Source organism: Chelonoidis abingdonii, chromosome 22 (assembly GCF_003597395.2).
Source record: "Chelonoidis abingdonii isolate Lonesome George chromosome 22, CheloAbing_2.0, whole genome shotgun sequence".
NCBI classification, from domain to species: domain Eukaryota; kingdom Metazoa; phylum Chordata; order Testudines; family Testudinidae; genus Chelonoidis; species Chelonoidis abingdonii.
In genome coordinates this window covers 2,800,889-2,945,067 of record NC_133790.1, presented here as the reverse complement: position 1 = coordinate 2,945,067, position 144,179 = coordinate 2,800,889, and the positions used below count along the sequence as shown (strand labels likewise).

At 40.5% G+C, this 144,179-nt stretch overlaps 1 protein-coding gene across 3 annotated transcripts; it reads left to right on the top strand.

The window, feature by feature from the left end:
* Positions 1–23,940: 23,940 nt before the first annotated feature.
* GRK3 (G protein-coupled receptor kinase 3) lies at positions 23,941–141,116 on the top strand. 3 transcript variants are annotated; one of them, XM_032769842.2, is made up of 21 exons: positions 23,941–24,052; positions 46,347–46,423; positions 83,372–83,445; positions 91,841–91,942; positions 92,688–92,762; positions 95,307–95,368; positions 96,328–96,379; positions 97,100–97,191; positions 100,701–100,800; positions 112,271–112,349; positions 113,768–113,898; positions 118,597–118,691; positions 120,747–120,854; positions 124,785–124,851; positions 125,007–125,107; positions 126,413–126,479; positions 127,163–127,258; positions 134,512–134,674; positions 136,095–136,231; positions 137,175–137,288; positions 137,875–141,116. In XM_032769842.2, exons 2-21 carry the CDS (start codon positions 46,360–46,362, stop codon positions 138,034–138,036), a joined length of 1,941 nt encoding a protein of 646 aa, XP_032625733.1. In that variant the 5' UTR covers positions 23,941–24,052; positions 46,347–46,359; the 3' UTR covers positions 138,037–141,116. The 3 variants fall into 3 exon arrangements, with proteins under 3 accessions (XP_032625733.1, XP_074916192.1, XP_074916193.1); XM_075060091.1 differs by lacking the exons at positions 112,271–112,349; positions 113,768–113,898; XM_075060092.1 differs by lacking the exons at positions 23,941–24,052; positions 46,347–46,423; positions 83,372–83,445; positions 91,841–91,942 and adding an exon at positions 93,133–93,397 and having other exon boundaries at positions 92,729–92,762.
* The last annotated feature ends 3,063 nt before the right edge of the window (positions 141,117–144,179 follow it).

Here is a 144,179-nt window from a genome sequence, read left to right as displayed (position 1 = left end):
GAAGAGAAAATCTTCAGTACAGGAAGAAATAGGCAGGCATTGTCTTTGAGGAAGGTGGCACACTTTAAATACAGTGATTCAAGTCCATGCACTAAATGCCCCAGAGTGAGAACCAGGGTTTTTGTCAATAATCTTGGGGGATGATTTTGGAGAAACTCTGCCTTTGAGGCTGGCTGGAAAGGCTCCCATTGACTTCACTGGAGGTTGGATTAGGATCCGAGAGTAAGAATTTCAAAAGGACCTAAGTTCTATCTTCAAAAGTGACATAGGCACTTAGGAACCCAAATCGTATTGCAAGTGAATGGAATTTAGGTGCCTGAGTGCCTAAGTCATTGTTGAAAATGTGACCTAGGCTCCAAAGTCACTTGGGTGTTTTTAACATGTTACTTGTAGTTCCTGACTATATCCTTCTCCCTCAATGAGTCATCTCAGCCACAGCGGCCCCAAAAGCCTGGTCTCAGTGACACCACGAAACATAAGCTGTTAGTCTTCACTTTCAAGGCTGGACCCAGCTCCACCCTTTCTCTCATCTTCATTTGGGTTTCCACCTCTGATCAGCCAATGATGTGAGCCTGCAACACGCACTTGCCAAATGCTCAAAGAAGCATCTTTGTGTTTTCTCGCCACTGCCCCTCACACTTGGGAGAAGCTCCCCCTAAATATCAGGTCTCTCCTTGAAACTCTCCCCTGCTGTGATGCCTGCAAAAAAACTTGATAACGGCAAGGCTGCTGGAGTGCTCAGCCAAGTGCCTGCCATGTTGACCGTTGTTGTCTCATTGCTTACTTGTACTCTGCTGTCTGACTGTGTCCATGCGCTGTCTCCTGTTGACTACTCCTGTTGTAAGCGCCTTGGAACAGACACAGTCTTTTCGTTCTCTGTTTGTACAGGGCCATGCACTATGGGGTCTTGCTCCATGAGGAGGGTTCTTAGGTGCTACAACAATAGAAATACATAATACTACTACTAATTAATAATACGTTGATCTCACTCCACTGACTTCAATAAAACTATTTCTGATTCACACTAGTGTAAGTGAGAGGAGTATCAGGTCTAGCACACTTAGTATTTAAGAGTGGAAACATCTTTCTTTTAGAAGTATTGATATCAGCGAAGTCGCAGCGTTAAGCCTTTCATGCTACTCTTTGCCTCCGGCTAGCAGAGTCTAGATTGCTCCGTTTCACATATTTATTTCTATTACAGTGCAAAAGCCTTGCTATCCAGTCACAGGGGATGCAGAATGTCATCATGTCCTAGAGTCCAGTCAGTCGATGTGTTAGTAGCTGTTTGCCTGTTATAGAAGAGCATTATTACTATAATGAGTGCTGATGGCTATGGACAGCTCTTTGTGGGGAAAAAGCTGCAGGTGATCCTCTCCTATTCCTTCTCGGCCCTCAGCAAACACACGGCACAAACCATCTGAATGCTAGCTACTGCTGCACAGCTAGGCATTTGTACATATGCAATGCTGATCCACCGGCCACACTTCCTGTGCTAGCTGCTTAGACAGGTCACATCAGGTTTGGCAGAGAAGGATCCAGCCTGTTGAACAGTCTCAGGAAATACTATTTTTTTTTTCCTGTTGCCGCCCCTCAAAATTTGGAAAGACATCATGATTTACATCTTTTGTCAAGTGTTGCACAGAAAATGCATGCAAAAATTATGCCCCACTGATACCTCAATTCGGGACAATTCCTCAGATTTGTCACCTAAAAAGAATGGCTCAGGGTTGGGAATCTCCCTTACATCCTCAACTGTGAAGACCGATGCAAAGAGTTCATCTAGTTTCTCCGCAATGGAATTATCGTCCTTGAGTGCTCCGTTAGCACCTCGATTGTACAGTGGCCCCACTGGTTGTTTAGCAGCTTCCTGCTTCTGATGTATATCAATATTTGCTATTACCTTTGAGTCTTTGGCCTCCTAATTATATTTTTACACTTCATTTGCCAGAGTCTATGCTCCTTTCTATTTTCTTCACTAGGATTTAACTTCTGCTTTTTAAAGGATGCCTTTTTGCCTCTCACTGCTTCATTTGCGTTGTTGTTTAGCCACATTGGCACTTTTTGGGTTCTTTTACTATGTTTTTTTAATTTGGTGTATACATTTAAGTTGAGCCTCTATTATAGTGTTTTTAAAAAGTTTCCATGCAGCTTGGAGGGATTTCACTTTTGGCGCTGTACCTTTTAATGTCTGTTTCACTAACTTCCTCATTTTGTGTAGTTCCCCTATCTGAAATTAAATGCTACAGTGTTGAGCCACTGTCTTGTTTTCCCCGCCACAGGGATATTAAATTTAAATATATTATGGGCCCCATTACCAAGTGGTCCAGCTATATTCACCTCTTGGACCAGATCCTGTGCTCCAGTTAGAACTAAATCAAGAATTGCCTCTCCTCTTGTGGGTTCCAGGACTAGTTGCTCCAAGAAGCAGTCATTTAAGATGTCAAAAAACTTTCTCTCTGCATCCTGTCCTGAGGTGACGTGTACATAGCCAATATGGGGATAGTTGAAATCCTCTGTTATTACTGAGATTTTTGTGTTAATAGCCTCTCCTATCTCCCTGAGCATTTCACAGTCATTATCACCATCCTGGTAAGGTGGTCAGTAATATATCCCTACTGCTATATTCTTATTATTAGAGCATGGAATTAGTATCCATAGAGATTCTGTGGTACAGTCTGGTTCATTTAAGATTTTTACTTCATTTGATTCTATGCTTTTTTCACATATGGCGCCACTCCCCCACCAGCATGACCTGTTCTGTCCTTCTGGTATATTTTGCAACCTGGTATTACTGTGTCCCACTGATTATCCTCATTCCACCAAATTTCTGTGATGCCTGTTATATCAATATCCTCATTTAATAGGAGGCACTCTAGTTCACCCATCTTATTATTTAGACTTCTAGCATTAGTATAGAAGCACTTCAAACACTTGTCACTTTTTAGCTGTCTCCCATTACATGATGTAATTGAATGAGACTTTTTTTTTCATTTGACTGTTTCTCATCAGATCCTACCTGTATGTTATCATCTTCCATCCTCACCTCCTTACTAGGACATAGGGGAGGATCTATTAATGGAGATTCTCTCAGGGACGTCTCTGTCCGAACCACGTGCTCCTCTGCACCTGCCGGCTTTCCCCCAGCCCTTAGTTTAAAAACTGCTCAACGGCCTTTTTAATTTTAAATGCCAGCAATCTGGTTCCATTTTGGTTTAGGTGGAGCCCATCCTTCCTGTAGAGGCTTCTCCTTTCCCAAAAGTTTCCCCAGTTCCTAATAAATCTAAACCCCTTCTCTCTACATCATCGTCTCATCCACGCATTGAGACCCTGCAGTTCTGCCTGTCTAATTGGCCCTGCGTGTAGAACTGGAAGCATTTCAGAGAATGCTACCATGGTGGTCCTGGGCAAAGCTGAGGCTCAAACTTCTTAATTATTATTGTACTTAACAGTTCAACTAGTGGCATTTGTAGAAAATCACTGGCATACTTTTAATAAGATTTTACATTTGCTTAATCATTTTTGGTGTATTATTTAATTAAAATTTCTTTTATTAGATGGGGGAGTGAAATTTAGCAACCAGAGAACCCAAACCCTGACAGAATCCTTGGCACACTGCTAATGTACTCCTGCCCAGCTACGGACATGTTTGATAGTCTCCGGGTTTATGTACCTCATCCTTGGTATTTGACATTGTACAACCTTGGAGAGAATGCAACAAAGTTAGGGAAACAAAGCTGTAACTTGACAAGGGGCAGGAAATTGCATGAGTTTCAACTCTGTTCTTAATCTCTGTCCCTACAAGACACATTTCTAGTTAAACTATTACAGCACCGATGTTTGATGGTGAATGACACTTTTGGATGACACCCAGCTATATTTTCTAAGAAAATATATGGTCTCATAATGGTGGCAACTTGCCACAAAAAGGCATTTGTAATTGTCCCTCATGGTGCAAAGATAAATAACATGAAATAGTCTTCCTAGAATAGTCTTTGAGACTCCTTCACAAAGTGATTCAGAAAGAAAATTGAGTTAATACTTAGGGAGGCAAAGTAAAGGAACTTTACGATTTCTTCAAGAGGCTGGATTTGGTGGCCACTAATATCCCATCTTTTCTAATATCTGTGATGCATAATTCAATGGGACTGAGAGCACTACCTCCCATTTTCCAATGGGTGTACTTCTGCACTATTCCATTAAGATAATTTTAAGCTAATTAAAAATAACTTCTTAAAATGATCATTCTGTAGTCATAGACTGTGCTAAAATTTAGAGGATACATTGTAGTTTTCATACATAATAACAAAGAAATTGAATCCTTACTTTGTCTTCCCTTAAAGAAATGTTAATCAGATGGACAGAGACAGACAGACACAAGAATCATGCAACTAGAGAGGCATGCTAAACTTCATCACTCAGACACTTTCACTCATTTGTACATTACCTCTTTAGATTACAAGCGTTTGGGGGAAGGGATCTTGTCATCTTCTGTGTCTCTAATCAACTATTCTATTCTGTTCAGGTTATTATTACACCCCCCCAGCCCACTCCGCATCACCGTAGTATCTGAGTGGCTTCCAGAAATGCATTAACCGATGTGACTAGCGTCTGTGATGTCTGGTACTCTTTTCTCCTTTTTTCTCTTCAAGGGGAAAATGATGTGAGGCATTTTTTTAAAAGTTTGTTTTAATTTTTTTATTTGATTTCTGTTAGCACATTATTTGTGTTATGTAAATAATAATAATTAATAAATTGATACCATGAACTTTCCATCTATAAAACTTGTTCCAGGAAGAATGCATTAAACAAATGGAATAACTGTCTCATTCTGTCATAGCATGTACAAAGCTGAATGTGTAAGGTTCGAGTCCCTCTACCCTCTCATCTTTTGTACCTTGAGAGATAGCTCATGTGGGTATAGCTCTCCTATTCAATTTATAAGGGTAGGTGGGAATGTGTGTTGTTGGAGCTTGTACTTTCCTGGCTTCTACATTTCTGATTTTTATTGATTTTTACAAATAATAATCATTAGTATTTACTTAACTCTTTACATTTTCAGAGCACTTTATGGACATTCATTGAGGTATGATCACAAACACTCAGTATGTGAGGTGGGTGAGTATTGTTTTCACTCTGTTGAATTTGATCCATGTTTTCTGACCAAACAGGATTTTCCCTCTCAGCTTTCAATCATGTCATTATTTTCAATGCAGAAGGTAGGGAAGGTGGCAAAATGTAACTTCTCTGTTTGGCAGCTTACACAGATAAAAGACCAATAATCAGAGCCCTTCTGATCAAGAGCCAAATGAAGTAATGATGGAGGGTATCGTTCTAGACATAATCTTCATGACACTCCAGCAGAGGGAGGTCTTTCATGCAGCTATCCGCTATAATCAAGTTGTTCTCTAACAGTGTTTCCCACAAAGATATCTCGAAGGAGACTCCGAGTCATTTGCTTGCTGTCTGTGCAGCTGGCAGCAAAGTTAACAGTTGTGATAATTAAAGGTAAATGCTGTTTACTATCCTTTAAAGCAAAAGTATGATTCATTTCTGTACATTCATACCACTCGTAACTGTTAGAGATGTTTTCAGAGTAACATTTAGCAATAATTTCTCTAATATAAACACTCCAAAATTTTGAGTTATTTTAACATTTTATTGTACACAGATGTGGTGAGTGTGTACATATTATCTGAATGTCTAGAAGTCTAATAAGAATACAATAAACAATCTCGATTGATTCTGTGCACAGTTAATGATTGCTTTGATGTAATGGATATCCAGCTGAGAATATTACCCGAAAAGTCACCCTTGCTGTGACGATTTGTGCAAATGTCATTCTCTGAGGCAGAGAATTTCCAGTACAAAATTAAAATTGTAAATACTATTACTTTGGTAGTGGGGGGGATACCAGATGACAGTCAGGATTTCTTGGCTCCTGCAGATGCATGCAAAATCCTGTACTCAGTCCCACTGAGGCCATGTGCTACTTGTAAAATGATTGAATTGTATATCTCTATACTGGCATTCATACAACTGCACTGACATACTTTAATACAGATGCATCAACAATGCACAAATTTATCTTCATGCCCAGCCACAGCTAACAATCGCACACATGCATTCGTGCATGTATGTTTATACTCACACATTCTTACTCTCATGCACATCGATACTCATGTGCAGTACATTTGGTTTCCATATAGGTATACATATACAGTAAGGAATATGGGGGGGAGGCTTTACAGAGTCAGATATAGTGAATCTAACTTCACCAGGGTGTATGTTAGGCGTCCGTGTTCTATTTTATTTATTTATTTCAATTTCCATTGGTCCAATAAAGAGGATCCACCTGAGCTGTCAGGGTCTTTGTCAGTCTCTTAAAAATACATGCTTAAAATAAACAGACTCTATCAATTACCTCCGAATCACCCTAGAAACCACCATAAATATAACAAAAATTTAATAATCCCTCTAAGAGAAGCTGAACAAGAGTATTCCTGTCACCACTACATAAGAACATAAGAACAGCCAATGGTCCATCTACGCCAGTATCCTGTCTACCGACAGTGGTCAATGCCAGGTGCTCCAGCATGAATGAACAGAACAGGATAGTTATTGAGTGATCAGCCGCTGTTGTTCATTCCCAGCTTCTGACAGTCTGAGGCTTAGGGACAGCCAAAGCATAGGATTGCATCCCCGACCATCTTGGCTAATAGCCATTGACTGACCTTTCCTTCATGAATGAATCTAATTCTTTTTTGAACCCAGTTACACTTTTGGCCTTCGCAACATCCCCCAGCAATGAGTTCCACAGGTTGACTGTGTGTTGTGTGAAGAAATACTTTTGTTTGTTTTAAACCTGCTGCCTATTAATTTCATTGGGTTGACCCCTGTTTCTTGTGTTATGTGAATGGGTAAATAGCACTTCTCTATTCAATTTCTCTACACCATTCATGATTTTATAGACCTCTATTATATCCCCCCTTAGTCTTCTCTTTTCTAAACTGAACTGTCCCAGGCTTTTAACCTTTCCTGGTATGGAAGAGGTTCCATATCCCTAATAATTTCTGTTGCCCTTTCTGTACCTTTGCCAACTCTAATATATCTTTTTTGAGATGAGGTAACCAAAACTGTGTGCAGTATTTGAGGTGTAGGTGCACCATGAATGTATATGGTGGTGTTATGCTATTTTCCTTCTTATTATCTATCCATTTTCTAATGGTTCCCAACTTTTTTAGCTTTTTTGACAGCTGTTGCACATTGAACAGATGTTTTCAGAGATCTATGCATGATGACTCCAAAATCTCTTTCTTGAGTGGCAATGGCTAATTTAGAACTCACCATTTAGTATGTATAGCTGGGATTATGTTTTCCAATGTGCATTTCTTTGCACTTACCAACACTGAATTTCATCAGCCATATTGTTGCCCAGTCACCCAGTCTTGTGAGATCCCTTTGCAACTCTTCTGAGCAGGGCCAGCTTTATGAACTGCAGGGCCTGATTTGAATACTCAGCAACAGTCCGGGGCTTCGGCGGCACTTTGGTGGCAGGGGGTCCAGTCTGGGTCTTCTGTGGCACCGAAGAACCCCCCACCGCCAAAATGCCACTGAAGACCCCTGGAGTGGATCCCCCCCTCACCGAAATTCCGCTGAAGACCCCCGGAGCGGACCGCCGCTGAGTGAGTAAAAAAAAAAAATTAGAAAGGTGCCTAAGGCACGGGGCCCTCTTAGGCGAGGGGCTTGATTCCAGGGAATTGAGGGAATCGGCTTAAAGCTGGCCCTGCTTCTGAGTCAGCCTCAGACTTAAGTTTCTTGAATAATTTAGTATCATCTGCAAACTTTACCACATCGTTGTTTACCCCCCTTTCCATATGATTTATGAATATCTTGAACAGTACAAGCCTCAGTACAGATCCAAGGGAAACCCCACTATTTACCATTTTCCATTGTGAAAAGTGACCATTTATTCCTACTCTTTGTTTCCTATCCTTTAACCAGTTACTGATCCATGAGAGGACCTTTCATTTTATCCCATGACTGCTTACTTTGCTTAAGAAGGCTTTCTGAAAATCCAAGTACACTGTATCAGCTGGATCACCCTTGTCCACATGCTTGTTGACACCTTCAAAGAATTCCAACAGATTGTTGAGACATGACTTTCCTTTACAAAGCTATATTGTTGACTCTACACAGCAGCACCTATCTTTTGTTAGTTTCAGAAAGCATAATCTGAGTTTATTTGGCTGAAATCTGCATTTACTTCAACTAATTTATTCAAGAGACATGGTGGGTAAGGTAATATCTTTTATTGGATCAACTTCCCTCACCAACAGAAGTTTTACCAAAATGATGCAGAAACTAGTGTTGCATACATTCTTAACATCTAAATTAGGTCTTGCCCTTTATAGAGATTATGGCTTTTTACTTGTAATCTGTAGATGCACCAACTCATATTCTGGCATGCTGAATTCTAAGACATTTCCATTCAGATCTCAGAATGTATCAGTATTTTTTTTTAAAAAAGATCAGAAAGTTCTCTTAAAACCAGGCTGACTAGGAGCAATTTGTCTAACTGATCAGTCACCTCAAATGTACTGTTCTGTGGTGCTGTGTTTCTATTTTTAACATACATTTTCTGTACAACAGGTATCAGGTGGTAGCCGTGTTAGTCTGTATCCACAAAAACAACGAGGAGTCCAGTGGCACCTTAAAGACTAACAGATTTATCTGGTCATAAGCTTTTGTGGGTAACAAACCTTACTTCTTGAAGAAGTGAAGTTTGTTACCCACGAAAGCTTATGCCCAAATAAATCAGTGAGGTTTTTTACCCATGAAAGCTTATGCCCAAATAAATCTGCTAATCTTTAAGGTGCCACCAGACTCCTTGTTGTTTTCTGTACAACAGTATGGGGTACTTTGGACAAAAAGGTAGAAAAGTTGTTTTTATTATTCACCATTATTATTCATAATTTCACCATGTTTGCCCTTGCCACAGGGCTAGTCTAGTCCTTTTAACTAGAGTAATTAGTTTTCATTTATACACTTCTACTCAGATCTTGTTAATCTGGTCTTGGTGAACCTATATGGATATCCAAGAGGTTCATGCAGCAACTAGTCTAATTACAGCATGAGTATATATACAGAAAGTACACTACCTTGCTGCAGTTAAAAATACACAAAGATCTTTTGTATTGCCAAGATCTGACTGTATAACAAATATATATTCAATATTAATCGTGAAAAGAACAGGATTTCTTACAACAAAATTTGTTTTATGTTCTGTTTATTGCTATAGTGAAAGAAAGCATCAATAAAACCTGAAAGCATTCAAAAGAAAACAAGTTTAACTTGTTTTTAGCTATCAAAAGTGACTTCACACAAATTTTCCCAGAGAACCTTTTAAAGTGTACATGTCAAGGCTATCTAGATAATAATGGCAAAAAACACCATTTGAGAATAAAAAAGAACTTTATGAGCCCTAAGTGGTATTGTCTTAGCCATTATCATAATCAACATCATTTTAAGTATTTTTTCCCCTTAAAAAAAGACTTTGTACTATTAGGCGGAGGTTAATGGGTTGCTATCTGTTTTTTTCTATATATGATTACCCAGAGATTTTGATGTTTAGCAACAGTATCAAGCCAGATCAGTTATGACAAATTCATTGCTGCCAGAAACTTCCCTTGCTTACTGCCTTTCAGAAGAAGAGAACAAACTCTCTGAATATCTGTATATCTTGTGGTAATGCTGAATGATAAATGGAGAAAGGGTGTTGGTGTTGAAGTAGTAAGGACTTAAATACCTGTTCTTAAAGAATCAGTATAATACCCATGGATAATCAAATATTCTCACTAAAACTGTGGATAGAGTTGAAACCTCCCCCATGAAGGCTGATACATTGGAATATGTCTTCCTATTTTACTATCTTTACCTAATTAGGCCTTGCAGACAGGGCTGGCTTTAGGCCTATTCCACCAATTCCCCCGAATAGGGCCCCATGCCTAAGAGGGCCCCGCACCTAGTGAGAAACCCTTCCCTGGCTAGAGGTGCCTTTTTAATTTTTACTCACCCAGCGGCACTCCAGGTCTTCGGTGGCACTTCGACGGCAGGTACTTCGCACGCTCCGGGTCTTCGGCAGCACTTCGGTGTTGGGTCCTTCAGTGCTGCCAAAGACCTGGAGTAAGTGAAGGACCTGCTGCCGAAGACTCGGAACACCGCCTAGTCAGTACAAACCCCACGTGTGTTTTTGGATTTTTTTTTTTTAGTCTTTTCTGTCAGGGCCCCGTCAAAACTGTTCGAATTGGGCCCCGCGCTTCCTAAAGCCGGCCCTGCTTGCAGATGCTCAGCTTCACGCAGGTGAGTAGTCTAACTGAGGACAATGGTTAAGCATGTGTTTAGGCTGTTTGCTGGCTTGGGGTAAGAGTGCTCAGCACTTTTCAGGAGTGAGCCTGAGAAGCACATTTTTATGTAACACAGAACTGCTGGTATCCAGGTTGAATGGCTTTTTACCCTACAACCACAAAAATGTTAAGTCACTGACACAGAGTTTAGAATACAAGAGATGGGCTTGGTTTGAATCTGAGGATTTATGGAAAACAAATTACAGTACTTGCCAGATCCAGCTCAATGGATGTAGGAAAATTAAAACACTACTTTTAAAATTGTATCTAGATTAAAAAGATCATTTAAATCATCTGATGTACAGTTTACATAGCTTTAATCAGATCATTAACTTCTATATAGACGTAGTGGGCAAGGAGGCACCTATATAGAACTCAAAACCAGCTTAATTTAAAACTTCAAATGTGTAGCCTTTCATTTGCCAGTTGGCTGACATTTTTGAAGAAATGTAGCTTAAAAGGAACAAAGTTATACTATATTTGAAAACTGCATATCTCAGCTGCAGCAGGGATCCACTACATTTTAACAATGCACACAGATGAGACACTCCAGATATAATGTTTGTTCCAACATTTGAATACATATACATGTGTAAACACATTTGAAACTCACATTGTAGATAAAAATAAAAACATAGTTTATTTCAATGTGCAATAATTTAATTTTCACTTTGCACATTTATTTTAATGTAAAAGAATTTCAGATATATGCAGGTATTTCTATATGCAATAAATCTTTTTTTCTTTTAAAATATGACAAGGATATTACATTTACAAAAAAAAATGAATGCAATTTTATATCTGAGCTTTGTATACACACCAAAGGCAGGACATTAAAGTTATGCTTACTAAAGCAAACGTGCTGCCAGGGCTTGCCTTACCATGAGGCAAACTGAGGCGGTCGCCTCAGGTGCCAGACTGTGGGGGTGGGGCCACTAGGACCCAGACTGTAGAAAATGGTGTCTGCTGCTGGTGCATATGTAGTCTCTTTGCTCGAGATGCACAGAGATGGTGGAGTGCTGTGCTGGAGGAAGGAGGGCACAAGCGACATAACAGGCAGGCAGGAGACAAGGTGAGAGGGACTAACATAAAGCAGCAGGAGCTGCAGGGAGAGAGAGGAGGAGGAGCCTCTTATGTACCTCTCCAGCACCCCCTGCACTGTTTAACACCAGCTTCTCAAGGAGCTTCCTGTTTCCTGCTGCTTCCCAGAACCCACCTGAAGAGAACAGGCAGTCAGCTGAAGTAGGAGGAGCCAGTTAGGCCCTTAAGATGCTGATATCTTCCCTCCCTCAGGCCCTGCTACCAGCTTGCTTATTTGTCCCTTTCAGTTGAGTGTTGAGAGCCACCCTCTCTCAACAGAAGAGCAGTCATGAGTGAAAGAAGAAAACGCCCTCTGGGGCAGCATTCAGAAAAAGAAAGAAAGCAAAGGAAGCTTTTCTAGCTAAGCAGGAAGGAGCTCTCCTGAGATACATAGACACAAATGTTCACGGTGAGCCTTCTGGCCCCAGTGAGGATGTGAGTGGTGAGGAGATGCCTGATCTTCCAGGTAGTCAGAGTGCAGGTGACCTGGCAGCTACTGCAGCATCCATATTTCCATCTCAAATGGATGTAACCATGCACATTCCTGAAGAAAAGTGTAGATCAGGAAGATATTGGTGGAGGTGCAATAAACAGATGCTGCTGGCTGAATGTTTAGTTCCTTAAGTTTAGATTGATCCGGAGACTGTGGGACCCACTTGAGCAGTAGCCTGAGGGACTTCCTTGTACTGCAATGGGCCACAGCAAGTGAAAACTTCATGTTCCCAAAGGCATGAAAACAGAAGTTTCCATCCAACATTTGCTGATGTGAAATCCCATGGGACAAAGTGGAGAGGCCATGGCTTATGTATCAAAAAACCCAGAATGCTACTGCTGTTTTTGTTGCAAACTCTTCCAGTCTAATGTTCCAGCCACATGGGTTCTACAGAACAAGGACTGAAGAATCTGGCTAGAATCTGGCATGCCATGAGAGGCAGCGAATCACCAGAGAGCATTCCACAGGTGGAAAGAGCTTGAGATGAGGCTAAGGTTAAAGGCCACACAGATGATCTGCACTCAAGAGAAGATTGCAATGAGTCTCTTTACTGGCAAATGTTCTGGAAAAGCTCATGCCATTGTGATAATGTTTGCTGCCAAAAACCTAGCACTGCGTGGCACTTCACAGTCAAGCATAGCTGATGTGCCAAACAATGGAAACTTCCTAAAGGTGTGGAGCTGATGGCTGTGTTTGCTGCTGTACCGTCCAGGAGCATTCCAAAAAGTCACCCATCCCAAAAATATATACACACCACTACTTGGAAAACAATTCAATAGATCATTCAGTTACTGCCAACAAAAGTCAAACAGAAGATGTGGCAGATCTGAGATCAGCAAGATATTACCCTGTTATTCTGGACTGCCAACTGACATCATCATACGGAACCAAATTACTTAATGGTGCGTTTTGTAACAACAACAGAACATAGTGAAAATGTCCCTGCAGTGGTGACTGTCAGAAAAGCATTTTCTAGAATTTATTGACATTGATGATACTACAGGAGCTGGTATGACAAATGTGCTCTTAAAGAGCTGGAAGATATGGGAATTGTGATAGCTGACATGAGTAAATGGCACGATAAGGTGCCAACATGAGAGGAAAGAACAGAGGAGTGCAGACTCTGATCCTAGAGTTAAACCCAAGCATTTTTGCCAATGCAGTCTCATTCATTGAACTTGGTGGTCAGTAATGCAGCATCAGCTTTAGTGAGGCTGCTGAATTTTTAATGTATTCAAAGCATCATCATTTTTCTCTGCATCAACTCATCAATGACCATTTGAAGCAACATCTGAAACAATCCTCTCTGACACTTAAACCACTGAATGCCACACATGGAAATTGAGTGGAGGCGATAAAGCTATCAAACACACAAATTGGGAAGATAGATGATCCATAGTGCATATGGAGGATAATGCTATGACAGAACTGTTCGTGGGGAGAACAGTGGCAGAGGGAAGTGGAATTCCCAGAAACATTACATCACTCTCAATTTCTGTGTGGCTTAGTGTTGTGGCATGACATACTGTTTGAAATAAATGTTGTAAGCAAGAGACTTCAAGATGTCAACCTTGATATATCTGGAGCAATGGAACAACTGGACAAGGCAAAGTCATACCTACAGTCTTACTGGTCAGATGATGGATTTCAAAATGTTCTGAAGAGTGCACAGAAGTTGGCAGAGGAACTTCACACTGAAGCTATTTTCCCACCCATTCAGGAATACAAGAATCACCAAAGAAGAAGATATTTTGACTGAGACATGGGATAATCCTATAAGAGACCCCAAACAACAATTCAAAGTTGAATTGTTTAACCAGGTGCTAGATTGTTCAATACAGTCAGCTGAAGAATGTTTCATGCAGCTCAAGGAACACAGCAGTATATTTGGGATATTGTATGATATTCCAAAACTGCTCACTATACCTGAAGAAGACCTACACCAGCAATGCAGGGCACTAGAGACAGTGTTGACACATGATGACATGTGTGATATTGATGCGACTGATTTAGGTGATGAACTGAAAGCCCTTTCAAGATACATTTGAGCAGGATCAACACCAAAGGCTGTTCTGGAATATATGTGCACAAATAAGATGATCACTCTCTTTCCAAATGCTTTTCTTGCTCTGCGCGTACTTCTAACACTTCCTGTAACAGCTGCAAGTGGAGAACGCAACTTCTCCAAGTTGAAGTTAATAAAAACGCATCTATATTCCACAATGACACAGTAGAGGCTGGTCAGCCTTGCATCCATCTCAACAGAGCATGAGCTGGCCCAGACTGTGGACCTTCAGCAGGAAGCAGTTCAAATCTTTGCAACCAAGAAGGCATGGAAAGCACCACTTTGATTTATTCAAACAGATAAAAATGCCAGTGTTTACTATACAGACAAGATAAGTTACATTTGCTGTTCAGGTGTTCGAAAGTTAAGTGTTACTTAAAATGTCTGAACAAGGCATTTAAGTTGTTAGGTCTCCTTTACTGGGGTAGGCAGCAGAGCAGTACCATGAGAGGAGTAGAACAGGAAGAAGGCAGAGTTGAGACCTTTCAAAGTTTTAGCCCAAGTGAAGGGGCATGGGGGTGTCATTTGAGCTCCTCACCCCAGGTGCCAAAATGTTGTGGGCCAGCCCTGATATGCTCATTGCACAGATATATACTGCACAAAGCCAAATTCTGTCTTTGGATTTGTATGTTTAAAATCTCATTGACTTCAATGGGATTTACACATGGCTGTCTCAGAGCAGAATTTATCCCTAAAGGTGAGCTGTGAAGCAAAACCAACTAAACTACATTGTGTTTGTACCCATCATTGCTTTATTGCTTCTTTATGATGTATAAAAACAGTCTCAAGGAATTTTTTCTGCCTTTTAAAAAAACTAACATTAGAAATATCTGGTTGTGATGTTTTTGGTAGATGACTACAGAACTAATGGGATATTGACATCACAATGGACTGTGACATAACCTGAGCTGCTGGCTTCCTAGCCCTCAATTGCAGGAAAAGGAGATGTTTAGTCAGATTGCAGGATTGGGGCCTAACACACAATCTGATGCGTGGGGGTGAATCCTGCCCCCTTGCAGAGTCCCAGTGAAATCAATCTATTGTGATGTTAATATTTCATCCCTTTTTACGACTTTCAGCAAAATCCTGGGTCCTCAAGACTTAATATTTCTGATACTTCTAAGGAAAAAGCAAAACAAAAATCATTTGTGACTGATGGAAAACTTTATAAATTGCTCTTTACTCATAAACTAAGGAGCAGCAAAGAACGCAATTTAAATGTTTTCTTTTGGTATTTGCATAATACATATTAATACAAAATACTAAATGTAAATAATGACTTGAATTTCTTGACTTGTGTTAAAATCTTAATCCTAATGTATTAGTCTCGTTTTCTCCCTATCTTTCATAGTAAATTTCACTGTGTTTTATTTAGCTGTCAGCAGATGAAGCAATCACACGGTAGATCCTATCATTCCACAATCTACCCATATATACACCGTAAAGAGTATTTTCTGCATGCAGAATGCAGTAAACGAAGCCAAGTGTTGAGAAAGTCCAGGTCCAGATTTTGCGTGAGCCACTTTTTTATCACCCAGGAGAGGAAGTCACTCACATCGCAGCTTTTCTGTTAATAGAAATACAGCCCTAGCGCCGCCGCAGCTGTAGAGCTGTCAGCGAAGAGGAGGAGGGGGGGAAGAGAGAAAACAAGAGCTACAGAAGCAGCCGATTAAAGACCCCCCCCCGGCACCCCACCCTGCAGAAGGACACTTTGCAATATGCCGTGGTGGGGGATCAGCTGGTGGCAGAGAAGATCTCAGCGTGGAAAAACAGCTGCAGCAGCTCTGTCTGTGTAACCGACCGGGGCTGCGGGAGGAGCGGAGCAGAGCGGAGCAGAGCAGCTACTTTTCTGGAGGAATTTCGTCCTTGTTGCTGCTCCGCACGACGCGGAGGGCTGGTGCTGGTGCTGGTGCTGGTGCGGGGCCTGTCAAGCCCTGCGGCGAGGAGTCCCGGCTCGCTGCCCCCGCTGCGGTGGGACTCGCTCGTCCTGCTGGCAGCGACCCGGGGGTCCCCCCTGCGCTTGGGGATCCGAGCTGCGCCTGCCCCCTGCCCGGGGGACGGGAAGCGACATCTCGGCTCGTGGGGACAGGAACAGTTGTTGCCCCTCCTGCCCCAGGGGCGATCCCGCCGTGTCCCCCCCACGCCTGGTGCTGTGCAGCGGGGCAGGATGGGCGCAGGGGCCGGGCAGGAGCCCACGGCGGGGCGCTAGGAGCGCGCACCAGCCCTGCCCCCCCGGACCAGGACAGCGGATGGCTCCGGGCAGCGCCTGAGCGGGGCCGCGCCGCGGACGGGGGTCGGTCCGGGCGCGCTACACGCCCGCGCGCTGACGGGCCGGGGAGCAGTGGAGCTCAGCCCCCGGGGACGGCCCGCGCCCCGTGTGGGGCGGAGAGAGCCGGGCCTGAGGGCACCGCCTGACCCCCTCCCGCCCGCGGCCGTTGGAGCCGGGGCGAGTCCCGCGGCTAGTGCCGGGGTCGCGGGTCGCTGCCCCGGCGGCCCTCTCTGCAGCCCGGCGCCGCCGAGAGGGAACATGCGGACCTGGAGGCGTGCAGCCATGTCAGCTACCTGATGGCGATGGAGAAGACAAGGCACTCCGGCGGCGGCCAGCAGAAGATCAGCCTGCCGGAGCCAGTACCGGCCCCGCGCCCGCCCGGCAGTGCCCGCCCGGACCCTGCACCCCGCCTGGGACCCCCGCCCGGGACCCCTCACCCACCAGCCTCGGGTCCCCCGCACCCCCAGCGGGATCCCCGGCCGGACCCCCGCCCCCGCCCGGGACCCCCCGCCGGACCCCCTGCACCCCCAGCTGGGACCCCCGCCCGGGACCCCCGCACCCCAGCCTGGGATCCCCCGCACCCAGCCTGGGATCTCCTGGCGGGACCCCCGCACCCCCAGCCCGGGGACCCCCCCGCACCCCCGCCCGGACCCCTGCACCCCCAGCCTGGGGATCCCCGCACCCCCCAGCCCGGGGACCCCCCCGGGACCCCCTGCACCCCCAGCCTGGTCCCCGGCGGACCCCGTCCCCAGCCCGTGACCCCCCAGCCTGGGATCCCCCGCACCCCCAGCCTGGGATCCCCCGGACGGACCCCCGCACCCCCAGCCCGGGACCCCAGCCTGGGATCCCCCGCACCCCCCAGCCGGGATCCCTGCGGACCCCCGCACCCCCCAGCCTGGACCCCCGGCCGGACCCCCGCCGGGACCCCCTGCACCCCCAGCGGGGATCCCCTGCCCCCCCAGGCCTGGGATCCCCTGCGCGACCTCCTGGCCGGGACCCTGCACCCCAGCCGGCCCTCCCGCACCCCCGCCCAGGACCCCTTGCACCCCCCAGCCTGATCCCTTGCACCCCCAGCCTGGACCCCGGCCGGGACCCTGCACCCCTCCCCAGCCTGGGACCCCCCGCACCCCCAGCTGGGGATCCCCCGGCCGGACCCCCCTCCCAGCCGGACCCCCCCGCACCCCCAGACCGGGGACCCCCCCAACCTAGACCCCACCCAGCCCCCCGAGACCCCCCCAGCTGGGATCCCCTGCACCCCCAGCCTGGATCCCCTGGCCGGACCCCCGCCCCCCAGCCCGGGACCCCAGCCTGGATCCCCTGCCACCCCCAGCCTGGATCCCCCGCCGACCCCCCGCACCCCCCGCCCGGGACCCTCCCGCACCCCCCAGCGGGATCCCCGGCCGAGACCCCACCCCCCAGCCGGACCCCGGCCGGGACCCCGCCCCCCAGCCCGGGACCCCCTGCACCCCCAACCCGGGGACCCCCCGCCTGCCGGGGACCCCCCCGCACCCAGCCGGGGACCCCCACCTGGACCCCTCTGCCCCCAGGCCCCCCTCTGCCCCCCAGCCGCGGACCCCCCGCCTGGGATCCCGCGCCCCCAGTTTGGACCCCCTACAGCCAGCTGGATCCCCCGCACCCCCGCCGGGACCCCCCCGACCCCTGCATCCCCCGGCTCGGATCCCCGGCTAATCCCCCTGCACCCCCAGCCCGGACCCCCGCACCCCAACCCGGACCCCAGCCCGCCGGGACCTCCCCCTCCCCCCCCAGCCCGGGAACCCCGTCTTGGGACCCTACAGCCCAGCTGGGGACCCCCCGCACTCCCAGCCTGGGGACTCCCGGCCATATCCCCCTGCACCCCCAGCCCGGGACCCCCTACAGTTCCCGCGGGACCCCGCACTCCCAGCCCGGACCCCCCGCCCCAGCTGGGACCCCCTCCCCCCCCGGCCGGTTCCCCTAGCCTGGATCCCCTGCACCCCCCAGCCTGGGGATCCCCTGGCCAATATCCCCCTGCACCCCCAGCCCGGGGACCCCCTACAGCCCACCTGGGACCCCCTCCCGCCCACCTGGGACCCCCTCCCCTCGGCCAGGACCCCCTCCGCACCCTGAGCCTGGAGACCCCCTACAGCCTGGCTGGGACCCCCGACTCGCAGCCTGGGGATCCCCAGCCTGGGGATCCCCTGGCCGAGATCCCCCGGCCGAGATCCCCCCCCTGCACCTCCAGCCCAGGGACCCCCTACTGCCCAGCGGGGACCCCGGGTCCCCGCAGGCCAGGGACCCCCTACAGTGTGACTGGGACCCCCCACTCGCACCTCTAGTGCAGGGACCCCCCGGCTGAGACCCACCCCCGCACCGTGAGCCCAGGTACCCCCTACAGCCCGGCTGGGACCCTCACCCCCCAGCTGGGATCCCCGCTGCACCCTGAGCCCGGGGACCCCCTACAGCCTGGTCGGGACCCCCGCCTCCCAGTGCAGGGACCCCCCGGCCGAGATCCTCCCCCGCACCCCGAGCCTGGGGACCCCCTACAGCCCGGCCGGGACCCACCGCACTCCCAGCTCGGGGACCCCCTACAGCCCGGCCGGGACCTCCCGCCCCCAGCACGGGGATCCCCTGGCCGAGATTCCCCCTGCACCCCGAGCCCGGGGTCCCCCACAGCCCATCTGGGACCCCTGCCCCCTAGCCCGGGGACCCCCTACAGACTGGCTGGGATCCCCCCTCACACCGCCAGCGCGGGGACCCCTACAGCCTGGTGGGAACCCCCACAGCCTGGGCCGGACACCCCCGCACCCGTGCCTCCCAGCCCGGGGACCCCCTACAGCCTGGCTGGGACCCCCCCCGCACCCCCAGCCTGGGGACCCCCTACTGCCTGGCCGGGATCCCCTGCAGCCCCAGACTGGGGATCCCCCGCTACTCCCAGACTCGACCACCGCCCCCCCACCACGGATCCCCCTACTGTCTAGCCAGACCCATCTGCACCCCCAGAATAGAGACCCCCCCTGCCCTGGGGAGCTTCCCCAAGGCACTGGCTGGCCCCATCTGACGCTGCTGGATGGCTCTGCTTCTCATTTCTCCAGGGCCTGACAGCTCCTCAGCCAGGGGCCCATTTCTCAGGGACCTGCTACCCATCTCCTGTCCCTTGGTACCCTGAGCCAGCTGGTCTTGGGGAGCCCATGTGCTGGGACCCCAAGGCCACACAACCCATGCTCTGAGACCCCCGGCAACAGGGTCTTCTTAGACTAGAGTCTTCTAGGAGGATACTTATTGAGTCCGCTCTTCTTGCTCCTCTCCAAGGGGTTGCAGTTCTCCCCTTGTTCGCAGGCTCTCAGGGATCTTCTCCCAGCCTTGTGGTGAGCGCATGTTATATGTGAGATAGGGGGTGGCATGTGCCATGGTCAGAACGTAACCCAGATTTCAAGGATGAGGGCTGATGTACATCAAGGTGTAACTCAGCAGTGAGGTTGGAGGACTCATATCATGGTGTAACCCAACCTTAAGGTGTCAGGAGATGGTGGACGGAGTGCAGGTACCGGCCATGTCAGAGTGCAAGTGTTTAACCCAGCCGTGCAAAAGTGCATATTCATTTACCAGTCCATCCATAAAACTGGCTTGCCACTTTGACTGTGGCCTTAGCCTACTGGGATGAAGGAAAAACAAAAAAAATGACATTTTACTTGCCCATCCAAAAAATAAAAAAAGAACGCTGTAAGAGCTTGGGGTAATAGAGTTTTGCCAGAGAGTGTAACCCCAGTTCCTGCAGATGGACGGTATGGGTGGTGACAGGTATCCAGAGACCTAGCTACAGGGCATAGCAGTCTTTTAACTAAATAGCTAATCCTACATGCACACAATCCCACAGGGGGGATAAAAGCAGATAGTCTAATTTAAGTGTTAAAAGGGCCATCATTGTTATTACTGTTACCTTTTTGCTGAGGAGTGATGAGACAAGATATGGTATTAATCTAGTTCTAGACAATCTAAGTAAGAAAAGGTATACAGCTTGCATGCCAATTACGTTGTGCATGGAAGATGCGGACCTGGGGAGAACCATCTTAGATAGCTTTTGATGAATACAGTGTATGGCCAGATGTGAGTCCACTGATCATATACCAGAGTGAGACCTAAATGAAAAAGGAAACACAGATCTCTTATAGTGTGCCAAGCTGTTATACAATAACTCAGTACTGCTCTGTTGTGATCATTATGATTAGTGAGTCTGGATTGAGGCATTTATTTAAAGCAATATCTGGGGGCATTTTTTGGCAAATATAAATATTCTCTTTCAAAAGAATTTTCTAGACATTTATTTGATTTCAGTATTTATGTAATTGGCTGAAAAACTAGTTGGTTGGCAGTATAATACATTTTGGGTGTAATCTAATAAATTGATCCTCAGACTGTTGTGATCTGCAGAACCATTTTCTTGAGGTCCACAGAAATTTGAGAACAAAGCAGCGGAATGTGGGAGAGAAGACTCTTAGGAAATAGTTCCCAGAATGAATGTATTGTATAATTATTGAACTAATACAGAACCTGATCCTGCAATGAGCTCCACTTGTGTGAATGCAGATTTCACCATGATGGTTGGGGCCATAGCTGTCCCCTCTCTTTTTCCCTTTAATGGCAACACTAGATTTTTCTCTAAAACAAAATTCCCAAATTATGCATGCACTGTGGAATTCTCCTAAAATCTCTTTCTATTCTTAGCTATTCTTGTCTTAGTAGAGATATTTTGTTTCTTGACATACCCCCCCCCCGCCCAAAGTTCCCTCCTTTAGTCTATGCATTATCCCACAAGTAAAGGTTTATCAGGCAAATTTTGGATGTAGTGTAGTGTTTCTGACTATTATCTATGCCACGTGTAACTGCTGTGGTGTTCTGATTCCACATCCCTACCACTCTACATAGACTTATGAAGTATAACATAAATAACAGATTACTAGAACTCGTTTTTCTACATATTTACACAGCTCTGTAGCTCCATGCTTTGAATTCTAAGTTTTGCTATGAGGATACCAAATAGGGAAAACCCAAGAGGCTGAGAGGCTGTAAGAACGATGGAATTAACAGGATACCAGTGGGAGCAGAAAAACCGCACAATAAAAAGCTTGCTATTAATTTTTAAAGTCCAGTAAACGTTGTCTTACTGGAGAGATTTAGGGGCACATTTTTCTCTTGGTGTATGTAAACACTAATAATAATTCAAAGTATTTGTATGTGTCAAGGGTAGAGTTTATCCTATAATATTAACCAAACTCCTGGAGACCTTATTCAAAATGGTCTGTAGTATTACACTCTTCCGCATGATGGTTAATTATATTATTTTGTTCAGTGTCAACTCTCTGTGATGCTCTGTAGATATAATGGCATACATGATACATCTAATGATGGTGGAAGCTTGGATGATGGTAACATGTAGGAGAGAACATGACTGGGAGGCTTCATTGAATAAGTTGTGTTTTAAGGAGATTATTCTTCTACTGCTGTTTGTATCATGGTAGAGTTTGGATGCCCCAGTCTGGATTGGGACCCTTTTGTGGCAAGTGCTGTACAAACTCCTAGGCAGACAAAGCCCTTGCCCTAAAGAGCTTGTAGCCTAGTGCTCTGATTCTGCAAAGAGTTAAGCATCTGACTTCAATGAGATTGCTCATGTGCATAGTCTTTGCAGAATTGGGTCCTAAATTGAAGCCAGATGTAACAATGGAATTTAACAAACAGTAAGAGGGAAGCAGGGAGGGAGGATGAGGATAATTTTAATTAAGTTACATGGTGATAGAGGTACTGAACAGCTTGGTTGCAAATTATTTTGTACTGTTAAAATAAGCATCAGTAATCCTCAGTTGAGCCATCCCCGTTTAAAGGAAATAATCTACAAGAAGTTGCAAGTTGCAGGTATAAATGATGGCATAGAAAAGGCACCAGAGTGGGACTGGGAATGTTTAAGGACTTGGCAGATGGGAAGAGGATGAAGAGGCATAGGTATAAATGAGAGCAGAGATTTAACTAAGGGTGCTTTAAATGGTTGGGAGCAAATTACCATCAGAACTTTTAACTGAAAACAGAGATTTCCTCATTCAATAGGAAATGTTGACAACTTTCCTGGTGTCAAATGTCTTCATAGTGAGCTCTGCGTTTTTTTTAAATCCCTTTCATTAAAATGTACATGATATGCCACAAGCATTTATAATCTTGTGTGTCACTGATACATTGGTAAAATTTTAAATAATATAAATCAGACAATCAGATGCGTGTCTGACACCCTACTTTACTGATAAACAGGGGTCCTAGTGTTCTGTGATAAAACCCTTAAAATTATCCAATAAAAACATAAAAATCCATGTTTTTCTGCAAATAAAATGAAACTCTGAATTTAGTTTTTCTATCCACAATATATATAGGTGTCAGTCGAACACAGTGTTTTATTGTTATATTTACAATTTTAAAGCTTACAGCCAGAGCCTTGCTCATTCTCCTGATTATCTGAATTTTTGATTGTCTGCTCTGGCTCCGGTCCCAATTAGATCAGATAATTGGGGTTCCATGGTATGTGTTTTTATTTTTTCACAAAGTGTAAAAACTAAAGATTATCCATAAAGATGCAGATTCCGCGTTTTTCTGTGGCAAATGGATTCTATGATCCCTGCTGATAAATTAAGACCTTAATTTAAAAAAGCCAACTGAACAGAAAACTTTTCTTTACAGTACAATTTTGAGACCAAATATTTTCGTGAATACATTTCTGATTTCTCTGGTTTTGTGATATAGCAATTTATCAAGCCAGTCAGAGCACAACTTTCAAATGTTAGGCTGCAAGCAACTGTTATTTTACTGCACAACTGTCTGTCATGGAGACTGACAATATCTACATCCTTAATCATTTGTTAGAACAGAAATAAGGTTTTTGGAATAGAACATTGACATGGGATAACTGGATCCCACTTTGGAAAGAAAAAAAAGGGTTTTTGCCTTATGGTATGTTCTTTTTTTAAAGCAATACATAATTGTGGTAGTTATCTGTAACAGGCAGCCATTGTCTTGTGACAGCATGCTATTCCACTGACATTATCTCCCTAAGAAATATTGCAAATGTTTTACTACTATATTGCAGTGTGTTATTTGAATGCAGCTGGTATACCTGTTTTCACAACCTTATTTTCCTCAAATAAAACTGACACAAAATGAAGTGAGTTTATTGTAATGAAAATTTGAGGGGCATTCCTGTTTACAAGGAAATAACCATATTGCAGACAGAATAAATTCCAATGCTGCCTGCCAAGACTTAAACTCTTCACTCTCAGAGTTTATTTGCTATTTTTGGCAGTGAGTAGGGTTATTACTGAGTTTACATAAAGAACCCTCAAATTATTATTTACTGAAATTGTTAAATATTAAAATTTTAAATGAAAGAGAAGAAAAAACATAAGCTTACAAATTGCTAAAGGAGAGTTGTTGAAAAAGTTTTTAAATAGGCATCACAACAAAACCCTTTGGTCCTACTTTCTCTATCTCCCTTCATTGGCCTTTCTTTCCCTTCTCTGTTTCTTCCTTCCTGCTCTTTCTTTTGGGTCAGCAAAGCTCTTCTCCCCAGAACAACTGCAGTATATTTTATTTTATATTGTTTTTCCAATAAAGGTCCTGATTCTGCAATCGGATCTGCACAGGTGGACTACTATGGGGCATTGAGTGGGTGCAAGAGTCTGCAAATGCTGATTGGTTTGTAGGATTGGGGCATAAATTGGAAGGAAGAGGTAAGATTCTCCCATTGTAAACAAATAATGAAACCACCAGTATTTGATGGTTATTCTGTACACAGAGAGGAGAGGTTTGAGTAAAGAGGGAAATGATCCAAAGGGATTTAAAGTTTTTAAAAACAGTTTCTCTTTCAATAGCTTCAGAACCCTTTTTAAAAATTTTTTTTCTTTCATGTACATTTTTAATTTTTTCTATCTCGGCTAAATGAGCAAAAGGGTAATGGGGCATTTCTGTTGCTGGCAAAAAGCTTGAAAATTCTGAGGCAGGATAGGAGCAGAGAGCTTGTGACCATTCACAGCAGAGAGGGAGTTGAATAGTCACATTACAGGTACTGACAAAAAGCCATAAAGTGACTGTATACATGTTTGCATTCTACTTAGCAATGGCTTGGCCATTCTGAGAAAAGAGATTTACATTATGTACCATTATTGAGAAATAACTATACAATGATTCAGCAAATTGAAGAACCAGAACCAATATGAATTTAAGGAATTGCACCATTGGAAAACAGCTGTACAGCATCCCTGAACTTTGTGACCTTTCTAATTCAGTTTCTGTGAATGTCACTTAAGCATGGTTTGCTCTTAGGATACAAATACAAAGGATTTAGTAACAAAGCATAAGCTACATCTATCCATGCATCCTTGCTTTTTCTGCTCTGTCACAAACACAGAAGTTTCTTGTCTCTTCTCCTCCTCTAACTTCTCCACTTGCTCCAGTGACCCCATCCCACCTCCTGTATCTCTTTCCCCTTACAATACAAACATGAGTTGGGGTATGTCTACACAGGGATAAAAGACCCGTGCCACAGCTGCAACTGGCAGGTCAGCTGGCTCAGTTTCATGGGGCTTGGACTGTGGGGATAAAAATCGCTGTGTAGATGTTTGGGCTCCGGATGGAGTCCCCCGCAGCAAGGTCCCAGAGTTTGGGCTCTAGTCCAAGCCTGAATATATGTACAGCAATTTTTCAGTACCAGAGCCCAAGCTCCGCAGAGCCCGAGTCAGCTGACTTGGGCCAGCCTCAGGTTTTTTATGTCTGTGTAGACATGCCCTTAATCTCTCTCATCTTAAAACCTGCCCCCCAACTACCCATGATTCCACTAATATCTCCAACTGCCACCTCTTCTCCCTTTCAACTTTGAGCTAATTGAATACAGTGTCTACAACTGCTGTCTGGAGTTCCTCTCCTCCAGTTCCCTGACACGCTCCTATCTGGTTTCTGCTCCTTGGACTCCACTGAAACTGCTTTTGCTAAAGTCTAATAGCTTCTCCCTATCTAGTGCTGAGAATCAGTACTTTATTTTCTTTCTCTTTGACTTGTTACCTGCCTTTGACACCATTGACCATGTCCTCCTCCTTGAAATCTTGCCCTCTCTTGGCTTCTGTGACTCTGCCCTCTCCCGGTTCTCCTCTTACCTCTCTAATTGTGCCTTCAGTGGATCCTCTTCATCCCCCTTCCAACTTTCTGTGGAGGTTCCACATCAATGTCCTGGGCCCCCTTCTCTTAGACTCATAGACTCAAGGTCAGACGGGACCATTTTGGTCATCTAGTATGATGACCTTCACAGTGCAGGCCACAGACTCTCACCCATCCTCCCTTTACACTTTATCTCTGGATAATCTCATTTATAGGACAAATTTAACTGCCACCTCTGTGCTGACAGTTTACAGGTCTAATTCTCTACTCCAGACTTGTGTCCCTTAGGAGCCTAACCCTCATTAAAAGTCAGTGGGACTTACAGACTTTTGAAAATTTTACCCATAATCCATATATTATGCAAGCAAATAAGGCTGCCCACTCTTCCTTCTCTGCATATAAAGCGGACATTCTGGCTTTGTATGTCTTACATGTAATATTATTCTGCACAGATTAAAAAAAAGGTAAATTAGGCCCTGATCCTGTAAATATGCACGTGCCGATCTTTACATGTCTGGAGTGCCATTGTCTTCAGTGGAACTACGTGCATCACTTTGCAGTTAAGCATGTGCCTGAATGTTTGCAGGATTATGGCTTAATGATAAACCCGGATATGTATGTGTGTTGGGATAAATTCATTGCTGATGTAAGGTTGTGTTACTCCCATTGAGGTCAGTTGTACCCACTTATATCAGTAATGAATTTTGCCCATTTCTTTAGTAGAGCTTCTTCGTGTGATGTCCTAACACCAAAATCTGTGGTTAATATAGTGGTGCATCTATAGGTTATGGGCACATTCTTAAAACAAAACAAAAACCCCAGGTTGTTTTAAAATTATTTTAGCATTAAATCCAATTTATTTTATGCTCCGAATGTTGAGTGCGCAGGATTTTTTCCTCAGTATTTGACATCACTTTGTAGCTATTTATTTAAACTTTAATTTATTTTTCCTTTGAGTTTTATTTTTAGGTTAGCTTCAAAAGTCATCAGTAACATATGCTGGACAGTGTTCACGCGCAAGAAATTCACGTAATAAGCATTTGTGAGACAGAGGAAGAGAGGAAAAACCATGAAAAATATTCTGAATTAAATTGTTTTGTATTTTAAGGGAGGTGTAAACCATTTTATTATTACACCATATACTATTGTTTGACATGAGAGTTAAAAAGGAAGTAAAGGAAAAGAGTATGAGGGGTGAGAATTGAAAAATAGAATAATGACTATAGAGAGGGTGGTAAGAATCTGGGCCAGTTTCCCAAAGCAAGTCTTAAGTGGACATACTTTTGAGGTGTGGCAGTATAAATTTGTATTTTTCAAGGCCAAGGAGTCTAAATTGTATAGAGGGATTGATGGTTTGGTTGGTGCTTCTGCAGCTTGAAAGCAGATAGATGACCAGAGAAATTAATATACTCTGTCATTTTGTCATGTTCATTAAGCATTAGGGATAGAGTTACCTCTCCATTCTGTAAAAGCAGCAAAGAATCCTGTGGCACCTTATAGACTAACAGACGTTTTGGAGCATGAGCTTTCGTGGGTGAATACCCACTTCGTCAGATGCATGTAGTGAAAATTTCCAGGGGCAGGTATATATATGCTAGCAAGCAAGCTAGAGATAGGTTAGTTCAATCAGGGAGGATGAGGCCCTGTTCTAGCAGTTGAGGTGTGAAAACCAAGGGAGGAGAAACTGGTTTTGTTGTTGGCAAGCCATTCACAGTCTTTGTTTAATCCTGAGCTGATGGTGTCAAATTTGCAGATGAACTGAAGCTCAGCAGTTTCTCTTTGAAGTCTGATCCTGAAATTTTTTTGCTGCAGGATGGCCACCTTAAGGTCTGCTATAGTGTGGCCAGGGAGGTTGAAGTGTTCTCCATTCTGCTGATTTGGGGCATGGCTAGTATTGATTGGGTAGGCTGCAACTGCTGTTTTTGAAGTGGCAATTGTTTCTCTTGTTAGTCAAAATCCTGTGCAGTTACATTAACTTCAAATGCAAAAAATTGTGTTTATATTTCATTTTCTCCCCAGCATACGTAAGTGATCAGACTGTATTGTTGGTTAATTGCTTGGCAAATGTCTTATTTAAAGCAAATTGTAGAGGTTGTATAGGGAGTGGATAGATAGACTGAAGATGGACATCCACAGGACAGGAACAGCACTGATGTGCAAGCTCACTCATATCCACCAGGCCAGTGTGCTTCTGCCTTCATCAAATCCTCTCTCTTGCTCTGAACTGAGATGCTGCTTTAGTGCTAGCTGGGATGGTGTATTTTTCTGATACGAACACTTGTTAACCATGAATTAGACTGAGATTACTTAAGGGCTTCATTCTTCTCCCAGTGAAGTCAGTGGCAGATACACCATTGAAAGGGAAGGATAGAAACCTATTGAAGGATAAAACTACTATCATGTACTGATTCAAAGAAGTGACCTCATGAGCTAAAGAGTCCGTATCCAAATGCCAGTCCCCCGAGGCATCCAGTCGCTCACCAAACTTTATTTTTGAATTGGGAGCAATATTGGGATATAATCACCAAAAAGCATCTTGACCTGATGATGGCTATAAAGAAATTTAGCAGGATCATTAGGTTTTTCTTTAAATGGTGGAAAAATACGTTACTCTTTAGCTTTAAATCTGTAGGCCAAACTTTACCAAAGAGTAAATGTTATAGCTGAGCAGTAAAAGGGTTATAACAGATAATGATTGAACCGTTTGTTTGTTGTTACTGAACAAGTGCTGTCAATGTGCTTTAGCTCACTTAACATACCAAGCCAGGGTTGTGATGAAGGAATATCATGGATTTTGGTTTAGTGTAATTCATGGTTGTATCTAAGTTGTACAGCAGGTTAGTTTGTACATTCAAATACAGTAAACTGTGCAGTCTGACGTATATCACACAGCTCTGTAAGAGACAAGGCTCGGCTGCATTTTCAGTGGTTGTGTCCACATACGCTGTTATGCGGAAATCTCCCTTTCATTACATTAACCCTAGTAGCATAAGGTGGGACACTGATGTTTTTGCTGCTGTGTGGTTTAATCCTGTTCAGAGTGACTGTAGATAAAACTGCGATTAAAAACTCGGGTCATCTGTCTACAATAGCAATTCCACCTAATCCCTCCTTTGCGATCAGCAGAGGTGCTGCTCCGATGGTAGTGAAAAGAGGGGGAGATTTCTTAAAACAGATTAGTGTAGGCAAAGCTAGGGAAATCAAGAGTAAATTGTACTCTACTGTTGGAATTAATTTTTAACTGCAACACTTCCTCATCAGAAAGAGATTATTTTGGAATTGTACCGAGTCATCAGGGTGCAGGACTGTATATGGAAGACCAGGCTATTTTACTGACACACTCTGTTGACCAAACCCATTGGGTCTTATTATCTCAGTCAGAAACACAGACTGTCATTTATATTACTGTAGTGTCAAAGGCCCCAACCAAGAACAGGGGCCCCATTTTGCTAGACACTTGAGGAAACATACTAAAAGAGATAGCCCTGTCCCAAAGAGCTTGCAGTCTAAGTAGACAAGAAAGACAAAGGCAAGAAGAAAGGAAGTATTCTTAGCCACATTTGATAGATGGGGATCTCAGGCTCAGAGAACTTAAATGAATCACTCACAGTCACACAGAAAGTCTTTGGGAGAATTGGTAATTGAACCTAGATCTCCTAAGTCCCTGACCACATGACCATCCTCCTGTCTAAAATAAAATGCTAGTCTCTCTGGGGCAAGAGGGAGGAATAGGAAGGCCTTTGGAGAGAAATCCCAATTAGCCCTCTCATGGGGCAGCTCAGAGGCTAAGGCTTATGTTTGTAAATGTAGACCTGCCCTGGGGCTTTGTTATTTAATTATGAATAAAATTAAATCTTGGGACGGAGGTGACATTGGACAATATCAGTGTGATATGTTCTGAGTTGGAAACAGAGGGGAGATGCCGCACCTAGATTTACAGGGATATTTGAAGAAAATGCTAATGTAATCTTATTTTGTGTGAAATGTTCAGAGGACGTATGGTATCTTATTAAGCTAGAGAGCCAGTGTCTAATGCAGACAGAGTGCTGCTGCCACTATTCTTTTGGGAAATGCTTGGAACAGTAATTAGTGCTAAGTAAATTGCCTATAGAGAATTAAAGAACTGCCATGATGAACATACAGAACCCCCAAATACACACTTGGTATTTCTAATGTGAAATATTTTAGGCAGATTCAATTTTCAAAATAACGAACTTTACAAGAATAATTACTTGGGATATGACTGTCAAAGACCTTCTTTTGTGAAGTGCTTCCAACTGTTGCATCAAAAATGAACACGCGTAACTCTTAATTCCCATTGAAATGAAATCAGCTGCTCATTATGGAAAGTTTTTTTTAAAACAATCTCCTTTAATTTTCTAATCAGTAACTACAAGCTTTTTCTAATTTATAAGTGCCTATCAGAAACCTTCAGGTGCATAAATTAAATCACATAGTTTAATCTAACTAAATTGACAGTGTCAACAAATCCCCTTTCCCCTCCACAGCAAGAGCAAACACAACCCTTTTTGCACGTTAAAAAGCACAAAAACCTCCTTAGCACCCCGCAGATTGCATCTCCAGGCAAATTAGCCCCTTTCTGAAGCACTCATAGAATCGTAGGACTGGAAGGGACCTAAAGAGGTCATTTAGTCCAGTCCCCTGCCTTCATGACAGGACTAAGTATAATCTCTAGACTCTCCCTGACAGGTGTTTGTCTAACATCTAAAGAAACAGGTCTTGCCTTGAGTATCAACAAAACCAAGCTCTGGTAAACTGGCAGGGGAAGCAGATTCCAAAGTTGAGGACCCTCCAGTCTGCCTTCAGTGTATCAGTAGGAGGGACTGTCAACTCAAGTACCATATATGATTGATCACCTGTTCTGGTGGAAAGAGAGGGAGAAGCAGAATTGCCAGAAGCCTATAGACAGTTTCAAGTATCAGAGGGGTAGCCGTGTTAGTCTGGATCTGTAAAAGCAGCAGAGAATCCTGTGGCACCTTATAGACTAACAGACATTTTGGAGCATGAGCTTTCGTGGGTGAATACCCAACTTTGTCCACGTATGCAATGTGTGAGAATTTTTCCAGGGGCAAGGTAATATTATGCTACCAAGCAAGCTAGAGATAACGAGGTTAGTTCAATCAGAGAGGAATGAGGCCCTGTTTCAGCAGTTGAGGTGTGAAAACCAAGGGAGGAGAAACTGTACCAGAAGTTCTGTAGTTGGCAAGCATTCACAGTCTTGTTCAATCCTGAGCTGATGGTGTCACAATTTGCAGATGAATTGAAGTCTACAGTTTCCTCTTGAAGTCTGGTCCTGAATTTTTTGCTGCAGGATGGCCACTTAAGGTCTGCTATACAGTGTGGCCAGGGAGGTTGAAACGTGTTCTTCCCTACAGTTTTTGTAATATTGCCATGTTCCTAATATCTGATTTGTGTCCAATTTATCCAGTTTCCGAAGACTGTCCAGTTGGCCAAATGTACATAGCAGAGGGGCATTGCTGGCATATGATGGCGTATATTACATTGGTGGACGTGCAGGTGAAATTAACCGGTGATCCGTGTGACCTGTAATATCTGGTTAGGTCCTGCAGCAATTGGTGCGCCGTGTATGATATGGTGGGCACAGTTAACAACCGGCATCAGAAAACCTAGGACCGCAGTCTGCTACAGGATTGGTTCCATGAGCTCACAGATCCAGTTACAGCAATGAGGTGCAATGTCATGCAGTTGCTTGGTGAGAAACCTTCAGTTGGCAGCATTTGTCTGCCCTGGGCGGACTATAGAAAACAGATCCAAGGATGGCCAGACCTGCAGAAGCCAATCTCTGCAGGACAAACTTCGAAATGAGCCAACTAACAGATCCACTGCCCATCACAGTTTCACATCTGCAAATTTGACACCATCATCAGGAACTGAAACAAAGCCAACTGTGAATGGCTTGCCAACTTTACAGAACCAGTTTCTCCCTCTCTTGGTTTCACACCTCAGCTGCCTAGGACAGGGCCTTCAGCCTCCCTGAGTTGAACTTAACCCTCGTTATCTCTAGGCTGGCTTGCTAAAGCATGCATATATATACCTGCCCCTGGAAATTTCCACTACATGCATCTGACGAAGTGGGTATTCACCCACGAAAGCTCATGCTCCAAAACGTCTGTTAGTCTATAAGGTGCCACAGGATTCTCTGCTGCTTCTATAGACAGTTTGTGAATCAAAACTTAAATTGTACCCAAAAACTAATAGTAAGCTAGTGAAGTTGATGGGGTGCAGATGTAATATACCATATGTGAGAAACGCTAGCCAATAAATAAGGTGCTGGCGTTTCTGAGTGGTCATCAGTAGCAGCCCTATGCAGAGTGCATTTCAGCAATCTGGTCAGGAGCTGAAAATGTCCATTCAAGAAGAAAGGTTGCAATTTCTTGGACAGGTGCAGATGGACAAATTGTACCATTGGCTGCTGCTACTATCTGGAAAAGAAGGATTAGTTAAAAACCCAACAGTTATAAATCTTATTTCCAAATGTGAGAGAACCTCCTTGCTGAAGGGATCAGATATAACCTTTGCCATCTCCTTTAGATGTCTTCTCCAGCCAGCCAGTATCACTTTAGTGTCTCTTGGCACAGATGTCCCAGCATACATAATCTTTTACTGGGACACATTGCTAGTCAGCTGTGTAAGTGCTGCTCAGTTTCTATTCCACAAGACATATCACAACTTTTGTCATCAATCAGGAAGTGAAGGCAAGGGTGCAAACTACAAACAAAATATCAATTAATCTAACTTTAAATAAAAATAAAACAAAAACGTTGATAGGAGTTTTATTCCCAAAGCTTTAACTTGCTCATAAAATGTCTCTAGTTACAATAATACTATAAATATAATTATGTTTTAAGCAACACAGGGAGGAAATCAAGAAAGCAGCTTGCTTTGTCTGAATGGCTTGCTACTGCTGATGAAGACAGAAACATGCTTTGGAGGGAATGCTCTCTAGTGGCTAGAGCAGGAGATTGGGAGTCAGGGCTCCTGAGTTCCATTCTTGGGGTTGCTACTGATTTGCTTGGTCACTAAGTCTTGCTCAAGTCACTTAACTTCTCTTTTCCTCAATTCACTAGAGTTGGTTCTATCCCTTCATAGTCTTTTTCCTGTGTACTCTCTCCCTGGGTGATTGCATAATTGCTTCTCCTCCTCACACAAAAAAATTCTACAGCTTCTTTCCCAGCATTTCATCTTCTTTTATTAATTTAACATCCAAGATATCTCATTACTTCAAATTTGTTACAGTGTGTCTGTGATCTACTGTAGATTGTTCGCTTTCCTTCCTGCCCCCTCCCTCTCACCTATTCTGTAACTCGAGCCACCACACCATTGTTCTTTTCCCTTCCCCAAGTTCACAATCTTAGGGCTGGTCTACACTATGAGTTTAGGTCGAATTTAGCCATGTTAGGTTGATTTTATAAGCAATGCGGCTACACAACCAACCCTGTTCTTCTGACCTAAAGGGCTCTTAAAATAGACTGCTGTACTCCTCCCCGACGAGGGCAGTAGCACTAAAATAGACCTTCCTGGGTTGAATTTGGGGGAGTATAGACGCAGCGTTATGCAATTCGATGGCATTGGCCTCTGGGACCTATCCCAGAGTGCTCCAACATGACCGCTCTAGACAGCAGTTTCAACTCTGACGCACTAGACAGGTACACAGGAAAAGTCCCGGGAACTTTTGAATTTCATTTCCTGTTTGGTCAGCATGGAGTGAACTTGAGACACTGGATCTGATTGCTATATGGGGAGATAAATCTGTTTAAGCAGAACTCCGATCCAGCAGAAGAAATGCTAATATATATGCCAAAATTGCATGGGGCATGGTGGAGAGAGGCTACACCAGGGACACACAGCAGTGCCGTGTGAAAGTTAAGGAGCTCAGGCAAGCCTACTACAAGACAAAAGAGGCAAACGGTCATTCTGGGTCAGAGCCCCAGACATGCCACTTCTATGATCAGCTGCATACCATTCTATAGGGGGGACCGTACCAGTGCCCCACCACTGTCTGTGGACACCTGCAATGGCAGAGTCTCATGCAACATGGAGGAGGATTTTGTGGCTGAGGAAGAGGAAGAGAAGGAGGAGGAGGTTTCACAGCAGGGAAGCAGACAATCCGTTCTCCCTGGCAGCCAGGACCTTTTCATCACCCTCGCCAAGTTCCACATCCTCCTCATCCAGATGCCCAAGAATGTGTGTGTGTGGGGGGGAAGCTCCGGGCACCCAGCCACTCAACTCTAGGGGATGGCCCAAGGAGCAAGGCGCAAGGAGTAGGCTGGGTCCCCAAGGATAACTATTGGCATTTCAACGTCCCCAATGGTAATTTTCTGGTCTGGGAAGAAAGTCACTTCTTGCAGCTTTTCGAACAGCCCAGAGTTCCTAAAGATGTGAGCGCCATGCAACATATTGGTGAAATGTCCCTTGTGATCCACCATTGAGAAGTACCCCTTGTGGTTTATGTACTGGTTGGCAAGGTGGTCCAGTGCCAAGATAGGAATATGCATTCCATCTGTCGCCCCGCCACAGTTAGGGAATCCCATTGCTGCAAAGCCATCCACTATGACCTGCACATTTCCCAGAGTCACTGTCCTTGTTAGCAGAAGGTCACTGATTGCCTTGGCTATTTGGATCATGGTAGATTTGCCCACTCTGAATTGATTCCCAACTGACCAGTAGCAGTCAGGCGTTGCAAGCTTCCACAGGGCTATCACCACTTGCTTCTCAACTGTCAGGGCGGATCTCATCTTGGTATTCCTGCTCTTCAGGGTGAGGGAAAGCAACTCACAATGTTCCAATGAAAGTGGTCTTGCGCATGTTAAAGTTTTGCAGCCACAGAGAATTATCCCATACCTGCAACACCATGCAGTCCAACCAGTCTGTGCTTGTTTGCTGGGCCCAGAATCGGCGTTCCACTGTATCAACCTGCCCCACTGCCGCCATGATGTTCCAATTGCCACATAACGTGCTTTCAGAAACGTCTATGTCCATGTCCTCCTCACAATCATCCTTGTGCTGGTGGCTCCTATCCAGGCTCTGCACATACTGCAGGATAATGCTTAGGATAATGTGCGAGGTGTTTACAATGCTCACAACAGCAGTGCTGAGCTGAGCGGGCTCCATGCTTACCGTGCTATGGCATCTGCGTGGGTAACCCAGGAAAAAAGGTGCGAAACGATTGTTTGCCATTTCTTTCAAGGAGGGAGGAAGGGAGGGGAGACTTACAACATGTACCCAAAACCACCCGCAACAATGTTTTTGCCCCATCAGGCATTGGAAGCTTAACTCAGAATTCTAATGGGCAGTGGGACTGTGGGATAGCTACCCACAGTGCACCACTCTGTAAGTCGATGCTAGCTATGGTATTGAGGATGCCCTCCGCCGGCCTACTGCGCTTAGTGAGGTCATACATGATAGACTGTATAAATTCGCTTTCCAAAGATCGACTTGTATAAAATTGACCTAATTTTGTAGTGTAGACACACCCTATATGTCATCCTGCTTCTTTTTTCGTTATATCTGAAAAATTAGTCCCTTCTTTTTTGTCCTGACTGCCACAACTCTGTGCTCTGGTAATTTCCTGCTTTGACCACCACAGCCTTCTCTTTGTTTTCCAGCCCCTAGTATCTCCCCATTGGATCCAAATTGATGCTGTCTAGATAATTTTCTATTCCCACTCTTCTAATAATGTTTCTACCCTTCTTGACTGTCCAGGCTGGCTTCTCTGTCACATTCAGTTTGCTGTTTCTCCTCACATTCAGAGTTCTCCATACCTCTGCCCCTACTTGTATCTCTGCCCTTAACGCTCTACACCATTCCCCTGAAGTCTGCCCAGTCTTCTCTCCTGACTGTTTCCTTTGTCCGCTCCTGATTTTGTGCATTTGTTTTTGTTCCCTTTATTCTTGGAATATCCTCTCAATTAAAGGGAAATCATCACCTCAAAAATCCCAAAGGAAGAATGAAAAATCAGTGAAATAAATTTTACATTTGTTTTTAGTCTGTTTCCATTTCAGATTCTCAATGCTGCATGTTTAGATTGCAAACTAAGGATGTTTATTTTTTTAAGACCAACTATTTCCTCTGGAATTAAAAAAATCAGGGGAACATTTCTATTGGTTTTAGGTTTTGTGAAAAACAATCCTTAATAAATCTGAATTTTGTGCCAAATTTGCATTGACTGTGTCCTTTTTAACCATGCATACTTCCTCTCCTTCAAAAACTTTAAAAAATACACTTGTTCTATGAAGTATTTCAGCTATAATGGCCACATCCCACTCAGTATTTGTTTTACGTTGTACTGTATTGGCTCTTTCATGCCTTTACACTGAGGGGCTTCAGGGCAGGAGCTTTATTTGTTTAGCATGTTTTAACTGTTCTGTGGTATATCCTGATACTGTCAGGTAAACATTTACCTCTGGAAAGCAAGTGTAAAGATTCCTGTCTCAGAGGTGCTGTGAAGCGTATTTTAGTTGAGTTACTTCTGCATTTGGTTGAATGGCCCTCCTTAGTTCCGTGAATCTCAATTAATGTTTATATTTCATAATACCTTTCATGCATATCCAGAGTGCTTTATAGATATAAAAAGACAAAAGCCATTATGCATGGATCTTGATACAAATTCTCTGCCATCCCAAAAATACATCTTAGAGATGGTTTAAAAACCATTAAAATCAACAAATGTTTTAATTGCAGTGGGAGCTAAGATTTGTGTTTGTCTCTCTTCTTCCTTCTCAGTGGCAGCATTCTGTTGAAAGGGCAAATCCTTGACCTACCAATTCAGAAAAATTATTTTTGCAAAACGAGATGCTTTTATATTAGTTTCAAGTTTTGGCAACAATTATTCAAGTAATACCCAAGACACATGGATAGCATAGCATAAGCACTCAACATCTTTTTCTTTCACTTGTCATGACTTTTCTTCATTCAAGTGATTTGTATATGTGAAGTTGCTTGCGCTTTTGGTCTTGTATCCGCTTTAGAATGGGGGAGAACTAAGGAACGCCATATAGTGCTATAATATTGCCTGTCAAGGGCATTGTTTCTTGAGTACAAAGATCGTTATGAATCAGATGAGAACATTAGTTCATTCAGAGTATATGTATTGACAGATCTCTGTGTGCTTAATATAAACTTGAGAAGCTTTACAATTTTGAAAGGAGGGGATGTTTTGGATCTTAGAATCATTTGGGTTGAGAGGACTTCTAGCGGGTCATTGGAGGAGCAAATTTCTTCAGTCTTAATTTGCTGTAATATGATTGTAAGGAAATGGTTGCTGTAGCAGCTGGGTGCTGACTGATGAAATTAGAAAAACAGACTACATTTATATTTACATGTCCGCAGTAGGTTTGGTATTTTAAAATCACTGATGCTTCTCCCAGGATTCAAATCAGTTGGATTATTTGTTATAAAAAAGACAAAAACTAAACAAAGATCAAAGTATATAACTATCTCTTGGTTCTCAAAATATTTCAGGGGTCACTTATGATTTCTAGCTCTTTAATGTTACAGATGATAAAGAAGGGGGAACTTTGCTATAAAAACAGTTTTTCATAATTTAGTTTGTTGTTTACCTTTGTACTTTATATGTCAAAGAAAGGAATTAGTTCACTGTCTTTGTGTATTTTATTGTTTTTATCATCCTAGTGTTTGATGACTCTGTTCTTTGGGTTTTGTATCTTATTTTATTATCTGAATATGCATACCCGCTCTCTTATATTTATTACACTTTCCCTTCCTTGGTGAGTAAGGATGCCCCAGTGATTAGGGCATTGGCCTATGACTTGAAAGACCAGGGTTCAGTTCCTTGCTCTGTCACAGATTTCCCGTGTGACCTTGGGCAAATCATTTTGCCTCTGTGCCTCATTTCCTCAATGCAAAATGGGGAATGATAGTACTGCCTTTCAGGGATGCTGTGAAGATAAATACATTAAAGGTTGTGAGGTGCTCAGGTGATGGGCCATATAAGTACCTAAGATGCTTTTAACTGTCATGAACCAAATATCATCTGAGGCTCCAATTCATTAAACTACTATTGAAGGCAATAGGACTGCTCACATGCCTAAAATTAATCATGTCTTTGATGTGCTCTAGATGAAGATGTATTGTGTGTGTTGTAGCTCTCAGAAGCCACAGCTAGGATTGCATCAGGTCCTGTACATGTGGTAGTCACATTTGGACAGGTAGCAAAATTATCTGTGAATGTAGACACATTCAAGTGTTTATCTTTCAGTTTTAATTTAATTTTTAATAGAAATGAAAGGGGGAAAAAGTGGGACCCCCAGGAAAGGAATATAACAGATATAAACGTTAATGTTAGAGCCTGACCCTCAGTCGGATGCAGGTGGGCACAAGCATTTGGCTGCACCAACCCAAGTGCATGATCAGGACCTATATTAGCAAAAGCGCATACAATTTTGAGATGTTACTATAATAAGATGCAGATTAGCATCTGGTAAAGCATATAGTTTTGTCTGTAAACTTGAAGAGAAATACTTGGTTGAATATAGACTATTTGTCATTATTTAATCCCAAATCCAAATGAATTAACCACATCCATAATTTACCACAGAGACAGCTGAAAAGAAATCGATGTAATAAGATTTCAGGATTGTCACTCTGAAGCCTATTAGGTCTGTAGAGTCAGTATGAATTGGTGGAGACAGCTGCAGGCATGGTTGAGGGCTCTTTTTGTTCAGAATATAAACAGATTGAATCATCACTTGTTTTCGCGGAGAGTTATCAACCAATTTGACTTTACAAATTACACCTGTGCAGTGTACAGCTTCAGTAAGGCATGTATGAATGTCATGCCCGAGAGTCCTAGACCATTGTGGTATCAGAAATAACTCAACCAATCACCACCCTTACCCTACAGCTAATTTGGATGCAATAGTTTCATTGGTTGTAGGAGAGAGACTGCACAGATGGTGGATTACTTGGCACAGTGCCTCACTGCAAGCCACACCTCATGATTGCCACTCACACAGATCCACACAACTTTCCCAACACATCGCAATCCACCCACAACAGAACCAGAATGCACAGTAACTCCCAAAACACATAGCCCCTCACCTCTGCATATACCCCTCATTTAGTACCCTCACAAATCCATGCAACTATCCCCACACAACAGAATCCACACACAAATCAACACAACCAGCCCAAACAAGAAACTCACACATCACTCTGAAGCCTAGCTTGTCTGTTGAATCAATGTGAAGCATTGGGAACAGCTATAGCATGATTGAGCTCTTCTTGTTTAGAGTATCACCAGATTTAGTTGTCACTGGGATCCATATTCTTTTATTGTCCAATTTTTATTCTCAGCCATTTTTGGCTTTTTTTCTGAAATCCTTTAGAATGCATCTGAATTCTGAGTGTATTAACTAATACATTTTTGGCCTCCAAGCGTTGATCTTAAAGGGTTCTCTGTTCTCTCTATAAACAAAGTAAAGATTTTGTTTCCTGTTATAGAATGTACTGCAGCATCCTTCTCTTCTAATTCAGTTCCTGCCTCTGAAACAGCTCTTTATTTCTGGGTGAGGTTTTGCATCACCCCCCTTATCATAGGGTCTAAAGAATGTAATTGCTTCTCTTTGGGATGTCTGATTGGTAAATTTTGTCTTGGACTTAATTGCTTCTTAACAACACAGTCCTTAATTCACTCTCTAATGCTATATATATTTGCTTGTCTTGACTGACAGCTTTTGGCTACCCCAAGCTTGAGCTGAATGCTGAAGATAAGATAGAGGAGATGATGACCTCTTCCACATTTTGTTTCTAAGATTCATTATCTAGGGATCTTACTGGATCCTTTGCTGCTTCTGGATGTCCAGCTAACCTGGAGATGATGAAAACATGGATCTCTTTGGCTAGATCCTCATCTGCAAAGAATGGGAACAGTTTCCTTTCTTGGTGAACATGGATTTCTTGCAGTTTGCATCTATAATAAATCCCAAGAGTGGACACGACTAGATAACCTTAATAGAGGATGAGGTCAGCATGCTGGCCATCCCCTCAAAGTGTTTCTTACTTGTACTTAATCTTCTTCCTTTAGATGGAAAAGCAGAACTCTACACTTGATCTCTTCTTTATATTTATAACAGGATGCTTGTCCTTCTAAACTAATCTCTATCCTTACAACAACAAGATGGAAATGATGTTAATTCTTCATAAAAGTTGAGATATATTCATTGTGGTGCCCTCTGTGTCAAGTACAGATTGTATTCCTAAAGTTTATCTTTTTATGCCTCTAATTTGAAGCACAGATAAACACATGTTAATATTGCCTAAATCCCTTTGCGGCTCGATTGAGCTATGGCTGCTGGGTCTCTTCAGAGACTCAAGGTGGGTGAGGTAGTATCTTTCATTGGACCAGCTTCTGCTGGTGAGCAAGAAAAGCTTTTGAGCTTACACATAAGCTTGAAGACTTGTTTCGCTCACCACCAGTGGTTGATCCAATAAAATCTATTACCTCACCCACCTTGTCTCTCTAATATCCTTGGACTGACATGGCTACAACAACTCTTCAGAGTGTATCATCTTTAAAATAACTTTAAGTGAAGATATATCAGGTGTATAGTTATATAACAATGAAGTAGTTAACTTATTCTTTGCACCTCTTTTATGAAGAGATGAAATTAGAAAGCTGGCAGTTGAATGGCCTCTGAGTTTGACCTACCTTTCTTCTGAATAAATTAATCTGTAACTGAGCCACTATCATAGGCTTTCTGAGGCTGGTGATGGCTTAGGATGCTTTGCAAGCTCATGGTGAGCACTCTGTTTGAACTGCATAGCCCTTTATTACCTGCTCATCGTTCATCCAGCCTACAACCATTTATGCTCAATATTTCCTTTTAAAAGTATTTATTTGTATGTTTGCATATGTTCATGTGTATGCATGCATGTACACACAAACACAAGATAGCCATTCCAGCAGACAGTATGCCAGAGTAATGGACTCCATCTTAGCAGAAATGGACAGTCTTGGTGAAAGGCATTAGGTAATAGACGTTCTTTACTAGAAGTAAAACAATCTATTAAAGTAGGATTATGAAACTTTAGAATAATGCCTGCAACAACCTTGTGTCAACAGGTGATGAAAGAAATAGATGAATGTAATCTTGAAATCTGTGGAGTAAGCAAATGTTGATAGCCAGGAGATGGCAAAAAGCTATTTAAAAATGAAAACAAAGGCACAATATACTTGAGGGGAAGGGAAGACAGAAGGGGGAAGATGGTTACCACTCAGAGTGAGTAATATTAAATATGACATACAGAGCAGGAAAAACAAAGTGGGGAGCCAAGTGTCAGTGGATTGCTCCAAAGTGGATTTCAAATACAAAACGTGAAAATGACAATTATGCAACATTACGCACCAGCAAACAACTACAAGGGTGAGATCAAAGATCAATTCTACAGTTGCCTCAGAGTGTTCAATAACCCATTTTCTCTAAAGTGATCCCGAAAAGAACATGGAATCATTTGGGACCTGCATTAAGAATGCAGCCAGCAAGTCTACAAGGGCAGGCATACCATTGGGCAATAGGGGAAACATGCAAAAGAGGCTGGCTGAAATAATTCCTCAACCGAGCACTACTTGGGGTGAGAAAGTTTATGGGATGTAGCAATGTAGAAGATGCAAAGAGCAGCCCAAGATAGACAGGGATGCCAGAGCCTTGCTTGTGCACTAAGTAATGTCCGATGCTATGGGAAGGATACTGATATGTATAAAAGAGGGGGAAGCAGCTTCAGTCACAGCTGTTTATTTAGCAGGTAACGAGAAAATGAACAGAATGAGAGTGTTAGTTAATTTAGTATTCAAAACCTCTTATTTTTCAATTAAAATAATGTATAAATCAGTTACATATTGCATGATTGTTAGGGTTACCCTAGTAATATTATAGAACACACACAAGTAAAGGGCAATCAGGAGCATAGTTTTATTCCTGTTTTCAGTGGAACGGTAATGTGTCAGCCATCCAAGCATGGATTATCACTAGCCTTTCAAGACTTTCTCCTATGTTGCCCCAGGATTTATTTGGACAGAAACACCCATCTATAAAATCCCTGTCATTCTCTCTAAGAGAAAAATGTATAAAATAGCATTAACTCCTGCTGCATCTTGCATTGGATAAAAAATTTGAATGGAAACCCAGTGGACGATATGGGGCACTGGTGATGTGTGCTGTCTTTTGTCTTTATTGTATAAGAGTCAAGCTAACAAATGTTGTATCAGTTGCAACTTCCACCTGGCCTTTGCTTTTATCCCCAAATAGAGTATGTCACAATAATCTATCCTGGAGATGGTGAATGCATGGCCTGCTCTAGTTTAGATTTTCATCCAAGAGGAAATGCAGTTTCCTGTCCAGCTGGAGAAGGCATTTCTTGCCACTGGTTTACCACAATGATAGGTATGGTATAAAAAGCTAAATAGAGTAGAATAGTCATCTGTGTGACTGAATAATGATGGCTCTAATTGTGCACTATTTTGGAGTCTTATCTTGATAGTTAGAAGGCATTCTTCTTCAGTGGAGGGTCAGGTGTTTCTCCTCTTCTGGAGCATATAATTTCTTCCACTGTGCAAAACTCTGTTTCCTGGGCAAAAAGTACTTGTAAGGGAAACCCAGATTGGTAATGGATTTCAGACTTTCCAATTTCCTTCTTATTTTAAGTGCCAGGGCTGAAAGATCTCGGTGTATGGCTATTTTCTGTGTATGTATTTGATAGACCTCTTCTAAAGTGATGCTTTTTTTGTGAGCATAGTAGTGATGTCTCACAATACTTGGGTCTAGCTGTGGGATGAGGGAAGGAAACAGGTCCCAGACAATACTTCAAAACTCTTCAAAAAGTTTTGCACATTCAAAATTAGGTTATCCTTCTCAGTCCCTTGAGGGACAGCTTTTGAGGTGCATGCTGATTATACGCTCGCTAATTTGAAGGTAATGTGTTTTGCTTGAGTTTGTCATTTCCTGTCCTCCATCTTGTTCAGATGAACCATGAGTTCCATCTTTAGCTGTGGATGCTCTGTTGCCTAGGGACACAGTTCTTTTGTTGTGATTATGGTTATTGATTTATTTTTGCATTCATTTTATTTCTATTACTAGCTCTTTGAAATTCAATTTAGCAGTGAACAAACTCTGATCTTTGTCTGCCCTTGGTGCCTTACCTGGAGTCCTGCTCCTTATCACCTGTTTTTAAAGAGTATCTCTCTATTTAAGGCACCTTATTCGGTCATAGTGCCTGATACTCTAATGGGGAATGAGAAAGTGAAGAAGGGAGAGGAGGTGAAAGCACAGGGAGGGGACACAGTAGAAAACTGGGGTTGAAGAAAGCAGGCTGAGAGGAATATCAAAGTTGTGGTTCAAAAGGGGAAACAAGAAAAGACCAAAGGAGAGGGCAGAGCAGGTACTGATTTTGCCTTTAATTCTGGGTTCTCTGTTTAATTGATGATCATCTGTAGACAGGTGAAGTATTTATGGACCCAATCCTGCTTCATAAACTCATCAGGATTTATGCCTTTGACTTCAGTAAGAACAGTAGCAAGCCCAGTATTTTGGAGCTGCTAGAAGATTCACCAACATGGGATTATGTAGTCAATTTTAAGTGACTATTTGTCCAGATCAGTAGCTCAGATTCTGTACATTTTCAATTTAGTGAATATTTTAATATAAAACTAATTTTTTTGAAACGTGTTCTTGAAGAAAATAAAAGCAGAACAACTTTTTGGCAAATATGTGGCATTTAGAGTTTGAAACCCTTTTTGGACTTGCATAGCCACTAATCACTTTACATTTACAAATGTGTTCAGGTTCATTAGCTGAGAAAACATCTTGTTCCTTTGACATTGTCCATTAGATCAAAAACTATTAGATAAGGTACAGACGAGTAATAGGTTTGAAAAGATTCATTTAGAGCACAATCAGAATATTTTGTTGAACACAGAAAAGTGATATGTCTTACCTTTAATTACCTGCTTTAAATGTCTGGATAAAGATATCTTTATGTAATTTCTCTAAGCATACTTGACACAGCAAAGAAGAGCTTCCATAACTTCATTATTATTGTTAGTAATCATGTTTGTTGCAGTAGTGTCTAGGGACCTACTAAGAACAGGGCCACATTGAGCTAAGTAGGCACTGTGCAAAAACAGTAATAGGGGGTTCCTGCTCTGAAGAGCTTACAGTGTAAATAGACAGGAAAGGGACATAACACACAAGCAGAGTAAACACTGGGGTGGCGATAAATATCACATTAGTTCCATTATTTATTTTTTGGCGGGGAGGCGTTGTACTTACTTAGGGTGGGATAAATGGAAAAGTAGAGGAAGGGAGAGGGGACATTGAAGGGAAGTGGGTGGGGACAGGGCATTGGAGGAGGAAGGCAGGTGGAATGATGCTGAGGTGAAGAGCCTGTGAGGGAGGAGGCAGAAGGACATTGAAGGGAACAGCCAATCAGCACAGGTTCAAACTGTAGCGAATACTCTGATGATGTCACCAGTGTCCAAAGGCATCCTTAAACTGCTGCTGCCCTATATTAGAAGCATTTCCTCAGCAACTTGATTCCTCAGCTCTCTTGGAAGTTACTGGAGTTTTGTAGCTCTAAGGCCTGATGCTGCAGACACACACCTGAGTATCGCAAATAGTCACGATTGCACAAATGGTATTACAGTGAGCATCAGGTGAGAAATAGACTGCAAAGATTTAAATTGTATGAAGATGTGTGTGGTAATAGACCAAATCAATACAAGGTATCCTAGAAACACTAATGTCTCTCAGTGGTTTGTTTTTCAAATTTCCCCTGACACAGCAGTAATTTTTTGGAAACACATAGGGACTAGGGTCTTAGAATTCAATCCTGTTTCCATTTAAATTAGTGATCAGCTCCTATCGACTTCAGCTGGAGTATGATTGAACCTTACATGAATGGTGCTAATATGCACCTGCTTTTTATATTTAAAAACAATGGGGTCTAAAAATGCCACATTCTTTATTGGAACAAGAAAAAGTGTGTGTGGGCGGGGAGGAGGGTGAGAATGGGACGTTACTCTGCTACTGCTAACCTTTTCCTGTAAAATTCTCTGCATACAAGCAAATGCTATGTATTTAACTCATTAGCCATTTGTCTGCCTGAGAAAGGACAATAGGTTTGTGCAGCAAGAGGTATTAAAATGCATACACAACTGTTGTCCTCTGCGTACATTTTTTATGGTACCATATTCTGCAAAAATAAATACCATGGTTTATATTTAAAAACACAGATTAACACTATGTTAATACTATGTTAGGGTCGCAAAATTAAAATGTAAACAAGGCAAAGCAGAAGTTTAGAATCTTGTACTAATATTAGATTATCCAAATTGCACATATATAGTGTTTTCTGTTATTGGTTAAATATTTACATTGAGTTACAATGTAAGCAAGTGAATGTGCAGAGTGAGCAGGTTAATATTGTGGTGAGAAACCTTTGTATCTATTTGTAAATACAGTGTACTGCTTTATTCTAAATTCATGATTTTAAAAGTTTATTAGCTTGTTTTTTCCCTCTTTAATTTCTCTCTCTCTCTTTCTTTTGCTTAGAGAGAGAGAAAGAAAAGGCTAAAATAAAACCTAAAAAGAAAAATACAAAAAGGGTGGTAGTCTCTGTGTGTAAATGAACTGAAATAATAACCATATTAGAAGTCTTTTCCTGGAGTGCATTCTGGCCTCCACAGTTCAGATAATTTGAAAGCAATGGCTTGGCTTGGCGGTCAGTAGACCTGCTGGACTCCTTCCCCTTCTACCAGATGTATGTTCTTATACTCTTCCACTCCCACCTCTGCATTTCAAGAAGAATACCCAGCAAGTATGGCAGCCCAGATGCTGAATGCTCTCAGTCCTTTTCAAATACCTGTATCCTGAAGGCCCTGAGTGTATAGGGTGGAAAGTTATAGAACATGAGAGTTTGAATTGACCCTGCAATCTAGTTATTTCATTTAAAAGAACCAAAAATCTACCCAAGAATCCAGTTTTGGGCAAAAGCTGCACACTTGTCTCGATCTTGTTGTATGCTGCTTTTCAAAGTGGCATATGCATGCACTAGGCATATATTGGAACTGTGCAAACATAGTGACAGTTTCATCCTTTATCCTGCGTGTACTCAGTACAGTATTTTCAACTCTTCGTAGAAAAATACAGGTTTTGAATGGGGAACCTTAGCAACATTACATTTCTTGGAGCAGGTTTCTGAAATGCTAAATTTGAAGCATAAAACTCTGCCACCATTTAGTCTGCGCTAAAAAAAGGAATGATTATAGTGAGTAGTAGTATTATTTTACAATGGAAAAAGTGATTTTTTTCATTCTCTCAGAACTCAAACTGCCGGATAAGTTTCCGCAAACCTTAAAAATTCTCCATTGGTTTAGGATCACATGGAAAATTTCAGTGTAGAGGAGCAATGTTCAGAAAGTTGTTCAGAGGTGGAAATAGAATTTTGAGAAAATAATTGTGTTATATTGAATACTGTATTAGTCAGATTGTTAAATTTTTTTTGCTCGAGCTACAGAATGACTTTATTTAAATGTCTGCTTGTACCGCTTTAGGATTCTAATATAGAGCTTGATCCACAGCCTATTAAAGTCAATGGAAGGATTCTTACTGACCTCCATAGGTTTTGGATTAAGCAACAAATAGTCTTTGACTGTCATGGTTTGAGTTTCAGAGATGCATGCACACCTGCACCCCTACATTCATAAATCTGGTTACAAGATCTTTTAACCTCAAGACTCCTTCCCTCCAACATACATTCACTGGCTTGTTAAGCAAGAGCAACTGATAAGTAACTGTTCTTTAATTTTTTGTCTTTCAGTATCCGCAGTGTGATGCAGAAGTATCTTGAGGAGAGAGGTGAATTAACCTTTGACAAGATTTTCAATCAGAAGATTGGTAAGTTCTGTTTTGAATCAAATTTTCTTGTTTTATGTTTTTAAGCTGGATTTGTTTGTTACTGTTTAGTGCAGCCTGTTGACGATAGCACTGTAAACTTTATTACACATAGTATAGTACAGGGTTTGCAACCTTTTTCTTTCTGAGGCCTCCCCAACATGCTATAAAAACTCCAGAGCCCAGCTGTGCCACAACAGCTGGTTTTCTGCATATAAAAGCCAGGGTTGATGTTATGGGGTAGCAAACAGGGCAATTGCTCAGGCTTCAGCTTCAGCCCTGGATGGCAGGGGTCAGGGCCCTGGGCTTCAGCCCCATGCAGTGGGGTTTTGGCTTTCCACCCTGGTCCCCAGCAAGTCTAACACTAGGTCTACTTGTCAAACCCCCTGAAACCTGCTCATGGGCCCCAGACAGCCACAGACTCCTTGTTGAGAACTGCTGATATAGCAAACTATGGACAGGACTTAAAAGAATGGTTGAACTGTAAGGTTGAAGAATTATAATTATCTATTGGCAGCCATTTCTGGGCCATTGAGTGAAAGATTGCACCTGTGAAGACCAAGAGTTTTGTATTCCTCTCATCTTTCAGTACTTCTGTTGCAGTCCAGATATATGGTATATACCAACAAATCAACCTTGTTACTCCCAAAGATCAGGGAGCATCCTCTGTGCCAGCATGTATCCCACACATGCTGTCTGTGGCATCTCTTAGGGTAAAGAAGTTTTCTGGACCACTGGTGGCTTTGGCACCGCTCAGTTGGTGGATTTCATCTGATTACTTTCCTTCTGAGCTCAGAGTCTTTCTAATCTTCAGTGATGGACAGTCAGCACGTGTTCTCTCACTGTTAATCATCAAATCCAAAGGATAGCTGCTGCTAAACCACATACTATTTATTTAAGAAAGAAAGAAAAACTATTACTGCTAAATAAGAGTAAAGAAACACACTTGCTGTTACTCAGATATACATACACTAAGGGAAAGCTGGTTGGGAAAAATGATGTTACAGATTGTTTAACAGTTTTCTACTCCAACCAAAAGTAATGGACTGCAGAACAAACAGATCCTCCTTTTGACAGTACTAATGCCGGTTTATGTGGCTCAGTTTAGCACTTCCCTTTCTGAATAATTGATGTAATGTTGCATAGCAGGGGCAGAATATAAACAAGGAGATGTTTCAGCAGGACTGCCAAATAGAATGATTTTAATTCTCTACATCAGTATGGTATGAGTCAAATCAGACAGTTAAGGAACCAAGGAAACTTGTATTTGATTGTTCATTTCCAGTCATATGGTTAAATATCTTTTAACTTATAGTCTGTTCCAAAGAACAGTACATGTGACAATTATTTTTAGATATTCTATTGTTACAGTACTAGTAGATAGTTATCTATTTTTAATTTCTCAGGTTAGAGTTGTCTTCTTATTTATCATTTGTACTTTGGGAGCATCCAGTCAAAAACTGGACCCCATTGTTCAATATAAACTCATTAAAGATTAGTCTCTGCCCCAAATAGCTTACAGTAGAGTATTCAGACATAAAACTCAATATGCTCAAAAAGATGAGATGCATATTTCAGACATGTTGTGAGATTATATACTTTGCTTTTCCCTCACAGATGCTGCTTATATTATTTACCTTTTTCATCTATGTTAAATACTTATATCTCTAAACTCTCATCCTTAACTGTGAAGCTTCTAACAAGCTTCTCTATAATAACAATTCTGCTAGAATGAAGTAGCATGGGGAGAGACAGCATGTCTCTTCTGAAGACAACGTTAGAATGAGGGGAAAAGATTAAGGATAAATGTGGGTGTTTTTAAATGAAGAGACTTTACGTTTTGCTGAAAATACTGTCTTTATTTTGGATGTTCATTTATTTTTTTATTGCTGTTTTCTACCTTGTTCTTTGCTACATTTGTTCTGTTTTTATACATTAACATAATGGCTTATGGTAGAATATACTCATTCTAATACACAATGATGTGAGAATAAAGACAGTATCTAATTGTTAAAAATCTAACAACTCACATCTGGTGTTTATTATTTATTTATTTATTTATTTATTTGGTTGTATTCTGGTTGTGCCTAGAGGCCACAGTTAAAATTGGGCCCCATTATGCTGGACAAACATGTAGCAATTTATCCTTATTCTAAGGAACTTAAAACCTAAGTTGAGATGAGGCACCATGAATTGTGCAAATGAAATTGGAGAGAGGACATAGGAAATCAAAATAAGACCCCATGGTTACATAGGTTGCCATTGCACTACTTGGTAGTTCCAGATGGATACAAAAATTAGGTTTTGTTTTTTTAGTAAGTTAATATCAACTATCCCTGACTGATTGACCCCAACTACCATTGGTAGGCTGGTTTCTTGTAAGCAGAGGTGGGTCGCAGCAGTGGCAGCATCTTACAGCCCAGATGGGTTTGGAGGAGGAGCGACCCATGGCCTTCAGATGCATTCACTATGTGTGTACCATGTGTAAGAGCAGTGTGGAAGCACTCAGAGACAGTTGTGAGAGAAGGTTGGTGTTGTTGACTGGCTGGAGGAGGTAGATAAAGGGCAAGAGTGGACAAGCAGGAAAGGGCAGAGTTGTGAAGGACCTTATAAATGAAATGAATATAATATTTGTTTTACATTTGAGCATGTGGTAAGAACATACAAGAAATGCTTTGAATTGTAATAATGCATGACATTGTCAATGTGCTTTAATTCTATGCAGAGTTAAAGCCATATTGTCCTCTTCACTGACCCTGCCTGCCCCCCAGCCATAGATGGTGAAGCTCTGTCTTAATGACAGCACTGCTAAGTATAATAGTACATAAAAGGTTGTTACAAGGAGGAGAGAGAAAATTGTTCTTCTTAACCTCTGAGGGTGGGACAAGAAGCAATGGGCTTAAATTGCAGCAAGGGAGGTTTAGGTCGGACATTAGGAAAAATTTCCTAACTGTCAGAGTGGTTAAGCACTACAATAAATTGCCCAGGGAGGTTGTGGAATCTCCATCATTGGGGATTTTTAAGAGCAGGCTGGATAAACACCTGTCAGGGATGGTCTAGATAACACTTACTCCTGCCTTGAGTGCAGGGGACTGGACTAGAGACCTCTCGAGTTCCCTTCCGGTTCTGTAGTTCTATGATTTCTTTGAATAGGGAGGTGGGGGATTAGAGAGCTGCTGTGAAGGGACAGACCCTTTGCAGATATCCTTAGTGCATAGATTCTAAGGTGGGACGGGACCTTTATGATTCTGGAGCTTGATCTCTGGCGTAGAATAAGCCATAGATTTCATCCAGTGATTCCTCCAGCTAGCCCAACAGATTGTGGTTGAACTGGAGCATATCCAGCCTTGGATTTACAGACTCTCATTGAAGGAAAATTTACCATATTCCTTGATAATTTGTTCAAACGATTAATCATTTTTACTGTTAAAAATGTGCATCTCTTTTTCCAGTTAGAACCTCTCCAACTTTAACATCCAGCCTTTGGTTCTTATTGTGCCTTTGTCTGCTAAATTTTAAAGTCCTCTAATATCCGATACCTTCTTCCTGAATAGATAATTATAGCCTCTAATCAAGTCATCTTTTTATCTATTCTTTGATAAACTGTATAGATTGAGCTCCTGTAGTCTCTGTCATCTTTCCAGACCACAAATCATTCTTAAATTGTAATCCATTTCTGCATCCTTTCCAGTTATTAAAGTGTGGAAACCAGAACTGGACACAGTTTTCCAGGACTAGTCCTTGCAATGTCATATACCTAGATTATGTTGCCCCTCTTCTCCTGTTTCATGTTTCCCTTTTATTATGTCTAAGTATTGAGTTAGCTGTTTTAGCCACAAGCGTCACATGGAGCTCATCTACTGTTAACTCTTAGGGTTAAGAGTCACGACTTTTTCTGCGTCACAACTTTCCAAAATACATTCCTGCAGCTTGAAAGTATGATCTGTGTTTTTTGTTTCCAGATGTATAGCCTTGCAAAGGATCTCAGGGGATCCTTTGGTTTTGGAGGTCGAATCACTTGTTACTTGCACTGGGGGGTTGGGGGTGGGGGGACAAAAGAAGAATGTGAAGGAAACTGTGTAAGAACTTCAGGAATATCCAGTTTGCAGTGGGGCATTAGCTTCTTCAAGGATGAGATAGCCCTAAACCTTTAAAGGATGTGCTTAAATTAGTGTAACTCTATTTACTTCCATTTTTATCGAGGAAAATAAGTTGCTTCATTTGCTTTAAACTGCCCTGGACAGCGCTAGGATCATGGGATTCTTGTTTGACTGCTGTTTGATCTCAAACTCAATAGGAACTTGTGCAATGAGTTTAAGAGAATACACAGATGATGTATCCAGCTAGAAAGCTGCTATACCAGCGTTTAATTAAGTAGCCAATCTGTTGTGCCAGGCACAAGTTACTTCCTGTGTAATACCAGCTTCATGGGGAAGTACAGTGTGTATCTAAGTGGAATGAATAACCACCTTTAACTAGTTTTCTCATTACCACATCCTGTTTGCTACACAAGTAGATTGTGTCTGCACTGGAAATAGACTCTTTTCCAGTTTTCAGACGATTAGTTGTAATTCATAAATAGAAGCTATTTTGCTGTGCTTGATTATTAAAATGGTATTTTAATTTATTTTTGCATTATATTTTACTGTTGATCATGCACACTTGTAAAAATTGTTTCATTCAAGTTCTGATTTTGTAGTTGACATATGCAGCAGGTGTATTTTCTAAGAGTAAGAGGTTTTAAATTAGGCAATAATTTGGAACAAATACCATACACACTTACACTGCAACAAATCTAAAGAAGGGCAGTATTGATCTTTCTTATCAGTGCAGCCAAATAGTAGATAGAAGATAATGTTGGTAAACTAGAGGCTCTGGATATGGTAGAATACAGAGCCTTTCAGCTCTTGGTCACTGATTTGGATCTGGTTCACATCTGTCTATCAAGTAGTTTGTTTAGATGCTGGTGGTACTTAACAGTTTCCGTTAAAATGCTTCATTCACAGTTGCTTGTAATTTTCTGTAATAACCTTTTGAGATGAAATTTCCATGTTTGACTTTTTATGGACAATTTGAGCAAAACCAGGTTAGTTGTTTTGGAACTTGATCATAGTATAATACTTACCCTTTTCACATTGTTAAAAAAAGCTCTCGCATTTTCCCTTTGACTTTAAGGTTAAACCTGATTTCCATCCCATCTCTGTTGTCGAGTACACAGGTGGATAAACATTAAACCTACTGCATGTCAGTAGTTCCAGTGAGAAATACATTTGCTTAACTGCAGAAATTGTGGTTGTCATTTATCAATTTACATGAACATTTTCTTCTGTTTTGTGTTACCTTCCTTTCTGTTAGGGGGACTGTTCTTTCTAGGACTGATTCACTTGGCTGTTCTTTGTGGTATCTTATGTTCAGCTTTCTCCGTATTGGAGCTCTATTCTAGGTAAAGAATTCTGCCATCTGTCTCAATGGTTCTTCCCACACATTCATGTCTGTTTTGGATCCTTTAGGAATTTCATATCATATTAACTCTCTTCAAGAGTGCTAGAGCGCAGGGTGATTATTCTAGTTTATGGTGGCTTTTCAGAGCAAAGTAGTGTTAATTTGTCTTAAGATCAGTGTACAGACAGGCCTTGCAGTTGTGTGAATGGACTCTATAGTACGAGATCTTCCCATCAGCTGTCTGCCATGAGCAGGAAGTAAACTTGCTGTTGAGAAATCCTCCCCGCCTTTTCAATATGGGAGCAAAATGTGGTGCAATCCCCTAGGTATCTAAATATAACACGTTTTGAAGACTCCCTCCCTAGTACATTATTTAAGCCTTGTTTAATGTAAGCATGAGATCTGTGTGCCAGTGGCATTTTGAACTAATTAAATAATCCTCTGAAGAAAGAGCAATGAGAGCAGTAAAACTTGGTTGTAAGACAAAAACACCTGAGTTTTTAGTGAAGTGAACAGGGAGTGCATATAAAATATGTACAATGTGTTAATGGTAATGGGTCTCCTTTTTTTCTAGTTGCTTGTGATGACTTTAAAGTCATATGATGCTTACAAGTGGTCACAGAAGCAGAATGAATGCTATACAGATTTTCTCTTTTTTAGAGTTTTTACTGTTATATGTCCAATAGTGCTAGGCAGTTCACAACGTATAGAAAAGATGAGGGCCCCAGTCTTGCAAAGACTTAGGCACATGATTAACTTTACAGATGTGAGCAGTCCCATTGAAGTCAGTGGGACTAACATGTGTAAAGTTAAGCATATATGTAAGTCTTTGCAGGACAGGGACCATGATCTGTGGGTTTATAATCCAAAATTAGACATAACTAAAGAAGAAATAAGGCAAGTAGAGATGCGGGATCAGAGAAAGGGGGAGACTTTAACAGATACAGAGTGCAGAGTGCTATACTTAGTTATACGTGTGTCTTAAAGGCCCAGGTGTGTATTAATTTATTCCAGGTGAAAAACTACAATTGTGTGTGTACTTTTGGTCAGGATGGGATGCAGAGGAGTGTAAAGAAGAGGAAATGGTAGTCATGGAGAATAGGAAGATTGAGAGGAAATATGAGATAGGGAAAGAAGAACGACTGTGCTGTGCATGCATGCATGCATATATAGGTACAGTTCACTGAAACTAACTTGCTATTTGAGTCTCTTCTACTTTCTGTATACTAAAGTAGCAGAGACTACATAAGTACCTAGATAGATATGCACATACTGTATTTGGTTTTTGTGTTTATGGAAAAGTGCATTTATTTTTTGGTTCATTTCAGACACTTGGAAGATATAAAACATAAATGAGACTCTGTGGAAATTAGGAAGTGAAAAAAGTGGTAAAAAATGACACTTAAAGCACCCTATAAAAACTGGTTTCTCTTTCCTCCTATTGTTATTTCATTGTTAGTACTTTTCAGTTTATGCAGCAGGTTCAAGATCAGACTAGAACCTCGATTATGGCTGAGCTGCATGATTCTATTGGATATCAGTTGGGCATAAAATTCTCCGTGTTAGTCTGTTTAGCAAAATTCATATTCTATATCTGTAAGTCTTTGAAACCAGATGATTGGAAACAAAACCAAGACACTGTGTATATATGACATTTTATTAGGGGTCTGTTTTCCTATATGAACAGATGTCCTTCCGATGTCAATAGGAATCATGCATACTGAGGTAGAGGAAAACAGAATAAACTAGAAGTCATTGGAAGTGTAATTCAACATTATGAAATATCTATTTTTTTTAAATTATAGTTCTTACTCTTGTAAAAATGCCCACAAAATTAGTGTTAATTTTAAATCATTTCCACAATTTTAATTTGATTTCTAGGCATTTTAAGTTGGTGAGTTTTTATGAATATATTTTTGTGGTTTTTTTTAAATAATTTTGATTTTGGTGTGGGTTAGATTGCAAATTGCTGTAGAAATAGAATATAATACTGTACTGTCTGTTGAGCGATTACCATTGATAGTTTCACTTTGAACAGCCTGTAAAACATGTGCAAGAGATGATCTGTCCAGACATATTTAAATATGTGAAAACTTGCTGTTCCATTGATTTTATTACATTTCATCAGTTATTTGGTACGTTAAAGGAAAGTTTGTCTGGTGTATGTGCAGTGCTGTGACAGTTGCTCTATTGTGTTATTACTGATTAGTTGCAGTCTCATTGTTTTAGAAAACACAAAAATATTGTGTAGTTCAACCCATTTGGTTAAAAGTTGATTCATAAAGTAGAAACAATAAAGATTATTTATTGAAAAAGCTGGTTTCAGATCAGCCAATATGTGTACATTAGTTAATTATACTTCTTGCTGGCTGGCATAAATTTCTTCTGGTGTGCAACTATAAAAGTTATTTCTCCATGAAAAATCCTGAGGGTAGATGAAATGTGGCTAATTGGGAGAATTTCTTATACTGTCTAACTTGGTTCATTACATCTCTTTCAAGGGTTGGACATGGAGAAAACACCATACTAGATGTTTTATAAAGAATATTGTTGGCGCTTGAGTGCCTGGTACCATATGTTATATAAGTACTTTTTACTTGTGCATAATTTTAAGGTGGAAAAAAAGGGCTGCTTTTGTCAGTCCAGAGTTGAATAACATCTGAAACCAATTTATAAAATGTTTTAATTCATTCTATTTTTTTCATTATAAATAATTTAGATCTTGCTTTATCAGGCTGCAGCCTGAACCTTTTCTTGTTAAGTAATAGAATGATTCATTAGCTGAGGTCTATATAAAATCTGCACTTTTAGATATAACAGACAATGTTATAGAAACTGGTGTTCAGTAGAACCCGTATACATCATAGTTTTGGGAAGGATAATGTCATATAAGGAAAAAGGGGAAAAACTTCTATCTCAGCAGAGCAGCCTAATTATACAACATTTATTTTGTACTGTCAAGACTTCTGAGTGGACAGGAAGCTTTAAACACTAGGATTAGGTTATTTTCTTCTCATGGAGAAATTAGTAGGTATCCATACAGGAGTAATAAATGATGTAAATCAATCTTGTGATTTTTTTTTTTAAAAGTTTCTGCTGCATTGTCTTTGATGACAATACAATTGTACAGTTGTACCTCAATTTGGTGAGGTACAATTGACCTGGAGTAAGTGACTGGTTCTTTGGAACTAGGAGTAACCTGAATATTGTGATTTTTGGTGTAAGGAAGGGGCATCCGTCACAAAGGCAAGTTTGCCTGGGTGGCAGGATTGTTCAAGGGCACTCTGTGACTCCATGTTAAGGCTGTTATAGTGCCTGAGGAGTTTATTCTTGATATTTAGTTGGTGAAATGTAAGCATAGAACACACAACCAGTTTGGAGTTTGAGCCTTGGTTTGAGGCAGTCTGCCAAGGGGATGGCACTCACAGTTGTGAGCCACCCAAGACATCTTGACACCAGGGCCATAGGATGTTGCATGCAAGTCTTTTGGATTCAGTATTATCCCTGTTGCAAGACACCAGTTTTCCTCAAGTCGTGTCCCTGCAGGTGCTCAACTTCAGTGCATGTGCACACTGTGCCTTGCATTGGAGATTTTTGTTAGCAGTGGCTGCTCGTCCTGTGCATGCTTCCTACACATCTTCATGCCCTGTACTGAGGCTATATAGGGCTGTGCGTGTGAACCACCCTCAGTTCCTTCTCAGCTGCCTTGAGATGGAGTTTAGTGTGTGCCTATTTTCCTCTTTAGTGATAGAATACAATAGATACTGTTCGTTTGTAGGATACTCAGTAGTTGAAACTGCTGTTCCCACTTTCCTTTTTCCCCCTAAAAAAAAAAAGTTATTTTTTCCCCCTTTATTGAGGAGTCAAATTTTTTTCCTGTATCTGGGATGTTGGTCTCCCTGAATTTTTAAAAGTGCCTTTCCTGCCGAGAAGCTGTTCCCATCAGCAGTGGGCATTCTCAGAGTATTCATTGCTTGCGAGACTTGCATATCTGCAGCAAGTGCGAGGTTTGCATTTCTTTTAAGAGACTGTCCCATAAAAAGAGGGATATTAGTACAGACTATTAACATTGGAGCAAGTCTTAAGACTGGCTTTGGACCTGGGCCCAGACCTTCTAGTTCTGTTATCAACAGCACCCCCTATATTCAAGTGTGCCAATAAAAAATACTACGTCCTGGCCAGGGATTCTGAGTTTTCATTTGCACGCTCGGCACCAAATTCTGTTGTCATGGGTGCAGTTAATGAAAGGGAGAGACAGTATATTCCAAAAGCCACCCCATATTACCGGGACCAGAAGCAACTGGATCTTTTTGGTCATAAAAACTACTATTTGATGATATTACAGTTCAGGATAATGACTTAGAGCCCATTCCACTAGGGCACAAGTGGTCTCTGCGTCTTCCTTGCTAAGCATCCCTGTGGTAGCAAAGCAGCCGCTTGGAGTTCCATAGAGACCTTCACCGAACACTGCTCCTTGGTGGAAGCATTGAGAGTGGGTACTACTTTTGGCAGAGCTGTATTGCAATCTGTTTTTAGATAGACTCTGAGCACCTACCTCTGTGTGTCAGATTGCTGCTTGTGAGTCTGCAAGAATCTGATATAAATATGGACAGTGCTAAAGAGGAAAGAAAAGTTACTTACCTGTACAGTATTTGGAATTCCACGACCTGCCCCCTTTCACTGCTAGTATGGAGTCTTGTTACCAACTGGATTCTATGGTAGCAAAGGACCTGAATGATGGTTGGATCTGCATCACGATTTATGCATTTGGGATGGAAGCAGAAGAGCACTCAGGACATATGCATGGTCCCAACAGATGCTGCTGGCCAAAAGACTCCAGTTAGAACTGCGTGGAAACCTTGTGTGGGATGTACACACAAACAGCACCTCTCAAAGAGCTCTAGTTACTGGGCAAGTGAGTCACTTTATTTGTTTAGACATCTTGCAATTTATGCATGTGGTGGCGGCTCCAGCAATGGCAGCTCCTGGGAGACTCTCCTCTTTCCATGGCAGCAGTTCCAGCAGATATTCTTCTGACAACAGTGGGTCCTTTGGAATCCCCGTATGGCCATGCCAGTGGCAGCAGGGCCCTTAGTGGCTCCTCCTGGTCCTCTGTAATCTGTGTGGGAGTAATGTCCAGCTAAGTTCTTTCAGGTATCCTGGCTGGAGCCACGCACAAGGAGATGTAAATAGCAGTATTTAGCTTGCTGGCTCTCCACACACCAGCATTCAGGAGCTCCATGAGCCCCAGTTTGGGAACCTCTGCACTAAAGTGTTGTGAACTGTGCTCGTCCTATTGCAGGGTGACGTTCCATGTCAAGGACAAAGGTGTGTTAAATGCCTTATTTTCCACCCACTTGAGCTGGCTTGCTTTTTTGGAACCCCTTTCCGAATGGATTTCCATCTTGCGTATAAAACATTTAATGATATCGTAAACTCTGATGATTTTTGCTATAGTCATTCCTGTAATCAGAAAACAGTTGCAGGCTCATAAAGCTTTTAATCTATGTACCTCAAAGCACTTTGCAAGGACTAATTAAGCCTCAGAACACCACTGTGAGGTAGGTAAGTATTAGTTTTATGCATCTGCAATGTACTGTATTTAAGGCTGCGAGTTTGTCACGGAGGTCATGGAAGTCATGGATTCCGTGACTTTCTGTGACTTTTGCAGCAGCTGGTGTGCCTGTCTCAGAGGCAGTCTCAGGCCCCCGTGCCTCCTCCAGCAGAAGAGTTTGAATTTGGGAGGGGAGGTGCAGAGCCAGGTAGGGAAGCCTGCTGGCTCTGCCAACCTGCCCCCCTCCAGCACCAGCGGGGGTCCCAGCCCATCCCCTCCCCCAGTACCAGCAGGGGTCCAGGCTGCGCACCACTGCCCGCCCCCTCTCCAACACCAGCGGAGATCCCAGGCAGCACTCCACTCCCTGCTTCAACACCAGCACCCGTGGGGCCTCCAGGCAGCCCCCCAGTTTTAGTCACTGGTATTTTTAGTAAAAGTCATGGACAGGTTACAGGCTGTGAATATTTCTTTACTGCCTGTGACCTGTCCATGACTTTTACTAAACATACCTGTGACTAAAATGTAGCCTTAACTATATATTAGTTGTACTGAGATTTCCTTCCCTGCCTTACTGTGCATATACTGATGGGGAAGAAACAGAACCTCTGAGTACTACTGATGCTATTCGTTTATGTCAATGGCATAACTCATTAGTAACAGGAGTAAAGCTCAAATCTCTGAGTTCCAAAGTGTATTTGTAGAGTTATAAATTACTGTTAATCTAACTTTTTGTCACTTATTAATATTGGTCTTATAATTTACAATGATTAGGATGTTGCAGGTACTATTGCAAACAGGGGAAGTTAGAGATTTTTACTTTCTAGACAGTCATTGAGTTTATTCCTGCTTCTGAATCAGGGAACACATGTGTTTATTATAAACGTACAAATATTTGATTATGTTTGATGGGACTATAAAGGACTATTGCACGATAAAACTCACGGAAGGACCATAGAGGGTCCAATAAACACTGTAAAGCTCATCTGACAGAAGAACCAACTTGTACTCGTCTTGGGGTGAAATAAGGGACATGACCCCAAATCCTAAGGATCTTCAAGATTCAGTAGAAACAGAGCACTAGCTTCACATACTGTAGGAGGGTTTCTCTATCCTTCCTTGCCCTCTTCTACTGACAGAGTTCTGCTTCTGCATTGTATGAATGAAGAGATGGAGTCAAAAGCACAGAGCAGCAGTTAATATTTTTAGATGCTTTAACTTTCTCACAGATATTTTCTTGAAGAAGGGAAATATGTTGAGGGAGAGAGACTGCTACCTGTTTCTGAACCTTCCATTTGCAGCAGTTCTCATCTGCCCCCCAAGTCAGAGTTCTGATTGTGCAAGAGAGAGGGTCTTCAAAGATACATGTGCCAGAACCACTATGTTTTTTCCTCTCCATTCCACTCTCCTTTACTATCTTCACCCATGTAAGTACCATCCACAGGCAAACTGAGTTTATTATTTGGGTATTAGCCATACAGTAGTATATCTTGGATAAAGAAAGGTATGTCAGAAGCCACTGGATGTTTTATAAGGTCCTTATGATATTAAACCGCCAGTACTAAGGAGAATGCTGGTTTCAGGAATCTGTAGAAAACAGCCTTGTGTTGTGAAATTGTTTAACCTCTCCCTTAAAACATCATTTAGTACTAAAACTAAAGCAGAACAGATGTAGCCTCTTTCTAAGAAGCAGCTGCAATCTCTTGTTAGAAAGTCTTCCATGTTCCTGTTCTTTTTTTTGTCCTTGTACTTTTTTCACTTTTTCATTCCCCCCTTAAAAAAAAATACACCGCTTTGTATATCTTAAAAATTATAATTAAGATACGTGGACATAGATTAGAGTATTTCAGAGTACATATATTTTTCATTGAATTATAGGAGTGCGTTCTAGAACTAGATAAATTCATGGAAGATAGGTCCATCAATGGCTATTAGCCAGGATGGGCAGGGATGGTGTCCCTAGCCTCTGTTTGTCAGAAGCTGGTTATGGGTGAAAGGGTATGGATCACTTGAGGATTCCCTGTTCTGTTCATTCCCTATGGGGCACCTGGCATTGACCACTGACAGAAGACAGGATATGGGGCTAAATGGGCCTTTGGTCTGACCCCGTATAGCCGTTCTTCTATTCTTTAGAAAACCATCTGACTCATGAATGTGCTTTAAATGTTTTTTAAAAAATTTACATAGTTAAATACAATATATATTTCTAAATTTGAAGCATGTCAATCTGTGTCTGTTTTACTACGAAAAGAAATAAATACTAAACAAAATGAGTTATTTTGAGAAACATCAGTTCTCTACTATCAATACTTTCTTTTCACAGTCACATAAATAAAGGCAAGAGTATATTTGTCTGTCAGTTCAATGCCTTTCAGGTGTACGTGATCATTTTAGATTCCAATTTACCTTTAGCAAATCCAGAACTGGTGTTACTTCATTGTGTATTTGTCAACAACAAATGATGAAAGGAGATAAATTGGACTGTTACCCATTTCTCCACAGTAACATCAGTACCTAGGGTGTAGGGAGACAACTGACAAAATAACAAGAATGGGATTATTTGAGTACTGTAAATGAATGTGAAAATGGGGATTTCATGTTTCACATTTATTTGCTATTAAAAAAATTATTCATATTTCTTGAGGTGACACTTAGTAAAGGAATTTAACTCCTATTCTCTGTAACAACTGAATAGCTGAAATGAAATGCCTTGATTTGAATATAGTTGTCTTTTTAATGTGCACGGTGTTTACATCTTTTTTCAATCACGCAATTTAGTTGTCATTACAAAACAAACCTTAACACACTAATTAGATGCTTTCTTTCTTCTGTAGATCAGTTATTTTTCTTTCACATCTTCAGCGTTGAATTAATCTTTGATATTTAGCCTTCCCTATGTATGTGGATCTCCTTTTTCAGGCATTTGGAATTCTGCGCATGGCAGGGAAAGCAGAATATGAAAGGTATGTGTTACAGTGAGGTTCAGAGAGAATACCCCCTTTCCCCCCAATTCTGTCATTTTCATACATTTTTTAAAAGACAGCCTATGATATGTGTGATATGGAAAGGGGCAAATCCTGAAGCTCTTGTTCAGATTATGGGTTTTTTTGAGGCAAACTCTAAGGGACTTCAGTGGGAATTTGAGTGAACAAAGTCTGAGCACATACACTGGGATTTTGGTTTTAAGTGATTCACAGCTGCACATTGGAAATGCAGCACATTTTCGTTTTCTTTGGAAATCCTTTTCTCATTTGAACTATGGTGTCCGCACAGATGCTTTGACGGCTGTCTTTCCGAACTTTTTGGAAGTACTAAAAGCTAAGCTGCTGTCACTGGATATGGAAAGCAATTTACAGTGTAGATAGTCATTTGAAATTTAGATTGCACAATTTACATCAGGTACTTGCTGCAAAAAACAGCTTTTCTCTACCTACATCTCTCTGGAGCAGAAAAATCAGTAATCTCCATATGTTGCTATAATAGATTCCAAAAAAGAATCCCTAGTCCTCTAGCCAACACATTGTTATGATATACATTTCCCAAATTCTGTATTCATTGTCTTGTTCAATTTGTATAGTAGATAAAAAACAGCTTTTCTGCTGCTCTGTGCTCTCTGTATGCAGAATTCTGAAGGCATACTCAAACACATAGTAAATGGGTGACTAAGACAGTTTATTAATATGCCCGTTGGGTACTTACAGTTTGTTAAAAATATATTCAAAGGTATATTTGCGAATAGTGATTTTTCTTTACAATACAATACAGCTTGAAATGTTTCTTTTGTCTTTATTGATTTCTACAGAGACATAAGCTAAATAAGCTATCTGGATAACTCTGTTTGATTAATTTGAGTCCAGGTCTGTGTAATGCTATACAGGTTCTTATGCTGCCCTCATCACTGTAGTATCTGAATGCCTGCCAGTAGTACATTAACCAACATGACTAACATCAGTCATGTCATCCATTATTTCTCGCCTTCTCTTCCTAGGGGCAGAATGTTCTGTGTAGCTGTGTTTTGAGGGTTGAGTTGTTTATTTTTTACTATTTTTATTTCAATTTTTAAAAAAGTGTGCATGCAGCTCTGTGTTTATATTAGAGAAAGCAAGTTGAAGAAAATATGCACTGGGGAATAATCCTGTACTGTCAGGAGAATAGCTTAATATGTCCCAACAGGTCTTTTCCATCTCTCTTTGTTATGGCATTGGGTCTCCACAGTTTGGGGTAGGAGTTGTGCATTTTAATAGTAAACGCTCCAGAAATTCATGCTATCGAAAGGTTCCAAGCTATTGAAGAGCAAAGCCAAAAGCAAGTTTTATATATAAAAGATAAGTTAAATCTGCCTTGCTTCCAGTTAAAAATAACAGTGGAAGATGATTTCAGATACTAACTGGATTTATACATTGGCTGCTTATGTTTTCATTCAATTTTAGTGTTAATTGTTATGTGCTTAAATTCTCGTTTTACTTGGGATTTTTTTCAAGAGTGCTTTTTTGTTTTTATTTATTATTTTATATCCATGGAGGCTGTCTAGTTAGCACTGGGAAACAACTTGATGTTATTTTTGTTTTATTAATTTGTGCTCATTGATTTACTGGGAAGATACTATATCAGCATTTTGGACCAGTTCAACCCCGCTTCCAATTAATGGAGTTGTGTGCATTTATACTGGGGCTGAATTTGGTCCTTTGTTAACAGTTTGTGACTGATTTACATAGCCAGTTTTGTCTCTTTCTGCTTTAGGAAGATTTCTTGTTGTTCATGAAATCATAGAATATCAGGGGTTGGAAGGGACCTCAGGAGGTCATCTAGTCCAACCCCCTGCTCAAAGCAGGACCAACCCCAACTAAATCATCCCAGCCAGGGCTTTGTCAAGCCAGACCTTAAAAACTTCTTAAGGATGGAGATTCCACCACCTCCCTAGGTAACCCATTCCAGTGCTTCACCACCCTCCTAGTGAAATAGTGTTTCCCAATATCCAACCTAAACCTCCCCCACTGCAACTTGAGACCATTGTTCCTTGTTCTGTCATCCGCCACCACTGAGAACAGTCTAGATCCATCCTCAGTGGAACCCCACTTCAGGTAGCTGAAGGCTGCTATCAGATCCCCCCTCACTCTTCTCTTCTGCAGACTAAATAACCCCAGTTCCCTCAGCCTCTCCTTAAAAGTCATGTGCCCCAGCCCCCTAATCATTTTCATTGCCCTCTGCTGGAATCTCCAGTTTGTTCACTGGGATGAAATGTGGCATATGAAATTGAAAGTAGATTGGTTTTGATAAAGTTAAGAGTGTGTGCTTTGATTATTAGGCTTAAAATGAGAAGATACCTTCAATCTTAAATATGCCCCACCATTGTATAAGTGAAAGGGGGAAAGGAGAGAATATCTTTAAAAAAAACAGCAAAGGGGATGTCGATTATGGACATCATACAGGAAACAGCTCATCTTAATGACAATTAAATGTCTAGCAAAAATGGTACATATTTGCAAAGCAAGGCCCAGTTCTCCCATTCTTAATCATATTGAGTAATACCTTCCTCCATTAATAGTTGTTTTCAATAGGACTTCCTGTGGAGTAAGGTAATACTCAGCATGAGTAAGGCTAGCAGGATAAGGCCCATAGAAGTCATGTTAGAACACAAGAGTTTAGCAGCATTACAGCTAAAAAGAAGCAAGTTAATGTAAAGCAGTGGCATTTGCAGAGGATTGGATACAAAACTGCTAAGAGAAAATAAAATAAATCAAATATGTTAAATGTCCAGTGAATAAACGTGCCAGTCCATAGCTGCATGAGAAGAGCTCACAGCCTGTCATGGAATCACTGCATATCCATGGAAACCCACCTCCAGGTATCCAAGATTATCTGTCAAGCAGCTAGAGGGGAGTGATGAACAAAGTAGAATGGAAGGCATGGAAACCACATGGTAACTTCATAGGGGGATGTATGCTTTAGTATAACAAAAATAGAGTTGATAACCAGATGTAAACGATAGTAAGCTCCTAAATATAGAGCCCCGGGCAAGGTCGGGGCAGCAATGGATCTATTAATTACAGGGTTAGGGTAATTATAAACTGTGCCTGACGTCCAGTCTCATATTTCCTGATTTCAGGCAAGAACAAATAATAAAGGGTAAAATCCTTGCTGTCTTGAAGTCACTGGGAGTTTTGCCATTGATTTTCCTGGCATCAGGATTTAACCCAAAGTTTCTGAAATCAGGCTACAGAATAGTAATTTCAGGTAAAGAGAAAAGCTGTCAAATTCCTCCATATGTGATTTACAAATCATAGGTCGATTAAAGAAAGTCCAATGTAAGATAGACATAGAAGTGAAGCTTTCTAAAGTGCAAAGTGTGTGAAGGGGAAACAAGAGTCTTGGAAAACCAGAAGTCATTTGAACAGTATCTCAGCATTTCTGTGGAAACAGTTCCTGCATTCTGTGCCATCTGACACCTTGTCAGAGCTGGTTGATATTTTGGGCATAAATTAAAGAGACAAATATTTTCCAAAGACTGATCTAGTTGTTCTATATATTGTACATAGTATAGGTAGAAGCATTCTTTCAGGCAAAACTATAAGAAAAGCTCTTTCTGCTAAACATAATTTCAGGTTCATAATATTAGATTATCATCTTTAATCTTTGCTTTTTGTGTCTTGATCATCTTTTTCTGTATGTCGTTAACCGGGCTAATTGTGCTACTCATTAGTTCTTGAATCACCTACAGTTGTCATTATTCAGTGCTGCTTCTGTCAGTTAGTTTGGCTATTGATTTGAGAGTTGTAGTTTCCAATTAGTACATTTTGAATTTAAAACATGTAAAAGGAGATTGACTCCTGACAATGAGATGAACTCACTAAGGATGAAAAAACCAGGGCTGTGGCATTCTGTTCTTACTATGAACTTCAGTTTGAATTGCTGCCTGAATTTGGGGCATGATGGAAAGATATAAAAGTTCATATAGCATAACATCTGATTACGTGTCAAACTCATAAAGGGCAATTACAGAAGTTGTGAAAACCAAACCAAGACTAAAGAAGGCGTGAGTAGCATGTTTGTTTTTGCAGATGAACCTAACAGAATGTGATAAAAAGCTTGTTTTCTTTCAAAGGCTGATAAGTCATTGAAGCAACAGAAAAAGTGAACTAGACTTTCCTTAAATGTTCTACAAAGTGTATGCAATTAATGTTGACAATATGAAAGGTAAATATCACCTAATATTAAGATATATGCAGAAATTCTGAAATAATTTGATTGCTGGCAGTTAAATTTAAAATGAGCTGTTGTACTCTGGAAAAAATGCACTGCCCCAGGAGCACTATAAAAAGAAATGACTATCCAAATCTGGGCTCTTAGGACCTAGGCTTGCTTCATTCAAGTCAAATGGTAACACTTCCATTACAGATTCCTGGGGGTCCACAGACTGTCTAAGATTTCCAAAGAGGTCTGCACTTCCATTTGAAAATTTTTAGAGGTCTGCAAATTAAAAAAAGTTAAAAAATTTAAAATGAAAACCAGTGCATTAGAGAGACAAGGGGGTGAGGTCATATATTTTATTGGGCCAACTTCTGTAGGTGAGAGTGTCCAAGGTGATTTTAAATGTGTTAAGATTTATATCCTGGACTTTCTCCTTGGAGCATATTCTTTGGTATCTGAGTGCCTGGCTATAGTTTACAGGTTTCTTGATGTGTTTGGGGTGATCACTGGATCTGTGACTATAGGTGAGATGATCTGTGGGTTTCTTATATATAGTTTGTCTGTAGAGTTCCGCTATTGAAGCTGATCATATTATCCAGGAAGTTGATGCTAGTGTGGGAGTGATAAGGTTGATAGAGAGATAAAAGACAAAAACACCGTATCAGCTGGGGGTGAACTCTTTTCATAAAATGATCACTCTATATCTGGCCTCTCAGTTCTCATCCTCAAAGCAAATTTGCACAACACCTTCAAAAGACAAGCCAGGGAATTTAAATTCAAAACTTTTCTAGATACTAAAAATCATGGACTGAATACAGACCCTGGATTTATGGCTGCTTATAACAATTTGTAACCCACTAAGAATTCCCTCCTTTCTTTCTGCCCTCTGACTGGAGCAGTGTTAATAGGCCACTTCTCCTTGAATGGTAAACACTCTTTTCCACCTTGTATTTAGCTGTGACACTCTGAGTATGTTTCATAGCCCTGAGGAAGAGCTCTGTGTAAGCTTCAAAGCTTGTCTCTCTCCCCAACAGAAGTTGGTCCAGTAAAAGATATTTCCTCACGCACCTTGTCTCTTCAATATCCCGGGACCGACAGGGCTACAGCAGCATTGCATAAAACTTCTGTTAATTACCATGTGAGTAGAATTAGACAAGTATTCCACTGCAGAACTATTATTGAGTTCATTAATTGGTTATCCAGTGTTCATGGTCTAGTTGAGATTTTAATATTTTCATCATAAAAACAATACATCTGGCAGTGCTTCTGCCACTTATTCTGATGGTATCACATTGTACTTGGATCTTAGAGTATATGTTTGTTCCAGTTATAAACTGAGTCATATTTGGAACTGATATGGGAAACTTGTGTTTTGGTGAATGAAATAACCTCACATACTTAACTGTAAGGTGAAATATGCACCCGTTTTTATTATCTGTTTAAAGAAAGAGGGTGATATTCAAGGAACCAGTTCTTTTCCCTGTAGGTTCTTGTGGGTTAATTGCAGTTTATTCTTTTAAAACATAGAAATCCTTCTTTCAAACGAAAGTGTGTGAAATGTACCACATAGGTTCTAGAATGTGTTACTTCGAATGTTATACTGTCCTCTATAGATTCCCATTCTTGGGACCTGTCCCATCATAAGAAAGAAACTGTGTGAGCTAACTAGCAAGTTTTAAGTGGCAAAATTTAGCGCCTCTGAGATTAGGCAGTCAAAACATATGTCTCAAGAAATGCCTATGTCTCATTTTATATAATATCATGCTAATACCACTGGCGGATGATTTTTTATGCCTGAAGTTCTCCAGAGCAAACTTGAAGAACTATATTTTCACCTGTGGAATTGGTATTGTAACAGTGCTGTTCAGGAAGGAGGAAATTTCCTTCTCGGTCCCTGAAAGGAATAATTGACACCTGAAGTCCATGTAGGTTCAATTCCTAAGAACATTAGAGCTTAGACCATGGTCCTTCTTGCCTAATATTCTGTCTCTGACAGTGGTCAATGCCAAAGCTTCTGGGGTAGTGTACAGAGTGGATGGAATGATCCACACCTGTCTTCTGGTAGTCAGAGGTTTGCTGTCACCTTGACCATGAAGCTGAGTCCTTGACCATCTTGGCTTCTAGGAATTGATAGATCTATCTACTATGAACTTATCCAGTTCTTTTTTGAACCCAGTTTTCCTTTGCCATCACATCATCCCATGGCAGTGCCATTGCACACATTAGTTGTGTATTGTGTGAAAAAGTATTTCCTCTTGTTTGTATTAAACCTGCTGCCTATTAATTGTGTTGGGTGACCCTGGTTTTTGTGTGAAAGCATGAATAGTACTTCTGTATTCATTCTTTCCTTCTTCATAATTTTATAGACCACTGTTATATCTCCCATTAGCCATCTCTTTTCTAATCTGAACAGCCCTAATCTTTTTACTCTCTTCTTGTATGGAAGCTGCTCCATACCCTTGATCAGACATTGTGGCCCTTCTCTGAACCTTTTCCAGTTCTGCTATATCCTTTTTGAGATGGTGTGACCAGAACTGGATGTGGTATTCAAGGTGTGGGCATACCATGTATTTCCATAGTGGCATTATGATATTTTCTGTCTTATTTTCTATTCCTTTCCTAATAGTTCCTAATGCACTGTTAGCCTTTTTGTCTGCAGCTGCTCATTGAACAGAAGGTTTCAGAGAACTATTCATTGGGACTCCAAGATCTCTTTACTAGAGGTAATAGCTAATTTAGAACCCATCATTTTATATGTATAGTTGGGATTATGTTTTCCAGTGTGCATTACTTTTCATTTATCAATGTTAAATTTCATCTGCCATTTTGTTGCCCAGTCACCTAAAGTATTGGCCCTGTGTCCAGGTATGGGAGCAGCTATTATGGTCAAGTGCTTTTCCTGGACTCATTTTTTAAAAATTCAGCAAAATTGTCTTGCCACACTCTTGTCAGTGAGTTGCACATGTGGGCCAGGCATGGCACCCAGTAAATGGAAAGGCAGGCTCCATTGTTTGGAAACAGTAGGCATGTATACTGACTCCCTCAACTTCTGTTGCTAAGCATTCTGCTTGTAGGTACACCATTGAGATAAAATGCTTTATCTTCTTTTATAAAACAATTACCATTTTTTTCTAAATATTGAGTGACACTGATCTGGAGTCAAAGAAGGTTTTGGACTGAGAAGTTGATATGAAGTATCATATATGTACATGCAGTCTAATTTCTGTTTTCCAGAACTGAGTTTTCTCAGAGTCTTTTCCATCCGTATCTAGGAATAGAAGGATGCAGTTTGGCTAAGGAACTGTTAGGGTTACATTTCTTATTGTTTGTTTTCTATGGTAGATTGTCAAGTATTTTATCCAGCCTAATTGTGAATAATTCGAGCAATGGCACTTCAGTAAATTTGGGGGAAGAAGCTGCTTTTTACTGTAATTGGCTTTTCTTTTCCAAATATCCATCCATTTTCAGGAATAATTAATACAGTTAATTATTCTATTTATCTTTAATAAATGTTTAGTAATTAAATTTTCTTTTTGCAGTTTCATTCAGTTACTTCTACTTATTACTCCCTTAAACATCAGAAACTGGTCTTGTCCTCCTTAGCTCCTGACTCTTGTCAGTTACTCCTAGCACTATGAGAAAATGAAAAGCTAGCAAGAAGAGATCAATGTAATGGAGGCAGGTACAAAAAAATGTTGTTGTTCCTCACACAGTCATGCCACCAATCTTTACTTTTCTATAACTCAGTGAAAATTTTGGGAAAGTCTAAACAGGACAAAAATATTTAGCATGGCATTGATAGAAATTTATTTTCACATTCTCCTCCTTCCAGCAGCTGCCTTTGTTTTCTTTTGAGTAATGAGCTGGTTGCTGGGAACATGACTGAGATTTTTCTTTGACTGCATTCATCACCGTTTGTGCCACTTTTTAATAGCCTCTTAATACTTCAGTATTTGCATGACTGTAGTCTTCCTTAGTTCATTGTTCAAATACAGGGCCAATTAATTCAGCATTATTTTGCTATGTGTTGTTAATTCTTTCTATCATATACAAACTAAATTAAAATATTTAGCAAATGAACTTTAGTTCTGTAAATGTAGCTGCTGAGAGATCCACAAATATGAATTTCACTTGCAATTTTTTAGCTTTTGTGAGGTTTACAACAAAAATTTATCAATTAGATAGATGGTCTAAGGCAATATTCAGTGGTCAAAGATATAAAAAAAGTCCTTTTGACTATCAGCCACACCATCACCTGCACATCTACTAAAGTGATATATGCCATCATCTGCAAGTAATGCCCTTCTGCCATGTACATTGGCCAAACTGGACAGTCCCTGTGGAAAAGAATAAATGAACACAAATCGGACATTAGGAATGGTAACATACAAAAGCCAGTAGGAGAACACTTCAGTCTTACTGGACATTCTATAATAGATTTAAAAGTAGCTATACTTGAACAAAAAAACTTCAGAAAGACACTTCAAAGAGAAACAGGAGAACTAAAATTCACTTGCAAATTGAACACCATTAATTTGAGCTTGAATAGGCTGGGAGTGGCTGGCTCATTACAAAAGCAGCTTTGCCTCTCCTGGAATTTATACCTCCTCATCTATTATTGGGAGTGGACTACATCCACCCTGATCGAATTGGCCTTTGTAACACTGGTTTTCCACTTGTGAGGTAACTCCCTTCTCTTCATGTGTCATTATATAATGCCTGCATCTGTAATTTTCACTCCATGCATCTGAAGAAGTGGTTTTTTACCCATAAAAGCTTAAGCCCAAATAAATTTGTTAGTCTTTAAAGTGCCACCGGACTCCTTGTTGTTCTTTTGACTATAGTCCACCACATAAAGAAGATGTAAATTAAGATAAATGTTACAAATTAAACAAACTATTATGTGGACTTATGAATCCTGGCCTGTAACTCCTCCAGGGTGGGTTTGCAGAGACAGCATACGCAAAGAACTCTAGTCACTGGTAAACAACCTGTCTGTCTGTGCTTCTGTTTAAGCTTCTTCAACAGCTATGCAATCAATAAAAAGTAACAAAGTTGATGGGTCAAATAAATGAAAAAGCATTTATCTTGGAAGAGGATGCAGTTTGCTTTCTAGATGTAAACCTGCATCAATATGTGCTCAATTTCCATACTAGCATTTTTATTTTATTGAACTTTACAGCATTAATTACACATACTTCGTAATCGACAATATTCCTTACTACCACTAACTGAATAACTGATGAAGTATACGGTCTCTTCAGGTTTTTCTGTGGCTGGCTGGTCAATCTGTTCTCCGAGTACATCCTAACGTTGTTTCCCCTAGAGTATTAGAGATGGAGGAGGCAGAGTTCTATGAGGAATAGGTGATCTGGCTCAAGTAAAATAAAACTGAGTCAAACTTTTTTTTTTAAATTTCCTAAACTCAAAGTAATCTTAAAGATTGAAAAAATGTGCTTTACTTCTAATTTTTTAAAATGTCATAATCTCCAAAAAAGGTGATTCTTGCTGGGCTGAAAGCAGAAAGTCATGGAAATCTTGTCAAGAAGCCTGGTCTAGTGAGACTTCCATCCTGATTACAGACAAAGAGATTTAAACTTCAGAATGACATGCAGATAAGTTACCTGAATGAAGCATGGCACTGAAGATTTCTAATCAGAATCCCACTATGGACTTGGGAATTATTGCATCTTCAGGAGAACTGGCTAAAACAGAAGCAACCTCGTAGGACAAAGCATATGTAAATTTGAAATCCAAGCTGGGTTTTAACTAAAACTAAATATAATAGTGCACCAAAAGGCTGATAGACCACTCTATATGTGACGAGACAGTAAGCTTTGAATTCTAAGTAATGCTTTTGTAGGCTCTGATAATAAATGACTCACAGAGTCATACGTATGAATGATTTTCTTATTTCATTGCTTTGATCTGTTAAGTATGGGTTTCCTATGTAATCTGTGAAAGGTTAAGGATAGGGGAGTTTCAAAGAATATGTGTATGCTTTGGAAAAATTAAATTTTTAAAATAATTTTGACAGCTACTATTGATTTTTATTTTAAAGCTTTTTTATTTTTATCAATTGAAATTTTTGCAAGTTGTGGGAAATTTGTGGGGGAATCAGTGGGAAAGTCAGACTGTAATTATTTAATGACAGTAGATGTTGAGATTCAAAAAGTTATATCTTTATAACCATTAAGACAAATTGTCAACATCATGTCAAAATGTACAAAATAAATATCCTTAAATCAAACTCTAATAAAGATCTCAAGCACCATTTTTATTACTTTGCCTATCTGGAAATTTTGATGATTATTGATGGAAATATTGTTTTGTCAGTTTGTGTGTGTACGGTGAAATTGACATTTACCAGTAAAAACCTGACATTTCCAAGCCTAAATGTATGGTTTGTGATCAGCATTTGATTGCTTTTGTTATATGTAATATTGCAAAAGTGATGATCTGTCACATTGGTTAAAAGAATACAGTATGGGCAATCTAGAGGAGCCTTTTGTTTTTTTAAGTATGAAATTCTTCAGATTCAGTGTGCTGGCTGTATTATTTCTTGATAAGGTGGTCACTGTTGATCTTTTCTTAATAGTAAGAAGTTGTTTTTGTTGAATGTTTTTGTCCTCCCTCTGTCCAGCCAAGAGTGCTGTTGTCTTCTTTTGTCTTTTAAAAACTATAATACAGTAGTTTTCTCTATGCTTCAGCGAACATTTGAACCAATAGATTGCACCTATTGTATAACTTTAGGCTGAGGTATGTTTATATCAGGCTATAATATGGTATTGTATTAAATTTTCTCCCATGAAAAACATATGAATCAATCAACCTTGAAAAAAGCATTTTCGTGTGCATTAGATGGTAGGGATGATTCTTCTGTGGTTTATTTTAATTTAACCAGGATAGAATGATCCCTCCCTCTCCGCCCCACTCCGCTTGATATAACAAATGCAACATCCACTGGATTCTTTTATGTTAGAAAATAATACATATCTCTTCTAATAAGAGACAAAAGAAACATTACAATATTTCCTCACCCTCAAATATTTGCATTGCTGAGTCAAACAAAGCAAGGGTTGCCCACAGATCCAGTAATAAATGTCACATTATTTCCTGCAGTTTTGGTGTATTATGTTCCTGAACATATTACAAGACATTAGCAGTTCTCAAACTTTTTCATAGTATGCGCCGCATGTTAATAGAGAGTCTTGCTTCTGGATCATGTCTGATTCCATCTTTGATTTTCATGGGCTACTTCCCTTGCCCAGCATCTCATGGCAACTACAGCAGTTGCTTACATGGGAAAGCAACATTAGCAAAGTGTTTAATGTGATACAGAAATAGAATCAATGCATTGTTTGTGATAGAGGAGGCTCATTAAATTTAGTTTCATATAGGGAGTGGAAGAGTGCAGGATATTTTTCTGAAGTGATTATGAGTGAAAACAATAACCTAACAATCATAGCATCTGGACTCATGGCATTTTTTGCTAGGGATTATTAGTGATTTTAATGCTAAAGCTACATGACTGAATGTTGAATGATTCCTGATTAAGTTGTTTCTAAATTAATGTCGTTTCTTATTTTGTGTTTTCAGTTTTTCTAATTATGATTCATGTTAACAGCATGCTTTTTAAATCGTTTTAGCATTTCTGTTATAATTCTGTTTTTAAGTAATTTAAAAGAAAGCTGTGATGTAAGTTGCAACCTTGTATTTTATTTTGAAAAAAGAAGGAAAATATAATTTAAGGTTGTTTAACTCAAAAATATTTGATTAAAATATAATTTGGTAATCAGCTGTAAGTTAAGTCTCTACTCTTTGCATTGAGAATGAAACTGAAAACAAAAAATATTTAAATCAAATCTAGTCCTTTGCTCAACCTACCTGCTGGAAAAGAGAGAGAGAAACTTTTGTGCTCTCAAATGTGGTGTGTATTGTTGCTTTACAGAGTGGGACAAATGTTGGTTTGATACCAGAGCTAATATCAAATCCCCTTTAAAGGTATCTTTCTTTCAAGTGTATCGTTCAAAATATCTTTTCCATGTTCAATAAGCCGTCTTCTGCACAGTATGATTTTCCCATCTCTTCACCATGAGCTGCATAAATATCTCATAGATAATTCTGCCAATTCTAATCAGTTGTTTTCTATTGTTCAAAGATTAACAATTTTTTAAAAAGTAAGATGTGTTAGTGGTGACTAGAATCTCTGTTGTTTAACGAGGGTATGGAAAATGTTAGAAAGAAACAAGTTTGAATGTAAAGTATGTTGCCTTTGGATTTAATATTTAAAACTGCTAGGAATTAGTAGACCTTTTTTTCCAATTAAATGTTTGTGATTTAAAGAGATTGATCTTGTCTCTGACTGAGACAATACTGTCACCACATTGAGGAGCTCTGGGACTGGGAAAACTGTTGTCAGCTTCCAAGCTACAAGGGCAGCTTAGAGGCCTTTTGCTGCCACCTGTTGTTATAATAAAGAAGCTACTTTCAAACATGAAGAGAACAGGAGGACTTGTGGCACCTTAGAGACTAACAAATTTATTTGAGTATGAGCTTTCGTGGGCTACAGCCCACTTCTTCAGATGCATAGAATGGAACATTTAGTAAGGAGATATATATATACATACAGAACATGAAAAGGTGGAAGTAGCCATACCAACTCTAAGAGGCTAATTAATTCAGATGACCTATTATTGGCAGGAGAAAAAAAACTTTTGTAGTGATAATCAAGATGGCCCATTTCAGACAGTTGACATGAGGTGTGAGGATGCTTAACATGGGGAAATAGATTCAACGTGTGTAACGACTCAGCCATTCCCAGTCTCTCTTCAAGCCGAAGTTAATAGTATCTACTTTGCATATTAATTCAAGTTCAGCAGTTTCTTGTTGGAGTCTGTTTTTGAAACTTTTCTGTTGCAAAATTGCCACCTTTAAGTCCGTTACTGAGTGACCAGAGAGGTTGAAGTGTTTCTCTACTGGTTTTTGAATGTTATGATTTCTGATGTCAGATTTGTGACCATTTATTCTTTTACTTAGAGACTGTCCGGTTTGGCCAATGTACATGGCAGAGGGGCATTGCTGACACATGTTGGCATATATCACATTGGTAAATGTGCAGGTGAATGAGCCCCTGATGGCGTGGCTGATGTGTTTAGGTCCTATGATGGTGTCACTTGAATAGATATGTGGACAGAGTTGGCATCAGGCTTTATTGCAAGGACAGGTTCCTGGGTAAGTGTTTTTGTTGTGTGATGTGCGGTTGCTGGTGACTATTTGCTTCAGGTTGGGGGGCTGTCTGTAAGCGAGTACTGGTCTGTCTCCCAAGATCTGTGAGAGTGAAGGATCATCTTTCAGGTTAGGTTGTAGATCTTTGATGATGCTGTCATAAGTAGATAGGTAAGGTAAGGGTTAAGTTTCTTTTACCTGGAAAGGGTAACCAAACACCTGACCAGAGGACCAATCAGAAGAAGATGTTAAAGTCAGAGCGATTTGTATACTCGGGTCATTTTTGTTTTCTCGGCTGTGAGTATAACAAGGTGTTCCTCTACACTCCTTTCTATCTTCAAATATATACCAAAGTCTTGAGTACAAAGGAACCACAAAGCAATAGCGCTGGAGGACTGTGGTTGTAGTACAGATGTGGATTGTGGCTGGTTGTGTTGTTTCCCGCAGGGGGGAACACAGCTACCTTGCTGATTCCAATCTTCTCTCATTCTATAGGGGCACGTGGTACAACCGGGAACAAGTAAAATCGCTAATATGATTGCTTTGCTTTGTACTTACTGTGTGTGATTGCTGTGTCTATTTAAATTTGGCTATTTTTAATCGACTGGGCTCATTCAGATTTTTTAAGTGGAGCCGTGTAAATGTTTATGCAAGTTTTAGTCGTGTATTTGTCTCTTTTTCTATATAAAGCTTTCCTTGTTTTTCAAAAACTTGTTTGGAAGTTTCTTTTTCTAGTAAGGCCTTAGAGAAAGGTCGAACCTCCTGTATCGAGCGGTCGTCTCCCTCACGGGAACGGCCAGGCACAGGGAACAGGCAAGCCAAGCTTTGGTATCTTTGCCATCTCAATTGTCCTAGAGGGTAAGAGAACGCTTATCCTTGGAGCAGAGAAACACGGTTTCTTGATACTCGCGGGTCTGGACCAGAGGCACCAGCCTGGAAGGAGGGGAGGGGTTTCTCCCTCGCTTTTAGCATCCCAAGGGATTTGGAATCTGGGTTCCCGGCGATGGAATTGCATCGGGGAAAATGAAGGACGCGAAAAATAGACAAAGAATAATAATGTGGGGAAACAGATCCGTCCCCCGCGGCGCAGACCCGAACCTTGAGCAGGACCCGTCGCCCGCGGGGGCAGACAGCGGCGCGAGGAAGGATGAAGCGCAACTCGACAATCCGAAAAAAACGCGAGGAACGCGGAAAAACAATAAAAGAAAAAACACCCGCGACTAAAGAATTGACACTGACCAAGGAGGGTTGGGACACCAGAAGAGGAAAAGGGGGACAAGGCCCTATCAATGCCTGATCTGGGGCACCTATCAGATCCTAAAGATGAGAGATGAAGCTAGAAGGATTCAGCGAGTACCTTATATTTGAACTCTAATGTTCAAATGAGGATTAATACTTGAACAGATGCTCTGGAAAAGGTTTAGTTGAAGGCTGACAGGATGGGTAGTGGCGTTTGTTAATTTCTTTGTTTGGCCTGTCTGGAGTAAGGTGGCTTCTGGTACCCTTCTGGCTCTGTCAATCTATTTTTTCACTCAGCAGGTCGTATTGTATTGTCAGAAGGCTGGATAGAGATAATTGTAGGTGGTTGTGTCTGTCTGAGGGATTGGAGCAAATGTGGTTGTATCTTAGAGCTTGGCTGTAGACAATGGATCATGTGGTGTGTTCTGGATGGAAGCTGGAGGCATGTAGGTAAGTATAGCGGTCAGTAGGTTTCCGGTATAGGGTGGTGTTTATGTGACCATCGCTTATGAGCACAGTAGTGTCCCGGAAATCGATCTCTTGTGTGGACTGGCCTAGGCTGAGGTTGATGGTGGGATGGAAATTGTTGAAATCATGGTGAAATTCCTCAAGGGCTTCTTTTCCATGAGTCCAGATGATGAAGATGTCATCAATGTAGCGCAAGGAGAGTAGGGGCATTAGGGGACGAGAGCTGAGGAAGTGTTGTTCTAAGTCAAAATGTTGGCATACTGTGGGACCATGCGGGTACCCGTAGCAGTGCCACTGACTTGAAGGTATATATTGTCTTCAAATGTGAAATAGTTGTGATTGAGGACAAAGTCACAAAGTTCAGCCACCAGGTTTGCTGTGACATTATCGGGGATACTGTTTCTGATAGCTTGTAGTCCATCTTTGTGTGGAATATTGGTATAGAAGGCTTCTACATCCATAGTGGCCAGGATGGTGTTTTCTGGAAGATCACCAATGGATTGTAGTTTCCTCAGGAAGTCAGTGGTGTCTCGAAGATAGCTGGGAGTGCTGGTATCGTAGGGCCTGAGGAGACAGTCCACATAGCCAGACAATCCTGCTGTTAGAGTGCCAATGCCTGAGATGATGGGGCATCCAGGATTTCCAGGTTTATGGATCTTGGGTAACAGATAGAATACCCCTGGTCGGGGTTCTAGGCATGTGTCCGTACAGATCTTTTCCTTTACTTTTTCAGGGAGTTTCTTGAGCAGATGGTGTAGTTTCTTTTGGTAACCCTCATTGGGATGAGAGGGCAATGGCCTGTAGAAGGTGGAGTTAGAGAGCTGCCTAGCAGCCTCTTGTTCATATTCCAACTTAATCGTGATGACGACCGCACCTCCTTTGTCAGCGTTTTTTATTATGATGTCAGAGTTGTTCCAGAGGCTGTTGATGGTGTTGTGTTCAGCACAGCTGAGGTTATGGGGCAAGTGATGCTGCTTCTCCACAGTTTCAGTCCGAGCATGTCAACGGAAGCAATCTATGTAGAAGTCCAGTCTGTTGTTTTGACCTTCAGGAGGAGTCCATGCAGAATCCTTTTTGTAGTGCTGGTAGAAAGGATTCTGTGGGTTACTGTGTTTTCGGAGGTGTGTTGGAAATACTCTTTGAGTCGGAGATGTCGAAAGTAGGATTTTTGGTCACCGCAGAACTATATCATGTTTGTGGGCCTGGAGGGACAAAAGGAGAAGCCCCGAGATAGGACAGACTCTTCTGCCGGGCTAAGAGTGTAGCTGGAAAGATTAATGATATTGTTGGGTGGTTTAAAGGAACCACTGTTGTGGTTCCTTCTGGCACGTAGCAGTTTCAATAGTTTAGTGTCCTTTTTCTTTTGTAGAGAAACAAAGTTTGTGTTGTAAATGGCTTGCCTAGTTTTTGTCAAGTCCATCCATGAAACATAGTTATCTACTGTAGCATCCCACCCTGGGGTTTGTTCCATTACCTGTGATATCTGACAGTCTAATAATTATTTTGTGTTCATTGTTTGTTTGTTTGTTTTTGTTTTCAAAACTATTCGCTAGTGTCCATTCAGAATGGAATGTGAAACTCTTACTGACGTTAAAAGGAGTTAGGTATTTATCTATGGGAGAATAGACCCTCCTCAGTACTGCTGCTGTAGATTGATAATAGAAGCCTTAACTTTGCACATTACAAATCAATCTTTTCTTTTTCTGCCTGACACATCCTCAGGAGCTGTCTTCCTCCTGCTCTCTCTCTCTCTCTTGTCTTTTTCTAGTGGGTGTAAAGTGACAATCTGAATATGTTAGCAGCATTGCAATTTAGGTTCAGAGGTCAGGTTAAACTTCAGTCATGTTTTAGCAGCATTGTTAATTAAATCACTCCTTGGTTCTCAGTTTTTCTTTTGGCATTACATTTTTATGTGGTTTTGTTTCTGCTGAAGTCAGTAGCAAACCCCCGTTTGATTTCAAGTTATCAGAGGGGTAGCCGTGTTAGTTTGGATCTGTGAAAAGCGACAAAGAGTCCTGTGGCACTTTATAGACTAACAGACATATTGGAGCATGAGCTTTCGTGGGTGAATACGATGCATCTGACGAAGTGGGTATTCACCCACGAAAGCTCATGCTCCAATACGTCTGTTAGTCTGTAAGGTGCCACAGGACTCTTTGTTGCTTTTCCTTTGATTTGAGTGTGATTAAGATTGGGCTATGTGTCATGTAAAATGAGTAAATAAAGCAGATGTGTTAATTTTGAATTTGTGGCCTTATTTTAGCTAACTGATACACAACTTTGAGACTCAAAGCGGTGAAGTTAAATGTAATTCCCTGGTTTCATTCCCCATAAATAATCACATAATGATCAAATTGGCTTTCTGTTAGCCTCGACCAGTATCCATGCAGTGAAACTCAGTGAGATTCCTCCCCCCTCTCACCTCCCCTCAGACTGCTTACATAAGCTAAATGCACCTGAAAGGAGGTTATAAAAGGGGATGAAAAAGAGAGAGCGCAGCTACTTTGTACAGACCCATTAAAGAGGGTGCACTAACTATTCCAAATGTTCTATGGTTCTTTCAAGCCAATCAGCTCAGAGCAGTAAGGGATTGGGGGCTCTCTAATCCAGCCAAACAGTTTTTTTTTTAATTGAACAAGAAATTATGGCAGTGAAGATATTGCTAGGCTATCATAGACTTATAAAAAATCATGTCTTCCAGAAATGTATAGACATCCTGACGCTGCTGTACGGCTGTGAGATAGAACTTGGGAAAAATTAAGTTCTTTTTCCCATGCCAGTGACTTCCATTGGAACCAATCTAGATCTTAACCCAAATTGCAAAGCAGAGAGCTTTAAAGACTGGGCAAGCCATGAAATACAAATGGTTAGCCAGCTATTCAGCAAAGAAACTTTTCTAACTTATTTAGTGATCAAAATTACTTTTAACTGTCCACTCTTCCATGATACCAGTACTTTCAAATCAGCCATTATGTTCCTCAGCTTTCTGGAAAAGCTGCTTTATACAGAAAGCTACCTTTAGTAGAAGTGATTGTAAGGTGATTCACTCCTATGCTAGGCTGTGGCCAATTCCCAAGCCAGGAATTGGTCTGGTGACTCTCAGGCAGGTATGTCAACTTCACAGGAAGAACAGCAGCTCAGTCTGCTCAACATCACTCCAGGGTTGGAACTCTCTCTTGCCTGACAGTGGCAAGAGACCCCCGCCCTCAGGTGTTAACCTGCTTGAGCCTTGCTCTTTGTCCAACCCTGTTCCTCGTCTTGCTCCTGCTCCTGCCCTGTTCCTTGCCTTGCTCCAGACTTGCTCCAGCTCCTCTCTGGACTCCTGATTCTGGCTGTAACACAATACAAGAAAATTGCTTTATTCTGTTTCAATGGTACCTTATGCCATTCAGGTTAAAATATAGATAGATTGAATGGGAATACATTTTGGAGAAATTGTGCTGAAAGAGGAGATTTTATGCATCTATGGTAGATATGTAGAGGTCATTAAAGACTATTGGGATGAAATTCAAAAGCAATTATCACAGCTTATTGTATATTTATTACCAAATGATCCTTTGGTAACCTTCCTGGGCCTTCCTAGAAGAAATGGTCACACAAAAGGAAATGAAGAATTAATCCCTCATCTGCTAGTAGCTGCTAGGCTACTGAAAGCTTCTTATTGGAAAAAATGGTCTGGCTCTAGAGAAATGGTTTAAAAATATGGGAGCTGTTTGTTATGAAAAAAATTAATGCACCAGTAATATACTCAGCAAGATAGAGGACACATAAATACTTAGATATTTGGTTACAATGTATTCAGTAGTCAAAGTACATTCATCTGCAGACAACAAAACAAAACAAACCCAAGCACACCTGTCCAGGTGTTTTTTTAATAGTAACATTTGCTAGACATGCCTGGTTTGTTAAATATGGGTAATCAGAGATTTCACTCAATTTAATTAAACTACTAGAAACAATATGTCATAGGTTGTGTAAAGATGCTTACTCTGTAACTTGGTAACCTCTGTTAAATAGGGAGAGCCAATGATTCTATTACTGTATTATGTTTTTCTAATCAAAAGCTCACTGTAATAATTCTTGTATTTCCTCTCATATTTACATGTATAGGGTTTGTAAACTTCTTAAAACTTCCTAAATCAAGCCACAATTTAAAAATAAAATAAAAACAAACAAGCAATGGAGAGTAAAAGATGCAGCACACTGACAACATTAAAAACAACCATCGCCAACAAAAAACCAACCTCATGCTGTGTCACTCTGTCTGGAGTGGCTCACAACTCTGAATGCCAATCTCAGGTCTGACTGTAGGGAAACAGGGCAGATGTTCCCCAGCTGGTGGTATATTCTATAATTAGATTTCACCAAGTCAATAACAAATATTAGCCTTACCATGGAGTCAGGGAAAGTGCCCTTAGGCTCTCCAGCCAATCTTACCACCCAGACAAACTGCACTTTGTGATGAATGCACCTGTATTAGTAGGAGCATTGCCAGCAGATCGAGGGAAGTGATTTTTCCCCTCTGTTCGGCACTGGTGAGGCAACGCCTGGAGTACTGCATCCAGTTTTGGTCCCCCCACTACAGAAGGGATGTGGACAAATTGGAGAGAATCCAGCGGAGGGCAATGAAAATGATTAGGGTCTGGGGCACATGACTTTTAAGGAGAGGCTGAGGGAACTGGGGTTATTTAGTCTGCGGAAGAGAAGAGTGAGGGGGGATTTGATGGCAGCCTTCAGCTACCTGAAGGGGAGTTTCAAAGAGGATGGAGGTAGGCTGTTCTCAGTGGTGGCAGATGACAGACCAAGAAGCAATGGTCTCAAGTTACAGTGGAGGAGGTCTAGGTTGGATATTGGGAAACACTATTTCACTAGGAGGGTGGTGAAGCACTGGAATGGGTTACCGAGGGAGGTGGTGGAATCACTATCCTTAGAGGTTTTTAAGCCCGGCTTGTCAAAGTCCTGACTGGGATGATTTAGTTGGGGTTGGTCCTGCTTTGAGCAGGGGATTGGACTAGATGACCTCTTGAGGTCTCTTCCAAACTTAATATTCTATTATTCTGTGATTTTATGAAAGGTTATTAGGTCACTCCTGTTCCCAAAGGGCCAATCACTTACCTCAAGTCAATGGATGCTCTTGTTCTCATGCCAAAAACAATTCTGGTAGCCACGGGCACTGACTTCTGCTGGCGTCAGTGGGTGCTTGACCCCTTCTCCTGGGGCCACCTTGACTCCACCCCATCCTGCCCCTCCTGCCCCATACCAACCCCTTCCCCAAAGTCCCCCCCAACTCTGCCCCTCCCTGCCCCATTGGGCTCCTTCCCCAAATCCCCACCCTGGCCCTGCCTCTTCCCCACCTCCTTCCCTGAGCGTACCGCATTTCTGCTCCTCACCCTCCCTCCCACAGCTTGTTATGCCGCAAAACAGGCAAGCCCTAGGAGGAGAAACGGAGATGCGGTGCGCTCAGGGGAGGAGGTGGAGGCAGAGGTGAGGTGAAGTGAGCTGGGGTGGGGAGGCGGGGCGGGGAGCTTGGCTTCAGGTGAGTGCAGAGCACCCATCAATTTTCCCCGTGAGTGCTCCAGCCCTGGAGCACCCACGGAGTTGGCGCCTATGCTGGTAGCCAATTCTTTAGTAAAGTAACTAAAGATGTATTAGCTAAGAAAATAAATTAAAGTTATTGAGAAGTTAAGTCAGGTAAAATATATAAACAGTTGAGTCCAAGTTTGTAGGTCCAAAGTGGTAGCAGGGATGTAGTAATCTGCTAGTTTTCCATAAATCTTTCAGGATTACCTAGAATGACTCTAGGGATCTCTGTCCAGTTTCTCAGTATTCCTCCCTGATAGAATCCACCAGTCCAGAGATACAGGATCATTCTCTTAAATCAGCAGTTATAGATGATGCTCACAGAAGACAAGCTGACAGATGCCTTCACCCATATGGGCGCTTCCTTTGATGAAGTATGCATCTTGAATCTTTGACATCAGGTCCCTGCATCAATGACCACTTGCTTTGAAATTAGCATTTGTCTGCTAAATCCTTAAGCACTTATTTAGCTTTCACAAGATTTCTTAGATGAGTAATTTAGTTAGTGATATACATTATGCAATTATCTTCCATTACATTACTATAGAAATAGATAAGTGAGAGCAATACAGATAAGATTCATTGGTTTTCAGGAAGTTTACACATCAAGTAAATTTTCAGCTTAATATTTAACACAAACCTTTGATATAGGGTTAATTAAGTACAGGATATAGATAAATGAAAGCAATACAATGAACACCTCTGTTGATTTCTATTAGCATATGAGTGAATTAGGTTGAACTCAAACTAAAGCTCAGTACTACTTTGATATTCACAAACAAGTGAATTGACCTATTGCTTTGATCTGAGCTGATCTGTCAGTGTCAGAGCCCATTCAGCTGTACCTTAATGTTTCATGACCACATCTGTCATTGGTTATGATTTCAGTGTGCACTTACTAAGAGCAAGTAAGGAAAAACATATTGGTTGCTGAAGTGAGCTGAAAGCATGTACATTAACAGCTCCTAGAGCAGGGGTAGGCAATCTATGGCATGTGTGCCAAAGGCAGCACGCGAGCTGATTTTCAGTGACACTCACACTGCCTGGGTCCTGGCCACTGGTCCGGGGGGCTCTGCATTTTAATTTAATTTTAAATGAAGCTTCTTAAACATTTTAAAAACCTTATTTACTTTACACACAATAAGAGTATAGTTGTACATTATAGACTTGTAGAAAGAGACCTAAAAACATTAAAATGTATTACCGGCACATGAAATCTTAAATTAGAGTGAATAAATGAAGACTCAGCACACCACTTCTGAAAGGTTGCCGACCACTGTCCTAGAGTCTTGGAGATAACCATAACAGTTAGCTCTGGCAAGAGAGATCAGTGTTAAGCTGAGCAAAAAGATACTTCAGGATAGCAGATATCAGCTCAGACATACATAAAAAAAATATGTTTTTTGAACACTGCTTGTGAAAAAACACTCTGCTCAACATCCCATCTTGGAAACCAAGGAATAGACTGCAGTAGTCATGTTTTCAAGTCTTTATAAATGTCTTTGAAAATAATGTTATGTTGTTTATAAAATGTATTTGAAATATTGGGTAAAAAAGATCTAAGTATTAGTTAGTTAGAAAAGTGATGCTGGTATTTTTATTACTATAAAAAGTGGTTTGAATTGTTTAAAACAGGAAAATATATCTATAATTTCCCTCCTTATTTGTGGAAAACTCAAAGATGGATATTATTCAAGGTTTCTGAAAAAAATTCACCTTTGGTCAGAGACTAGGCATGAAAAATTTCAGTGCACAATGTGAACATTTTATACAGTTATGAGCAAATGAAAGTATCAGAGGGGTAGCCGTGTTAGTCTGGATCTGTAAAAGCAGCAGAGAATCCTGTGGCACCTTATAGACTAACAGACATTTGGGAGCATGAGCTTTCGTGGGTGAATACCCACTTCTTCAGATGCATCTGACGAAGTGCGTATTCACCCACGAAAAGCTCATGCTTCAAAACGTTTGTTAGTCTATAAGGTGCCACAGGATTCTCTGCTGCTTGAGCAAATGAAAGAGGATTGTTTATTGCAACCCAGGGGAAATAAGTTAATAGCAATACTTATATATTACTATACATTTTCAAAATACTGTACAGACATTAAATAATTGTAATTGATATACTTCAGGCATTAACAATACTTACAGAGGTACAAACAAATTCCATAAGAATATTGGTTACTCTACATCCTGCCTGGAAGTGACCATGTTAATTCATGTTTTTCTCTCTAAAGTATTTTTTGTTTTTTTTTTAGGATTTTTGCTTTTTAAAGATTATTGTATGAATGAAATTGATGAAGCTGTCCCTCAGCTGAAATTTTATGAAGAGGTAAGAAACCCTTTATCTTCTATTGGTGGTCTATGTCATAAGCTTAATTACTGGCTTGCCTGGACCAGGTGTATTTGTGTTTGGGGGTGGGGCTTGGTAGGAAGAGCATATGGGTGGCACTGGTTGGGGGCATAATGAAGGAAAAGGGAGGGGTGTATTACGATAGGCATTGTTCTAATACATTTCAGTTTCCTTAAGTAGATTAATGATTCATAAGAAATGGTGGTAAGTAACATTTGGATCTTACAACAACAGTGCTAGCTTTTTAAACATATATCAGAGCCTTTTTAAAATAAAATGTTAGAACAAAGTATTTAATTTAATTGGTTTTTTTGTACAGTTTTCAAATCATGCTTGTAAGGTGATTACAATGTTGTCTTTGGTATCACATTGATAACAATCGCACATTTAAACAGTACAAAATGAACGCTGAAAGGAGAAATTATTTTGCTGGCTTATGTTTCAGCTGTGCTATTATTTGGTATAACTGTACATATTGAGACTCAGTCTTTTTATTAAGCTTCTTGTGTTTTTGTAACAGTGGATTCATAGAACACTTAAAGAAGTGCAGTTGTAATAGATATCTTCACTTGAAGACATGTTGAGTTTATTTGGTCTTTGGTTTCATGATGCCACTGCAGTGTGCAGGCTTTTGGCTGATGAAAATGATAATGTAAGAAAAAACACATTGACTGAAACGTAACCATATTGGCATTTATCAGATTCATGCACCCGAAGAAGGTTTCAAAAATACCAATAGGTTGACGGGAGGGTGGGGGGGAAGAATCACGGTTTCTGATTGGAATAGCGTAGGTGTATGAATTCCTTTTCCCCTTGAGCATATGGTGAAGTTACTGTATGTACTGTATTGAAGCCAACTATTTCTGGATGCTGTGACTCATGCTAAAGCCGAAACCGAAAGCCAGCTGCAGGCTGGACTATTAGGATTGTCAGGCCTCTAGGGTTTTTTTATTCTTTACAGATTGATTCAAACATTTTTTTTTAAAGAGAGCAACCTTTAGTATAGTTCTTTTAAAGTTACATTTAGGAGCTATATTCTTCCTTCAGATGTGCACATGCAATCTCCGTTGACATTACTGAATTGCATATCTTGCACTTCAGTGAGTTGCATTGAGTTGCATACCTAGTTGCATTTCTTATTATTTAGTATTTATTTAACAGTAGACTGAGGGGCACCAATCAGGACCTGACTTCATTGTGCCAGCTGTTATTTGTGTATTTACATATGAAGACTCACAGAGTCTCTACATTTTAATACATTTATAATCTAAGAAGACAAGTGGGGCATAAAGATTTATAGAGAGATGTATACAATTTTAATATACATTTACATGATTTTTGTTATTATAAAAACGCAAAGTAAGAGTCAGCTATCTGCATATACTTCTTAGTCTAGCCATCAGTAATTGGTTGAGATCTAGGAGACAGGCTGATATGGAATATTCTGAATATCACCATTTCTTGTCAAGAAATTTCACCTGGGCTAGGCAAGGTGGGTATGTAACATTGCTATAGAATGAGGATTCTGTTTTTTTTTTTAAGCTTGAATTTTATTATATTTTCCTGCTCCTTTTCTGCAAAGTTTAATCAGTAACTTAGAAATCAGAAAATAAAACGACAAGAAAGTTAAAATGAAGACTGTCTCAGTTCAGACCCATTCAGCAAAGAGTTGGCTGAAAAATTTGGACTTGCACAGTTCTCAGAAGCTAAGAAATATGGGCTCTGACCAGCTTGATATTCATAGATTCTAAGGTCAGAAGGGACCACTGTGATCATCTGGTCTGACCTCTTGTATAACGTAGGCCAGAGAACTTCCAAAAATAATTCCTGGCACAGATCTTTTAGAAAAACAGCCAATCGTGATTTTAAAAATTGTCGATGATGGAGAACCCACCACAACCCTCAGTAAATTGTTCCAATAAGTAATTACTCTCACCCTTAAAAATTTACACTTTATTTCCAGTTTGAATTTGTCTAATTTTAACTACCAGCCTTTGGATCATATTATACCTTCCCCTACTAGATTGAAGAGCCTATTATTAAATATTTGTTCCCCATGTAGGTACTTACAGACTGTAATCAAGTCACCTCATAACACTTCTTTGTTAAGTTAAATAGATTGAGCTCCTTGACTTTATCATTATAAGGCATGTTTTCTACTCTTTTTAATCATTCGTATGGCTCTTCTTGGGACTCTGTCCAATTTATTAACATCTTTCTTGAATTGTGGGCACCAGAACGGAACACAGTATTCCAGCAGCGGTCACAGCAGTGCCAATTGCAGAGATAAAATAACCTCTCTGCTCCTACTCGAGATTCCCCTATTTATGCATCTCATAATCGCATTAGGTCTTTTGGCCACATTGTCACACTGTGGGATGAAGTTCTACCATTAGGGATTCTGTCTCCAGTCTTCAGAAACGCACATTTAGAGACTGTCAGCAAAAACACTTCAGTTTATATCCATTGTGATAATGGCGTACATAGAGAGAAAAATAATATCTAAGATAGTCAAGTCCCAAATAATATAGTTCTTTATACATGCAGATTAAAACCAACACCTTGAAATGCACTTGGAAGAGTATTGAGAGCCAGTGTATTGGATGGAGCATAGGTGCAGTGAGTGCATGTCATCTCGCTCTACCAGTTATTTGGACTGCTGGATTCTACACAAACTGAAGCTTCCTAGTAGTTTTAAAGAGTAGTCTTGAGGAGAATACATGGTGTTGAATCAACCTAGCTGTAACAATTGCATAATGGATTATGCAACAGTGAAAGGTAATTAACTGCAGATGAGATATAAATGACCACAGTTTTGCAGTGCATGGAAATTCAAGATCAGCTGACGGCACTGTGTACAGAATTTTAAGAACTGTGGTGAAAATGGTTGCTGCATCTTCATGGCCTGGAGCATTCTATGTGGCAGAATAAAAAAGTCTTTTCAGTTGCAACTGGAGTTGAATTAAGAGCTTGACTCAAGAATGAAGTGTGACTGCTTGTAGCTCACTGCATTAACGTGATTGATTTTTGGTTCTGTAGTTGTTCTGATCCAATTATAAAATCATTGTAGTCAATTTAAAAGGCATTTGAATTTGGAGCCGTAAAACAGGGTCCAAACGTACCCCCAAGATTGCTAACCAACTTGACATGAAGTGAGACACCAACAGAGAAAGCAGTCACATCTACAATCCGTTTCTGTAAATAATATCCTGTGCCAATCCACATTAACTCTGTCTTGTCTAGACTGTTTTTCAGCCAGTGTGTTTTTATTTCTCCGTTGCGTGATTTAAACAGGGACATGGATTAGCAAACTGCACCATCTGCATTTGTGAAAAAGATGATGTAAAGTTGAATTTTATCCATGTATTGTTCACACTGCAGCCCCAAATGCTTCAAACTTCCTTGGCAGCCCTCTTACATGTAGAACAGAAGGGGCAACAAAGTATAATCCTCTAGGACTTTGCATAAGAGGGACCTTAGAGTGATGAATAATTACTTACTATCACCTTCTGAGACTTCTTATAAAGGAACAAACATAACTATTGCAGAACAGTCCCATCAGTTCCTGACAGATCCTGCAGGTGGGTAAGCAGCACCTGGTGAGTAATGTTATCAAAGACTGCTGATAGTTTTAACAAGGTCAGCTGTTTTCTGTTGCCAGAAGGAGATAGTTGACTAAGGATACTAATACAGCCTCTGTACCAAAACCAGACATCAAGTTAGAGTACTAGGGATCTGGTATATCAGAAGAATCCAGATGAAGCGGGTATTGTCCTTCCATGACTGCCTCAAAAGAGAACTTTCAAAATAGGATAATAACTAGCAAAGTCATTAATCATAGAATCATAGAATATCAGGGTTGGAAGGGACCTCAGGAGGTCATCTAGTCCATCCCCCTGCTCAAAGCAGGACCAATCCCCAACTAAATCATCCCAGCCGGGGCTTTGTCAAGTTAATGTTAAGTGATTGCTTCTTCCTAAGCTGTTGTTGGTCTAAAGATAAATGCTTAGAACTCCAAAATTGCTAATTTGAGTTAAGAAATGTTATGCATTGTAAAGAGGAATACTGAATACATTTTTCTATGATTTCCATCTGTTTATACATTTAAGAAATTACTGTAGTATCTAACCAAGAAAGCAGTTTGTATAGATACTATTTAGAAACATGAGTTATTGCATGTCACTTATTTATCTTTGAAACAATTTGAAGTTGCACTTTAAGGGTTAGAAAAACATGGCCTAAAAATATTTTAAAAGGCTTGTTACATATTTTTAGAGAAGTCCCGTTTAGATATTTTAAAAAGAGACTTGCTGTATTTCCTACAGTAAAGTATTACGTTTGAAAGCTTTGAAATGTTTATATATTTGATTTACTTACCACATTTTTCAGGTAGAATAATTTTAATAAATTGTTACATAACAATTATCCTTAGATGTAAAAAGGCTCCATGCTGAAGGGATCTCGTATGTTATTGCAATGTGAGTCACGATCGTGTGTTTATCTGGATGAGTGATTCATCTAGATCTGTCAAAAATCATTTTTTAGGTGCTCAGTAACTTAAGCATTCTAATTTCAGCATTTGAAAAGATATATTGTCAGATAGTATTTCCGAAGGTGAGCTGTGGTATTTCAGTCTGCCAGAGGACTATCATATATGAATCAGTAATGCCACCATATTTATGGGACAGTACAGTAACTCATGAGGGAGCTGTTACTGCTATATATCAGTTATCAGATAAACCGTGACAGTTTGTGATCTCTGCCCATCATCATGTTCCTTTTGGCTCTGTGTAGAAATGTTCTATTAAATAAACCTGTAAAATTAGCTGAATTTGTATGCCATCCATGATCTGATATTAAAAAGTGTCTTCTTATATCATCTCGCTTGACTGCAGTAGAGTCAGAATATTCTTGATGACACATTCTCATTTCCCTAGATGGAAAGAAAGGAGGTACTTGGCCCAGCACTGTTGAATTGGTTTACCATTTGTGACTCAATGTGACATTTATTCTTAGACTATTGCTGCAGAGAGGCTAATGTTGGCCAGTAATAAGAGTTGACACTGTTTGTGCTACACTTTCCCAATCCTTCAAGGTTCCGATTCAATCTCAGAACATGTTTAAAAACTCTGAAGTGGTTATAAAATTTTATGATCATGCACAGGTTTAGGAAGAAGCTCTTCAGAGCTCCCATCACAAGAACATATTCTTCACTCTGACAAGAATTTATTCCAACAAGCTATTTGAATTTTATCCCCTTGAAGAGTGCGTGTTGTTTAATCTGTGTAGATGGAGTGCAACAAATTCTACTTGAATTTTGCAAGGCTTCTGTGAAGAGCATGGGAATTATCTTTATTAATTATTATTGTTATATTTCTATATCTGTGTATCTAGCTTTAGTGATTGCTTTGTGGGCTAAAAGATAAGTAAAGGGTAAATCCTACAGGAACTCCCAAACAATTTGTAGACAGAATTCAATTGCTTGGTGCTCAAAACGACAATCCCAGGAATGCGCCATTTAAAGTTATCCTCTGGAGAAATGCATAAGCCAGTTTGATCAGTTTCAGGGGCTCTACTCAAAATCCCAGGACATCTTCAAGCAGGAACTCTGAACAAAGGGACTTTGGAATGAATAAAAAGAAAACCTGTGACTTGAGAGATACAGAATGGAACATCAGACTGTCTGAGAGGCAGCAATTGCAGAGGCAACCTGTCTCACCAGCCCAATGCTTGGCAGGCCTGAGTTAAGTGGAACCTTCTTAAACTCGCAAGGAAAGTCTAGACGTAGGTAAGACTATGTGTTTAGGCTTTTCTTATTTTTAACCCAGTACTCTAATTGCTATGGGTCTTTGGATTCATAGTACGTTTGTGTCACTTTAATCAGACTCTGGTCACAAGCTCCAAATACAGTTAGAGCTGTGTCATTTTAACAGTTGGTAAAAATGGGGACTGTAGCCAGAGACCCATTTTAAGCATGGGATGAATTGTGAAATTCTACCCTGAGAAAAAGGTAGTTACTTGTAGGGGTGCACTTGAGAGGGACTGCAAAGGGATCTAAATTGCTGCTTGCCCTGTAACTATGACAGCTTCCAAAAGAAAAATGTGTTCTGAAATGGCAGCAAAACATACCCTTTTGTGTCCGTCAGTTTTAAATCTCCTGAACTACTTGCTTTCTCTTAAATCTGGATAACCTTTTCCACTTGTTAAAGTGGCGATCACAGATCCTTGTTTTTTCCCCACCTGTATGAAAGTTTTTTCCAGAGTCTGGTCCATGTGTTCTCTCCAAGTGGAGACTCACCAACACCAGCCTGTCCAACGTTAGTCGCAATGACAGATGTGTGACTGGGCACTACATCATCTGTGCAGCCTTTACTTTGTAGGTCTGGAAGTACAGGAAACCATAGTGCTCTGTTCCTTCTTGAAAAGGGCTAGACTGAGTCTCAGCCCTGGAGTGCTTTGATTTCCTTGATTCACAAGCTGATGGATGGATCCAGTGCAAATCAGCATACTCGGTGCTTCATTTGTATCCTGGTTCTTCACAGAATGAACTGGAGGAGGTTCAGTATATCAAAACTAAAGCCGTCCTTCGGGGATATTAAACTATCTCTTTCTTTTCCTTCTTCTCCATGCCCTAGTAGGAGTCTTGCCAGTAATCCTCCCATTGAAAGATTTGCATTGATAAACTCTTCTTCAGAACAGAATGGATCTGAGGTCTTTCGGGGTTGGCCTCGCTGTCATGAGACAAAGTCTGAGGTTCATCCTAACAGAACCTATATCTTATGCCTCCTCCCTGGATTTCTTACTGCTTTGGTAGAGCAAAACCTGTTTGTAAGTCCCTGTGGTTATCTGTTGCTCTCACCTAGATTTATCCTTATATACTATCTCTTCTGTGAGAGTGCTCCAGTTGATGTTCCCAAATTTGTTATGAGCTAGTCTGTTCCTGTATCACAGAATGAGCATGAGGACTCTTATCTGCCATGTCTAATGCAGTTTTTAGACCTTGATGAGACAATAATCTCATCTCTTTATGCAGCACTAATGCTGCTTACTCACTAAACAAAAATCGTAGAAATTGCAGTGAATTTGTAAACCAGTCATTCTTATATTTCTTACAATATTCTCAAATATCTTAACCTAAATTCTATTGTTCTAACTACAGATTTAATATGGTTAATTAAATTATAAACACTATGCTGGAAGCAAGGTCACTTAAATTTCCATTGCAACTGGTGGTGTAATGGTCTATAGTAAACAAGATCAAACTCAAGATCCTTCTGTGAAGGGACCACTAGAAATTCCTGAAATAGGTCATTTTTCCCAGCAGATATCGATGATACAGTATCTCCTCTTAAGAGAAAGTCAGTGCAGTAGCCTCTTCATCATAAAAGTTGTTTTCCACTCTCAGTATTTTAAAAAGCTGACGTAAACAGAGAAGTCTTTTTTCCATGGTAACTGATTAGAAATTCATATAACTGATTCAGCTCAGCCCATTGAGAGGCCTGAATGCTGCCCCAAATCCCAGTCTTCTAACAAACACTAGGAAATCACATTTGTTTCAGAAATAGCACAGTATCTCAGTAGTTCTATTCTGTAAAAATGGGATTGCAAGGACTGTAAAATGGGATTACACTCTTACTACTGTCATAACAGGGAATGCACTTGTTATCTATGTTAAACCTGTTGAACCCCTAATGTGTTTTATCTAGTTCTCTCAGTACTTGCACTCAGGACTCTGGCATAAAATTAGAAGTTAATTTTCTTCAGAGCTACAGCCGAGCTACATATGAACTCTGACGTGTCCAATATCAGTATTTCTAGTTAGAGATCTTCATTAGACAGGGTGATCTGATCACTCACAAACTCCATCTCTAGTCTCCTTTGTTTTGTGGCACTTCCTACTTATAGGTGGTGTGTGTATTTCAATGTATACATATAATATTAAAGTGCTACTGCTAAGGCCTACAGCATAAACAGTGTTGCTCATTTGGCTTCCATGCTGCTGGTTCTACTATATTCATATGCACAATTTACAGCCCAGCTAATGGTTTAGGAAGGAATGTGCATATGTTTTTAATCCAGAATTTATTAAATTTTCAAACAAAATTCTTCATACCCCATTTTAAGCACCACAGTCTGAAATCAAATTGGTTACTTCAATCAAAAGTTACAGGGGGATAGCAAATCTCTTCTCGGATTGGAATCCAGAAGTCATCCTTAACTATAGAATTGCAACAAGCACCTCCACAAACCCTGTCCTGAGAAAGGGATGAAGGGAAATAAGGTTTCTACCACAGTGAAGAATCTTTCTTTCCTTAAACAGTGTAAAGGTTTAGAAATAGGTTAATTGACTGATTCCTTTTCTTTCATATTACAGATAAAAGAGTACGAAAAACTGGATTCTGAGGAGGAACGTCTTAGCAGAAGTCGGCAGATTTATGACACATACATAATGAAAGAGCTGCTGTCTTGCTCACATGTATGTATGCTGCAGTTTCACTCTATAATTTTCGTATTTAAATATTTCCTTTGACTTTAAGTTCTTTAAAATATTTAATAATGGAAGGATAGTGAATAGATGAAAGTCTGACAGGGAATTACACAAAACACTGCTCAAGGTGTGACAATAGCAGTATCTATTATGATAGCAGTGTCTACTAACTCAGTTGTTACTCTTTGTATAGCATAGCCTTATTTGAAAGAGTGGATAATCTACAATAATGACATGATTTGAGCCAGAGAGAAATTTATCCTGTTATTTAAGACCTTGAATCTGCAAGTGCTTATGTCCAGGCTTTGCTTTTCACATAATTCTGTTGAAGTGAATGGGAATACTCATGCCTGAAAGTAAGCATGTACTGGGATGTAAGTGTACATTTTTCTTAAAACTTGTGGGACTACAAAGAAGCAGCTGGTGGTTTCATGTGTTCTGTATTCCTGGTGCCTTGCAATTACTTGATGGATAGTCTCCACCATGCATGCCATAGTCTGTGATTATTTGGGGGGGGGAGGGGCTTGGAAGTAGGGATTGGCATAACTTTCAAAGTGTTACTCAACAGGATGTTTAATAGATGCTAAGTTACTTTCATTTTGAAGTTTGTGTATTTTTCATATAAGCAACATTCCTTTTTAGTTGAAAACTTGTATTGTGACCTCAATAATTGAGAACTTCAATATCTCTTTTCCAGCTATTTGTCTAAAATCTTACTTTTATTTTTCCAAAGCCATTCTCAAAGAAAGCTGTAGATCATGTACAAACTCACCTTGCCAAGAAACAAGTGCCACTAAGTCTTTTTCAGGTGAGATGAAAGCATTCAGAATGTCCAGGTTTTATTTAATTATTTGAATGTAAGAAAATTCAGGAAACCTCCTTTATATACATATTATAATTACAGTTGTGACAAGAATTGGATACTGTATTTCAGAAGTCAATGAAAACAAAATGATACAGGGAAAGATTTCTGTATATAATAATCAGAGAATGTTTCTAAGTTCATTGTCTTTTTGAAGATAATAAAAATTGTGGATTAGTCGTCTTTAGCTAGAGGAGTCTTTGAGTACATTTTTGAAAATAGATTACTAACTGTTCTATAACTTTGCTGACTGAAGGGGTCTAATATTAACATTTTATTCCTGCTTTCCTCCAAAATCATGTGGGAAATGTCTTAGAACGAACAATGATCGCAGCTCGCTCTTTTTTGGTGAGATCAGTGGGTTTTATGCCTATGGTTGAGGAGTATGCCAGCAGACTAGCAGTGTTTGAAAGAAATCCTCATCCCTTGGGCATCCTGCTTGTGGCACAAGGAGAGAGTCACCTTGGGCAGTCGGAGTTTGGGCATGCGGTCAATCCATTTCCCCGCCTGTGATCATTAATCTGCAAGGTGCTGAGAGCCCTGGTCCTGGTCCAGGAAAGCATTTAAGGAGGCTGTTGAGTGTAAGCATGTGAGTAGGGAATGGGAAAATATAAGGGCGCTGAAGGTAAGCATGTACTTAAGTGTTTTTCTGGTTTGGGGTCAGAGGGCTCAGCAGCTTGCAGGACTTAGCCCTTAGTTTCTCTCACTGAGGGTTCCTTAGATAACTGTGAAACTTTCATTCAAAATAGAAGAAATTCAATTAAAAATATGTACCCAGTTTCAATTAACCACTTGGTAGTGTTGCTTTTTCACACATTGTCCTAGAAATTCAGGTCATGCTCCATTTGGATCTATGCTTTCATATGCTGGTTCCAAGTGCATTCTAGGTAACCCAGTTAGCAGAGTGTGAGGAATTTCACATATACACTCTAAGTGAAAGTGGGCTGTAGTTGCTTTGCCAACCACTGATAAATTACATTTTTTAAATATAGTGTAGAATGAATCCCTTTTACATCAGATCCCTATGCTTCCTTTCAACATAAATCAGGTCATCAAGTACAGAATTCAACTTCATGTTTCAGAAATATAAAAGCATAGCAATGCACATACTTTTCTGTTTAGTGGATCCTTTGCCTCCAGCTAACTTATATTATATAGCACCATATTTTTGAGGTATATGAGTACACGGCTGGAGTTAGCAATGTTGCAGTTTCACATGAGGGTTTTAGGTGTTGGTGTCAATTTATAGTTCTTTCATTATTCTAAATACAGTGGGAAATTACATTCCGAAAAATGGCTATTTCTCCTCCTCAGAAATTAGAGTACCTTTCTATAAAATGCTATAAATGTTTTAGAATTATAGGATTTTTATGTCCACAAATTTAGCACCAAAGTAAATAATGGATTTTGGTTTATTGGTTTAAAAAGTGCACCTTTTATGTTTTTTATTTATTCAAACAAATTGAAGGAGAAATAAGTATTTCTGTATTATTACAGTTCTAACACAAACTAACCTAAGCAAGAAAATTGAAATTGAAGTTGTTTGATCACATACTTAGACAAATTAAAGATGGAATTTTTGCTTTAATGCTGAATGTCCTGGCTTTTTGTTAATATGAACCTATGCGATGTGGCAGTGACTGCAGGTTTAAATTAATTTGCTGTACTTTTATAGTAATTACATTTACTGTAGCATTTAAAGTACTGTTATATTAAACCTGTTTAACAGTCTTACTGTGTCAGTGGATTGTCTTTGATGTTAGAAGCAGAGAGACTGACAAAGTGGAATCTATATTATGTGATTTGAATCTCATGTAACCACTGCTAATTGAGTTGGGATTTGAAATCATTGCACACTATGTCAAACCAAGTAACGGTGCTCCTCTTTCAAATATACCACTTGTGAATTAAAGCTGCTGGTAGTAAGGTAGAGGAAATAAAGGAGAGGGAAGAGAGAAGCACTAATAGGGAAAGATTATCTTGGTGTTCCTGTGCTGGCTGGTCTTTGAGTTTCACAGCCTTCACCATAATTTCTAAACTTATTTAATTTAAATAAATGAGAAGCAGTGTTTTCAGCCTGATAATTCTGGTGATTAATCCATAAAGTTTCAATGCTCATTTCCTGTTGTTGGCCCATGGGCGAAGACTGCAAAATTCTCTCCAGTCCCTCCCAGGAAAATGCTAAGGCCGCTGATTCAGAAAAGCACTTGAGCAAATGCTTGTCTTTAGTGCAACTACAGAGGTTCTTAAAGTCAAGGCCATGCTGAAGTTCTCTGCTGGATCAGGCCATAAGCCAAGAAAGTCGCCACAAAATATTGCAGTTACTTATGGCCTCTTTTCTGTGGGCACTGAGGATGCTTAACACAGTTGTACTTGCCAGTGCCAGTAAATGCTGGAACCTAAACGTGTAATTTGTTTTCACTAGACAATATTGCATGTTCAGGTTATCATACATGGAAAAGTTAAATACAATTTTGGTTCTTTTTTTAGCCATACATAGAAGAAATTTGTGATAGTCTCCGAGGAAAAATATTTCAGAAATTTATGGAAAGGTACGAATCTACGTACTATATGAACTACTGTGTAATCTCCTGCAGTTGGACTGGTCCCTTGAGTATTATTGCAAAGTAAGGCTAGAATTGTTTAGTTAATTAATAGTGTACTATCAGCAAGCTTTTCCAAAGAACTAGCCTTGATACGGATACCATGTTAAGTATCAGGGTAACCCGGTATTGTATGCAGTGTAGTTGTGACAGAACTTGTAAGGATGGTAAGATGACACAGTTAGTGGACCACTCCACTGCACTGTGTAACGGTAATAATGACTTTTTACAGCTTGATCTTTTAAAAGTCTGAAAGTCTCTAACTCCATTCATTTGGGTCATACTCCTACAAATAAACTACAGTATTATGGGGATGAGCTATACAGCAATTCTTGTATGTAGCCCAAACGGTTTACAACTAACAATAACTGTCCTGTAAGGAAATGTAAGGTGGCAAATCCAGTTAATTTTACAGATCTGAATAGTGCTATTGACCTTAATGAGACTACTGGTGGGAGTAAAGTGCACAGGATTTGACCCCTAATCTACTGCTGACAAATCATATATCAGATTATGTAGCCAAAATAATGTCCTCAAAAGATCAGTTTTTCCTACCCTGAAAATAAACATCTTATAACTGATATAGCAGCAGAAGACAATTATCCTGTAACAACATTCAATAGTATTGACATCTTCTTTATTTCAGGATAAAATAGGTTTACATTATTCCTCAGTGTATATTAAGGTTAATTAAAATTTGAAGTTACATTGCATACTTTCCAGTTTAATTATCTTTGCTTGTGATACATAAAAAAATCTATGAATTTTTTTAAATGGCAATTTTAATCTTCATAAATTACCTTGTGCTGAATTTAATTTTCAAAACTAGAGTACTTGGCATTTTTCACAATACTTTCTGTAATTCTTTTGGATAACCTTTTAACTTAACTTTTTTTTTTTTTGAACAGTGACAAGTTTACTAGATTTTGTCAATGGAAAAATGTAGAACTAAATATTCATGTAAGTAATTACATTTATCTTGTCAAAAGCCGATGTAGAAAAGAAAACGTGTTAGATTTTAAAGACTCCTTCTCCTTAAAAGGCCTTAGTAAGAAGAACAATGAGTATTATTCTGATATGCTGTTCTATTCTTAGATGTACATAACCTCCAAGCACCATTAGTGATTCCTCCCTGGCTACCCTCTCTGCCTGTCATGACTTAATAGCCTTGTGCTTTTGAAATAGGTAGTTACAGGAAACAGATTGTTTGAGCACTACTTTTCAGCAGGAGAAGCCAACCCAAGTACTATTCTGTCTCCCTCTGTTTTTTCCCTTCAAAAGTCAGACCTACTTGCCTCCATTTGGTGTATTCTTCGCCTGATCCCTTAGTTCTAAAGTGTTTTACTCCCACAATTTCTTTGTCTGCAAGGCAACGTTGCTCATGTAAGTTTCTGTCTTGGTTTCATCTCCACTTAAATCCTCAGCCATGCCTTCATCTCCTGTCATCATGGCTGTTGTAAATATCATCTCTCTGACCTCCCTAGATTCTAGTGCTTGCAGACATAGGGGAGCATAAACAATAAGAGAGCTACTTTCTGAAAACAGGTAGAGAAACCATAAATCCAACAAATAAAGAACAAATATCCACTTTCGTACATTCATGTCAAATGAATTTAGAGATTGTAAAGGGGAAAGCTCCTGGGCATTGGAAAATGAAATTTGTGTGTTTTGAATTCACAGCTGACCATGAATGACTTTAGTGTACACCGAATAATTGGGCGAGGGGGATTTGGTGAAGTATATGGTTGCAGAAAAGCGGACACTGGAAAAATGTAAGTCATATACTGTGTTTTAATGATAAATATAAACTCTAAATATATAAGGAAAAAAATCTCTGAATTTTTTACAACATCTCTGCAGAGCGGAATGATCATCTTTGATTGTATAATTAAATTGGGCAATAGAGTTTTGTCCTAGAGTCCAGTCAGTTGAAGAAGAGTTTGAATGTATAGAGTGGCTTAAAGCCTCATTGGAAGTTTGATTCTCCAAAATACTGGACACTCAGGCCACAGTCTTGCAAAACACTTAAGCATATTCTTACTGAAAACACCCATATGGTTCCTCTGAAGTCACAGGAGACTTCTCATATGCTTAAAGTTAAGGGTGTGCTTAAGTACTTTGCTGGCTCAGGGCTAGGAATGCTCAGCACATTTCAGAATTGAGCTGTGGGATAGAGATGTGTGGGCAGTTTAAGAATCCAGTGTCCTAAATCTTTGTAATTAAAACTATTTACACTCTTGAGCCAGGTGGTTTGAAGGAAAAAAACAACAGCAATGGTTTCTTCTAATTGACGGTGCTACATTGTTAGAATTGCAGCTAAAACACATTTGTGGGTTCAGGTTCCCAAATCAGACCCTTTGTTTTCTCCAGCACTGCCACTCACACACAGCTCCTAATTTCTGCATAGAAAACCCCTGGCTGTTAGGCACAGTTCTCCCATCACATGGTCATCTTTGATTTTCTGGACATAGTATGGGTTTTCCACATGGTTCTGTCTACCTGCTCTCCTACCCACTTGAAGCCAGGGATCCTTCTTAGATGATTCCCACCTATCTGAACAGAACATTCCTGATACCTGAGATGCTGTTATTTGTGGTTCCCTTGGGTTCAGTGGGAGTAGTGGGTGCTAAATACCTTTGAGATCCTGACTCTGAGCTATGAACAAGTGAAGGGTCCCTTGAAATGACTGTCATGTTTAATCTTTCTGCAGTGACTTTCACCTCAAGTATTTATTTCAATAATACTATTAATATCTTCATTCCTGTTGCAGTACTTTTGTGCACATGTTGATTTATTCTTTTTTAGTTTGAGATTTTTAAAATGGGCCTGCCATGTAGTCTGTAGACCATGCACAGAAATGTAAATGATATCTATCTCTTTTGGACAAAAGCCGCGCTAAATAGGCTTCCACCTCAGAGATAGAGTTAGCACATTTGCGCATTCGCTTTCTCTGAAGAAGCCTGAATCCCTAAACTAAGGAACTCAGAACCAATAAGGGAAGCAAAAGATGTTCCTCCCCTTTCTCCCGCCCTCTCCAGTTTCCCTGAAGTGCAGAGGCATGAGAATAGAGAAAGGTAATGGGGGTAGAAGCAGAAAAGTCAGCCAAACTTTTCCAAACCTGACGTAAAGCTTTAGGTTAAGTTCATCTTTTGGGTAGAGGTTTGGATTAGTTCTTACTTTATCCAAACCTGTTCACCCATCCCTAATCTAAATCCCATTCACTCTAGATGGCTGCCTCTGCTGCACTTATCTGTCTGCAAGGACTTTGAGAAGCCATCCCACCAAGGTAAATGCCATTGGTGTTCCAATAACCCAGAAACAGACACCTGAGGCTGCTCCCAAAGCAGCTCCTCCAAGAGCAGTGTAAACAGAAGCCAACTTAGTGTTAAAAGCAGCATATCTTAGAAGAGAACGTAGTGGTGCTATATCAGAATGATGAAGTGAGATATTGACATCAACTAGCCCTATATGACCCCAGATCATTTACCACGGTCAGTAGCCCCAAGGGACAATTAAGGGCTAATGTTAAAAAGGCTGTGCTAGAAGTAATTTAAAAACTTCCTAACATAGCACGGAAAGCAAGGACAAGAGCATCTGTGGTAAATACACATTCCTGGCTTAGAAATGTAAAATGTGTGTACTACATACAGATGATCCAGGTCTTCTGTATTCTCTGCAGTACTGATGGTATGTGGTGGTTGCAAAGCAGGGCTGCTTTGAGGCCTTCTGTCTGCACACAGCATGCACACTCTGGATTGTTGTTAAACATTTACATTATGCTGCAACTTGTATGGCACTTCTATAAAGAATATTTTTTAATGACACGCCGCTGGTTTGCCCTGAGAATTCTGGAGGAGCACTGAAGGGCCTGGGAGGTGGAGGGGCAGGGCAGTGACATTGTGCTTAATGAAACTCATTTCTGGTAAGAGATACAACATATGATCTCCTAGCACAGATGCTGACAGACATATGGAAGAAAAGGTGCAGGATCCCGTTCATGCCCTTCATCCGGTTGAACACTGCTGGATGCGCTAGCCAGACCCCTTTGAACTTAGAGAACTAGGGTCACCATTCTGCCTTGGTCATCTGGGGTGTGGGGGATTTGGAATGAAGGGTCTCCCTGCTTCTTCCCCCACTCTCTCTCAGCACACCTGAGCTGGATAAGCCAGAATCTAGTCTCCCACTTTTCAGAGATACCAGGTTTGCACAAACCTTGGGTATACAGGAGCTCCAGGCATATCAGGAGGTGTAACTGCCTTTTAGTTTATTACAAGAGCTGCCTAAGTATGTTGGGAATTGCTGAGTCGGCTGTGTGAGCATTTCTACAGACAAACATCCTGTGGTGCCACTGACAGTTTTTAGCAGATTTCTGTCAGATTCGTAGACTTGTTGGGATCCATGTCATTGTGCTCTTGTTATTCATTAAAACATTAAACACTCACGTTCCATGTCTGAAAATGCCATACAGTCATGATATACGGTAAGGGAAGATACACACAAAAGCCTTCTCTTGTATCTCTGACCATTTGTTGTGTAGTAGAAAACAAACCATTTTCATTTTTTAAGAAATGTCTGAACCTAGCAGACCTCTTCTGGGTAGAGGTGAAAGCACCGATTCATATGGAATCAAAATAGGCTCCATGTAAACATTCCTGTTAACTCATACTCCAAATATACTGCTGATATTTATCTAATCTGTGTTTTTATGATTCCTTGATCACGCTGGTGTCTGGATGCTGGCTACCTTAGACTTTTTTTTTAGATATCCTAGGAAAAGCTCTCTATTGGGAGATTGAAAATAATGTGTCAATGCTCGGAAGATGTTGGAGTAGATCTCTAGGGGTTTGTTTACACTGCACTCTGAGGTGCAATTGCAGCTCATGCAGACATGCTTGCTCTAGCTTTAGCCATGCCAACACTGTAGATGTGGTGGCACAGACTTCTGTGCAGGCCATACAAACATGAACCTACTCGCAATGTTAGTCTGCTCTGAAGCCCGCACCCCTCCTCATCGATGCTGCTATTTGTTTTCATGCTAGCCTGGGTAGAGTTAGCCCGGGTATGTTTCTCCAAACTGCAATCTCACCTTGGATTTCAGTATAGACATACCGTCTGTCTAGATGCTATTTTGAGACTTCTGATATAGATGTAAGTCTTTAAAGTCTCTGCTCAGTATACTGTAAATATATCTACCTATATAGATGGCATGAATTGTTGGTGAAAAATATTGAGGGTGGGGGACCTTTTCCAATATGCTTTTCTGAATTATTAATATTTTCAGGTATGCAATGAAATGTTTAGATAAGAAGAGGATCAAGATGAAGCAAGGAGAAACATTAGCCTTAAATGAAAGAATTATGCTGTCACTAGTCAGTACTGGAGTAAGTATCCTGGATTTTTTTTTCCATCTTTTATAATTCTTTTTTGCAAGTAGTATCAAAAATACTGTGTAGAATACATATTCCAATAATTCATTCATGTATGGTGTAGGGGAAGTCAAAGCAGACCAGAGGATAATGGTGTTAAGTGCCCAAAGATCAAAACCAAAACCAAAACCCGAAACCAAACAAAAATTAAATGATGATGATACCACCTAGTTCTTACATAGTGCTTTTCATCAATAATTCTCAAAGTGCCTAACAATCTTTAATGTACTGATCCTCTCAAAACATTAAATTAGCTTCTCCAGTTTTTCTGTTGTTGCTTACTTCTGTTGTTTTGGTCCTTTGGCCCTGGAAGTAGAATTAACTGCCAAGTTTACATAGGAAAGTTGTCTATGTGATATTTAGATCAGTTTTAAATCAAAAACTTCACAAACGTTGTATATAAAAGGAAACATTTCTGGTATTTATTCTACAATTCTGGAGTCTCACAGCTCCTTCCATATAAGGAAACTTGAGTTATGTAGAAGAGATGTTCAAATGGAATCCACAGAATGAATGTTGCCCCAAGTGATTATAAAACAGTCTTCGAAATGGTAGAACCTCCAGAGTACAATAACTTCATTATATAAACCCTAAAATCAGCTCTTGTCACCATGGTTACAGGGGATGTTGGTAGAAATGTTAATTTTGCTCATGATGATTACTTTGTTCAAATGAGATTCACAGTTTGCAGCTCAGTATAAGCACATCCTCATGGCCCAGCCCAGTTAAAAAATGGAAGGGATTGCCCATAATTTTGTTATAGACTTATTGGATAATGTGTGTCTGTGCTGTCAAAATTATTACTGCTGCTGCTTGGTAGGTATTAAAGAACTCCAAAACAAATACAGTAAAAGCTGTATTATCCGGCACTTTATCAACTGGAAAGCTCTATTGACTAGCATTTCTGATATCTCCCTATACAAATCTTTAATCTAGTAACTGGGACTAGTATACTGCCCAGGAGGTTATGCAATTGCACATTCTGCACTCTACTTCTATGCAAAAGAGGCAGAAGACAAGTGAGCAAGTTGATATCAGGGATTTATTCAAAAAAGCAGCTTCCAGGGTGTGTCATAGGGTCATTACAGATTCAGCCCAATCTCCTACACCTTCTACATCTACAGTGATAATTAATGTTGATAATGGTGACCCTGAGGCACTGCAAGATCCTGAAGTGCCTTCTGAATCAGCAAAGATTCAATTATGTTCAGTACAGTTTTAGTGTTAAGTGTATTTTTAGTGCACTGCCCATAGTGATATGTAGTGTCATAAGATAACCTACTGTATAGAAAACTTTACCTGTATATACCTAAGTGCTTCAGAAAACTAACCCCTCTGCCGTGCAGTACGACTACTGGATTGGTGAATACTCGTACACTATTCTGTACTTTATTCATTTTATTGTTTTCTAATTCTTTGAAAATTGGGATTCCATTGGTAAGTAGAACTCTTAGTTAACTGGAATTTTTGATTAACTGTCATCCCCCCCCCCCCCCCCATTCACCCACTATGCTGGATAACAAAGTTTTTACTGGAAAAATTTGCTGTGTTCTCAAAGAGAAGATATTCTGTATCTCAGTGAGATTACATACAATTGATTTTTGTCTCTGCATTCTCAGCAATGTTTGAGAGCATTCATTTCGTGCTGAACCTTGTTATTATGACATGCTTAATGGTAATTTTTCTTTTAAATGCACACTGACTGTCTTCACCAATGGTCTGTGACTGTGCATGTGGACCATGTGGCACCTGGGCTGTCAGCCATGGAATCCACTCATGTAACAGAACATCAGCTCTTCTAATTGTTTCTCTCTCTTGTCTCTGCAGCCTGTGGTGGTGATTTGGTGGGGTGGAGGGTATATTTCTCTAAGTGACAATCCCTTTCTCTCCACATGCCTTCATTCCACATGTCCTATATATTTATTCTTGCTCCTGTTTTAATTCCTTACCCTGAGTCTTCAGAGAACCCAAAGAACTGTCCCCACAAAAAGGGCTGCTCACATCAAGGAAATTTACAAGATGCAAAATGGGTCTCTGGTTTCAGAAGTACAGCTTGGTCCCAGGCACCTGATTTTGAGGTTGTTTGGCTCAGAGAGTGAGCCATCAAATCGCCCTATAAGCAGTGATAGATACTGCTGAGAGGCACGGATAGGAGTGCCAGTCTACCCCAGGCAGACTTGTTCTCCCTGTTCCACTAGAGTGACAGATTTTCCCCCTGAAGAACACAAGGGGCATTAGCCTCTATAAGGCCTCTTCCCCTGCAGCCCATGTCATGCCTGCACATGCTTTTCAGCCGCACAAGGTGTGTCTGCATTGCAATTAAAAACTCATGGCTGGCCTGGACCAGCTGACTCGGGCTTGTGGGACTCGGGTTGTGAGGCTGTGTAATGTGGTGTAGACGTTTGGGCTTGGGCTGGAGCCTGGGTTCTAGTACCCTGCAAAGTGGGAGGATCCCAGAGCTTGGGCTGCAGCCCGAGCCTGAACATCTACACTACGATTAAACAAAACTTAAACCTTAGCCCTGGGAGCCTGAGTCAGCTGGCATGGGCCAACCATGGCTTTTAAATTGCAATGTAGACATACTCACAGTTCCACTGGCATGGCTCAGAATATTCCACCAGATGTCTTAAAGGCTGGGGGTGTGATTCCCAGCTTGAGCAGACATACTTGCCCTAGCTCTCATTGTACCAAAATAGCAGTGTAGCTGCAGTAGCAAGCAGCAGCCCAGGGTAACCACCTCATGGTTTCCAGGCAGGGTGGTACTCGGGAATAAATGCAAAAAAGAGAAAATCGATATGGTTCAAGGGAGGGGCGGGGTTAAAAAGCAAAAGCAGCTTCTTGTCATCTTTCTCTCTGCTGTCTTCTTCTGTAGAAGTGCAAGAGCTCCTGACCATATGGCCTTGAAAAATCTGACCCAGTTGATGGGGGAGATGTCCTTTTCTGAATATTTTGGTTTAGTAGCTAAAAACACAATTTCTTCCTAGGATTTGAGTCAGAAACCTAATGCCTGGACTAAAGGGCTGGGTTTCCTTCTGAACCTAGCTCAGGGAGATGTTCTCAGGACAGAGTGGAACTCCCAGCATTGGATCAGAGGTGCATAGATGAGCCATGTGTTTTTACATGTTCGAGAAGACCAACTATATCTTGTCCGAAATAGATGCAACTGTTGCAGCAGAGGCCAGGCTGTCAGCCAGCAAAGAACACTTGGCTAGGAAGATTTGATATTTCATTTTTAATATCTCCATACAGATTTTTGGCACTCTTCACTGTTCCTCTCTGTACCCTTCATTTAGTGTATGTTTTAATCACATAAGCAGCAAAAATGACCAGGCAAATAATGTGCTGTAACTGCTGCTTTATTGTGTCACTGTTACCTTGTGTCCTCCCCCCCAGATGTATTCGCCTATTTCTCATCTGATAATTAAATGGTGAGCTCTTTGGGGCAGGGATCATCTTTTTGTTATGTGTCTGTGTAGTACTTAGCATGGTTGATCCCTGATCCCTGACTGGATCCTTATATGCTAATGAAATACAAATACTGGTGTTATAAAAGTTACCATTCAGAGTAGCCTGTTACAGAGACACCTTTTATTGCTTTAAAAGATATTTTCAGTACAGGATTTTATATGTCTTAGTCGTCCCAAAGATGTTTTCTGAAGCCTTTTACATTTACCCCCTAAATATACAAGAGAGTAGTTAGAGCACACCTTGAAGTTTTATCTCAAATTTTGTACAGCACTGCATATTCCTATGAACAGTCCTTGCCACCATGTTTGTATGGGACACAGGAGAAGGTTAATCTGATTCAATTAATACATTCCATGATACAGTGGTCCTTTGACTTGAGTGAGGTTTGTGTTAATATGTTAAAACCTACATTTTTACAAGCCTGATACATGTAAGAATTGTACTGAATATTGGTCATTCACTCTTAGACCTTGTCTACACTGCCACTTCACAGCGCTACAGCTTTCTCTCTGGGGGTGTGAAAAAACACCCCCTTGAGCTCTGCACGTTTCAGCGCTGTAAAGTGGCAGTGTAGACAGTGCACTAACACTGGGAGCAGGGCTCCCCGCATGGAGGTGGTTTTTTTAGCACTAGTGCTGCGATTACACAGCCACGTTAAAGTGCTGCTGCGGCAGTGCTTTAACGTTGCTAGCGAAGACTAGCTCTTAAACAAAATTGTGTGGCTTTGACTTCATTTTTCCACATTGTTTAATCTCAGTGTGAACAGCTGAGTGGGCAGAACAATGAGGCAGATCAGAATTTCATTGCCCTCTGGTGATCATGTGATATCTTTTCAGCTCTCCCATCTGCTTTGCCTTACAAGTCACTGTTTTTCTCATCTGTCAGAAATTTTCAGGCAAAGTAAAATCTCAGATAAAAAGAATAAATGTTGAAGTTTTGCAGGAAGGTGTCATCTTGGAATTTAGTTTCTTCTTGGTGCCAATTGCCTCCGTAAGTTGGGTCCTCTCAAAGCAAAAAGGTTTGCACCTCACTAGTGCATTTTATCTAAGGAAGTCAGACTCCTTCTCATGCCTCCGTTTTGAGAGAGGGAGGCTGGAAGTTCATCTTAGAATCTCTTTAACTGTAAATCCAAAACCTTTATTAAGTGGATTCCTGGTCTAGAAAGAGAAAACACAGGACTGTGCATCAGTCACTTTAACTCCTTTTATTACTTGCATTGCCACTCACTATCTGCATGACCTGAGGAAGTCAATTCTTAATACATCTTGGTGCCTTGTTTTTTCTCATCTGTAAAATAGGTATAATACTGTACCTCAAAGAGGTTTTCTGAATCTGAAGGTTTAAAAAGTGCTCTGAGATCTTTAACAGGTGCTATGAAAGCGAAAAGTATTATAAGTCAGAAAACCATGCCCAGTATTTGAGTTGAAGAAGGGCTTGTACAAAAAACCTGTTAAAATTTTTTTGTTTCACAATAGTAGATTTTCTACCAAAAAAATAGCAAATTGTCATCCAGACAGAATAGGTACTAGGTCAGTGGTCCCTCAGGTCTGTGTTAAAACACCATTACCTCCCTTAACTTTCCTTTTCTAATAAGAACAAACTACATTCAATTGTAGCTTATCTTATTACATTTTCAAATATATTGATTTTAATTACAACACAGAATACGAAGTGTACAGTTCTCACTTTATATTTATTTTGATTACAAGTATTCACACTGTAAAAAACCCCAAAAGAAATAGTATTTTTCAGTTCACCTAATACAAATAATGTAGTGCAATCTCTTTATCATGAAAGTTGAACTTACAAATGTAGAATTATGTTAAAAAACTACATTCAAAATTAAACAATGTGAAATTTTAGAGCCTGCAAGTCCATTCAGTCCTACTTCTTGTTCAGCCAATCACTCAGACAAACAAGTTTGTTTATATTTTCAGGAGAAAATGCTGCCTGCTTCTTGTTTAGAATGTCACCTGAAAGTGAGAACAGATGTTCTCACAGCAGTGTTGTAGCCGGCATCGCAAGATATTTACATGCCAGATACTCTAAAGATTCATATGTCCCTTCATTCATCAGCCACCAGGCCACCATTCCAGGGCACATGCATCCAGGCTGATGATGGGTTGCTGGCAATACACAAATCCAAAGCAGAGCGGACCGATGCATGTTCATTTTCATAATCAAAGTCAGATGCCACCAGCCAGAGATTGATTTTCTTTTTTGGTGGTTCAGGTTCTGTAGTTCTGCATCAGAGTGTTTGCTCTTAAGACTTCTGAAAGCATGCTCACACCCCGTCCCGATCAGATTTTGGAAGGCACTTCAGATTCCTAACCTTGGGTCAAGTTGGCTGTAGTTATCTTGTAGAAAATCTCACATTGGTGAGGTACCGCTTCTTCTGTGTGATTTGTCGACAAATTGCACCTCCCTGACCAGCCGTGAACAGAGTGGGTCCTGGGGTCCAATCCCCACGATCCCGTTCCAAAAGCACGAAGGTCGTGCCCTATAACACATGAAATAAATTTAATTAATTCATTTTTTTTAAATGAGCATCATCAGCATGGAGCATGTCCTCTAGGAATGGTGGCTGCAGCATGAAGGGCATACAAATGTTTAGCATATCTGGCACGTAAATACCTTGTAATGCAGCTACAAAAGTGCCATGCAAATGCCTGTTCTCACTTTCTGGTTACATTGTAAATAAGAAGAGGGAAGCATTATCTCCTGTAAATGTAAGCAAACTTGTTTGTCTTTAGTGATTGGCGAACAAAGAAGTAGGACTGAGGTGGACTTGTAGGCTCTGAAGTTTTACATTGGTTTGTTTTTGAGTTATGTAACAAAAAAATTCTGCATTGTAAGTTTGCACTTTCACAACAAGAGATTGCCCTACAGTGCTTGTATGAGGTGATTGAAAAAACTACGATTTCTTTTGTTTACAGTGCAAATTATTTGTAATAAAAAATAATATGCCCTTTGATTTCAATTACAACACAGAAGACTACGCATATATATGAAAATGTAGAAAAAAACATCCAAAGTATTTCTTTAAACCACCCTTTCATTAACTAGGAGGACAATGCAGCAGAAGCCCCAGCAGCAGAGTGGGGGCTATCCAGTTTATTGCACTGAGTGTAGCATGTATGATTACCTGCCTTGTGGGTGGGTGGCAGTATGTGTGCAGTCGGTGCCAGGAGCTCCTGGCCTCAGAGACCACGTACGGACTTTGGAGGCCAGGGTGGTGGAACTGGAGGAGCTAAGAGAGGCAGAGAGGTATGTTGATGAGGCTTTCGGGACACTGGAATTGTCCCACCTCCGCTCAGACAGCCTCTGTGCTGTTGAGGAGGAAGAAAAGGGCCCAGGGAAACAGAGCAGTCAATGGGAGCAGAGGGAAACCTTCCCATAGTTGGGACCCTCCTCCATTCCAGATGGTGCTGGGTTGCCTCTCGCACTGAGGTTACCTCTCTAGGGAAGGGAACTCCAGTTGCTAGGAAAAAGGCAGGGGTGTTAGTAATGGGAGATTCGATCTTAGAAGCATAGATAGCTGGGTTTGGATGACCGGGAGAACCCTTCGTATGGTGACTTGCCAGCCTGGTGCGAAGGTTGCGGATCTCTCGAGCCATCTAGACAGACTTACGTGTAGTGCTGGGGAGGAGCCGGTGGTCGTGGTACATGTACGGTAACCAATGACAATAGGACAGGGGTAGGAGAGATGTCCTGGAAGCCAAATTTAGCGCTGCTAGGGAAGAGACTGAAATCCAGGACCCTCTATGGTGGCATTCTCAAAACGCTTCCAGTTCCACGCGCAGGGCCAGGTAGGCAGGCAGAGCTTCAGAGCCTCAATGCGTGGATGAGACAATGGGAGTAGAGGGGAGGGTTTACGTTCATTAGGAACTGGGGAAACTTTTGGGAATGGGGGGAGCCTATACAGCAGAGATGGGCTCCACCTAAACCGGAGTGAACCAGACTGCTGGCACTAAGCATTAAAAAAGGTTGTAGAGCAGTGTTTAAACTAAGAGATGGGGGAAAGCCGACTGCTGCAGAGGAGCATGTGGATCGGACACAGACTTCTCCTAGGGAGAGTCTGATGATAGAGAATCTCCAGGTTATAGTCAGGAGCAGAGGATGGAAGGGATAATGTAAGGGCCGATCAGATGATAAAACAGTCACATAAAAAAGAATCTGGCACCAATTCAGAAAAGGGCAGACAAAATAAACAGGGACAAGTTTTTTAAAGTACTTGTACACAAATGCTAGAAGTCTAAATAATAAGCTGGGTGAACTAGAGTGCCTGGTGATAAAGGAGGATATTGATATAATAGGCATCACAGAAACCCTGGTGGACTGAGAGCAATCAATGGACACAATCATTCCAGGGTACAAAATATATCGGAAAGGACAGAACAGGTCTGCAGGGGGAGGAGTGGCACTATATGTGAAAGAAAATGTAGATTCAAATGAAGTAAAAATCTTAAGTGAATCCACATGTTCCATAGAATCGCTATGGATAGAAATGTCATGCTCTAATAAAAAATATAACATTAGGATCTATTATCGACCACCTGACCAGGACAGTAACAGTGATGATGAAATGCTAAGGGAAATTAGAGAGGCTATCAAAAATTAAGAACCCAATAATAGTGGGGATTTCAATTATCCCCATATTGACTGGGAACATTTCACTTCAGGACGAAATGCAGAGATAAAATTTCTCGATACTTTAAATGACTGCTTCATGGAGCAGCTGGTACGGGAACCCACAATTGGAGGAGAGGCACTCTAGATTTAATCCTGAGTGGAGTGCAGGAACAGCTGGTCTAAGAGGTAACTATAGCAGGACCGCTTGGAAATAGTGACCATAATACAATAGCATTCAACATCCCTGTGTGGGGAAGAACATCTCAACAGCCCAACACTGTGGCATTTAATTTTGGTCAAAAGGGGAAACTATGCAAAAATGAGGGGTTTAGTTAAACAGGAAAGTTAAAAAGTACAGTGACTAAAGTGAAATCCCTGCAAGTCTGCATGGGCCTTTTTAAAGACACCATAATAGAGGCCCAACTTCAATGTATACCCCCAAATTAAGAAACACAGTAAAAGAACTAAAAAAGAGCCACCGATGGCTTAACAACCATGTAAAAGAAGCAGTGAGAGATAAAAAGACTTCCTTTAAAAATGTGGAGTCAAATCCTAGTGAGGCAAATAGAAAGGACCAACAACACTGCCAGCTTAAGTGCAAGAGTGTAATAAGAAAAAGCCAAAGAGGAGTTTGAAGAACGGCTAGCCAAAAACTTCCCAAAGGTAACAAAAATGTTTTTTAAGTACATCAGAAGCAGGAAGCCTGCTAAACAACCAAAACCCTGGAGTGGGGCCCCTCGACGATCGAAACATACAAACAGGAGCGCTTAAAGACGATAAAGTCATTGCGGAGAAAACTAAATGGATTCTTTGCTTCAGTCTTCACGGTCTGAGGATGTTAGGGAGATTCCCAAACCTGAGCCGGCTTTTGTAGTGACAAATCTGAGGAACTGTCACAGATTGAAGTGTCACTAGAGGAGGTTTTGGAATTAATTGATAAACTCAACATTAACAAGTCACCGGGACCAGATGGCATTTCACCCAAGAGTTCTGAAAGAACTCAAATGTGAAGTTGCGGAACTATTAACTAAGGTTTGTAACCTGTCCTTTAAATCGGCTTCGGTACCCATGACTGGAAGTTAGCTAATGTAACACCAATATTTAAAAAGGGCTCTAGAGGTGATCCCGGCAATTACAGACCGGTAAGTCTAACGTCAGTTACTGGGCAAATTAGTCGAAACAATAGTTAAGAATAAAAATTGTCAGACACATAGAAAAAACATAAACTGTTGAGCAATAGTCAACATGGTTTCTGTAAAGGGAAATCGTGTCTTACTAATCTATTAGAGTTCTTTGAAGGGGTCAACAAACATGTGGACAAGGGGGATCCAGTGGACATAGTGTACTTAGATTTCCAGAAAGCCTTTGACAAGGTCCCTCACCAAAGGCTCTTACGTAAATTAAGCTGTCATGGGATAAAAGGAAGGTCCTTTCATGGATTGAGAACTGGTTAAAAGACAGGGAACAAAGGGAGGAATTAATGGTAAATTCTCAGAATGGAGAGGGGTAACTAGTGGTGTTCCCCAAGGGTCAGTCTCTAGGACCAATTCTATTCAATTTATTCATAAATGATCTGGAGAAAGGGGTAAAACAGTGAGGTGGCAAAGTTTGCAGATGATACTAAACTGCTTCAAGATAGTTAAGACCAAAGCAGATTGTGAAGAACTTCAAAAGATCTCACAAAACTAAGTGATTGGGCAACAAAATGGCAAATGAAATTTTATGTGGATAAATGTAAAATTAATGCACACTGGAAAAAATAACCCCAACTATACATACAATATGATGGGGGCTAATTTAGCTACAACGAGTCAGGAAAAAAGAATCTTGGATCATCGTGGATAGTTCTCTGAAGATGTCCATGCAGCGTGCAGCAGAGTGGTCAAAAAAGCAAACAGGATGTTAGGAAATCATTAAAAAGGGGATAGAGAATAAGACTGAGAAATATATTATTGCCCTTATATAAATCCATGGTACGCCCACATCTCGAATACTGTGTACAGATGTGGTCTCCTCATCCTCAAAAAAGATATTCTGCACTAGAAAAGTTTCAGAAAAGGGGCAACTAAAATGATTAGGGGTTTGGAGAGCATGGTCCCATACGAGGAAAAGATTAAAGAGCTAGGCCTCTTCAGCTTGGAAAAGAGGAGACTAAGGGGGGAATGTTGATAGAGGTATATAAAAATTCATGAGTGATTGGAGAAAGTGGATAGGAAAAGTTATTTACTTATTCCTATTATACAAGACTAGGGTCACCAATGAAATTAATAGGCAGCAGGTTAAACAATAAAAAGGAAAGCTCTTCTTCACTTCAGTTCACAGTCAACTTGTGGAACTCCTTACCTGAGGAGTTGTTGAAGCTAGGACTATAACTCAATGTTTAAAAGGAACTGGATAAAATTCATGTGCTAAGTCCATAAATGGCTATTAGCCAGGATGGGTAAGGAATGTGTGTCCCATAGAGCCTCTGTTCATCAGAGGATGGAGATGGATGGCAGGAGAGAGATCACTTGATCATTGCCTGTTAGCTTCACTTCCTCTGGGGCACCTGGCATTGGCCACTGTCGGTAGACAGATACTGGGCTAGATGGACCTTTGGTCTGACCCGGTACGGCCGTTCTTATGTTCTTAATACTTTTCAATTGGTATTCTGTTGTTTAACAGTTCAATTAAAACTGTGATTAATCGCAGATTAATCGACCTAGTTCCTAGTTGTTGTAAGACAACTGAGGAGCTGAGGGAAGTTTTACATGATCACCAGAGGGCACCAAAATTCTAAATTGCCTGCTCTTTATGACTGTCAGAGCAGCCTAGTTGACTGGATTGAATTTCATCAATGTATAGAAACTTAATTTGCATGTAAGGATAAAATTACCTGTTCTAATTATCAGAATTTTCCATACAAATTCATTCCTGTAATCTGTCTCCCACCCTTCTTTTCCATTCCCAAAGGGACCCTACTGGTTACTTCCTAGGCTCTTGCATAGTTTACGAGCTTTAACATATTTTTTGTAATTATAAGGCTAATGGGAACATAGGTCACACTTCCTCCTTCTGTAGAAATGTTGGAACGTGATCTGTGAGAGTGCTTCTTGGGGTTGCAAATCTTCAGAAGAGAATTGTGTCAGTAGTTGCAGTATTTGATTTCCTATATTCATTTTGTATATTTGTTTTGAAAACAGGAAAATATTAGCTTTTGCCAAACTGCATATAGAGTACATCAAAGTGTATAGATAGAAAACAGAAATCATTTTAGAAGATATCTTAATGTAACAAGGGCACTGCATATCATGTGAGGTAAACTCTGGATTGATTTCCTTTACAGGACTGCCCTTTTATAGTGTGTATGACCTATGCCTTCCACACCCCTGACAAACTCTGCTTCATCCTGGACCTGATGAATGGTAAGCAAAGTTGATGCAAGGAACCGTTCTGGTAACGGTGAAGGATATGACAGGGCTCATGGAGAGCTTGATAGAAGAGGAGAGGAAGGAAGGTGAAGAACCAGAGAAAACCCTGAGATTGTGAGCCTGTGAGAAATGGGAGGGCAGTGGAGAAATAGAAGGGAAGAAATGGAAAAGGTTTAGAAACAGATTGACAATGTCTAATTTAGATAAATTTCGGATGTTCAGGAGAGAGATCTGAGAGGCAGCCATAGATAGAAGAAGAGAGAAGAGGGGGAGGTAGGTTGGGAAATTCTAGAAATAAAAGTGGCAGTTGATAAGGTCTCCTTGAGATAGCATGCAGAAAGATTGGATGTAGAACTCAAGGATGACAACAGAGAACATGGGGAGGCACCCAAGAAAATAATGAAGGAACCGTCAGCAAAGCAGGAGAATGAGGAAAGCAGAGTCATGGAAGCTTTAGAATAAAGGTGAAGCTGAGACACAAAGTGATCCACAGTGTCCAAGGCAGAAGATCTTGCAAGTTAGTGGTACCTGACGTTTCTTAGCAGTTTAGGGGATTGCTTTTTGATCCTGATCCTGCAGTGAGATGCCTTCAGTTGCTAGGGTGCACCGTGACACATTGCTCTGTAATTTAAGGATCAGATCATGTAAACAATGAAGAATGTCTGTAACTGTATGCATATGAGTAATCTCATTGAAGTCAAAATGGTAGTTGATTATTCAGATTGCCCTAAAAATTATTTTGGGACAGTTCTCTGGCCTATGTTACACAGGAGGTCAGACTAGATGATCACAGTTTGCCCTTCTGGCCTTGCAGTCTATGATTCTGTGAAAGTAGTTATGGCTCATTATTTTAAATCTGCAGTTTGATCATGAACAGTTCTATACAATTATTCATCATCTTGTAGTTGGGATAAGTCACCTTGTGCTGTGTCTGTTCCCTGACTGGATAAATCTGCAAGCTCTTCCAGCATGAATATTTCCATGTGCAAATAGAGAATTTAATTTCTTTGCAAACCCACATATGTGACTTGGAAATTCACTGCAAGTGACACTTGATTTCTGGAGTGTTCACTGCAAGCAGTCACTAAAGAGGAGCAAACATGAGTGATATGAATTCATGTTTAAAACGAAGTGATATTTGCTCTTTATTTGTAGAGTATCTACTTGGATTTACTAATTTCTTGGATTATTGCCAACATGTACGCTCAAATGCATGAAAGCATCCCCTGCAAGGGCCTGAATGTGTGAATCCAAGCTCCTTCCTGTCACACAAGTCGACGGAACCTACAAATTAGTAAACTTTTATCTTCCTCCTTGCATAGCTCTGTATAATACAGCTTTCCACCTGCCAATGTAACGGGACTTTACTATTCCAATTTTTATGAATTACATCCCAGTTTTTCTAATTCTAGGAGGAGATTTGCACTACCACCTCTCACAGCACGGGGTGTTTTCTGAGAAGGAGATGAGGTTTTATGCTACTGAAATCATCCTAGGCTTAGAACACATGCACAATCGATTTGTTGTATACAGAGACTTGAAGGTAACCATTTTATTTATGCAGCCAGTTGTAGGGTAGTGAAGAACAACCTAAGTAGGGTTACCATATGTTTGTATTTTCCTGGACATGTCTGGGTTTTTAGTTGTTAATCGCCGTCCAGGAGAATTTTTTAAATATATAAAAACATCTGGAAAATATGGACATATGATAACTCTACCCACTGCCCCTCTCTTCTCTTCGGGTGTAGCTTGCTGCAGCCTGCAGATTGCAACCTCCCCTCGCCCCCAGTGCTGCTGCAGCCCCAAGGCTAGGAGTGGTGACATCTCTGCAGCCAGCTGCGGGTGCAGGGGACCCGCGGCTGCTTCTCCCTCCTCCAAGCATCTCCCGCGGCTCTGGCAGATCCTCAGTCTTCCCCCTACGCCTGGCCATGCCAGGAGCGCCCCTGCCAGTGGTCCGTGCAGCCGGGGCTGCCTTCTCCTGCCCCCTACGAGGAGCCGCTGGCTGGGGGGAAGGTCCCGGCACACAGGAAAGTTTCTTGGCACATGGCGGTGGGTCCCAGAAGCCTGAGCTTCTTCCCCCTCCCCCGGGAAGGGCCCATGCTGTAGCGTCTCCCGCAGCCGCCCCGCCTGAGCTACCGCAGCCTTGCTGGGTCTGACTGGGAATGGGGTGAAGGCCCCCAAGCCCGGGGACAAAGCCTGGGCCATGCACGCAGCACTTCTCTGCTCCAGCCCAGCCAGAGAGGGAACCCACTGCTGGGATGCGGCCTCGCAGGTGGGAGCGCGTTGGGGCTGGGTTGCCCAGCTCGGGGCAGGCCCAGGGCCTGAAGCAACTTTCTGTCCCCTCGGCTCTGGCTGCTGCTGCATGGGGGAAGCGCCCGGCTGAGGGCATACGGGCTGGAGAGCGGCAGGAGCCGGGAAAGTTGGAGCCCAGGGGGAGGTGGCTGTTTCAGGTGGCTGGGAGGAACGAGGAGGAGGGGGAATTTGGCGCGCTCAGGGGAGGAGGCGGGGCCGGGGTGGGGATTTGGGGAAGGAATTGAAATGGGGGCGGGGAAGGGGTGGAGTTGGGGTGGGGTGGGGGGCTTGTGGAGTGTCCTCTTTTTCCAGTGTTCAAATATGGTAACCCTAAACCTAGGGAATATAAGAAACTTAATGAAAACCCTTTTTGTATCCAGAATCATTTCTGACACCAAATGTTGGGAGAATGTTGATTACTTCTTTCAAAGTTTGTTTTGAATTTTCTAATAACTGTTTCACATAAATGTCTGTAATGCATTACAATAAAGAGTAAGTTTCGCTTAAGTATCAACCGTATCAGAACTTCTGATAGGAAAAGAAGGGAAATCACAAGAAGAAAGGTACATGGTCAGTAGAGCCCTGCACAGATACAAAATGTGTATCTGCATCCAATCTGCGATTTGCTAACGTGATATAAAGCGGATAACCACAGATTTGCAGGGCTCTAATGGTCAGCCTTGAGGGAATATGTTTGTTTGGGGAGGGAATGTGGGGAATTGCCTGAATACCAGCTCATAGTACAAAGGTGTCTTAAGGGGATAGAATGGGATCAAAAATAGCCTATTTACAGTTTGAGAGGCAGAGGATGAACAAAAGGCTGTATGCATTATTTAAGTCTTTAGGCCCTTGTCTTTGTACCTTGGAGTGAATTTCACCTTAAAGTTATAACCTGAGATTTAATTAGTAATTAAGAAAAGAGAAACAAAGAGTCCTGTGGCACCTTATCAACTAACAGATGTATTGGAGCATAAGCTTAAGCTGTCGTGGGTGAATACCCACTTCATCAGATGCATGCGTCTAACGAAGTGTGTATTCACCCACAAAAGCTCATGCTCCAATACATCTGTTAGTCTATAAGGTGCCATGGGACTCTTAGCTGCTTTTTACAGATCCAGACTAACACAGCTACCCCTCTGATACTAAGAAAAGAGAGTAATAGGTTAGACACCAGAAAGAACTTTTTCACTCAGAGATTTGTTACTATGTAGTATAGGGTATCCGGTGATATTGTGGAAGCTGATAGTATAAGGGAGTTAAAGCTCAATATGATGTGTATTTAAGGAATAATTTCACTAGAGAATACCTGCAGAAAAGAAGAGGTTCCCACTGAATTAGCATTTCGGGGATCAGGTGACCTATAGTCTTTCCCATTTGAAAACTTGTATATTTTAATTCTAATTCTGAATCTTACTGTTTTCAAAATGTTTTGCTGGAAAATTAGTAGCTGGCTACATAGACGAGAAATAGCCTTTTAGGTTAAACTCTTCTGGCAGGCATAACTTAATCATTGTCTTTCAAAGTATTAGACAAAGAAAGAGGTTAATATCCTTGTGTTATGTATTTTATTCTTTCTGTAACATGTACGTACATTCTTTTTGGACCATAGAGATCCCAGGTTCCAGAAGGTTCTGAGGCCCACAGATATTTTCATAAAAAGGAAACAAAATTACCAAGTTTCCATCTTGGTTCTTGCCAAACAGAAGGTTACCAGTGTTGGCAAACCCTAGGTAGCAAGATAGGTAATACTTATTATCAGATTGGAATAGTAGATGGCTCCCCTTGAATTCAGCCAGTTCTGGTCTGTGAGGTCCTCACTCATAAAACCCTAGCAGTTTTTGGAGACCCTGTACTAAGACTTTTCTAAAACTTCCTCACCACCCCTAAAAACAAGTTGAAAAATTATTTCTTCTACTTCCCGCTGCTAACTTGTTTCTGTCTAATCTATTTAGGTACTCTGATGGCCTCCATCGCCGTTGTATCTGGAACTTGCTAGTACTACAAGTTCTAAAGACTGTATTTAAAATTGCCAATTGGGGTGTTATCCTGGACAAAAGAAACCCTAGAGAGACAAGGTGGGTAAGGTAATATCTTTTTTAGTGGACCAACTGTTGGTGAGAGCAACAAGCTTTCGCAGAACTGAAGAACAGCTCTGTGTAAGCTCGAAAGATTTTTGTGCTCACCAACAGAAGTTGATCCAATAAAAGATATTACCTCTCCCACCTTATTTCTCTAATGTCCTGGGACCAACACAGTTACAACAACACTGCATAAAAGAAATCCCTTCAGATGGAAAAGCTTTGTAGATTACTCAATATCCACTGTAGTACCCACTGTTTAGCAGTGCTTTGCAGACAACTTCTTAATCAAATACTGTTTACTGCTTCAGAAGAAAATAGCTATGGAAATACTGTAGTTTCATACCAATATTTACACTGTCAACCAAATAAAGTGAAAGTTAATATAGATGAATTAAGACTCAGTACAGTTTAGTTTGGTTTAAATGTTGGCTTTAAATTTTATTAATCAGATTAAATAACTCAGGAAAATCTTTCTCTGGTTACTTGGTAATAAATCCTGTCTATCATGTTCACCTTTCAACCTATATTAATGATTATGTTCACTTAGTGAATGTATTAGTTTGTGGGAACAACGAGATGGGGAGTTAAGCGATGCAAGGCTAATGAGGAGGAGCGGGTCTTGAGGGGGTATCTCATTAACATCCATAAGGCTGAAGGAAGTGAGACAAAGAGACCAAAAGGAGTGACAAGATGTATTGTATAGAGATTGAAAAATGTAGAGAGCAGGTATGGAAGTAGGGGGAGAGAAGATGTAGGCATGGATACGTCTGTGCAGAGCCCAAATGGAATGCGAAATCCACATCTTCAAGTCAAGTTAGTTTTAATTCTGTCATATACCTTTCTAATGGGTCTCACTCACCACTGGGAGGTCGCCTCGTGTCTGAGATTGGGGATAAGCTCTGACCTGGTGTGATGCCCCCTCCTTCAATTGCTTGCCCCATGAGATCTCTCTCTCTGGATTTAGGATGCTTCCTTTTCGTGACTCAGCCCTATGGCCAGGTCACTATAGTACACCCCTTCCAGGGAATCAAAATCCGATTGGCATACTGTCTACCTGCGGTCTCAGACAGTCTCCCAAGTCTGTGCTGCTTTCCCTGTGGCCGATAGGGGAACCTGGAGCAGTAGGCGGGCCCAGGTTCCCCTAGGGACTCTGTGTTCAGTCTGTTCAAGTTCTGACCTTGTTACTGTTTTCTTGTGCTCTTTCCTGTCTCTCTTCTCTGTCTTCCAGCTTACCTCTTGGTTTCCACTGGAGCTTCCTCCGCTCCCCATGGCTTTCACCCTTCTCGGCTTCTTGCCACAGTCTGTTGTCCAACTTAGGATCCCAGGGCTTACTTTCCCCCCTATAATGCCTCCTCGTACCTAGTCAAATCACCTCCACCGTAGGTGGGAACTTCAGAGCTCCTCCCTGCAGCCTTTCTCTCACCACCAACTATCTCTCTATAATCTCAGATCCTCCCCTGGTGGGGCTTCATTAGCCATTAGGCCGTATCAGTCCCTGGCTCTCCCTCAGATTCAGCCTGTACGGTTAATTGGCCTATTTTACCTCATCAGGCTATGGGGAGGGGGCGTAGACACCCCATAACAGCCTCATGTTTCAAACCTGGTTTATTTTCTTGCCTTGTGTAACCTTTGAGGTTTTCCTTATTCACAGAATGTTGGTACAGTATAAAGGCCAATCCAAACTCATGTATAATCATGCCTTGATTGTACAAAATTGTACACTTATTGTGTATAGAGTTAGTAACAACAAATTGTCATAGACTAGAGGTGCATAGAAGTCAGATTTGTTGCCCTGTGAAATTGTCCTAGTGATCAAAGACTTGTATTTTTCCATTGCCGATAATACTTCTCTCTTTGTGTGCTTCTAGCCTGCAAACATCCTGTTGGATGAGCACGGACACGTAAGGATATCAGACCTTGGTCTTGCTTGTGATTTTTCCAAAAAGAAACCACATGCTAGTGTGTGAGTATTGCATGAACTCTGATATATTTAGTTATACGAACTACAAATCCTTTGCCCTGACTTTAGTTTGATTTCATGGTGCTAAACCTCTATTCTTAATCTTATATATTTTTGTCTTTTAAGCTGCTCATTTTCTCTCCCAAAGAACTTTGCTATTGAAAGGAAATCACAAGAGTGCTTAGGAACACTGGTTTCTGCTAGCATGCAGGTCACCATCTTGAAATAGACCACATATCTGAGTGTGCCTTTTTAAAGCAGCTATGTACATACCCACGTATCCTTATTGATTTCAATGGGTAACCTTTTCAACTTACTTTTCATATTAATTTTGTATTTAGTGCCATGGGTGTGATGGCACTTCATGCATCTATAAGAAAACCCTCTAAGGGTTATAGGAATTATAATATAAAGGTATTTCTTTGGTCAGAATTTGGACAGATGAGAGTGACAAAATTAAGGTATTGACATTTGGGCTCTGGGACAGTTATTAAATATATGGGAGTTTGAGCAGTGAAACACACATTTTGAATCTTTGATTTATCTTGGACTATCAGAAGACAGTTGCTTTTCTGCTCTGTTACTTGTATATGAAGCCAAAAATTGCATTTGTGTTCTTTGAAGGTATTGCAAGAGAAGGTTCGTATAGAATGCTAGAGAGATATTGACAAAATGGATGGAATTCAGAGACAAGCAACAGACTTGATCTGAGGCAGAAGAGACTGATTTAGGTAGAAAGATTAAAAGAGCTAAATTTGTACAGCTTGGCAAAGTGGTAGAAAAGAGGAACATAATAGTTTTACAAATAACACAATAAATGAGAGTTTCATAGCCTACATATATTTTGAAAGGCTTAAGAAAGAAGGCTGGAAAAGAATTATTTGGATGGTACAAACTAGGCATAATGGGTTAAAACAAGGAAAAAATATGGCTGAATATAGAGATCAACTTTCTCATAATAAGCTCTATTAGGCTGAGCAATGGTCTTCCCAGGGAAGGGGTGGAAGCCCTGTTGCTCAGGACACTGAAAGCTCTAGATGTTCTGTAGGGAGCAATCTGGCTTTGGCTGGGAGAGAGACTGGATGACCTATTCATTCTCTTTCATCTCTAATTTCTAACGTCCTGTGCAGTTGTAACAGCTGATGTGTAGGCATAGGCTGGAAGATGACCCATGATTTCAGGATGATTCAGTGTTCAGAGTAAATAAGAACTCTGCTGGATTTGAAGCACCAGATTGTTTTAATTATCCAAAGTTCGGAAGTGAACTAAAATTCAGCGTTTTTTGTGCTCTTATGTGTGTGTGTCCATATTTTTGCTAGTGTTGTTTGGGCCATATTGTGATCCCATTTGCACCCACTGGCTTCAGTGGAATTACAGAGGTGTAACTGAACTCTGATTTTTTTGTGTGTGTGGGCAGTTATATTTTTTATGGCACTCTGTACTCTAGGACCAGATTCATCCCTGGTATTACTACAGTGGATTTGCACAAAGGATGAATTTGGTCCCTCATGTTTAAAATGATTGGCCATTCACTAAAGTCCAGGAAAAAGTTACAGATTGGAATTTGTATGGGACATAGGCAGCACACTGGGACTAAGTTCTGGCTGTGAGTGACAAGGAGGGAATTCCCCTGAAGTAGGTGAATTTTCTGCTGCTCTAAAGCTGATGGGAAGAGCTTCCGTGCCAGCTGCCCCCATCAGTTATCCTGGCAGAAGGGAGGTATGAGAGAGAACTGGAGTGTGGAGGGGTTATGGTGGAGCAGAGCTCAGTTTCACCAATCCTAGACCTGCAGCATGAGTTACAGCAGCCTGCACCTGTCCTAACTCTCATCAGGGCCAGAGCTCGTGCCTCCATGGCTTAACAGAAAATCGAAATCCAAAAGGGTGTAAGTGTGGCCAAAGCGACTTCAATTTAAAATGACCGTGAGATGTCACCCTGTTCTAGGTAGACTTTCTTGTTGGGATAGTGCAGGATATCATAAGAAGTTAATTTTGTTTTGTAACCAAGATTCTGTTGACCTCCCTCCCCTATCTCTCCTTCCTCCCCCGTTTCCACCAGTGGTACCCATGGATACATGGCTCCTGAGGTGCTCCAGAAAGGAACAGCATACGATAGCAGCGCAGACTGGTTCTCTTTAGGCTGTATGCTTTTCAAACTTCTGAGAGGGTGAGTGAAATCTCTTGCCTTTTTAATATGGGCACCTTATGTTCTGTCTATAAAACTAGTAATATGCATTCTGTTAGTTATTTCATACTGTGTATCCTGCAGTCCCTCCTACGCACCCCAGCTCTGCACAAAGAAATAACATTAGGCTTCTGGCATTTCCAGGTTCCTTCTACTCACAATATTTCTACTTTTCATAGTGGCTACAGATATTGCACTGTGGGAGAACAGGTCAGGTTCTTATTTGCTCCTCAGACATATCACTTCAAAAAACTGACTTTTACCGCTAGACCTAGAGGCACTAGCTTCCCTCAGTAAAATATCATCTCCATCATTTTTTAAGGGGTAGATGAAATTAAAAAATATAATAAGCTTTACAATTTAGAATGTTTTAACTCCTCCTTTTGGGTTTCTGGAGCATCTTGTCTTACGTGTATCTACTTATTTGTTGAAGAATTGGGACTTCAGGAGGGATTGTAGTGCAATTTGTCCCCCACTGCACTAAAGGGTATAACTGGCATTAAAGTCCCACATAGTGGAAGAGAATAGGTATCTATAAGCCATATTCAATACTTGATCTATATGTGAAACTCTCATTGACATCAGTCGGACTTCGACATGTGGAACAAAGCTAGAGTTGTCAACCTGAGCTCTTGCTACTCATGGCTCCTTGAAACCATTTGAAGCTTATGCATTTGCTTGAAAATACCTAGTCTTAGCTGGGTCTAAAATTGCAGATTAACAGCAACAACCAAAAAAATGTGTGATGCTGAAAAGCTGAAAGCTACAGTAAACCAAACAAAAAAAAGATAGAGAGATAAATGCTAGAATCATACGTCGTGGTACGCCTAATATTATAATAATAAAATGCAATCTTCCACATAGCATGAGAACATTTGTGCCTGGGTATAAATATAAACTATTTCAAAAATATTCTTTGCACATATTATGTTATATTGGTGCTCTTTAGTGCTGTTTCATTGGATGAAAAACAGTCTAAATTTATGATGTGAAATTATGTCTATTCTTTTAAACAAGTGATGGATTTTTTACAGGTAGCTCATCTTGATAACTCTTGGTTTGTTTTCTAAAATGTTCTTAGAGTAATTTCTGCTGTTCTTTTATATATTATATTTTCACTAGCATCTCTACAACTCTTATTAGTTATTTTAGATTTAATGTAACAATTTGTATAAGTGAAATTCTACTATGTTTTTATATTAGTCTTAAATGCCAGATGGAAATGATCTAATAAACAAAAGGGTTATAATATAAAAGTAAGTTTATTAGGAAAAGAAGTAAATTGATTTGGTACAGCCTTGGAAAAGCAGGGGTCCGTCAGCACATCAAAAATAGAGAAAGAAAAAGAACGGGGTTGTTGTAGAACAAATTATAGGTCAGTACTTAACTTTACAGTAGCATAAGTAATAAGTATTGTTTGCGATTGAGGGTTGATTGTGTGCTCTCCCTTGTAAGTAGTTACAGATTTTTAGTAATGGTGGGGTGATTATTTGGTCAGTGGCGAAGGGTCAAAATGTTTAGGAAAGCTTGGCTGTTTCTGAACAGCTTAGTGCTCATCCATTTCTGGCTAGAAATGGATATTTTACTACTTGTGCATCAGTTTGCTGACAATTGTTGCGAATTTTAAATGACATAAGGTTGCTATACTTTAGAAAGACTACTAAGGCATTAGTGGACTTCAGATGATGCTTTAGACTTCTATTTGTGGGTGAGAGTACCTCGCTGTATTTTTTTCAGTAGCATCACGTTAACTTTTCACATCTATAGATTTTAGATAAGCTATAATGTATCCTTTGCTTGGGTGCATTTGAAGGCAGAATTTGTCCTTGAATCATATGTGAGTCCAAAAACATCTTACTCTCTCCTTTATTGAAATTTCCTTTATCAATAAATATCCGTGTCTACTTAGGTTTTATGAACACTGATATGTTTATCTCAGATGTTAATAAATTGTAATTAGATGAAATAATCCATTTTTGAGACTGTCAGGGTCCACTGGTATTTGTTCGAGAATATTGATCATATGTTAGATTTTCCATTGGCCTTGTCAAATTAGGTGGATGTGCTAGCAGTAATAATTAATAATGAGCTCTTACATAGCACTTTTGTCCATGTTGCTCAGAGCACAAAGCAAGGTAAGTGCATAGCTCTGAATATCAGACATTAGTAGCTCATTGCTGACCCAATTTATGTAGGTAAATAGACAGAATTAAAAAGTTGTATAGATATAACCCTATAGGAGACCTTCTGTAGCCAACTACATTCATTTATTGGCAAAGCCTTCTTGTTACTTCATCTAAGGCCACATTTAATCCTTCAAACTCCAGTCATCATCCCTGACGCAGCAGAGCATCACGGGAGCATAACATAGTCTTCCCTCCGTCAGATCCATGCTGCAGAAATCTCTTCAGGTTAACGGGAGAAACAAACACATAACAAGCCAATAGGGGCTATGGAACAGTGTGATGGACTCCTAGTGGTAGCACTAAACGCAAAGGACATTACCATTTTTAATCATAGAACCACAGGACTGGAAGGGACCTCAAGAGGTCATCTTGTCCAGTCGCCTGCACTCATGCCAGGACTAATTATCTAGACCATCCCTGACAGGTGTTTGTCCATCCTGCTCTTAAAAGCCTCCAATGATGGAGATTCTACCATCTCCCTGGGCACTTTATTCTAGCGCTTAACCACTCTCACAGTTAGGAAGCTTTTCTCATGTCCAACCTAAACTGCCCTTGCTGCAATTTTTCTCCCTCCTTGTTACAGCTTTTTATGTACTTGAAAACTTAATGAATAGGTTAATAGGAAAACAGGGATTTTGTTTTTGAAAAATAACTTTCTGCCTGGATTTGGAGACAGGAGACAGTGAATAAATGTCAGCCATAGTAACCAACCTGCCCCGCTCCACTTGATTCAATAGCCCTTCAGGTTGCTAGTTAACATTACACTGAAAATGTGTAATAACCAAGGACCGCTACAGAATATCAAATACTTTCAAAGTTCATACAACATCCAAAATATATCAGTATAAAACAGTGCGTTGGATATTCAGACAAACCAGCTTTGTTCCCAAACAGCCTCATTTACTAGAAATATTCTGATACCAACCCCAAATCATGCATTTCAGGTAGGGGCTCCACACACTCTCAAACTGCCAGTCATCCACTGTAGACTGTCCACAGACTACCCTTAATTTCAGCCATAGATTCTAACCTCTTGCTACATACTTTCCATATATAATGGAGTCAACAGCTCTGTAGAATATATTAGGTTTCCATTTGTAGGTGGTTATTTTACAAATGTCAAAGTTTTCGTAGCTTCTGAGAATTTCCCCGTTAGATGAGGTCATTTATTTTATTGGAGATTTACTCAGTGAGGACTTCAGTACTTGATCCATAAGTACTGGGATGATTGATTACTCAAACTACATTCATTTATAAACTAGCCCACTGCAGATATACTTACGAAATAACAGCATTAGGCTTTCCTAAATGTAGTAACCTTGGTGATATTTGTGTGGAGTCAGTGAAAGAGTTAAAAGACCTGTTTTCTCTAAAGTTGATTTAAAGACTATTATAGAAGTTCAAGTAATACCAAAGTGACACGAAGTAGTTATTTTTGCAAAGTATTGCAGGTTTTTACAGAAAAGGTAATGTCATAGAAACAAACTCCTCCATTCCCAGGGGATTCCCACCTGTAGTATTGAATTCTGTCAGTATTTGGCCAGTCTAGTTTTCACTGGAAATGCTAAAAGTTTCACTGCTTGTTTTATTGTTCTGCAGGATAGGATTGCTGAGTTTGAAGAATGTGGCTAACAGGATGCTACACTCTTTTCTGGGGTTGCCACAGCTGAAATAAGCAGATATGTTATGGCTTTACATTTATTAGTATATTTTCTTATTTCTACAGTCACAGTCCTTTCAGACAGCACAAAACCAAAGATAAGCATGAGATCGACCGGATGACGCTCACCGTGGTAAGGATTCTAATGATCTTTTGATTTAAGCTTTTCATGCTTAGCTAATTATATGTCCTTTAAGAAGTTCTGTACATCACTTCTTTTTGAGAAACAACTTTATTCTGAATGTGTCTGTGCAGGATTCATGTCATAATTCATTTTTTATCCCTCAGAATGTGGAGTTACCAGATTCATTTTCCCCTGAACTAAAGTCCCTTTTGGAAGGGCTTCTGCAACGTGATGTTAGCAGGAGGCTTGGCTGTCAGGGTAGCAGGTAGGATTTAGCTTCTCCATTAACCAAACCCTGTGTATATCTCTTCTTTCCTTTAAATGAGGGATCTATTTTATTTTAGGTCAGAATCTGCTCCTATTGCTGTAACAGGTTAATGTTAGAAAGAAAGCATTAAAGTTCAGTGTAGTGTCTGTTCAACTTCCTTTTGATTATTGGTAGGTTCAGAAATCTCTCTTTTCTAAGGGACACTTAGCCAGCAATTATTTCTAAGTTTGTTCTAAGCATTTTTAGGTTTTCTTGGCATTTTAATTATTTTATTTTATTATCTATGTTACATATTTTTTGTTGCTCTGTAGTTTTCCTGCTCTGTGATTTTTGATACAGACATTTTGATAACCATGATTATAGTGCATATTTTAAATTGTGTTGTTGTTATTAAAAAGTCAGCATTTGTGACTGTTCCCATATGGTGGCGTTTGAGATTTTCATGGCTTTCCAGTCTTCTGAAAATAGGACATTTGGTAACTGTTAACAAATACTGATTTATTTTAAATTACTTTTACCTTATTCCAAGCAGTCCTGTAGCCTCTGATTTTAAATGAATTAATTGTGGGTACAGTCATATCACTTAGATGTCCAGCTGCCTGATTTGCAGGTATTACAGTAGAACCTCAGAGTTACAAACACCTTGGGAATGGAGGCTGTTTGTAACTGTGAATGTTCATAACTCTGAACAAAACATTATGGTTGTTCTTTCAAAAGTTTACAGCTGAACATTGACTGAATACAGCTTTAAAACTTTACTGTGCAGAAGAAAAATGCTGCTTTTTAACAAGCACAGAAACAATTTCCTTATGTTGTCAAATCTTTTTTTAAACTTTCCCTTCATTTTTTAGTATTTTACGCTTAACACAGTACTTGCTTTTTTTGTCTCTGCTGCTGCCTGATTGCGTACTTCTGGTTCCAAGCGAGGTGTGCGGTTGACTGGTCAATTCATAACTCTGGTGTTTGTAGCTCTGAGGTTCTACTGTACCATGAAAGTTGACATCAAAGGGCTCTGAACAGCAGTCAAAAATTAGAGTTTCATGCTCCCAATATGTTGGTAATTGTCTTAAAGTAGAAACAACGTACATTGAGTAGAGTAGGATATAATATTTGGGGATCATTTTACAGGTATTGTTAACAGAATGGTATTGTGTGCTATTTAAGATAGTAATATGCACTAGAAAGTGAGTGTGGGTGCTTGTCTGAAAGTATTGGTTTAGGTAGAAGAATTTTTCCACAGTGGGGTTCTTAAACATAACTTGAAAAGCCTCTACATTTTGTTATGTTAAATTTTTTTTGCAGTGCGCAAGAAATAAAAGAGCACCATTTTTTCCAAGGGATTGACTGGCAGCAAGTCTACTTACAAAAGGTATACATCAAAATGTAACCTTACCTCTTACTACAAAGCAGTAAAACTTAAGCAGGGTGGGTAACAGCAAATTTAGGTCCTTATTCTCCCTTCCTTGTCAAGTATATGCGCATAGTAAGCACAAAGTAGATGTAAAATGCTATCACCAATGTGAGTGAGTGAAGAATTCTCATCTGTAGCATTGTACAGGTGTGTAGGTTCAAATGATTGCCCAACGTGCCAGGCAGGGGAGACTCTAGGCCTTCTATCTTTTATATGGTTCTTCTGTATGCCTGTATATAAATAACAAAACTAAAGTTCTTTCAAGAGCCTTGGGAAGACCTTTCAGTAAAGGAATGCATACTTAAGCCTAGTTTCATTTCAATACCTTGTTTACTCTTTAGGAATACCTTGCATTTTGTTTGGCATGTATAAATGCATAATGGATTGAAATAATTATGGTAATTGTCTGGCTATGGGCTTGGCTACACTCAAAACTCCAAAGCGCTGGGGATTAGCTTGCAGCGCGGGAAGCCACACTCCCAGCGCTGGGGCACTGTTTACACTGGTGCTTTGCAGCACTGTAACTTGCTGCGCTCAGGGGGGTGTTTTTTTCACACCCCTGAGTGAGAAAGTTGCAGCGCTGTAAAGCGCCAGTGTAGCCAAGGCCTATGTAACTAGACTGCCCTGCCTTTGATTTCCAGTATCCTCCTCCACTGATTCCTCCCCGGGGAGAAGTAAATGCAGCAGATGCTTTTGATATTGGCTCCTTTGATGAAGAGGACACTAAAGGCATTAAGGTACATGTGCAATATTTTTCCTTCAGCTGTTGTTTCCTTTACACTTTTAGATGAAAGATTACGAATGATGCTTTCAGGCTGCTGTTACAGGTCCCAGTCATGTGAATGCTTAACTTTAAGTGTGCAGATAGTGCCATTTACTTCAGATGGATTATTTACTGCTTAAATTTATGCATGTGTGGAGGTATTTGCAGGTTTAGGATCATAACAAGTAGAACAAGGTATAGTGAATGATGTTTTTATCAAGTGTGCATATTTTGTGTGTGTTTTAAAATTATAGTTTAACTGAAATTTGGCATACATATAGTTTAACTGGAACTGTCACAGAGCCACAGGATCTAGGCTTTAAACAACTCCTGGGAGGTACCCCTTAGCATGCCAGAGCCCAAGGGGGTCCCACTCTTCCTTAAGGATAGGCCATTTGCTTTAATACCTTTGAGCCTGAGCCTGTGGGCTCCAGCACTCCTGTTTCATACCGTGAGCTCTGCCCAGCAAATCCAACGGAGGCCAAGTCTACAGGTCAAAATTAAGTCAACCTAAGCTACATTGCCATACAGCCACTGCAGTAATAAAATTGCTTTTGCATGTCTATACTACACACCTTGTATCAGCAGTGCATATTCTCACCAGGAGCGCTTGCACCTATTTTAGTGTACATTTTAGCGTAGACACTTACAGAGTTAGGTCAGCATAAGCTGCATGATGTCGACCTAATTCTATAATGTAGACTAGGCCTTGAGAATTTCAGAGAATTTTTTTTGCCCTCTTCAGGGGTCAGTGCCCTTCAGCAAGTATTTGCAGTGTCACCAGGCAGCTTTTATCAAACAGAGTAGGGTTCATTAGTCAACTGGAACACAGCATTGCGAAATCCTTAAGTTGGCATAGAGAATCAAAGGTTAAGACATAGGTCTGGTTTCACTACGGAGTTAGGTCGACGTAAAGCAGCTTATGTTGATCTGACTTGGTAAGCATCTACACTAAAATGTCGTTCCCACTGATGTACCTCGCTCACCACACCGACTCAATAACTCCACCTCTGCGAGAGGCGTAGTGCTTAGGTCGATATAGTTAGGGTGATACAGTGTCAGTGTAGACACTGCATTGCTTACACTGACTTGCTGCCTTTGAGAAGCCGTCCCACAAAGCCCCACACTGGCATTTAGATTGGTGAAGTACTCCTGGTGAGGACATGCACCGCTGACACAAAGAGCATGCTGTGGACATGCAAAAGCGATTTAATTACCGCAGTGTCTGTACGTTGACGTAACTTAGGTCAACTTAATTTTGTAGTGTAGACTTGGCCATTGTCTGTGCTGGCCAACTCCAGGGCTCCACCCAGCCAAACTGCTGTGGAAATCCATTTTGGCTCTCTGTCCTTTTATCTGTCAGTCCCAGACACAGCTATTTGGTTGTTCTCCAGCTCCGGGCCTTTTTGCAGAGAAGTGGAGGAAATCTCCTTTCTCTTAGCTGTTGGTTGTTAGTTGTGAATGTCCTGGCTGTTGGGGTTGCCATTATATTTCAAGATCCTCCATTAGTTGGGTTGGTTTCAGCCAGTAACAGCCCATTCATACCACCCGGACAGTTACATGACACACACAGCTCAGGTCTCCTGCTGTGCCCAAGGAACATTTTAACCCATCTGCACCTACTGGGTAGCACTCCATAGTAAGTTACTGCCATTTATACCATTCCTAAAAATATTACAGAAAAGTTCTACTTTTGTCACTGATATTATCAGGTGTAGGCAGTTTATTTTTACAAAGCAAGTGTTTCAGGTGGTTAGATTACTTTTGATTTAGAAATAATTCAGTCAAAACCCTCAGTTTTGCCATGATATTTTAGTCGTGCTACTGCCAAAACAGCTTAAGTGAAAAGAAGTTTGCACACACTCAGTCGTCAGGGTGGATAAAACCAACATTTTGCAATGGGTAAAATATTTGTTTGACTTGTAGTGACTGAGTATGTACACTACTTTTTAATGATTATTGCCACCTGTTATATACTTAGGATGCAATTCTTCTCTCTGATAATCACTGTGGCAGTTCTTCAGTGGGTTATTCATATATAGATCTACTAGCAATATCAGTGTGAAATCAGTGCATCAAATGGGGGTAGACTATACAGTAAAGGCCCCACAGGACAGATTAGAGGGAAAAGTTCTTTTTTAAGTACTACTACTTAGAATTTATATTGCACATCACAACTTCACAGCATGTTGTGAACATTAATTAATCCTTTTGACACTCCTGTGAGGTAAGTAGTTGTCATCTTTTTTTCTGCATGGGAAAATAAGGTAGATAGGATACGTGACTTGTCCAGGAACTAAGGGTATGGCTACAGTGGCAAGTTTCTGCGCAACAAGTTATACCACTTCTATTAGAGTGCTGGAATTAAGCCCCTGTTGTGTGTCCACACTGTGTTCCTTGTGACGGTGGGGCACATCCACATTAGCAGCTCTTGCAACTGCAATGAGAGAAATGCATTATGGTAACTATCCCACTGTGCAACTGGCCAGAGAGTGCTTTGGGAAGGGTTTGCAGTGCCTCATGCGGAAGGCACAGCGTCACATGATGCAGGTTTCCTAATCCCATTGTTCCATGGGCATTCTACTACATTGCCAGCTGCTTTTCAAGTGAAGTGGGGGGGTGTGCAAAGTGTGTGACAGGGAGTGAGTGTGTGTGTGTGTGTATGGGGACGGGGGACAAAGAGTGTGTTTTGGGGGACAAAGAGTGTGTCAGCATGCTGTCTTGTAAGTTCAGACAGCAGCAGAAAGCAACCAGTCCTGAGGCAGGGGGAAACCCCAACATCAGCCCCCGTCTCCCTGCCCAGCTCTCTGCACAGCAATCTCTCTCTCTCACACACACACTACGCCTCTGTGTTCAGCAGCACAAGCATTCACATTAATGGTTTGCTTTTTCCCTGGGAGCAGATCAGCACAGCACACAACAGCTATCAGAAGCAGAGCTTTGAAAGGGGAGGGGCACGTGTCCAGGGCAGCCGAGTTCAAAACAATGAGTAGAGCGGCCACTTAAGGGATTATGGGACACTTCCGGAGGCCAATTGATTGCTTTCTGTGCTGTAATGTGTTTACACTGTCAATACAGCTCTGGACCCTCTGCACTGTAAAACGTACGACCCTCGTCAAGGTGGGTTTTTTGCAACACTGCAACTGAGGAGTTTCTGCGCATTAAGTGGCTTGGCCAGGTGTACACCTTGGGAGTTACACCACAGAAAGCTGCTTTACTGTGCATAAACTTGCCTTAGAAGAATTTATTTTCAGAGCAGTGCTTTGAACACAGGAGTTTCTGGCTCTGATTGTTAAGACTTATAGTCCATTCTCACTCTATAAATAACAAATGTATAAATAAATTTCTCACTACCTATAGATTTATAATGAAAGTTTGTGCATTAACATCTACGATAGCATAAATATAGGGGAAATACTCCATGGACAGAGACCTCATATGTAAGAATAAAATAATAATTAGTGAGAATTCAGATAAGGTAACCTTGTTTCAGCAATAGTGTCTTGTGTTCAAACTACTCCTGTACCCACTTGAACACTGATAGCAGGTCATACCTTATGTGAAGGGTTCGTTTCCATTGGATTGGGTCTAAAGCAGCCTCAAAACTGAAGTCTTTTAATAATAATGTTAAAATGTAAATCATTACACAGAACTATTGAAAAACAACATTAAAGGAAAGAAATCTAGAGCAGTAGTTGCTACTCCATCCTTATCTTAGTTTCTTGTGCCTGCTACTTCATCCTCTGTTCGGAAACCTGCTTAACACCTAGACAAAACGATTCACTTAGATGCTAAGGTATATCCCCATTATTATTTCAACACCCTTCATTTTATAGGTGAAACTTTATTTTTGTTGTTATTGCAGGTATAACCTAGATATAATTACAGGTAGTGAGTCAGGAGAGAGAGAAATCACACCAAACTCCCTAAACAGAAATATATTAACTACCCACTGTGACTAAAAAGGGGAACTTATCGGTCAGTGTCACCCACTGCAATTACTAGCAGCTGGCATAAGACAGTTTTTAAATGTTGGGAAAGAAATACAAAGAACAGAAAATGTTCTTTTCACTAGTAAACACCACAGTGCCAGCTAACAGTAGGTAATAAGTCTCTGATTTCTTGAAGCACAGGAATGCCTGACTGATAATCCCAAGCACCATTTTCTGGGGAGAAACTAGGTTAAATTGTCTTCTTTAGCTATATTATAGAACTTAAATTCTCAACAAGGTGTATACTTGTAATGCATGTTGTTGACTTCTGACTTATTCTTTGTACAGGTTGCCCTTAAGGTATATTTATTTCCTCACTCATGACTCTATGAGAGTTACAGTGCACTGTGCAGTGCTTGTGCAGTTTATGCTCGTGCTAAGATTTTATAATCTCTTTTGAGAGGATTGACTAATCCCCTGCATCCGAGTCAAATACAGAGGAAATTAGGGTGTTCATAAAACAGCACCAGCCTTCTCAGTTTGCTGGCAAGAAGGTGACAGTTTTGGAGACTGAATTGCTGTACTTTCTTCTCCATTACCTATTTATATTGGGGAAAATCCTAAAGGCCTCAGTCAGAATCGGGGTCTCTTTGTGCTTCTTACAAGTAGACATCTTCCCTGACCCAGAGATTACAAACCAAAGAGACACAAAACAGACACAGACTGAGGGAAAGGGATGCAGTTTAACAGCAGAGTGTTCAGGGAGGTGATAGGCAGGTGTCAGGTTAGGGTTTCTTTCTGCTTTAAAGAAGTATCTGCAGTAACCCCTTTACTAAGCTATTGCTAGTTCCTTCTTTCATATCAGTTGTTATCCAGAGCCTGTTTTCTAAATTTGCTCAGTCTCCTTGATGGTTTTTGTTTCATTCTTTTACACAGAAGAATTGCATGTCTGCCCACCAGACTGGAAATGAGGCATATGGTTTTGACAGTGAGGGTGATTTAACCATTGGAATCATTTCATGCATTCCAAGGCCAGAAGGGATCACTGTGCTCTGACAGCCTGTAGAAGAGAGGCCGTAGAACTTCTCCAAAATAATTCCTGGAAACTTATCTTTTAATTCCTAGAGCATATCATTTACCAAGGAGCATGGTGGATTGTCTGTCACTGACCCCTGTAAATCAAGACTGGGTGTTATTCTAAAAGATCTGCCCTAGGAACTATTGTAGAGCCAGTCTCTGGCCTGTGCTATGCAGGAGGTCAGACTGGATGATCACTGTGGTCCCTTCTGGCCTTGGAACCTATGAATCTGTGGCCAACCTGCCACACTACAGTCCTTCAGCTAAATCGTTCTGCATGTGACTGAAATGATTTGGTTTTTCCTTTGTTTCATGGACAGATAGTTTGTACATGACTAATAATGTTCCAGCTGTTCTGTAGGAATTGTGTGTTTGGTTTCAGGGTGGCTGTGTTTTGGGGTTTGTTTGGGGTTTTTTTTAAGTAAAGCGAACAATAGTGTATCCCCCTCCTATGTCCAAGTTTTCTCTCACCCAAACTTCATCGAATTTTTGATTCTAGGGCTTTCAGTCTCACTCCTTAAGGCTTCTTTATAAGCCCCACTGTCAGCAGTCACCTCATTCAGCCTAAAATTCAGATTGGCACACAAGATGTAACAGGAAAGCACCGCTAGGTCTGAGAAGTTCTGACCCCAGACTTTCTGGCCTCTATAGGGTCTGATCGCATCCCTTTGAAAGTGGTGGGAGGATGAATTAGGCCACTGGGGCCTAAACTGAGGGGCAGGGGCATAAAAAGGGAGTTGATTTACTTTCCCGTTAGGAAGGCAAAGCTTGTATTTTATCTTGTTTCTCTGAAAGAAAGTCCAATTTCTCAGCAGGGTTGGAAAGCAATAGAGGAAAGAGAAAAGTATAAGAGTTTAGCTATTGCGAGATATAGTATCACCAGAGACTAACCCTGAAACCCAAAATATAAATAACTTTATAGAGAAAAATGTGATCGTTCTTAGCATTGTACCAAAACCTCTGTGCCCAGTGCTGTTAGTCCTAAAGGTTGCTATACCAACTCACAGATGATCTTTTTTTCCCAAATCAAATGATTTCAGTTATGTTCAACACAGTTCAGTTTAAGTACTGTAGTTAATGTGGGAAGAAAAAAGGGCAGTATGACATGAAGCGGTCTGAAATCAGTAGCATACACAATTATTGTAAAAGTGCATTATTAACAATTGTAAAATTACCGTGGAATCACGGAAAAGTATCTGTGTGAAAAATGCCTTTTCATATCAGCACATTGACTGGAATCTGGAATTTGCTGCTTTTGGCAAACTGCAAGGATCTGAGCTTCAGGATTCTCTGCAGCTTGAGGTCTTCAAACCACAATTTGATGACTTCAGTAACTCAGACATAGGTTAGGGGTTTGTTATAGAAGTGGATGGGTGAGATTCTGTGGCCTGCATTGTGCAGGAGGTCAGACTAGATGATCATAATGGTCCCTTCTGACCTTAAAGTCTATGAGTCTATGAGTAAGGCAAATGTGTCTGTTTGGCCAACCTTTTACTTAGTGGGCTCACCAGTGCAGGAAGGCTGAGGATGATATAATATTTATAATTTTTGTTTGAATTGTTGTAAGGCTCCCAGGTCATGCGCTACATTAACAACTATTTAAATAATAAACTACACGTTTTTCTTCTTTGCCTTATGATATGTGGATTGAAATAAATTGAAAAATTAGTTAGTCCTCAAAAGAATGCTGTTTCTGAGAGCTGAAGCAGATTTAATGGAGTCAGTTGTTGCTAGAGAAGTAGGCAGAGGAACCTTTTATATAGTTAGAGATTTTTTGAACAGGGCAGCTAAGAAAAGTAAGAATTTCAGAAGTCCATCTTAAGGTGGCAGTCAAAATTTTTATATCCTTTTTCAGGCAATGTACCACGTGTATAACTTACGTCGTATTGCTGGTATAAGAGTTTTTGAGCAATGTCTAAAGAATAGCAAAAAATCCAGTGTCTGTATATTATGATCTGAGAGAAATTTCCATACTGTAAAATACTATGCTATCGTTTTAAATACACCAGAACGTGAAAACTGTACAGTGCGCTGTACAGCTTTGCTTTCTCGAGTTTGTACTGCATGCAAAATTGGGAATCTTTGTCTACTTCACAGTGTCAATTTCATTCTCATATTTTTAAACTATAATTATTATTGCACTGGAATCATTGAGTATATTGGTAATGGTAATAGAACTTATTAAAATCCTTCGTTTTATGATATTTTTCCCTCCTAGTTGGTTGATAGTGACCAAGAATTGTATAAGAACTTCCCTCTGGTAATATCAGAGCGTTGGCAGCAAGAAGTAGCAGAAACTGTTTATGATGCAGTAAATGCAGACACGGATAAAATTGAGGCCAGGAAGAGGGCTAAAAATAAACAACTTGGCCATGAGGAAGGTAATGTGTTAATGCGAGATAAGATTATTAAATATGTTCCAACAGGTAATCTTTTATTTTATGTTGTTAATTACTTGTAATTCAGAGAGTTCATGGTTTAATGAGTCTTTTAGGTTTCATTTAATTCAGTCTGTATTTCTTAAAATACGTTGACATATTGTATGATGTAATTTGACCTTTTAGAAAAGTTATGAATGAATCCTTTAAAGTCAAGAGGGATTACTGTATGGTGCCTTTGATTATCCGTACGTTTGAGGTATCTTCAGTAATGTGTATCCGGGATTTGATTTTTTGGGGAAGATAGCGTCTGAATGAAAAAACAAGACCCATTGTATCAGATGTAATTCTTTGGTACGCGGTAGCCCTCTAGTGTGTTCATCACCTTAGGACAAGTTTGCATTGACCTACATCTTGTAGAACTCCGTTGACTTCAGAGAGGCTCCGTAAGTTTGTCAGTGCAGATTGAGCTCCTTCACTTGTCCCTACCCCTCAATACGGTGTCCAGTTGTGGTAGTTTGAAGTGAGCCCGTATTTCTTCACAAATTCCCTCTCTCTCTCTCTCTCTCTCTCTCGTCTTTTGTTTTCTGATTGTCCTCTCATAGTATTTCCATATTTCTTATAGTATTTTAAAACAATTGATAAATGATGGCACTGAAACATGGGCACATTTCAAAATGCAAACCAAGATGTGGATAAGTTTATGGAGGATACATCCGTGAATGGCTGTTAGCCAAGATGGTCCAGGATACAACCCCAGGCTCTGGGTGTCCCTAAGCCTCTGACGCCAGAACCTGGGAGTGGACGACAGAGGATGGATCACTCAGTTATTGCTCTGTTCTGTTCATTCCCTCTGAAGCATCTAGATAGAACATTGGTTTGGCCCAGCATGATCATGCTTATGTTCTTAAAGCAGAGCAGCTCTCCCTTCTCTGTAGTGTGTTAACTGTTGCCTTCTTTCTGCATTATTATTTTTGGCATATTTTCATAAATTCTCAATTAAGTGAATCAGGGAAAAAAGTAAAATTGAACTGATGGGGATCTCTCTGGATGTTTGAACAGTTGAACAGAACATTCCTCTTGTAAAGGCAGATATGCTGTTACATAAGATATTCAGTGTTAATTCTTTTAACAGTAAATCAGGTGCCTTCTTTAATAGGGCCAAATTCTATTTTTGGTTACTTCAGTGCAATTTCATTGCCCTCAGCTGTAATGGGACGCAGAATCTGGCTCAGTGTGTACTTGTGTGTATATAATAATTTGATGACAAAAGGTAACACACTGTAAAGAATATTATGTGTACTGAATCTGCTGCTGAAATTTAATAGGCTGTGAAAACTCTAGTAAACCTTTCTGAACAGAGCACATTTCCTGAACGCTGGGTTGTAGCTGATTGTGTGTAATGAAGTTGTTCTATTCGCAGATTATGCACTAGGGAAGGACTGCATTATGCATGGGTACATGTTGAAATTGGGGAACCCATTCTTGACTCAGTGGCAACGTCGTTACTTTTACCTCTTTCCAAACCGACTTGAATGGCGAGGAGAAGGAGAATCACGGGTGAGTCTGAAATTAGTGTAACAAGCACAGTTATTGTAAATGTACCAAATGTAGATAGGCATTTTTGCCAAATCTTGAAGTCTATACTGAGAGAAACTCCCACTGAAGTCTGAGTTTTTCTGGAGTAACTGTGGTGGGTCAGAGTCTGATACCTCAGCTCACATGGAGTAGTACTTTACTTTGTGAGTAGGCACATTGATGTCAAGCAACCTAAAATAGATTTTACAGACTTGTGGGGTTTTTCAGGAACTGGGAGTTTATCAGTGTATGGTTTTTTCATTTAGGACCTCTGGAGTATTTATACAAAAAACCATAAAATGGTAAGGCAATAGAAATACTGTAGCATTGACCTCAAAGATAGTGCTATAGTATCTATAGTTCAGTCCAACTGTGATCGTGTTTTAGGGATGTCATCTGTGTATTTAGCTACACCACTGTAAGAGATTTTGAAAATACTGTTCTTCCATTGCAGTATTTACTGAAAACTTTTATACAAAACTGCTTTTATACAAATCTGTACCTTTGTAGTGCTTCAATAATCCTTCTCAGCTCTTTGACATAGACAGCAAGATTGTCTAACAGTTGATTAAAGTGTTTCACAGCAATACTGTTTGAAAGAAAATAAAGTAAAATGCAGCTATTATTGGGGAAAACACTCATAATGACATCCCTTTTTTGCAGTGTCTTGTTTTGTGCTGTTGAGTTGATCTTTTAATCGTTTTTTGCTAGTAAATCCTTTGGTAAATTTCTTTGACTATTTTCTCTTTATGAACTATTTTTAGTTAGTGTATTACTAGAAGCTAAGGGTCAGATCATGCTAACATTTGCTCCTGTAAGTAACTTTATTCACGTATCTATTCCCAGTTAATCAGGATTCAGCTTTAGGTCTGTTGGGTAACAGCTTCAAATTGTAATTCAGCTTTCTGTTTGCAATGTGTGATAGCAAAATCTACTGACAATGGAACAGATAGTCTCAGTGGAAGAAACTCAGATTAAAGATAAGAAATGCATCTTGCTGAGAATTAAAGGAGGAAAACAATTTGTCCTGCAGTGTGAGGTGAGCAATGGTAATTTTTCAGTGATGACAAAAGCAGACGTTTTGTATAAAATGATAAAATCCAATGGTAAAATTAAATAATTTCCTGAGTTTTCAAGTCTACACTAAACTCATAAAGTATTTGCCGTGCTTTATATGTGAAGTGGAAGGGATACGGCTGTAATAGGTCAGTGTGTCACATCTGAAAATCTGGATTTCAATAGAACTTACATCAGAGTTAATTCAGTTTAATAAGAATAGATACAATTTTCAAAGCTGACTGATTAATTTAGGAGTGTAAGTAGTCTAGTCTGCACATGCAAACAAACGATATTTTCCCAGCAGCTCAGGATAGTTAGCACATTCGTAAAGATGAGGTGCAAAGTCTCTCTCTCTTTCAAGAGAAGTAACAGCTTTGGTTACTACCAGGTTGCCTGGGTTTGACTCAGTGCTTAAAGATGAAAGGTTGTGTGTTACCATACCCTGAGCCATTCATTTTCCAATGGAAAATAAAGGACATTGTTTAAAAATGCTAATAGGGAAAGTAGTATTGCCCAGTATGTGCACTTGATTATGAAGTGCTTAACAACTTCTGTATCCCTTTCAGAGTGACCCAGAGTTTGTTCAGTGGAAAAAAGAGCTGACAGAAACCTTTACTGAGGCACAGAGGCTGCTGCGTCGCGCTCCAAAGTTTCTCAATAAATCTCGCTCAACAGTTGTAGAGCTTTCAAAGCCACCACTCAGCCATAGGAATAGCAATGGGCTGTAGAAGAGATGAGAGAACAAAGGTCACTTAGGGAAAGCTACTCCGTCACCTTGTATCAAGCCACAGCATCATTAGTTACTTGTACAATCCCTGAACCAGGATGTACTTGGAAGAAGATGCCTTGGAGGTTTACAGCATGGGATGATGACAGGACTCTACATCTGGAGGTTGTGAAGACTAAAGCTATGACAAGGTGAATTCTCACTAATAGCAGTAGTGAAAGTTGCCAAATGTAGAGGCTGCTTATTGTTCCCATGCATCGTCACACCCTGGTGGTGTTCGAATGGTCTGCTATCCTAGAACTGTCGAAGGAAGGAAGATAATCTTTTATTTGCAATACCCTTGTTTTGGTATGTACCAAACCTGGAAACTGAAATGATTACTACTCTTTATCATTTACATGTCGATGTCTGTTATTGACGTATCCCAGACTTTGGAAGGAACTGCAAATTTGTCATGCGGGATAACAGGTAATCCTATATGTTGCCTTGTTCTTTCCAGTCATCATTATTGACTTTAATATATCCTTGCTCCATACTGCTGGTGATCAACAGTGTGACTCTTATGCACTTCAAAGTACTGAGTTCTACCTGTCCTGTGGTTTGAATGTTGTTGATACTTCATGGAAACATTGAACTCAGATTATTCATTTGGTTTGTTGTACTCACGAATAGTAGCTACCACCATTTTGTTTCTTTTACTTATATACAAAAGTATAACTGACACAACAGAGTAATAATTGGTGAAGAGGAATATATGGTAGCTTCATCTAGTGGTCTGGTGTATAAGTTGATTATTTTAGCACAGTTTTTAAACAGCAGATTCCTTTGACAAGTTTACAGTGAATACAAAGACAGTTCTTTTCCATGTCAGCTCAACTGCACTTTTTAAAAATTAAAGAATTCTGTAAATCCAGTGCATACTAGTGCACATACTGGATTAAAATGTATGGATAACTTGGTATGTATTCTTCTGGATCGCTCTTAAGTTGTTGGACTCATAGACCCTTCTCTCTCTCTCTCTCTTTTAAAGTAACGTGTTCTCATAGCATAGTTATCCCAGCCAGCACTTAATATTCACATGCACATCAGATGGCAGAAATTTCAAAAAGAAGTCCAAATTTCCTTTTATAGAGAATTCAAACATTCACATTGAAAACAGTCTGAGAATAGTGAGGATGAAAATGCAAAAAATAAGATGATTATATGCCAAATGTTTGTAAATTCTCCTTATGCCATCATTCATATGTCACATGTAAGGTGATATTTCAGGGAAGTAGAAATATAGTATATAATCTTTGGACAACTTTGAACATTTCAGGACAATGTCTACCCTGTTATGCATACTGGGAGTCTCATTGAATCTAATGGGTTTGCAAGAGGTGCAAGTCAGAGGAGAATTTGAGCCTTCATCTAATTCTGTATTACATTGTTTATTGCGGGTCACATTCTGCTGAGTTACGTGGGTATAACTCTCATAAAAGTCAGCAAAGTCAATGGGACTTGCACCTGTGTAAATGGAAGCAGAATTTGCACCAGCAATCTGTTTTGCCCATCTCTTCGACCAGTTCATTTCTAGCTTGTCTGGCTAACAGTCAACTGCAGAGCTTCAGAACAGTTTCGTGGACAGCAAAGTATAAAGTGCCAAAAAACTCAAAAATCCTTTTTTTTAAATTCCTCTGTTTATCCTCCACATTCCTGTGAAATTGGATGTGTGCGCTACTAAAACTGGGATGGCTTAATAAATCTGACAACAATGCCAACCATTTTTCTTATACCTTGTTATAGTGTGAATTTTAAAAAATATTTTATGCTTGGCAAGTGGTAATTTTAAAAGGATATTTTCACATTCATTTTCTTGGCGTACATTTTAAAATGAGCATGGAGTTCCATTTTCATCTACTGAAAAGTAATGTTTGAAGGCCAGGTATATTTCTATGAGCAGTAACTGTGGTATTTTCCTAAACTCATGCTGCTGTAGAGTGGCAGATTTTTAATGTAATCTACTGTACACTGGATATTTTTTAATTGTTTTCCTAGACTACCACACACACATGCCTATTCTGATTTGTGTTTTGAATAAAAAGAAAGATCAATCTATTATAAAACCACATTAAACAACCCTCATATCATCTCTTACTCCTTTCATGTTTTATTAGTTCAAGGTCAATTTGATCAGTTCCATTTGTTCTCTTTTAATTATTTCCAGTAGCTGAAGTTTTCTGTCATCATATCCTTTGGGAACATTTGTGGGTCTATGGTTGATTCTGATAGTTTCATCATACTAAATTCTAAAATGCTATTTTCTGTAGATAAAAGGAAGATATATTTGCAGCTAAAAATGTGTGCCTCTAAAACATTCATTTCTTTGAGTCAAAGCTATGTAATAACTTGTGGAAGATATGTTTATTTTAAAAATTAAATTACAAAATAGAGTTGGTTTGACACTTGAATATACTGTAAGCTTTGTGCATTATCACCTCATTTTTGTAAGTTATCTGGATTTTGATTTTTAAAATGGCAGCTAAAATCATCTGTCATTTAATATTCACTGCATTCTCTTTGATGATTGCTTATAGGAGTCAAATATTAATCTACATATTCATTATTTATTTTCCTCCAGTTTTATTTTTGCCCAGAATATTAACATGAATTGTTGAAGCTTTGTAGAAGTTGTGTTTTGCACCATTCCACTGTCTTAGTCAGTAACTTCACATTTCTGAAAGAACAGTTACCTTAACAAAACCCCCACACTTGTATTCGTGTTATCACTAATAAATGAAGGTTTTGCTTGGAAAACTCAGAATCAGATTTTATACTGTAGAGGGAGATTTAAAATTTAAGAATTCCGAAGTCAGAGATTTGTTGTTCTTAACCAATTGTTGCTATTTTAGATATCAAATTCTATAATGTCTTTATAGGACAAACAAAATTGTTTTTTCATGAGGATCTTTAAAGAATATAAATATGTTGTAAAACTTGTTAAAAATGGAAAATGTGAGATAAGACTTGGTTTTGTCTTTTAGACATCTGAACCTTCTTTGTACACTCAGTGTGCTTATAAAATGTTCAGGGAACTAAATTTTTTTAAAAAAATGCTGCTTGCGTCAACAAAACTAAATGAAACATTAAATGCATCTTTTCAATATGTTGCTATCTGCAAGGCTGTAAATGTTTATTCAGCTCTAGTGCAGGCTTTTATTTTATACGTTTGTGGGTAACTTTTTTCCCTTTCATTTTAGAGCGAAATATATTCCAGATAATGTCAGATTCACCCTCCTACACCTTGGGTGTTGCTGGGGATATTTCTCAGTAATTCTGTATATTAGTTCTTCTGACATATGAGCTGATGAATTTCTGAAGGCCCTAACCCTACAGAGACTTGTTTATGTGCATCCGTGTAATCGAGCCTATGAGTAATGTGATTGAGACTGTTCACATGATTAACGTTAAGCATGTATGTAAGCTTTTAAAGGCTTAGGGCCTAACAGGCTTCAGAATTGTCCTTGAAAGACATAGGGCTTACCGTGCATTCTTTGCTTACTACAGTTCCCCTAGTGACGAAAGACCATGGCAGTTTGAGTGTGCAAGGAATAAGTTAGACCCAGGGGCGGCTCTAGGCATTTTGCCACCCCAAGCACGGCAGGCAGGTTGCCTTCGGCAGCTTGCCTGCAAGAGGTCCCCAGTCCCGTGAATTCAGCGGCAGCCTGTGGGAGGTCCGCCGAAGCTGCGGGACAAGGCAAGCCCGCAGGCAAGCCGCCAAAGGCAACCTGCAGGCAAGTCGCCAAAGGCAACCTGCCTGCCGCCCTTGCGGCGACAAGCAGAGTGCCCCCCGTGGCTTGCCACCATAAGCACACGCTTGGCCTGCTGGTGCCTGGAGCCACCCCTGGTTAGACCGTCCGATTTACTGTTGTGAATTAGGGCCCCGATTTGGGACAGCACTTTAGCAGAAGTGTAAGTCACATTGACTTTTGTGCTTTAACCGCTCTCCCGAATTGGGATGCTTTCCTGAATCAGGACCTAGGTCTGGGATAAGCAAAACATCATTCATTTATACTGAAAAACAGAAGTATAACTGTGGAACTCTTCAGAAATTGTTATTTTCCATTAGTTGGAAGATGCTGTGCTGCATTTCAGTGAACATCCTGTAAAATGGCCCAAGGCCTCATGGTGTTTAAGCTAGACATTAGGGGCAATTTATTGTTCAAAACTATTATGTACTTCAGTACGAGCTTGCAAAACCGTAGAGGAAGATTTATAGTGCTGTTAATTTCTTTACCCAGGTCTAAGTCATCCTTGTAGTTTTAAGTATCATTGTTTAAATGCTTCTTCAGAAAAGTTATGCTTTAGCTTCATTTCATTATCATGCTAGTCCAGCTAGATTTAAGGCTAAAATCTAATATTTTTAATAATACTTTTTGGAGATGAGCTTATTTATCATCATCAGTGCATGAGTGTACTGAGTCTTCATTTGGGGCTTAATCCAATTCCTACTGAAGTCAGTGGGCATTAGATCTGTCAGTTCTTAGAATGGAGAGGTAAATAGTGGTGTCCCCCAGGAGTCTGTACTGGGACCAGTGCTGGCCAATATATTCCTAAATGATCTAAAAGAGGATAAACCATCAGGTAGCAAAATTTGACACAATAAAAAATTATTCAAGATAGTTAAGTCCAAAGCAGACTGCAAAGAGTTACAAAGGATCTCACAAAAGTGGGTGACTGGGCAACAAAATGGCAGATGAAATTCAATATTGATTAAATTGAAAGTAATGCACATTGGAAAACATAATCCCAACTATATATATAAAATGATGGGGTCTAAATGAGCTGTTACCAATCAAGAGAGAGATCTTGCATCTTGGAATCATTGTGGATAGTTCTCTGAAAACATCCACTCAAATGTGCAGCAGCAGTCAAAAAAGCGAACAGAATGTGGGGAACCATTAAGAAACAAGACAGAAAATATCATATTGCCTCTCTGTAAATGCATGGTACGACCACATCTTGAATACTGAATGCAGGTCTGGTCGCCCCATCTGAAAAAAGATATATTGGAATTGGAAAAAGTATAGAAAAGGGTAACAAAAATGATGAAGAGTATGGAACAGCTTCCATATCTGGAGAGATTAATAAGACTAGGATTTTTCAGCTTGGAAAAGAGACGACTAAGAAGGGACATGATAGAGGTCTATAAAATCATGACAGGTGTGTAGAAAGTAAATAAGGACGTGTTATTTACTCCTCATAACACAAGGACTAGGGGTCACCATATGAAATTAATAGGCAGCTGGTTTAAAATGAACAAAAGGAAGTATTTCTTCACACAACACACAGTCAACCTATGGAACTCCTTGCCAGAGGATGTTGTGAAGGCCAAGACTATAACAAGATTAAAAAAAGAACTAGATAAGTTCATGGAGGATAGGTCCATCAATGGCTATTAGCCAGGATGGACAGGGATGGTGTCCCTAGCCTCTGTTTGCCAGAAGCTGGAAATGTGCGACAGGGGATGGATCACTTGATGATTCCCTGTTCTGTTCATTCCCTCATTGGCCACTGTCGAAAGACAGGATACTGGGCTAGAACGACATTTGGTCTGATCCAGAATGGCTGTTCTTATATTAGGTTGTAAAAACAATGGCACTGAGCATGTTGTGTGAGTTTAGCACATATGTGGACCATACTGTTCCTGTATGTAGGCCGAGCCTCCAAAATTCGACATGTAAAGTGTTACTTAGCTCAGTTACATTCAAGCTTCCTGTAATTTCAGTGAAGTGACAGCTCTCCCCCCCCGAAGAAAAAAATAAAATAATATGTCAGTAATATTGCCACTGTTCTTATCAATATACGTTTATTCACAGTCTTGTACATAGATTACAGGACACATAGTGCATTTGGTGCTAAAAACAAAGAAATCAGTTCATTTAGTCCCTGATCCTACAAACTTTTAAGCACATAAACACTCCAACTGAAGTTACTTGGACTTGATTCAGCAGCACCATTAAGATCAATGGGAGTTTTGCCATTGACTTAAAGGAACATAGGATCAAGCCCTATGTGCATAAAGTTACTCGTATACTTTACTTTTTTAGGGTTGAGGCCTTAAATATTAGTAAACTCTTCAAGAAAGACCTGGAGCTCTGTGTT

Coding starts and splice junctions, on each gene's coding strand:
- GRK3 (XM_032769842.2), top strand. CDS start 46,360: ATGCAGAAGTATCTTGAGGAGAGAGGTGAATTAACCTTTGACAAGATT. Junction 91,943..92,687: donor AGCTGCTGTCTTGCTCACAT/GTATGTATGCTG, acceptor ATTTTTCCAAAG/CCATTCTCAAAGAAAGCTGT. Junction 120,855..124,784: donor CTTTTCAAACTTCTGAGAGG/GTGAGTGAAATC, acceptor TTATTTCTACAG/TCACAGTCCTTTCAGACAGC.